This window comes from Vigna umbellata, chromosome 7 (assembly GCF_029865625.1).
Source record: "Vigna umbellata cultivar VRB3 chromosome 7, Vumbellata_1.0, whole genome shotgun sequence".
NCBI lineage: Eukaryota > Viridiplantae > Streptophyta > Magnoliopsida > Fabales > Fabaceae > Vigna > Vigna umbellata.
In genome coordinates, this window is record NC_142171.1 from 33,013,193 (window position 1) to 33,157,371 (window position 144,179).

The 144,179-nt window shown below is 35.8% G+C and overlaps 7 protein-coding genes, 1 long non-coding RNA gene and 3 pseudogenes across 10 annotated transcripts; 6 read left to right on the forward strand and 5 right to left on the reverse strand.

Annotated features, from left to right (window-relative positions):
* The first annotated feature begins 2,682 nt into the window (after positions 1-2,682).
* Positions 2,683-4,170, forward strand: LOC124831247 (transcription factor bHLH14-like). The gene has a single exon (XM_047305173.2). The coding sequence runs from the start codon at positions 2,687-2,689 to the stop codon at positions 3,899-3,901; it is 1,215 nt and encodes a 404-aa protein (XP_047161129.1). The 5' UTR covers positions 2,683-2,686; the 3' UTR covers positions 3,902-4,170.
* A 7,159-nt stretch (positions 4,171-11,329) lies between these two features.
* On the reverse strand, positions 11,330-14,116 carry LOC148195767 (uncharacterized). The gene is made up of 2 exons (XR_015780659.1): positions 13,632-14,116; positions 11,330-11,626 (listed from the first exon to the last, which is right to left on the reverse strand). It is a non-coding gene; the product is annotated as an uncharacterized LOC148195767 (long non-coding RNA).
* Positions 14,117-24,649: 10,533 nt separating this feature from the next.
* On the forward strand, positions 24,650-28,383 carry LOC124831246 (beta-carotene isomerase D27). The gene is made up of 6 exons (XM_047305172.2): positions 24,650-25,144; positions 27,193-27,285; positions 27,434-27,495; positions 27,687-27,793; positions 27,956-28,051; positions 28,125-28,383. The coding sequence occupies exons 1-6, from the start codon at positions 24,758-24,760 to the stop codon at positions 28,172-28,174; spliced, it is 795 nt and encodes a 264-aa protein (XP_047161128.1). The 5' UTR covers positions 24,650-24,757; the 3' UTR covers positions 28,175-28,383.
* A 1,870-nt stretch (positions 28,384-30,253) lies between these two features.
* LOC148195768 (uncharacterized) lies at positions 30,254-32,278 on the forward strand. The gene has a single exon (XM_088094051.1). The coding sequence runs from the start codon at positions 30,254-30,256 to the stop codon at positions 31,916-31,918; it is 1,665 nt and encodes a 554-aa protein (XP_087950177.1). The 3' UTR covers positions 31,919-32,278.
* Positions 32,279-46,502: 14,224 nt separating this feature from the next.
* Positions 46,503-100,977, forward strand: LOC124845127 (Nodulin MtN21 /EamA-like transporter family protein). 3 transcript variants are annotated; one of them, XM_088094019.1, is made up of 10 exons: positions 46,503-46,856; positions 48,828-48,921; positions 53,849-54,023; positions 55,807-55,922; positions 56,552-56,611; positions 56,973-57,123; positions 75,152-75,218; positions 84,437-84,508; positions 99,792-99,857; positions 100,734-100,977. In XM_088094019.1, exons 1-10 carry the CDS (start codon positions 46,665-46,667, stop codon positions 100,866-100,868), a joined length of 1,128 nt encoding a protein of 375 aa, XP_087950145.1. In that variant the 5' UTR covers positions 46,503-46,664; the 3' UTR covers positions 100,869-100,977. The 3 variants fall into 3 exon arrangements, with proteins under 3 accessions (XP_087950145.1, XP_087950146.1, XP_087950144.1); XM_088094018.1 differs by having other exon boundaries at positions 46,505-46,856; positions 48,828-48,981; XM_088094020.1 differs by lacking the exon at positions 84,437-84,508 and having other exon boundaries at positions 48,828-48,981.
* On the forward strand, positions 75,773-84,312 carry LOC148195769 (uncharacterized; annotated as a pseudogene).
* LOC148195770 (uncharacterized) lies at positions 95,873-99,785 on the reverse strand. The gene has a single exon (XM_088094021.1). It carries the CDS (start codon positions 97,046-97,048, stop codon positions 95,873-95,875), a length of 1,176 nt encoding a protein of 391 aa, XP_087950147.1. The 5' UTR covers positions 97,049-99,785.
* A 993-nt stretch (positions 100,978-101,970) lies between the features above and the next one.
* Positions 101,971-106,551, forward strand: LOC148195771 (25S ribosomal RNA; annotated as a pseudogene).
* LOC124832082 (uncharacterized) lies at positions 105,071-112,001 on the reverse strand (annotated as a pseudogene).
* Positions 112,002-123,428: 11,427 nt separating this feature from the next.
* Positions 123,429-126,039, reverse strand: LOC124832081 (uncharacterized). Its single transcript, XM_047306202.2, has 3 exons — positions 125,875-126,039; positions 125,196-125,522; positions 123,429-123,764 (listed from the first exon to the last, which is right to left on the reverse strand). Exons 1-3 carry the CDS (start codon positions 125,939-125,941, stop codon positions 123,619-123,621), a joined length of 540 nt encoding a protein of 179 aa, XP_047162158.1. The 5' UTR covers positions 125,942-126,039; the 3' UTR covers positions 123,429-123,618.
* Positions 126,040-138,029: 11,990 nt separating this feature from the next.
* On the reverse strand, positions 138,030-139,287 carry LOC148195772 (uncharacterized). Its single transcript, XM_088095286.1, has 2 exons — positions 138,738-139,287; positions 138,030-138,520 (listed from the first exon to the last, which is right to left on the reverse strand). The coding sequence occupies exons 1-2, from the start codon at positions 139,285-139,287 to the stop codon at positions 138,030-138,032; spliced, it is 1,041 nt and encodes a 346-aa protein (XP_087951412.1).
* Positions 139,288-144,179: the final 4,892 nt, after the last annotated feature.

Below are 144,179 nucleotides of genomic sequence, written 5' to 3' on the forward strand. Positions count from 1 at the left end.
AACAAATAAGATGTCCACCAATGTTTTTTCTTTAATGCATCCATTATTAGACGCACAACATATAGTAATTTAATTTAGATTAAATATAGGGTTATATTGATGAAAAGTAATTTTAGTGTCTTACTTATCTTAAATTTGTTCAAAGGTTAAACTGTAGTGGAGGATTGATTTTTCCAATTGCATGCCATTAACAACTTGATTAACTTCACAAGGCCATTACGTTGATGTGGGTTGTCCAGCCACCATTACACAGATACTACCCTAACATCGTTTTATTGACTATATATCTAAATTACTTAGATTTTAATGTAAAAAATATATCAAGTACATCTAAATCAATTACTACATATAATTTTCAACCAATATATCAATTAAAATATCAATCAAATACAAACAAGGATAGAGAAGGTTTGAACAACTTACCATGATGGGAAACACCAACGACTGCGAAGGTAGTAAGGGCGACGACGGCAGTAGCGGCAACGAAGGTGACAACACCAAGGACGAAGGCGTCACCCAAAAACTAAACGAATCGTAGCGGAGCGGCGGCGACGAAGGCAGCACCCACAAAATAAAGGACTCACGGCGGCGATGGTGGTAAAGCAACACTTGGGGAGAACAACGTTGCAACAGGTCTCGCAACAAATGGATGCACCCAATGTGGAGAGGAAGTCGTCGTAGAGGATGAAGAGGAAGAGACCGCGAGAAATGGAGGAAGAGGAAGGCTGGCCTCGAGAAATGATGCATTGTAGAGAAGAGAGAAAACAGAGGTTCAGCGGGAAGAAGCACAGTGAAAGGAACTTCTTTTGCGAGAGGGGGAAAATAAATCAAGCTACTGCCTCAAGTATTCACTTAACTGAGGTAATACACAACTTACTGCCTCGATTAGTTACTTAAACGATCCTTAAATGTTTAACCGAATGGCAATTTTGAAAATAAGTAGAACCTATAAGCTTCGGTTCTCTAGTAAAACGAAGCAAATAGCTTATGGCATCGGTTCCCCTAGAACCAAAGCAGTCTCTGCTTATATTAAATGATTTTTAAACGTTTGACAAAGGGAATTTAAAATCTTCACAGTCAGAGTTTGCAGGTTTGGCAGTACATACTGCCTCAGTTTGGTTATTAACCAAAGCAGTAGGCCCGTTCTGAAAAAGGTGGCAGAGTAAAAGTCTGACTTGAAAAAGAGACAGGGCCTTGGGCAGGGTATAGGCATCGGTTACTCCTAGAACCAAGGTAATAGCCTCTTTCTGAAAAAGGTGGCAGATGAAAAGTCTGTCTTGCAGAAGAGAGAGGTGCCTTGGGCAAGGGTATAGGCATCAATTACTCTTAAAACCGAGGCAATATTACCTTTCCGCTTCGGTTCCCTTTGAACCGATATATATAACTTCGCTATTATTACATAAATGTCATCGCGTTTTTATATGCTTCGATTTTTATACAACTGAAGCGCATAGGACGTGTTGGAAAACAATTCTTTTACTAGTGTTACAAGACCACACATGTTAATATCCAAAAACTTTTAATGAATTCTAATTGAAAGATGGTGAAATATCAATTTTATGCAAGATAATCTAACCAGATAAGTGTTAAAACATATGTAAATTATAGGTAAAATAAGCACTTTTCAATATTAAATTTGTTAACTCAAGTGATTATTTAGCACTTATTTTCACTATGTTTATGAGACCTAAAATGGATTATATTTATAAGTATACATGATTTATAGGCACTAACTTAAATATAATTGTTAGATATAGTTAACGTACTATTAGATATAATTAATTATTATATTATTTGCTAATTTTAAATGTAAAGGATTACACTAATAACTTTATATTTTCTATATAAATGCATAATTCTATATATGTTCTCAATACACATCATATATTCATCCCATTTTTTTTTTCTTTTATTTTAACAATTCCAAATTTCTAGACGTTTTCCTAAATCGTGACGCTAAGTAGCCTCCAACCTTAAGCCATTTTGGATGTAAAGATTGCATTTAATAACTTTGTCTAGAAATATTCACCATAGCTAAGCTGCATGAGCAAGAAGGAAGTTCCCCTTCAGCTCATCTCGTACGTGTATCATTGACCGTTGGATCTCGGTCTCTATCATCTCTCTCATATCAACAGCATTTACGCAATTTTAACACAATTTTTGTAAATAACCATTTGTCCAAAATCAACTGTGCTTGAGGACACAGACGGCATGCCCGAGTTTCGTTTCCTCCGCTGTTAAAGAATCAAAATATTACCAACACACCACCGGTGATGGTGATGGTGATGGTTTAACAAAATGTCACAGGAAAGGAAAGAACGAAGATTTATATTTAGGTGAAAAAAATCAGTGGAATGTATGATACAATACATCGAACTCAGTCACATACTTTAGCAGTCAAATTTTGTGTGCACACGTGAAACTGGCGCAGCATAGTTACTGAAGACAACTTCCAGCGTGGATAAAGTATTCAAAGAACCCTCCCTTTAATTCCCATTGCTCATCTTCTCTAGGAAAGGTTCATTCACACAGCTACAAGGAAATTTATTCTAGTTGTTTTTCTTTGTCCGAGACTTTGTTGTTTACATCGGAAACTTTAGACATTATTGTATCTGAGTCAGTTGGGAAGGACTCGATTTAATAAGGTAGTATCAGCAAAGTGTACAAAGAAACTGAGTAAGAGAAAATGAAAGGGAAGATCAGAGAATTTATAGATTCGGCATCCTCATCGGTGTTCTCAAACACAAACGCGCTTCAGCAGCGCCTCCAGTTCATTCTGCAGAACCGTCATGAGAGGTGGGTGTATGCCATATTCTGGCAAGCCACCAAAGACAGCGACTCCCGTCTCACACTGGAATATGGGGATGGCTTATTCATGGGCGGAAAGGGAAGAGAGGGAACGGAAGTCAGAATGTCGGAGGAGCAAACGAGGAACAACGTGAACGACATCGAATGGTTCTACAGGGTGTCGCAAACTCGATCGTATGCCGCCGGGGACGGTGTGGTGGGGTGTGCCTTCGGCTCGGGGGTGGATGTTTGGTTGAGCGGAGTAAAGCAGTTTGAAGTGAACGAGTGTGACGAGAGAGTGGGGGAAGCAAGGAGGCATGGGATCCAGACATTAGTGTGCGTGTCGGTGGCACGAGGGATCCTTGAACTGGGTTCGGATGAGGTTCTAAAGCTGGATTATGGGGTTCTGCAAATGGTGAAATCGGTGTTGGAGGAGCGGGAGAGTGGGAGTGAGAATCCGGTGAGCAAGCAGTGGGTGGTTCCCGGCAAGGAGGAAGAAACAGAGAGGAGAAGAGAGTTGGAGGGATCGTCGACGGACTCTTCAGGGCCTTCTGATCATGATGCAGAAGGCAACAACAACAATGTTCCCATGATGGGAAGAAGGGTGGGGAGGGTACGTGAGGCGCTTCCCGTAAATCACGTAGAGGCCGAGAGGCAGCGGCGAGAGAAGCTGAATCAGAGATTCTATGCTCTTCGCTCCGCTGTCCCAAACGTGTCCAAGATGGACAAGGCCTCCCTGCTTTCGGACGCCGTTGATTATATCAATGAACTGAAGGTCAAAATCGGCAGCCTCCAGGCTGCTTTCCAGGCCAAGCAGGAAGCTCCGGCAGAGCAGGTCCAACCCCAATCCATTCCCGCACCCTCCTCTGCAACTACTGACATGAGAGTGGAAGTTCAGATCTTGGGGTCCGAGGCCATGATAAGGGTCCAGAGCCTGAACGTTAACCACCCCTCTGCTCGGCTCATGGATGCTCTCAGGGACGTCAATTTGCAAGTTCTTCATGCCACAATCTCCAACATCAAAGAGATGATGCTGCAAGACGTCGTCGTCAGAGTTCCCCATGACCTCACCACCCAAGAGGCCCTCCAAACTGCTATTATGCACAGACTTTGACATCTTCGCTCAACCTATATATCATCATCATCATAATCCATTACTCCTTTCTCTGCAGCTGCTTCGCATTTGGAAAGTCATTCTCACATTTTTTCTTTTACCTTTTCGATTTCCATATCATCCTTCTAGTGTTTATGAATGTTCAAACAGAGTAAATCAGATGTGCCAACTCTTTTTCCTTCTCTCCTTGCATAATCGAGTATATCTATTTTAGCTACACACCAAATTCTTCATCCTTTATCCTTTACCGTGTTATTTTGGGCCTACCACTTTATTTCCACACCTAGGGAAGTAACATGTTCCTTTCCATATGAAAATGTAATTTAGTTATTAAAAAAAATTATAAAAAAATACGACAGTTAAAGGGTAGAATAATAAATAGATAATAGATTTAAAAGTATATTGGATGGCAAAATTGTTGGTCTATCACACAGTACCAATGAGATATGAGTCCAACTATATAGGAATTGACATCACTCTCTATTCAAAACCTTAAGGCTATGAGTTAATGGGTCTTTCTTATATAGTAGGGTGTGCTCTACTTTGTCCTTTTTATCCAATGTGGGACTTAGACTCACATTTGGATTCTCAATAGTCTCCCCCTCAAGGGTGAGTCCCTTCCACATAGGTACATTTTCCCTAAGAAGACTTGCGGTTCTGATACCACTGTTGGGTCTATCACTGTTGGGTCTATCACGGGGGAGGTTCACCAAGACACAATACCAATGAGATATGAGTCCAACCATATAAGGGATTGACACCACTCTCTACCTAAAACTTTAAGGCAATGGGTTAATGGATCTTTCACCTTTATATAGCACTCTACTTTCTCATTTCTCTCCAATGTGGGGCTTAGACTCACTTGGATTCCCAACAAAAATAAGGTGATCTATTTCCATAACCAATAAGCTTTGGTGTCACCTGTACTGGATAACAAAATTAATTGTTGTTTCGGTGGAATTGGTCCGAGAATCAGCTTTCCTTCCTTGCTCTGCTCTCTTTTGATCTTCAATCCTCTCCGAGAACGCGATCCACTCCAATGGGTTGTTGACCTGCAGAAGACACTCCGGCACTCAAGTCAGATATGTTTTATAAAGAGGTCTATATTTTATTAGGATAGAAAAAGATCCCTTTACCTGGGCCTTAACCCTATATTTATAGGACTTATGGCAATCAAGTTCATTAATTCATATTTGATATTGCAATAAATCCAATAATACTTGCTAATATACTTGCTAATTGTCCATTAATACCGTATTCTTGTGCAATATGATTGTCAATCACTTATAAATAGCTTATATTCGCCTTTAATATGGCCATTAAACGTATTAATTGACCATTAATGATATTTACCTTTGCTGATTAGTTTGTCTGACATTCGGTCGTTTGTCAGGTATAGTACATTAAGCCCCCCAAGCCCCGAGCAGTTGTTTGCAGGTGCGAAGGGGTTTAAATACTTCAGACGAATTTAAAGTGGCGGGAAAGAGTGATTACCCTTTTGAATCACCGGGCCGTGTGTTGTGGTTTGAGACCGAATGGCCGAATACTTGTGACCGTTCGGTTGAGAGGGATTTTCCTCTCGGTCTTTGACTTCAGCTTTGATGAGAGGGATTTACCTCTCGGCCAAGAGGGATTTACCTCTTGGTCTTTAATTTCAACTAGAGGAGTTTATCTCTCGGCCGAGTGGGATTTACCGCTCGGTCTTTGTCTTCAATCTTGACAAGAGGGATTTACCTCTTGGTCTTTAACTTCAACGAGAGGAGTTTACCTCTCGGCCAAGTGGGATTTACCGCTCGATCTTTGTCTTCAATCTTGACGAGAGGGATTTACTTATCGGCCAAGAGGGATTTACCTCTTGGTCTTTAATTTCAATGAGAGGAGTTTACCTCTCGGCCGAGTGGGATTTACCGCTCGGTCTTTGTCTTCAAACTCTTCCTGAGAGACTTTTTCGTTGAATAAGAACTTTAACAATGACATTAATAAAGTTTTGGATGCTTCTCCTCAGTTTATAAATCCATAGACCAATCGTTCACGATGACGACTTGGACTGCGGCTATAGCTCTGCCTTCGATCGTCCTTCTAATACGTCCGCTTGGGACTTCTTCGCAAATATCCTTCTCTGGGGAGGCTATTTTTACTCACAAAAGTATGAGTTAAACAAAATAAAAATTATACTTTATAAATTATAATAAAAAGTATTGGAACCTGACAAGGTTGGATGTAGAGCTGAGCGTTCTTGAAAGTTCTCAAAACAAAAGTCATGCCTTTAGAAATTATGGAATTTGTACTCTTGTTGCAAAACCTGATATTGATCCAAGGTAGCAATGTCGAGGCCGAGCGCACGTCTACACGTCTAGTTCCTCGTGGTTTCGTGGGGATGTCCTTCGGCCCCACAGTTGGCGCCAAAATGTTTCGGTGGAATTGATCCGAGAATCGGTCGTCCTTCCTTGCTCTGCTCTCTTTTGATCTTCAATCCTCTTCGAGAACGCGATCCACTCCAATGGGTTGTTGACTTGCAGAAGACACTTCGATGCTTAAGTCAGATATGTTTCATAAAGAGGTCTATATTTTATTAGGATAGAAAAAGATCCCTTTACGTGGGCCTTAACCCTATATTTATAGGTCTTATGGCAATCAAGCTCATTAATTCATATTTGATATTGTAATAAATCCAATAATATTTGCTAATATACCTGCTAATTGTCCATTAATATCATATTCTTGTGCAATATGACTTGTCAATCATTTATAAATAGCGTATATTCGCATTTAATATGGCTATTAAACGTATTAATTGGTCATTAATGATATTTACTTTTCCTGATTAGTTTGTCTGACAGCCGGTCGATTGCCCGGTATAGTACAATTGTAATTTAAGAATTTCACAACAAATTGAGAACTTGTAATTTCTCATATATTATAATTTAAATAGTTTCTTTCTCAAACTTACAATAAACAAATAAACAAAGAGTGTTTCTCCTTGCACCTCTTTGTTTTCTTTATGTGTCTCCAAAATTTTAATTCTACTCTATAATTAGTGAGATAAAGAACCATATGGTCAATCAGCCTATAGTCTCATGTGAGCGGGTTGGTAAACCGATCAGTCGGACTAAAAACAAATTTAATGTTAAAGATAATTATATTAATCTTAAGCTAGATCATTACCGTTTGGGTCGTGACTAAGTGAGCACTAATCAAAAACTCATCCCAAAATATATAAATATAGGTTTGTGACATTAAAATAGTTGGTTACATTTATCCCATATTGATTGTCAGCATTATTGTGGTATTAAGGTAGTTGGTTACATTTATTATACATTGATTATAAGCATTATTAAACATACGCAGACTTTAGAATCAGAGTGTTTTCTACAACAGGTAGCATCCAAAATCGATCGAACAACAGCTAACCTAAAGTGGACGAAAAACTTTAACCTCAGCTCGAAAATTGGAGATCGTGTGAAAAAACATACTTAACCTCAACTGCTTTAACCGAAACACAACCGATTTTCGATAATCAATTAACAACTTTACATTTCTCAAAAATAATTAAAACTTTAACCGACTTTCAAAAATCGGTTAAAAAAATTTCTTAACTAACTTTCAAAAACCAAACCAAGTAAATTCCTTAACTTGCTTTCAAAAAGAGGTAAAGGAAATTACTTAACTGGCGGGTTAAAATTATTTTTTAAAATTCTTCCATTTTAGTTTACTTTTTTTTATCTAATAATAATAATATTATTATTAATAATAATAATAATTATTATTATTATTATTAAACAAATATATAAAAGTAAACTACAATAAAAACAATTAAAAAAATTAAGAAACTTTAGTCTAACTTCGAAAATTGGTTAAGAAAATTTTTTAACCAGTATAAAATCTTAAGCGAATTTCAAAACAGGTTAAGACAATTTCATAACAGACTTTTGGTTAAGAGTTTTTTTTTAAAATTCATTTTAATTTACATTTTTTATTTAATAATAATAATAATAATAATAATTATTATTATTATTAGTATAAGTATAATTATTATTATTATTATTATTATTATTAAATAAAAAACTAGTTAAGTAATCTTAACCGACTTTAAACTAGTAAACTAAAATAAAAAATTAAAAAATCTAAACTAAATTTTGAAAATTATTTAAAAAGATTTCTGAACCGACTTTCAAAATCCAATTAAATTAATTCCTTTAGCTTTTGAAAGTCAGAAAATTCCTTCATCGTTTTTCAAAATCCTATTAAAATTTTTTTTACTAATTTTCGAAAGTTAGTTTAGGAAATTCCTTAACCGACTTTTGAGAGTCGCATAAAATTCTTTAACTTAATTTTGAAAGCCAGGAAATTCTTTACCCAAAAGCTAGGAAATTCTTTAACCGAAAGCTGGTTAAGTTTTTTATCTTAATTTTAATTTACTCTTTTTATTTCATAATAATAATAATAATAATAAATATTATTATTATAATTATTATTATTTTAATTATTTTCATTTTTAAAATTAATATTATTATTATTATTATTATTATTATTTCTATTACAAAAAAAAAGTAAAAAATATAAATTAAAATAAAAAGTTGGTTAAATAAATTTTTTAACCGATTTTCGAAGGAATTAAGGAAACTCTTTAACTTACTTTTGAAAACTAATTAATTTTTTTTTCTTAATTTTTTTCAGTTTATTTTATTTACTTAGTAATAATAATAATAATATTTTATTATTATTATTATTTATTATTATTATTAGGGTTAAATAAGTTTTTAGTCTTTAAACTATCAAGCGAATTTATTTTTAGTCTCTCTTCCAAATTAAGGTGCACTTTGATCCTTCTTCTTAAGGAAACTATAATTTTTCCAGCTTTTCTCCTTCCCTCTCTCCCTCCCTCTCCCTTAATCTTCTCCTTAAATTGCTTCTCAAAAATCGTCACATCCTTCAACCTCTTCACCACCCGACCCTCAAGCACCACCTTATACTTCGTCCTGAAAGTCCCTTTCCCCAAAACCTCTGAAAGTCCCTTTATCCAAAACCTTCGTCGAAGCCATGAGCAAATCCTCCAAATCGAATGCTCTAGCCACATTCCCGAAAAACACCAACTTCTTCGCTGCCCCACCACCGTTCACTTCCGCCTTGTTCCCCGCCGAAACTGCAACCACAATCGTTGCAGAATTGTCGTCTGCAAAACCTTCGTGTTACAATTGCAATTACAATTACGGTCACAGATACTTACATTCTCTACTTTGTTACCCATATTCTATCCACAACAAAACTCGGGGGACCAGCAATAGTGACATTGTTGCGAAAATAGAAAATGGAACCAGGACCAAAAAACAAGACTTACCACATTAGAACCATAAACCAAGTCAACAAAGGAGACTAATTAATAATCATCTCAATTCTACTACAACAACTTCAAGGTGACAAAAAAAACACAGTCTTGAACCAGCGATTGGACAAAAGGTAGACTTGGTACACCCATAATCCATTACCGAAGTGCTGAATTTTTGCATGCTAGAATAATGCTGGGCAGTCAAACACAAATTAGTTCTTGGTTGTTAGCTTTAATGCGTGGACCAAGTGGAAAGTAAAAAGAAAAGAAAAAAAGTGATATAAAAAGGAGCATGATTAATACTCTTAAACCAAACAAGAAAAGAGAAAGAAGCACATAAAAACAAAACAATCATGTAGCAAAACACGTGTTAAAGAAAGGCCGAATGAAAAAACAAGAAAAGGATGCCTCTATTTTTCCCTAGGCTTGCAACCTAAGGCAAGATAATCCACAAGATCTTGCTTGGTGAATGGGTCAATGACAACCACGTCATCTTCAGTGGGAGGGATTACAACAACAATCACTCTTCCCCACGTGTGACAATCCTCTACGTCGGAGAAGGCTTCTTGGTACCAAAAGCAGCATAGGAAACGACTAAAACGAAATATCTAAGCCGAAAATGAAGTGCAGATTCCTATCAAAGGACCAACGAAATTTAAGGGACAAGATTGTCATTGAGAGAGAAGCTAGTTGATCAGCAGGGTTGCTGAGCAACATTTCTTAACACATCCATGGCTTCAGCAACTTTCGCCTTCAGAGCATCTGGTGACTCGATTAGATGTAGCACTTCAGGCTAGTCCATCTCCAAAAGCATGCAAGTAACCTTTGTTGTTGCATCATGTTCCAGTTGATCCACCAGCGGGTATAAAGCTTCACCCAGCATAGTCCTCTGTTGTTCAGGTGGGGCATTTGCAAGGGCCGTAGCTTGAATAAGCATTGGCTATCCCACAAGCAGAAACCCAGGCAAAGCATGAGAAAGTGTTAGCAGCAGAGGCTTTGGTTTCCTTATTGAAGTGTCATCAGGATAAGTACTTGTAGGAGTAGGTGGTGGTAGTTTGCAAAACAACTGTCGTGACGGTTGGAGGAATGTTAGAAATCGGAAAAGAGAAGAGCGAGGGAATCAGTTATTGAGGTTAAGGAATTGACCTTGAACAGTAGAAGAAAAAAAGAAGAAAAGAGAGAGTCGAGGAAGGTGTTTCTCTTAAGGTGAAGAAAAAAGAATGGACTCACTTGATTTTTAACGTCGTTACTTTTGAAGGACAAAAAATTATAGTTTCTTTAAATGAAGAATCAAAGTGTACCTTAATTTGAAAGAGAGACGAAAAACAAATTCACTTAATAATTTAGAGACTAAAAACATATTTAACCCTTATTATGATTATGATTATTAATATTATTATTTATTTTTATTACATAAAAAAAGTAATCTAAAATGTGAAAAATTAAAAAAAAAACTAACTGGTTTTCAAAACCAATTAAAGTTTTTTTTAATTTTATTTTCGTTTATTTTTTATTTTCATTAATAATAGTAATAATTATAATACGTTCCTACATTAAATTAACTAGTTTATGGCATAAATTCACCGTTAACAAATCAAGCATATTAAAATCACGTATTAAGAACCAAACATATTCCTAGAGGCAAGTTTATTCTGTTTGGATTTGTTAAATGTTGATTACAAGTAGGTATCGTCTAACAACACTAATTTGTAAGAAAACTCAATTTGTTAAGAATATCTTATACCATCTTGTGTTATCTTTATTAAATCGTCTAATAATGTGTTTGACCAACTATATATTTAATGGTCAACGTCATATCATTGCTATTATTAGATGACTATTCTATTTAGTTAACTAGACTTTCTATATTTTTTATTATATAGTCAGTTACATTGTAGTTAAGATACACATATATATGTAGCCTGATTAATACCTTTGTAAGTGGATCATATCAGTTAGTGTCCTTTAAAATTCATTATTCTTTTAGGTTTCAGCGTGTGACATTCATAGTAACACTTTTATAAAATTTTCACTAGTCTAAAGTTTATGACTAAATTCTATATAAAAAAATGGGTTAATTATCTAGTTTTATACTTAATTAGTTATACGATATTGAATTTCAAGTTTATTTATAACCACAAATATATACTAGTACAAAACATACATTTTAAATGTTATTTTGAGTTTTCTAAGTTTGTTTTAGAACAATTTTATAACCAGAGACTTAAAAGCAACGTACTTATACTTGAATTTTAATTCTGTTGTGAACCAACAGACTTGATTTTCTGTCCAAAATTTCAAATCCAACCATATATTCCATTTGCACTCTCTAGAAAACTAACCATCTTCCCCGTGCAACCCTTCCACTTGTAGGCGATTCCATCGGAGAAGAAAACAGGCTAGCCACACAAAAATATTCATAAACCATCACAAAATCGATCTTTCTTATATGTCAAGTTCCAATACACAAGCATCATTACAACACTTATATGCCAAGCTCCAATACACAATAAATAAGAAATTGGGAACAATAATTTTATAGAAATCAACCGAGAATGAAAATATTATTCTATCTATCTCACCTTCACTCAACATTCCCCGCGCCTTAACCCATTTCCCATCACCTTCAACCAATCATTACCCCAATTTAATTCATCTTCACAACCAACCAAATACAACACAATAACAATAAATTCAATCACATTCCACTCAAATTTCACCGAACACAATACAACAAAAAATCAGAAACAGAGAAAAGAGAAAGAAGGAAGAGGAATTGAAGCCAATTGTAACTCCTCCAACGATGCTACAACGATTAAGCAACTTTCTAATACGGTGGTCTGCAACGATGGAGAAAAGAGGAGAAGGAGTCCCAATCACACACGGAAAGATGGAGGAAAGCCACAACCAATGACAGTGGAGTTTGATTTCAGTGGAGTTTGATTTTTGTGCGATGGTAGCAGTCTAAGTTGGTGCTACCATCGAACTTGGACGCAAAGGCGAGAAGATCTCTCCATGCGAAGATGATGAAGGTGGAGGACGAGAACAGCTCATAATGCTTCCTATCGGACTTGGACGTAGAGTTAGGGAGATCTCTCCATGCGAAGAAAAAGGTGGAGGGCACGGGCAGTGCTGGTATCGAAGGCATCATGCGACAACGACCAGCAGCATGGACAAGAGCTCGTTGGGGGTGGAAATGAGCAAGGACAAGTAATGCACAAAACTCAGAGAACCACAAGCCATCTTAGACGTATACTAAATGGACCTAAACTAGGCATTTTAGGTCCCTAAATTGGACAATAATACTATAGAATTAGCCCCTAAAAACCCTCTGCAACGGACCATAAAATGCTACTCCTGCTAGACCTAAGGTTGCAACCACGGGAAAGTAGAATGCTCACCTTATAGGACCATTAAACCTTGCTAAACTGGGTAACTTACTGTTGCATAATAGCGTCAAATAACATGCTTAACCAACAATGTACTTTAACATCCTGTACCGTCCAACAACATGCACACAACGCCAATTTCAGGAATAAACAGAATGAATAATGCTTATCAAGGAAAGTGAACAAATTCCTCTCATAACAACAAGATAATTTGGACAGTCTAAGCATATGACAACCCCAAAAATACATGAACTCATTACAACCACATAACTCAATTCAAACCAGAACAGAGCAGTCTTAGTAGTAGCGTTTTTCTAGAATATATTGTCCTAAATACATCAACTATAAGCACCAATCAGACCTCAACACATAAATAAATATAACAATAATCATTCAGTCCTTAAACTCGTGAAAATAGAGCAGTTATATATCCCAGACAAACCCAACATACAATGTCAATGTATTTCACTTAACAGCAAGCAACTTTAAATATGAGCAACCATATCCTAAATTTCTATAACATGACAACACTGAATTAAGCATCAAACTTCTTCTTTTTAAATTATAACCCAGTGTCATGAAACAGTCATGTACCAATATTTCAGTGTAGTAAAACATCAGACATGCAATTGAGTACCTAGTTCTATTCCAAAAAGGATGAGTATAACCAGCACCCTTGTCTGCCTACAAACATGCTCACACAAACACCAAATTACATACTTAACAGATCAAAAACAGTAGCAAGGATGTCCATGCAGACTCCCATTTTTCTTATCATAATATCTACTATCTTGATACATGAAGACAAACAAAAAGGTACTGTATATATCAAAAATACACACAACATTCAGTATATTCTCGAAATTTAAACAGCTGTGAGCATATTCGCATGATTCTTCAACAATTATGACATCCAAAATTATCAAACAGAATGTTCAAATGAAAAGAAAAAACATCATTACGTAATACTCATTTAGCCAATAGTTGCAATTCAAGCAGGGCTAGCTTCCCATACCTATTTCGGTCTCTCTCTCGCTGAAAACTCGTTTCGAGCTTCACGTTCCTCGCCCTCCGAAACCCGCATTCGCTCCCTAACTCAACCACTCATACTCTCGATGCCTTCCACTCTCCCCTCAATTTATCACTCACTGAAACCCAAAAGTGAAACCCTAAGAGGTTTGCTTCGTAGCTCTCCACGGTTTCCCTCTCCTTTAACCTCATGCCACCATAATGCTCACCATTCCTCACACCGCAATACTCTCTTTCCACCCTTGCCCTAGGGTTAGCTTGATCAAAGAAGAAAAACAAAAAGGAAGGGATGGGAGATAAAACTCGCGAATGGTGGTGAGGAACAAGAAAAAGGCTAGTAAGTTTCTTACTTCTCACGAGTTCTCTTGGCCCAAATAAAAAAAAAGGTGGCCAAAAGAAGAAAAGAGAAAAAGCCTTGGTCTCCCCTAGGTTCAAGTCCAGAACCCCTCACACTACACACAACATACACAGCTATACCACTATGCCAATAAAGATTTAAAGTATTTCTTTTTCGCTCATAACACATTAAAATTGTATAAGACAAACAATCAATATTTTACACAATATAGGATTTCTATACAAACCCTTTAACTCATCACAAGAAAAAGATAATTATATAAGTTCATTTCCCTTGCATGCATCACTAATGAAAATGATGGTGTTGCCCCTTAGAATAAGAAAAAAGCCGATTATAATGACATGACAGAAGGTTCTCTATATCTCATTAATTCTAAAGTGACTCAATTTTTAGGAAGTGACGGAAGCAATTCGTATATACTTCTAGATGTTATTGTCAACAAGTGTAGCTCGAAATATGTCATGGGTTTAATGCTTTGCAAATGAACCAACTAAATTGTTGCTTTTGACTAGAGAAAGAAAAAGGAATGATTACGAGAAAAACTATGAAAATTTGGAATTGTAAAGAATGGATAAAGAATAATAAACTTGAACTTCCTACTCTTTTAAAAAAAATTGTATTTAAAAAAAAAGAATAGAAAAAGATAATTTCAAATAATTTAAAAGATTTGAGTCAGTGCTATTTCTAAAAATATTATCAACATCCTTTTTTAGCTTTACGTTAGGCACGAGTAACACGAGTTTGAAAGAGAGGAGTAACACGTGACTTGGAAGTTGTTTTCGGATAAAAGAGAGTTAAGAGGAAGTTTCAAAGGTGATGGATGACAAATAATTATATAAGGATAAAGTACCAAATTTTGTTAACTTTTTTGACAATGCGACGTGACAGATGACAATTGGTTCATTTCAAATGTTATTTTTCCAAAATGAAATGTTCGTTGAGGACATTTTGGGAAGGTAGAGAGAAATTGGTTTTCTTCTTTTCACGGTTTCATCTTAGGAAGTAAACATTTCTTTTCATTTGCGGTCTTACTCTCTCTCCCTTGCCCATCTCTCTCCATCATTGGTCTCAATGGTCTCACTCCCTCTCCGTCGTTTCTCTCTCCACCATTGGTATCAATTTCTCCACCATTGATGTCATTGTGTTTTCACCAGAGTCTCACCGGATTGTTTCTCTATCTTGCTCTTCCTCTCCACCGAAGCATATTTTCCCCTTTCTTCGTCTCTCCCTGTTTTTGTTGGCGACTTTTTCTCATTGTCCTCTCCACCGAAGCACATTCGTCATCTTCCCCATTGTCCTGATGTCCATCAAGGAGTAAAGGTGTGTCCTTTCTTCAAGGTTTCGACTTTTCGCAATGTCAAGGTTGGTAGCACCAATGTAAGTAACATTACATTTGTTAAAAAACTTGATGAATGTGTTGATGGTTTTGGTGTTGTAGTAATATCTTTAAGTTGATAGTGTTGATTTCAGGAGGAGTTGCTCGGATTTAGACAAAAGTATGTAAGTGATTGGATTCTATACAACGACAACGTGTGAAGAGAACAAGTATTGTTAGACTTACAATTATTATAGGATGTTGAGTTGTAGTGTAGAGATTTTGATTGTATGAGAGTTGTAAACCTTCTTAGTATAGAAAATGACATTAAAAAAGATGGATAATATGTACTTATTAAATATTATATCAATAAAATTTCAATTTTGATGGATACAATTTCAATTTTGTTATAATTTTTCTGTGCTTTTGGGCGAGTTTTTCCACTTTTTGTGATGAATGATTGAGTTTATTAATCATGGTTGGTGTTTACTTCAACAATTTACACTTGTTGAGAAAAAATGTCATTTGCGTGCTTTCATATAAGTTAGATGAGCTCCATAAGCATTTTTGGTCATTTTCTGCCCTGGTAATCGATTACAGGGGTCTTGTAATCGATTACCAAAGAAAAATGGTCATTTGTACAAAAATTTCAACTATACTCCCCAACTGGATGAACAACACCCCCCAACTTTGTTTTTCTGACCTTTGCTGCTTGTTTTTCTCTTAACTTTCTCCACCGAACTTCAAATGAGTTGATTCTTGTTTTGCTGGAATCTAAACTCAAAGAGTGTTCAAATGACTGCATACTCATGATTTTTAGACCACTTTACTAGGTGCAATTAATTTCCCAAAAACAACATTTTTCTAAGCTTTCTAAATGAGTTTAATTTCAAGTTATTGTTTCATGTTTGTTATTTTAGATGGGTGAGTGAGTTTAATGGTCATGAGTGGTGTTTGGTGCAACAACGAACATGTTAGGTCATTGAATTGTTGAAAAAAAATTGTCATTTAGGTGCTTTCATGTAAGTTAGATGAGCTCCATAAGCGTTTCTGACCATTTTCTGCCTTGGTAATCGATTACAAGGGTCTTGTAATCGATTACCAGAGGAAAAATGGTCATTTGACAGAAACTTCAACTATACTTCACAGTTGTATGAACAACACTCCCCAACTCTGTTTTTCTGACCTTTGTTGATTGTTTTGCTTTTAACTTTCTCCACCGAACTCCACATGAGTTGATTCTTATTTTGTTGGAATCTAGATTCAAAGAACTTTCAAATGATTGCTAACTCATAGTTTTTAGACCACTGTACTAGGTGCAATTAATTTCCCAAAAACAACATTTTTCTAAGCTTCCTAAATGAGTTTAATTTCAAGTTATTGTTCCATGTTTGTTATTTTAGATGGGTGAGTGAGTATAATGGTCATGAGTAGTGTTTAGTGCACCAATGAACATGTTAGGTCATTGAATTGTTGATAAAAAATGTCATTTAGGTTCTTTCATATTTAAATGAGCTCCATAAGCATTTCTGACCATTTTCTGCCCTGGTAATCGATTAAAAGGGTCTTGTAATCGATTACTAGAGGAAAAATGATCATTTGTACAAAAACTTCAACTATACTCCCAGCTGTATGAAAAACACTCCCCAACTCTATTTTTCTGACCTTTGCTGCTTGTTTTGCTCTTAACTTTCTCCACCGAACTCCAAATGAGTTTATTCTTATTTTGTTGGACTCTAGACTTAAAGAGCTTTGAGATGACTATTAACTCATAATTTTGGACCACTGTATTAGGTGCAGTTAATTTCCCAAAATTAGCGTTCTTCTAAGCTTCCTAAATGAGTTTACTTTCAAGTTAATGTTTCATGTTTCATGTTTCTTATTTTAGACGGGTGAGTGAGTTTAACGGTTATGAGGTAGGCAAACTACATTTTACAACCACATTGGGTCTTTCCTCCACAATGGAGTGGGCAAACTACAGTTTACAAGCACTTCCCACCATCAACCATTACCAAGACGTGTTACCCATTGCAAAATATTCAAAAAAACCTCCTTAATGTCAAAAAATCTACCCTAGGAGTGAGACTCTTATAGTCGGGTAGTGCGCACCAACTTTCTGTACAAAAAGCCATTTAGATCCTAGTAATCGATTACAAGGATGATGTAATCCATTACCAAGGCATCTCTTGCCTAAAAATGGACTTTCATCCACAATGGACATGGCAAATTTCGGTTATGAAGGACATTGAAATGGAATAAAAATTGTTCATAAAATCAAAACTGATGAATGATCAACAACAATGACCAACAACAATTCAAATGAAAATGACAATCACAAAGGGAATAACCTGCATCTTTATTAACATTCAAAATATTTACATTTACATTTACATTTATCTACATTGATCTCCTACTGCCAATAATCACTTAATACAAAATTCACTCATGTTCCGGACTATATCCAATGTACGGGGATCTACAAGCTTTACTCTTGTAACACTTTCATCGTCATTCCTTCATAAGGTTGTTTTTAATGTGTTGGTTTTTTTTGTTCCTTCAAATCCTCTCCAATTGTATTAGTTGATGCTTTCACAGAGGAGTGACGAATTTCTTTGCTTGATGCATTGACATCATCAACGAACTGAAATTTAACAAAAATTACAATTGTATAAAGACATAAAAGGAAATTCTAACAATAAAAGAAAGGGAAAAAACCAAAACGAGATAGGAGAAAACTAAAGGTCATACGACATATACCTTGCTCTCTTCGAACAATTCCATTTCATGCAATACAATCTTCAGAATCAAACCAAAAAGGTGAGACCTTGAACAAACAAAAGAGACCTTTCATTTACAAAAACAAAAACGAGACCTTAAAGAAAGAAAGGACATACCTTCAACAGAAAAATGAGACACCTTCAACAAAGAAAGGTCAAACCTTCAACAGAGAAGAAAAATGACACACCTTGAACTGAGAGTGCAGAGAGAACGAAGGACTATAGAGAGAACGAAGAGTGGAGAGAGAAGGGAGAATTTGAATTGTAGAGAGAGAATGAATCCTCTTTTTCTAAATGAAAAAGATAAGAGTATTTTGGTATTCGTGTAATTTGATTACACTTTCCCACGTTACCTTTTTTAAATAAAAGAATCATTTTAACCTTCTTCAATAGTGTGTTGACACATGACAGTTATAAGAAAGTTGTAAAAAAAAACGTTCTTAACGTATCGCGATCCATTATATAAGTTCATTCCCTTGCATGCATAATGAAAATGATGACGTTGCTCTTTAGAATAAGATAAAAACGATTATAATGACATGACAGAAGGTGGTCTATGGGCACTCCTTCTCATTAATTCGAAAGTGACTAAAATTTTTAGGAAGTGATAGAAGCAATTCATATACTTCTAGATGTTATTGTCAACAACTGTAGCTCGAAATATGCCATGGGTTTAATGCTTTGCACATGAACCAACTAAACTGTTGCTTGTGACTATAGAAAGAAAAGAAATGATTACGACAAAAACTATGAAAAATTGGAATTGTAGAATGGAAAAAGAATAATAAACTTGGACTTCCTACTCTTTTTTAAAAAAAAATGAGACGAGAAGAACTTTTCGTAAAAGGATAGAAATATCGTCTTATTTATATTATGAAAGCCCTTATCTTATTTAGGATATTTATGTTATGCTATAGCCACTGACTTAGTGCATATTCTTTTAGAGAGAGACAAATTTTATGGAATAATATATAAACGAAATTACATATTCAGTGCAAAAGAAATTGATTATTGATTTTACCGAAGAATAAGCCGGTTTAATTTAAGGTGAATTAGTCTGATTTTGAGAGTGAATGCGAATTTTGATATGTTGCAAGTGGAAAAGTCTTTATAAGATTGCACTATTCAAGTCAATAAAAGTTATTTTATAAATATGAAAATAAAAAATGATTATTGAGTTAAAATACTCCTTGGATTATCATGTATCTATAGATTTTTATAGGTATATTAGTATGTAAATATTTTTATCAAGATCTTAAACGCGGTCTTGGGACAACTCACATGACCATAATAAATTTGAAGATTTAGTCGTGTATTTCTACGTAATATGAGAGAAAGTTCACTTGCAAAAGACTCTTCGACATTTAGTAATAGAGTTTTAAGATTTATAGAAATAGAGTAGTGAGTATGAGAATTGAGTTAGTATTTTCCATGAAATACCAATTATTTTTATATGATTAACATGAATAGTAGACTTATGTTATGATATCGAATAATATTATTGAAATAATACTTACCTTAGATAGATAATAATAACATAGTAGATAATAATAACAAAATGATACCTTACCTGAAATGATATCATAATATCAAATTGTCGAGATTAGTTATGATATGTGAATATTTTCTCAATAGACGTATTTTGGGTTGTTCCAAACATGAAGAGGCTTATAGACCTCATTGAGTCATGCTCTTTAGTATATTTATATGCCCAGGTAGGTACATAAGCCCTTAGTCTCAGGAGTTTGATTTAGCATATGAAGGGTGGTCGTCTTGGTTGAGCTATGGCTGACTTGTAGAGTTTTCCAATGAATTAGATGTTGTATTAGGTTGTTCGAGTGTAGTTGTGTAAAGATAGCCTTTGCTTTATGATGTCGACTTGGTGAGCTTAGTGCAGCCTTAGGCAAGCTTTATGTTGGGTTGTCGGTTTGGGTAGGTGATAACGGTTGAAAATACTGTTATTTGATACTTAATTTTGATACTAAAAACACCCTTTATGACTTAGAAATTAGCTTGAAATCATGCTTTTGCTTTAATTATGAGAATAAGAGAGTTGAAGGTGGAATTATTAGTTTTACGCTTGGTTTTCCTTGTTCTAACAGGAATTAGGATGGTTTGGAAGAAGAGTTGAAGTATCAAGGAGCTGGAACTCAGGAAAAGCTGAAAAATCATCAGAGAGAAGGACCGTAGGTGGCGCTTGAGTGCCCTTTTGGAGGCCCTCAGCGCTGAAGTCTTGCCTTGGCGCCTGAGCGCCCTTTTTGTGCCGCTGAGCGCCAGTTAGTACCGCAACTCACGCCTAGGCGCCCTTCCAGGGGCGCTGAACGCAGATGCTTTCGCAGTCACGTTTGGGCGCCCTAAGTTGGGGCGCTAAGCGCCAGTCTCGTGGGCTTGGACTTTTTCTATGCTCTATTTAAGGATTTGGACGTCTTAGGCTTGGTATATTTTGATAGAGGAGGCGTAGAAACACTCTCTTGGAGGCGGATTTGGAGGAGGAAGCTCCTATCTTCAACTTCTAGGGTTTTTCTATCTCATTATTTTCCTTTATTCATCTAGTTTCACCATGTCTATGGTGAACTAAACTTCAATTGTTGTTGGGAAAATGATGTAATCCTTTGAAACTCTCATGTATTGAGTTGATTCTTATTATAAATGTTTTGTTCATTAATTGTTAGGGTTTACTCTTTGCTTGCTTTGTTTAACTCATTCATAGCATGATAAATGATTTTGTCGATATGGACACATACGGGGAAATCTAGATCTGGGAAATCTCTCCCAAAAGCATTATTGCCTAGACATAGGGATATAAGGGTTGGTTGCCTTTAAGCTTCTGTGCGTTTATAATGTAGAATTAATTGCTAGGGAGATAAGACATTGTAAACGAGTAATTAAGGATAGACTTTCTTCACCGAGACATCGGGTTTAAAGTAAATTAGAAAGTGGCATTAACATTAATGAAGAAGATGAATTCATAAATACATGAGAGTGGATAGGATAAGTCGAACCCCCAACAACATAATCATTCCATATTTTACAAACCAATCACTTGTGCATTCTTATTATCAATTGATCAACACTTGCATTCATGTTTATTTTCTGCATTTTAAACCAAAAGATTTTATTCTCAAGTCATATTTAATCAAGAAATCATATAACTGTTCAGGTCGTGAGTCTCTTGGGAAACAATACTTGGTCCATATTTATTACTTGATACGATTCGATACACTTGCTGAGGTCTTAACAATTGGCTTTGTTACACATCGAAGGCTTAGGCAAGTGATAACGTTGTCATTGATGTGATCAAATTAATACTACTAAAATGTAACAACTTTGATATTACTTAAGATAGTAGCCAACAAAATAGAAATGGTAAACTCAACCCTAAGTCATGTCCCTATGAACACAAAATTGATTTCTAACAAATTCATTCTTATAAAACCTATATACAAAATGGTTAGTCAAACAAACTAAGGAGAAGAAGACTTGCAAATTTGGAAAAGAAACTCTACCAATAGTATGTCGAATTCGATTGGGATTCGATGTATTATTTGTCAACCAGAAGCCAAAGAGTTACTTCCTTTTTAATTCTTTTATTCTTTTAAACCACCAATAATATGTCAATTACTTTTGTTGATTCGATGTAATATTTGTTAGCTAGGACCCAAAGAGTTACTCCCTTTTTAATTCTTTTTCTTTTAAACCAACAATAACAACGTCGAATTTTGTAAGAACTCGACGTAAAACACCTTGAAGGGTTTCTAAAAGAAATCCATTTTTACAGAACGTATGTTTATAAATGAAAACAAAAAAACAAAGAAATACATAATAAGTTAACAGATTGTTAAGAGAAATTTTATGAATGAAAGATATAGCATTTTGAAAGGGTGCGAAATCCAAATCTATCAACTTTTTTCTTTGGGTTTCTATCATTCCTTCAAGATTTTGAACACGACAAAGAATCAAACCATAAATAAATGACTCACTTTTGTGACCTTGAAGGAGCTAATAGAAACCCAAAGAAAAAAGTTAACACAGGGAGTTGTTACGAGAAATTTTATAAATGGAGGTGTAGAGGTTATCCAAGGCTCCGAAACTGTATTTATAGAAAATGGAGGTTTTATGGATTGGTTTAAAAGAAAAAAAAATAATTGCTAGGAGCTAGAATTAATGTGCCCAACTACTCTAATCCCCATCACGTCGAAGTCCAAAAGAACTTGAGGTGTTTTGGAGTGACCCTTTGGCTTCATGCGCATAATAAAACGTTGAAGCCCCCGGTAATTTGGTGTTTTGTGGGTTGGTTTAAAAGAAAAAATAAAAAGAATAACTGCTGGCAAATAACACATCGAAACCCCAAAGAGTTCGATGGTTGGTCAATTAAGGAAAAAAGAAAAATATAATAAAAAAGGGATTGACCCTTTGGCTTCTGGCTGGTCAATAAAACGTCGAAGCCTTGTCAATGCGACGTTTTGTGGGTTGATTTAAAAGAAAACTAAAAAAATAACTGTTGGTTGTCATATAAAACGTCAATTTTTGTTATGGTTGACATCATATGTGGATGGGAGTACAACTGTGCGAAGCAAACCACTATTTAGTTTTTATTTATTTTGAGTTGAACATCTATTGTTTCCTAAGTTGACGTTATGTGATTACTAAGGTCATTGTTTTAAGTCGAGCTGGTGTTGGTCATGATTAATTCATTTTAAAGGACGAGTTGTGTTCCAAGACGACGTAGATCGATTGAATTTATTTACAACAATGTCACCCGTCATTATTACCGTTGGTTGTTCTGTTATGAGACGTTGAACGCGTGACGTTATATGTGATTTTTGTACTAGTGCAAAAAAAACCCTATAAAAAAAGTTCACAAGGCCAGAATACATACAAAAGCCATGTAGACCAAGGTCAATCCATGAACTTTTTTTAGAAAAAAAGTTCATTTTAAATACAATAAAAAATGAAATTAACTCGTAATTTATTTTAATTTTTTATAAAATATTTCTTATATAATATATATATATATATATATATAATATTTCTCATATATACATATTTGAGTAATATCTTACTTTTCTTAATGAATTTTTATTAAAATTAACAATAAATTATTTACAATATTAAGTAGTTTATAATGTATATTTTTTTAATATTCATTAAATTTATTATTATTAGAATGAATACTTAAAGATTATATGTATTTTTTATACTAGTGATTATTAATTCAATTGTTCAATATGCATATAGTTTATTAGTTTCTCATTTTTCTACTCTTGTAAGTTTTTAATCATATATATATATATATATATATATATATATATATATTTCAACTATGCTTTATGTTGATGGATTCACTTTCAAAATATATATTTTACTATCATACTTAGAAAAAAATAAATAAAAATAATAATATAAAATATTTACTCTCGTTTATGAGCTCTTAGATCGTTAAGCTGCATACACAAAGTCTGTAATATCAACACATTTTATAAATCCAAAACTCTCATGTCTTAATTGAATTTCGAAATTTCATAAAAACTTAATTAAATATAATGATCGGATATCAAAATTCGAAAGACCCTCAATCGAATCTCAAAATTCAAAAGACCTCAATCGATCTCAAAATTCGATAAAGACATCGAATGTTACGTAGAACCTTTAGAATATCATGCGTATTTTAAATTGATATCCGATGTTTACTTTAGTTTTTATTTGATTTTTACGCTTGAGATTCTATATGTACTTTCTCTCCTTTACTTCAATTTTTATTATTTTAGTCTTACTTTTTTTTCTTTTCAAAGTATTATTATATCATCATCCCAATATAATTAATTATCAGTATTGTTATTAGTATGAAATAAATAATTTTAAAATGTTAAATAAATATTAAATAATTACAAACAAATAATTTTATTAATTAAAATATTTATATAATTTTAAAATCTTAATTTCAATAAAAAAAATGATAAAATATGTTAAAATTATAATGGAAATTTTGGAAAAATTTGAAGACGTAAGGTGAAACCTTGGAAGTACAGGATGAAAGCTCCAAAAAGTTTTCCTAAACGAGAATTAGGACTACCTCATAGATCTTGATTTAATCTTACAACTCTAAATTACAAAGTTTCGGCAAAAAGGAAAAGTTTCACTCCTTCAACTTAGACAAAAGGAAGTTTTATATTTAGAGTTTCATTTTGTTATTTACTAACTAATCACTTCGGAAAAAGAAATCAAGGCTAGTGTTATTTTGACCCCTTCAAACAAAAAAAGTTCACATATAATAATATTTTAATTATATTTATTTTATTTTCTAGCTTAAAATCTTAATATATATTATATTATTAAAAAGTTGGTGGTAAAATTAGAGTATCTTTTTCGACGATGGGAAAGTATTCTTCGTCAAAGTATTATTTTCCTTTCACAATTTTGGGCATTTGGGCTTTTTAAAATATTTAACTTCTATTGACCGAAGGCAGATAGGGAGAAAAAAAAAATTGTAATCTAAGCAGAAATTAAAGGATAATGAAAAGGAACGTGTGGTGCTCAACAAACAGCTCCAACGCGATGTCTGTTTGGACGGCTTAAGTATTTTCAGATTCGGCATAGTATATGTATTCATCAAGAGGAAGAAAAAAGCAGAGCGTGGATTAAGAAAGCGGGAGTGGGAAAAGATGGTCAGTATGAGCTTGGTGAGTGTGAAGCCAAGTCCTCTCCAACCCCAACTCCCATCATTGCGTGGTGGAGTCATCCGGCGGATTCGGTGTGGGATAGCAGAGCCATCTGGTGAACCAGCTCCTCTAGGACAAAAGACTCGCTACAAGGACGGCATCTTCGAGAAGGCCTTCATGAGTCTGTTTGCGCGTAAGATGGAGAAATATGCTGATCCAGCAGGCGGAGGAAAAGGCACAGCCAAGAAGGGTTGGTGGGATTGGGGGTATGACTATGAGAGTTTCGTTGATGTATCAAGAAGGGTAATGCAGCGCAGGTCTCGTATCCAGCAGCAGCAAGTCGTTCGAGAAGTTCTCCTCTCTATGCTTCCTCCAGGTGCGCCTGCCCAGGTCCATCACATTTTTCAGTTTTTCATTTTTAAACTCAATTTGTTTTTCTATGATGAAAAATTATAAAGTGAGTTAATGAAATCACAAGGTCAAATACGATATAAAAAAATCCATAAATTCATTACTTTAAAATATTAAATTAAAAATGATATCAATAAAGCCTCTCTAATATATTTTTTATGAGAAATTAGTAATATGACTTGTTTAAAGTGACTCTTTATATTGTTAAAACAACAGTATGTGACATCCATTGGTATGAAGAATGTTTTTATAGCGATATATTACTAGTCCTAATTCATCACGTATAAAAGGTGATATAATAATAATTTTGTAAATAATACTAGATTTTATGTACAGGTTGAGATTAGAATAGTTATAAAAAAGTAGGGGCGATGATACTTTTGTAATAAAAAGAAATTATACTCGTTGAAACTATAACCAGTATTGAAATTGATACAGTCACAATTTTTTAATATGTGAGATGACTCTATTCTAGTTATAATCGATACAAAAAAGTATTTTTTTTAGTTTATAAACAATATATAGGATTTTTCTTCTAAAGTGCTTCTCAACCAACAACCATAGTGATTGCATTCGCATGTTGAAGTGATCTCGCTGATTTGCGAGGATTTGCGCTAAACCCTAAACCCTAAATTTAGTACACAAAGACTCATATGCTCTGTATGGTGGATGGCGATGGTTCCGCTCCCCGGGTTTCGGGCTGGGTGTGTGGGGTTTGTTGGTAGGGAGGGAAGGGAGTTCTGGGTGGTGGGAGGGTACGACATGTCGCAGACCATATCTGGGGGGTTTTTCCGGTGGATGAGTATTACAGGGATGCAGTGGTGATTTTGAGAAGAAAATCCCTAAACTCAAACGAAAAACAGAGGAAGATGAAGGAGAAGAAAACTTGCACCGCGAATCCGAACGGCCAACGTCCTCGCGTAGTCGTCACGACCTCGTCACACCGTCACTCCGTCATCGTTGCGCCTCCGCCGCAACCTCGTCGCATCTCGCCGCAACCTCGTCGCATCTCGCCGCAACCTTGTCGTGTCTCTCTCCTCCATCACTGCATTCTCACTACTGCTTGCGAGAAAGAGAGAAGAGAAGGAAAGAAGCTTCGCTTCTACCGTGCGCGTTTGAGGACAAGGAAAAAGAGCAAAATGAGCCACTAAGAGCGTGACCCCCTTCCAAAGGAATGAGAGCTGGACCCTTAATTGGGTCCATGGATTGATGCCCATTCTTAATCAAATTGAACAGAAATCTGGGTTTCTCATAAAGCAATAATTTACACTCTCATTAAGGTTCTAATAAACCAAAACTTTTGTTAACCAAACCCTAAACCTAATCAACCCCTGATTTTGAGGCCCCTAAATTGGACCGTATTGCATTGTTTAATTAGAAGTTTTTGATTGGTGCTTCTGTTATCAACAACGAAGATTCGTGTGTGTTGATTGCAAATTAATGCAGAAATTGATGTTGTAATAGATGTTGTTTGCAAATTACTTCTAAGCATTGCAAATTACTTCTAAGCATTATAACTTTTTTTCTAAATTTATTTTACTTCTAAAAATTATAATTTTTTTAATAAATTCATTTTACTAAATTATAATTTTTTACTTTTAAAAAATTAATTTTAATTATTATTTTTAATTTTTTACTTTTTATAAACATTTTTACAATTAAATATAACATTAACAAATAACATTTTATATTACTAGGGGCATTTTGGTAACCTTAAATTTTTACCAATTAAACAAATTTTTTAAATCTATCACTTCAATCAAATCTTACACTAATTCTCAGAAACTTTACTTCTACATCCATTCTCAATTACCCACAAATCCACTCAAAAAAACAACTAAAAAATTACCCTCAAATTCATTCAAATCATCTTCCCCAAATCATCCATCCCAAATTCACCAAAAAGAACAAACCTCAATGTCACTAATATATATATATATATATATAATCTCTCACCACATGAACAAAAATCCCATCATTCTACCGCAATCAATACACTTTTAACGCTTTTGCCTATGCTCTTGCAGTTTAGGAAATTATTTCCGCCGACAAAATGGGCTGCCGAGTTTAATGCTGCATTGACCGTTCCTTTCTTCGACTGGTTGGTTGGCCCATCCGAGGTAAAATAAAAAACTTTGTCTAATAATTGTAAATGGGCTGAGATATTAATGGGGTTATCGATTGTTTACCTTTTATGTTGTTGTAATGTATTTTCTGCTATATTGCATAATATTGTCCTTAATATTTTAGATTGTTGAGATGTACTAGGTTGTGGAAGTAGAGGTAAATGGAGTGAAGCAAAAGAGTGGAGTACATATAAAGAAGTGCAGGTAGATTTGATGTCTTAGATTGGTGATTCAACGTATGCGTAAAAGTCATCTCTATTTCAATTCGATCATGTTTATACTGTGTATGTTTGAAACGTGAAAAATAGAAATTATTCAAAATGACTAAAACTTGCAATAGTCCGTTGAAACAATTTCACTATCTCTCCATTGTTTCTTTATTCTTGCATGTGAAGGTACCTGGAGAATAGTGGCTGCGTTGGAATGTGTGTCAATATGTGCAAGATTCCTACACAAGATTTTTTCACTAATGAATTTGGACTTCCCTTAACGATGACTCCTAGTATGTTCTTGCCTTCATTACTAACTAAATATTAAAGTCCACCTTGATTACATATATATATATATATATATGATTTACCCAAATAAATGATTGGATCATTCTCTTTTAATTCAAAAATTAAGCCAGATGGTTTTAACCACGCGTAACTGAAATTAATCTCAGATTTTGAAGACATGAGTTGTGATATGGTATATGGTCAAGCCCCACCCACATTTGAAGATGACCCTGTGTCAAAACAACCATGCTATGAGGATATATGTAAGTATGATTCCCAGGTGTCCAATGAATCAAATATGCCTTCTGTATTCTAACTAGGTAATAACACTTACAGGTTCTATGGCAAAATCAAGTTCTATTGTGTGTCCTAAACTACAGGCATGAGAAGGCACTTCATTCCGATTTAATTTTTCACAGCAGAATTAGGGTCTAGTTAGCTTCTATGTTTACTTGAGGAGCTACCTGTCTACAAAATTTCGCTTCATCACGTCTTAGGCGTTTACATTCACATACGGGAGGATATTGTCTACACAATATACTGCATGTAAATTTGTAATTATACTGTTAAATATCACTATTGCTAGATTGCACAACATTGTTGGCCAAAACTACATGTTATTTTCTTCTTTTTCACATAAACAACGTGGTTATTTTTGTTAAAAAAAACTTCACGCACAAAATATTTTTTTGCTATGGATATTGCGCTTACATTCATTAACAAAAACCCCCCATAATCTTTTGGAATAGAAACTGAAATTGCAACAAAAAAGAAAAGCTATATTGGTATCAAACCAGATTTTTTATCCTAACAAAATAAAAACTAAACCGTAAATCAACCTAACCTCTTGCAACTCTTCAATTTAAAATAAAAACAAAGAAAAATTACATAAACACTTTTTTCTTAATTTAAGTTTATTTGACAAAACCACCCATAAACTCAAATTTTTTCTTCTTTCATCCCGATCAACTTTCTTAATTTCTGAAATGACGTTGTAGATAATGCCTTTGTGAATATATCACTTATTTGCTTCTTGCTCTTTACATGTTCAAGTTTCACGCTTCCTTTCTTCATCTTTGTCTGAATAAAATGGAAACAGACGTCAATATGTTTGCTTCTCTCATGGTTGATTGGGTTCTTTGCCAAGTCGATTGTTAATCTATTGTCTAATCGGATTAACACCTTTTCCTCTTGCATTATCTCCAAATTCTTCAATATGTTTCTCAACCATATTGAATGCAAGACACTCCAAGATGTTGCCACATACTCAGCCTCACACGTGGGTAGTGCAACTATAGGTTGCTTCCTTGAGAGCCAAGTGAATGTTGTATCTCCCATAACGAAGACATAGCATACTGTGCTATTTCGATCATTCACATCTCCACACCAGTCGTTGTCTAAATACTTACTAAGTCGGTAGTTGTCCGACTTAGTATACCATAATCGGAGAGACATAGTTCCCTTTACATAGTATCCGCTTCAATGCTTTTCAATGAGAATGTTAGCAAAAATCAAAGATGAAGTTTTGATGATGAACAGATTTGCACAAGTCAAGATCCATAAAGACAAATTGAAGATCTCTGTATTTTATAAAGCTTTTATAATAATCAAAGTTGATGTAATAGTGCTCAAATATGTATTAGGGTTGATTCTTGTAATTTATATTTGATTTATTTAGTTAATCGATTATTTCTGAGAATAATCAATTAACACTAGCCGTTGGGGGTTTCAGATTTGAAAAACTAGCCGTTGTACTCATTATTAATCGATTAATATTTATGTTAATCGATTAAATGCGTTAGATGGCCCGTTTTCGAAGAATGGAAGGGTATTAGGCTGAGTCTATAAAATGGCTCACTCTTTATCTCAAAAATAACTCTTCCCTTGTGCAAAAGATCTCTGAACTCTTTGAGAACTCTGTGAGATTGTTGAAGCTAAGGAAACTCTTGTCTGCCAAGTCCTAAAGTGCTTCTACGGTGATAGAGGAATAGCTTGTTCATCCTTGGTGTGTCCGAGGAAGTGCCTGGAAGAGAATCATCCTTCGTGAAACATTCGAAGGAGGTGGTCATCCTTTGTGAAGATTCAAAGGAAGTGTAAGTTCATCTCTTGTGGTTTCAAGAGAGGTGGTATTTCTAAACTCTTACAAATTGTTTTTCTTTGTGACTAATATTTGTAAGTGTTTTGTGTTAGTGAAAAAAGGTTTATCTTGTTTGAGATAAGCGACTGGACGTAGGATCCTAGTGATCTGAACCAGGATAAAATCACCTGTGTAATTTTTCTCTTTTCCTTACTCTGTCATTTATATTTAATCATTCGCCCAGTAAGAAAAATTAAGAGAAAAATAATAAAAGGCACAATAAAAGTATATAACCAATTCACCCCCCCTCTTGGTTTGTTCCACGCTAATAATTCTGTTGCAGCGATTCTAACAATTGGCATCAGAGCTTGCTTTGATAGTCATTCAAATGGCAGGATCACATCAAACCTTTGCAGAGGGTGCATCAATCAATAGACCCCCACTATTCACAGGTGAGAACTATGCATTCTGGAAGGTAAGAATGCAAATATTTATTGAATCTATTGATTGTGAAATTTGGGATGTTATTGCATCTGGCTCTTCTGTTCCTACTAACCATGCACAGGAACCAAAGCCCCGTGGTCAATGGACCATTGAAGAAAAGAAAAGATTTCAGAATGACGTAAAAGCCCGGAATATCATTGCATCAGCATTGACTGTTGATGAGTTCTACAGGGTCTCTGTCTGCAAAACTGCTCAAGAAATGTGGGACGTACTCAGAGTGACGCATGAAGGAACAGATGATGTAAAGAGGGCAAGGAAGAACTCCTTAATCCAAGAGTATGAAATGTTCCGGATGAAGCAAGGAGAAACAATTTCAGACGTTCAAAAACGCTTCACCAACATTGTCAATCATCTCATTGGACTGGGTAAGTCATTTGACACTGATGAACTTAACATTAAAATCTTGAAGTCTTTAGACAGGTCGTGGCAACCAAAGGTGACTGCAATCTCGGAGTCACAAAACCTCAACACCATGACTATGGCGGCACTCTTTGGAAAGTTGAGGGAACATGAACTAGATCTTGGAAGACTTGATGAAGAAGAAGCAAAAGCCAAAAACAACAAGAAGAGTTTGGCATTAAAGTCAGAGGTTGAAACAAGCAAAGGTAAATCGGAAGATGAAGACTCAGACGAAGAGGAAAATTTAAGTCTTGTGATCAAAAGATTAAACAGGTTCATGAAGTCTAAAGGTAAAGGAAGATTTAGATACGAAAAGAAAGATAATCAAGTATCTTCCTCAAATTACCGATGCTACGGCTGTGGAGAAAAGGGGAATCTAAAAGCAGACTGCCCAAATCAAAAGAAGGGTGAAGACAAAAAGGAGAAAAGATTCTTCAAGAAAAAGAAGGCCTACATTGCATGGGAAGACGACAATGAAACAATTTCCGATTTGAGCGAATCTGATGAAGAAGCAAACATTTGTTTAGTGGTGAACGACGACGCTGGAAGCCAAGTAAGTACATCTAGCGATTCTGATAATTATAGTCAAATTAGTGAAGATGAATTGCATGAAACTTATGCTGCTTTAATAGTAGAATCTGAAAAATTAGATAAAGCTCATAAGAAATTGAAAAAGGATTTCAAAAATTTAAAATTAAATTTTGAAAATATTTCTGAAGAAAATAAAAATTTGAAATCAGACTTTGAAAATATTCTTGAAGAAAATAAAAATTTAAAATTAAATTTTGAAAATATTTTTGAAGAAAATAAAGATTTGAAAAATAAAGTTTTATTTTTTGAAAAGGGTAAATTTACTAGTAGTGATGAATGTGCTTCTTGTGAAAATTTTAAGAAACTACTAGAACACACAACCTTAGGAGAATGTAGTAAAAATAACGAAAATAAGGTTGTTAAAAATAAGTATGTTCGTAAAATTAAAAATAAACATAATAATAGAACCCGTAGAACATGGGTAGAAAAAGGAACAACTTATAGGAACACAAACTTTGTATCATGCTTTTATTGTATGAAAAAGGGTCATACTTCAAATAAATGTAAAATTAAGCATTATGGTATTCCAAGTGGTAGATATGTTTGGGTTGTAAAATGATTTTTTCTAAATCTAACCCAAAGGACCCATACAAGTAGTTGGGTACCTATTGTTTAATATTTAGAATTTCTTTAAAACAAAATTTAAGAAAATTTTATTCCAAGGCCGATGAAACTATTTTTTTTGGATATCTTCTAATATACAAAGAATATATAGTTTTCAATCGGAAAACATTTGAAATAGAAGAATGTGTGCATGTTGTCTTTGATGAAATTGTAGACCTTGAGGCAAAACCTCTTGAGTCAGTTGAATTAGATGCAGGCAATGATGAAGATTTGTAGAAGACAACAAATGAAGCGAAGAATGATGACAATCCTCAAGATGAAGATCTAAACAAAATGTGGAAACAACCTAGAGGATTATCATTACGAAGTTGGAGGCATATCTAAAGGGGTGAATTTTTAAATGCGTTCCAGTTTTGCATTTTTGAAAAACTATCCATATTTTTGTATGCTTTAAAATTCCTATCTTATATAGTTCAATGTATGTTTAAACAATGTTTTATAAGTTCTTCATCCTAAAATTATTTACTTTAAATATCCTATTGTGTATGTTTGAATGAATCTTTAAATTTGAAATATTTTTAGCTCATATGCATACATGCTTTTATTAAGGGGGAGTATTATCTTAGGGGGAGAACATCAAACACACCTTTTTAATTATGATCAAAAAGGGGGAGAAAGTGTTTAAAGCTTATTTAAGCTTATTTGCTTATTTGTGTTTATTCACTAATGCACTTTTTCTTCCATAAGTTGTGTTTTATCCAGATTATTACTAAAAGCTTTAAATCAAAGGAGTTTTTGATCATCATCAAAAAGGGGGAGAATGTTAGCAAAAATCAAAGATGAAGTTTTGATGATGAACAGATTTGCACAAGTCAAGATCCATAAAGACAAATTGAAGATCTCTGTATTTTATAAAGCTTTTATAATAATCAAAGTTGATGTAATAGTGCTCAAATATGTATTAGGGTTGATTCTTGTAATTTATATTTGATTTATTTAGTTAATCGATTATTTCTGAGAATAATCAATTAACACTAGCCGTTGGGGGTTTCAGATTTGAAAAACTAGCCGTTGTACTCATTATTAATCGATTAATATTTATGTTAATCGATTAAATGCGTTAGATGGCCCGTTTTCGAAGAATGGAAGGGTATTAGGCTGAGTCTATAAAATGGCTCACTCTTTATCTCAAAAATAACTCTTCCCTTGTGCAAAAGATCTCTGAACTCTTTGAGAACTCTATGAGATTGTTGAAGCTAAGGAAACTCTTGTCTGCAAAGTCCTAAAGTGCTTCTACGGTGATAGAGGAATAGCTTGTTCATCCTTGGTGTGTCCGAGGAAGTGCCTGGAAGAGAATCATCCTTCGTGAAACATTCGAAGGAGGTGGTCATCCTTTGTGAAGATTCAAAGGAAGTGTAAGTTCATCTCTTGTGGTTTCAAGAGAGGTGGTATTTCTAAACTCTTACAAATTGTTTTTCTTTGTGACTAATATTTGTAAGTGTCTTGTGTTAGTGAAAAAAGGTTTATCTTGTTTGAGATAAGCGACTGGACGTAGGATCCTAGTGATCTGAACCAGGATAAAATCACCTGTGTAATTTTTCTCTTTCCCTTACTCTGTCATTTATATTTAATCATTCGCCCAGTAAGAAAAATTAAGAGAAAAATAATAAAAGGCACAATAAAAGTATATAACCAATTCACCCCCCCCCCCTCTTGGTTTGTTCCATGCTAATAATTCCGTTGCTGCGATTCTAACAGAGAATACCTTGACTCCTCCATAAAACGACTTGTGACTCCTATGCTAAGCATAAGGTTTGGCCTCGTGTTTGTTAAGTACCTGAGACTCTCAATCAAGCTTCGATATTTGTTTGCATCAACATGATCCCTTTCTCCATTTTTTGATAGCTTCGTGCCAGATTCCATTGGAGTGGAAACCGAATTGCACTTCATCATCACTGTCTTTTTTAGTATATATCTTCAACATACCTCTTTTGAGACACAAAAATCCCTGTTGAGCTTTGATTCACCTCCAGACCTAGAAAATATTTCATCATGCCTAGATCGGGCATTTCTGTTATAAAAGAGATGTCTTATATCTCAAACCAAGAGGGGTGAATTGGATTTTGCTTTAAAAAATTGATCTTTTCAAAAGCTTTGCAAAATCTTTAGTTTTCTTGAAAGCAATAAAGACAAGAATGATGAATCAACAGTAAAAGAGAAAAGGATAGAGAAAGAGTAACACAAGCAATTTATACTAGTTCGGCCAAGTCTACATCCAGTCTTCCTTCAACAATCTGAGTTTAAGGGATTCCATTATAATGATAAAGTTACAAGAATACAAAGATATCCCCTCTCAATGTACTTCTCACCCCACTCAAAATCACTATAGCTAACAAGAGGTGAACACCCTCACACTCTTACCAAACAGAGAACAATCATAGCTCTCTTAACACCTTGAGAATAATCCAGGCTCTCAATGAGAACACACACGGCTCTCTCCCCTGACACACCAGCACAAGAATGCAATCCTCAGATTGTAGATGATAAAATTGATCTTCTAAGTACACTCTAGTAGTGTAGATCCAATCAGAACAATTCAACCCAGTTTCTTGATAGAATCTTGATGTGTAAAACCCAAATTTTATCCCTAATTCTTCAAAACTCTTCTTAGATGTTCATGTAATTAAAACTCAACGAAACTGTTTGTTAGCATAAAGCTAAAGAGAAGAAGTTTTGATGATGTCTCAAAGTCAAGTCTCAAGTGCTCTTATTGCAAGAAGATCTTCATGAAGACTTGTCTTGTGTTAAAACTTTTGTAATTTAGTAGATTTATGTATAAGATGTGGTTTATCTTTGATTCTATATATTGTTTATCTTAGGTTGTATTAAAATTCGTTTTGAATCAGAAAACCTCATTTTACACTCAAGATAATCGATTATCAATAATCAATTATGACTTGCCATAACTGATTATCATGAACAATTATGATAATTTTTAAGCAAGTATTTTATTGTTGTGCATTCATTAAATGCATAATCAATTACCATAATTGGATAATTGATTATAACACGTTAATTAGTTGACAAAGAATTTTGGGAGGTATCCTTGAGTGAGATCTCTATAAATTAGATTGGGACTTGAAGAGTGCATATTTATGCCCACATTTATGCTTTAAAATTAAATTTTTTTATGAGATTCTTGTGCTTAAATGATTGATTTCAAGTAAATTTGTGCGGATTTGATTTATCGGATTTGTGAATTAAAGAGACGTAAAAAGTGAGTTTTAGTGCATAAAGTATTCTTGGATGTTTTAATATTTATTTGTGCAACTGGAAATATAAGCTTTATTGGTCCAAATTGCAATTCAAGGTCCAAAATCAGAATTATTAAAAAGGAAATTAGTTTATTCAATAAAAGGGGTTGAATGTACCCTTGTTTTTACAAACATACACTCCTAATTCTGAAACAGGCCCAAGAAAACCAAGCCCAAACACTAAGTTTTTTCTCCTACACCCCCTAATTCCCTATACACCCCTCCTACACTAATAAGCCAAATTTATTCAGATTACTCCATGTGGATATCCATCTCATAAAGATCTGTCCAACCACAAGCCGCCACCTCATTATCTCATCCCTCTTGCCACGCCAGCCTTGCCTTGCCAGCCTTGCCTTCTACACAGAAACCCTAATTCCATCACCACCAACCTTGTCGCCCCTTAACCCTAATCTACACTGCAAAGCCGCCGTAACGTCCATCCTAGCACTGCCGAACCCTAACGCCGCCACCATGAAACGTCTTCACCGGAACGCCAAAGTCGTGAGTCCTCTATCATCATCTTTAGCATCTTCCTCGACTTCCATCTCCACCATGAAACCACCATCCATGGTCACTTCGATTCGCAATCTCCACAAACGCATCCATAATCTTAGTGAGCCAAAATCGCAAGTCTTTTCCACAATCAAAATTAGAATCGCATCGACCTGAAATGCAGAAAGTAACAACCTAAATTCATCGCCGCGTTTGACGAACCAAAATCGTGAGTTTGTCGCGGTGTTGCTCGCGAATTAGAAACCCTCCTCCGCGTTGTCGTTAAGCTTCAACGCATCATCTTCTTACCATCAACGGCCACCCAGATCGCGATTCAAGTCTACAAAGGAAAATTAAGGGAACACAGAAAAACCCTATCGCGATCCTGTAGAGAAAAACGCGAATCCTCTCCATAGCGGCGCGGGCAGAAGCGAATTCTCTCACAGCGGGGCAAGAGCTTCCTTTCCCCCAATTTCAAAACCCTAATTTGGGAGGAAAAGGACTGCCACATGGCAGGCCCTCATTGGTGCGTTCATGCTAAGTCAAATCTAGTCAAATATGGTCAAAGCTGGTCAACACTTCTTAAGTCTGGTCAAAGTTAGTCAAACAGGGGGCAATGAGTAATATCAGAAATTTCAAAAGAGGTTAAAGCGCAGATAGAAGAAGTTTCAGGGCTTATGTGCAATTTTAGAAAATTCAGAAAGGCTAAAAGAGAAAATTCAGTTGTTGAATTAATTTGATTTAGGAATATCAACAAAAAATATCTTCAAACTAATTTTATAATTATCTAAATCTTTTAGTTATTTGGAAGATATAAGATAAAAGATTTTATCAACAAAATATTCAGAGTCCAAGTCCAATAAAGTCCTATATAAAGAGACCCATGGGAGGTAGAAAAGAGAACTCATTCATTCTCTCAGACTCCTCCACTAGAAAGCCATCATCCATCACTCCTCTCATTTTATTTCATCATGTGTTTCACTCCATTCATGGAGGGCTAAGCTTATAGGGCTATTCCACTGTAATTTCATTATAGATTCTGAGGTTAAGTTGAATTAATGAATTTGTTTCTTTTTATGATTGATTTGAGTTCTTCTTCTTCTATGTCTTTCATCTCTCAATCATATTAAAAGCAATGATTTTGCATCATAAGGTGTTTGAATCTACATGGATATTAATCATATGAGTTCAAAGGTTTCTAGGTTTAATTGAGAATCTACTTTGATTGAATTTAGGAACTTTCATATGATTAAACGAGTTTTTGCTATCAATTGAGAATGTACTTTGATTGGTGGTAATAATTTCAACTATAATTAATTGAGAATTTACTTTGATTAATTAACTTTTAATTTGGTTAGGAGATTTAAGAATAGACATGATTAAACACAATAGAATTTGATTGAGAATGTACTTTGGTTGAATTCATTGTGAATAATCTAGAAAGGTCTTGTATTTGATTGAGAATCTACTTTGGTTAACTACATGATCGCCTTGAAATTAATTAAGAATGTACTTAATTAATTTGAAACTTTGAACAATAATCAATTGAACAATGATATGTGGATAACCGATGATGAATCTATCTTGGAAAAGGAGTGGAATTAGTCTATTTCATCATAATTGTTTCTAAGTTTCCTATTTGTTCTTCAAACATTCTTCATACATTAACTTCATTAGCATAGTTTCTCACTTATATTCTTGAGCATTGCATAACATTCATAAGAGTCAAATATTGAAAAGCAATTATGTATTCACTGGAAGACGACTCATAGTTACTTTAACCCAATCCACTTTCTTGAATACTACTTGGCAATACTGAAGTTGCCTTGAAAATTAGTATTAATTTGATAGCTTCAACGACAGCGTATCAAATTTAAGGACTCTCATTCTAAAATATGACAATATGAAACATACAAAAATTGCATTTTCGAAATTCTTATCTGCAGGTTGCAGTAATAAGTGTTATAGGGTTCGTTGAATCCTAGTTTTTTTGGCTTTGAGAACTTGGCGTGTTGGTATAGAGCGAGAACTTTCATAGGGAGTGTGATTGAGTTTGTTGTTGTTTCTGAGTTGAAAGCCTATCATCCTTTGTGAAGATTCAAAGGAGGTGGTCATCCTTTGTGAAGCATTCAGAGAAGGTGTTCATCCCTTGTGGGTTACAGGAGAAGTGACTTTCATCCCTTCAACTTGTTTGTTTTCTTTGTGATTGTAACAGTCTGTTGGTTTGTGCTAGTGAAGCATTAATTCTTGGTTGAGATTAACAACTGGATGTAGGATCTCTATGATCCAAACCAGGATAAAAATTACCTGTGCAATTTTCTCTCTTCCTTACTCTTTAAATTTATTTAAATTGTTTTAAAGAATATTTATATTTACGAGAAAATTATTAAAAGAACGATTTGCGATAAGAAACCAATTCAACCCCTCTTGATTTGTTGAACACATTAACCATTCCGTTGTACCGCTCTGATAATTTATCAAATCTTGCTTTGATAGTAATTCAAATGACGGGGCAACATCAAACTTTTACTAAGGATGCCTCTATCAATAGACCTCCATTGTTTACTAGAGAAAACTATGCTTTTTAGAAAGTAAGAATGCAAATTTCATGGAATCTATTACTAGTGAGATTTGGAAAACTGTCACAAATGGTCCTTTGGTTCTTATTGTGTTTATTAACAATTTATAGGAATCCAAACCACGATAACAGTGGAATGTTGATGGTAGAAGAAGATCCTAACAGGACGTAAGGGCTCGTAACATAATATCATATACTTTAATTGTTGATGAATTTTTGAAGAAGAAGACTTTGAAGAAGATGAAGAAAATATGGATCTCTTCATTAAGAAATTTAATAAGTTCATGAAGTCCAAGGGCAAAAGTAGATTTAAAAATGGGAAGAAGGAAAACAAGGAATCATCATCAAACTATCATTGTTATGGTTGCGAAGGAAAAGGACACATGAAGGCAGATTGTCCAAACCAAAATAAGGGTGAAGAAAAAGGCCAAAAGAAAGTCTTAAAGAAAAACAAAGGCATATATTGCTTGGGAAGAAGATAGTGAATCAACAACAAGCTCAAGCGACCCTGATGAGCAAGCCAACATATGTTTGATGGTTGATGACATCTCTGAAAATCAAGTAAGTTCCTCTAATGATTCTGAAGATTCAAATTATAGTGAGAGTGAATTACTTACACATATAAAGAATTATTAATTGAATGAGAGAAATTAGATAATGCCTATAAGAAATGGAAGAAAAAATTTAAAGAATTAAAATCAAATCATGAAAAAATTCTTGAAGAAAATAAAGATTTAAAAAATAAAATTTTATATACTATGAGAAAGGTAAACATACTAAAAGTGAAGAATGTATTTTATGTTCAAATAAAAAGAAACATCTTGATAAAACAACCAACGATGAACGTAGTGATAATTTAAAAATCAAAATGGTTGTTAAACGTGTTCCTAAAAATAATTATAATTACTACGATTATAATTATAGTAATAAAATTAAAAATTTTCCTAAATATAATTATAATTATCATGATTATAATTATAAAAATAAAGTCAAGTATGTTCCTAATTATAATCAAAATTATTATGATTATAATTATAAAAATAGAAATAAATATAAATATAAAAGAACCCGTAAAGTTTGGGTAGAGAAGGAACTACTTATAGGAAACCAAATGTTACTACATGTTTTTATTGCATGAAAAAGAGTCATACATCAAATAAATGCAAAATAAAACATTATGGTGTTCCTTGTGGAGAGTTTATTTAGGATATAAAATAATTTAAATTATTTGTCTAACTAACCCGAAGGACCCAAATAAATATACTCCTTTGGAACCTCAACCTTTCATGTTAGGAGTGTGAAACTTGCTTGAGTCCATATAAAGCTTTCTTCAACTTAAAGATATGATTCGGAAATTCAAAGTCTTGAAAGTCAGGTGGTTGTTCCATGAATACTTCTTCCTTAATGTAGTCATTTAGAAATGCACTTTTTACATCCATTTGATAAAGCTTGAAGTTTAACATTGATGCAATGGCAAGTAGAATTCTTATTGTTTCAAGTCTGGCCACATGTCGCTAGTAAAAAAATAGATTTTTATCACGACCCTATTATAACGGAGAAAAATTATCCATCATAATATATTAACCGGTGACATTTGTAATGAAAAAGGAATCTATGAGTAATACCTATCATAATAAATATTTTTATGATGGGAAATGATACTTTAACAACAGGTTTTGACAACATTTTGACACGAGACAGGTGTGAAAATGTTACTGGTCCACATGGATAATTAATTGAAAATGTTAAATGACGTGGAAAGGGAGTGCAGAAGGGGTTTCAAGTTTGCCGGTTTCAATTTCACTTTTCAGAATTTGAAATTAGGAGATTCGTAGAGAGAGAAGAGAAGCTTGAGAGAGAGAGAGTCAAACCCTAGATAGAGAGGTCCGACGGACCGCTGGAGTGCCACCGGAGTTCCGACGTTCGGTAGGCTTACGGACAACGTTGAACACTGTCGTATTTCTTCCACCCAGCCAGTTCCGATTGAGGGTCGCCGCAGCTTCGGCGTTCGTAGACGAAACGAAGACGACATCGTCTTCCCTCCGACCCAGCCAACTAAGGGCGCGTTTTGAGTCTCGATTCCTCCCACCCGCTTCCTTCCCTGTGTTGGACCCTTGCGGTGGCCGCCGGAGCATCACTAGAGTGTCGCCGGACCCTTTCAAGGTATGGTTTAATGTGGGTTGAAGTTGTGTAGAAGATTTAGTGGTTGATGGCGTTTTTGGGTGGAAAGTATGAAGTTTTTTTCTAATTTTTTTGACCATTTATTGGTTTAGTTCTTTTGACACAATTATTATGCCATTTATATACAATTCCATGTCCAAGGAACCATTTTTTGTAAAACTCATGGTGCAGAAACTGCAGTGGTAGCAAAGACAAAATAAGTGAGGACTTCAGGCAAATGTTTTGCACAACCAGGTCAACTACGTTGCAGGTACAACACTTGCACACTCCAAGCCAACCAAACTTGTAAGTTTTTAATGCTTATTTTTGCAAATAAAAAATTTTATTGTTTCATTGATATGTTAAATAACATTATTTGTATTTTGGACTTTGTTTGATGTAAGTATGATTATGGAGTTATTGTTTTGAGATTTATGGAGTTGTGGGATGTCGCTGAGGAATACAAAAGCAACACAATGCCCACCTACAGAATTGTAAGGTATATAAATTTTCACTTTTGGGAGCTTTGATAGAAGATGTTGCATTTTATTGATATATTGTGCATTTATCTCTTTGCAGGAGGAACTGCAATAGGTTAGGGAGAAATATGTTTGTGATTGGATCTTGGATGTGGACAATGTGCGGAGGGATGAAGTGTTGCAAGATTTAGACTTTATGTAGATGTTGTTGAATAGGGATTTTTGCAATTTGATTGATGTTTTGTTTACAACCTTTTGAATATGTATTGATGAGGTCTGAATGTACATATTTTTTGCTAGAAAATGTTCAAAGAAATGTATTAGTTACATTTATTGATAATCAAATTTGAAGATGAGAATGATCATTGTTTACGATGTATGTACTGTAGTCCCTACGAAATTTGGATGTCATTATTTAGGAAATCTTGTATGTATAGGGTTCTATGTAGAATAAAAGATGAAAGGTGCAAAATATTTGGCTGGAATCCAGATTCGATTCGAGAATATTTGTTGGAACCTACACGCCTTATGCCTTGTTCTTTTGAGTGGATTTGAAGGAATGGATTTGAGGGGATTTGAGAGGATTTGAAGATAATTTTTGTTGTCGTTTTTTTGAGTGAATTTGGAGGTAAATGAGAGTGAATTTGAAAATAAAATTTGTGATAATTAGTATAGAATTGTATTGACGTGACAAATTAAAAAAAATTATTTTCAAATTCACTCTCATTTACCTCCAAATTCGTTCAAAAAAACGACAAAAAAAATTATTTTCAAATCCCCTCAAATTCACTCCCTCAAATCCACTCAAAAGAACAAGCCCTTAAGCAATTCAGCTTGGAAGAATTTGAGAATTTCTTGCTCTCTCGCTTCTCCAAGGACGTTAAGGTTCACTCTTTCTCCATCTATACAATCAAGTTTTTCATTTTATCCATCTTAAAATTATTTCAAAAGTTCTTTCAAAAGTTCCTTCAAAGTTGTAAACCTTGTCCAAAATCTGTAATATTATAGGTGTTGTATTGAATATTAAGTTTGGGAATAAGTTGGTTTTAAGTGCTTTCAATGAAGCTCCCTAATGGCATTTAGCATATCATAGTTTATGTTGTTTGTGTTTATGTTAAGACTCTGTTATGAGGTAATAAATCTGGTTCATGCAACTTATTAGAGTAGAAGCATTTACATGTTGTTTGGTTTCTTGAGTGCTTGGAATTATTGCTCGCTACACTAAGTCTGGGTGGTTGCTAATAGTTAGAATCTTGACACGTTAATCTATTAATATCGGGTAGGAAGTTTCTTGCTTGCCAGGTAATTTTTTGAATCACAACCAAACCACAAAGAGAAGGTTCTGAATCTGAAAAGGTTTGGGATTTGTTAGGAGGAAAATCAGAATATCCCAGTCAAAAGATCCTTAAAGAGGCTGAAAGTGATCTTCACCTATTTTCTTGTCACTACTCTATGGTAAGAGATAGTTTTTTTTGCTTGCTAAACTAATATTTATCTGTGTTTCCCATCCCCCTTCTGAAGGCAAAGAGTTGACTTGCTTTTGATGGTTTTCTTCCAATACCTGACTGGGCAATGTGCACGAAATTTAAAGGTGAGTATAACCACTGATCTTAAGCTCTAGTTTCTGCATACATGGTTTTGGAATTTATGAAGATGCAATGTTGTGTTGCATTAAACTATAACTTCATACCTTGCCTCAAAATATATTATTTATAACTTATCTGGGATTAAATACAGTATGAGACCTCTCATCCTTGATCTCTTTGGCTGTCCTCATATTCAAGCCTTGCTCCTTTAGAATGTATTCTGGCGAAAGTTGGGTCTGGCCAATGAGCTATGGAACACCTTTTTGATACCTTAGCTTAAATTACAAACAGTCATGAATTTTTTTGGGTTTATTTACTCCAGTGGGCTATGCTACTTATGAAGATAAATTACTTGGATTATTTTATGCTACAATGCATTAATTCCAAGCAATATTTTCAAGTGACAAAGGTATACAACTTCTCCTAGGATAATTTTGCTTTAGGATCAAAATAATATATTCTAATATTATAAAATAGATATCAATATCTGTTAGGTTATTAATAAAGTAACAATCATATTTATTTATTTATTTATATTTTATACTCGTTAAAATATATGTAAATATAACAATAATATATTAAATTTAATCATATAATTTATAGCTATTTTTTATTTAATTTTTCTGCTCATTGCTTCTTATAAAAATTGGAGTGTTGGCCATAGTTTAAATTTTACTATGCTTCTATCAAAATGATGTCTTTCTTCCCTGTGAACAATGATAATTACTTCATAATTTTCGAATTGAAATTTGAAGTCCATGATTACTTTTATATTCATCTTTCTATTTCTTTTATAATTAACTTCAGCATTAATTATTATCTGTTCTTTGACTTGTGTAGGTATTGTGCACTATCACTGTTTGCTAAAGCTATGCTCCATACTATCAAGATTCTTTCATATGCTCTTCAGATTCCTATCAGATAAAGACACTAGAACCAACTCTAGAACCAACTGGGCTTCTTTTATTTTAAGTGTTAGGAATTTGTAGAAACTTTGCTACAATTTAGTATTGTATAGGTAGGTTAATATAATATTTGGATTGAATATATAGTTTTATATACAAATAATGTATTAAATATTATTGGACAAGTTATTGTATGATATGAATTTTATTTTGTTTGTTTAATTGGATTTATTGATTTCCAGGTAAATTGATTGTAGATTAATTGGATGAGATGATAAACCAGGAGAATTGATAAGTTTTTATGACGTAGATATCAATGTACGTCATAATACACTCTGGACGCATTATGACAGGTAACAAAAATTACGTCGTAATATGTTGAACATATTATAACGTAAATTTCTGTTACGTCATAAAATGCGTAGACTAACGCCCAGAATTATGTTTCCAGCAACTACGTCATAAATAGGTCATTTTTGTAAGTCATAAAATGTGATTTTTGTGCTAGTGGGTGCATAAGTCTCATCACAATTGATGTCTTCTTCTTGGTTGTATCCTTTTGCCACTAAGTCTTGCTTTATTCTTGATGATAGCTTTAGAATCATCCATTTTGTTTCTAAAAATCCACTTTGTTCTTATCACTTGTTGAGCATTTTTCCTTGGCATGGGTTCCCAAACATTGTTCTTCTTGAATTGGTTCAACTCTTCTTGCATGGCTAAGAACTAGTTGTCATCTTTCAATGCATCATTAACATTCTTCAGTTCAATTTGGAAGACAAAGGCCACATTTTATGTAGAATTGATTCAATTGTCTTGTTGTATACATATTGTTTAACCGATTATTTCTTCCATAAATGAAATGTTCAATCTATTTTAAAGCATGAGTCATCAACCAATAATGAATACATATATCAAGCACAAACATAATATGAATAAAGCAATTTGTTATGTCATTTGTTGTGCAAGAAACCATACACACGCACGTGCACACACACAAACACATACAAACACACACACACACACACACACACACACACACACACACACACACACACACACACACACACACACACACACACACACACATATATATATATATAGGGTTGGTATAGCTCCCCCTATCAACAATTTCGAACTTCCTCTTCATCACTTCTTTAAATTCTTCAACCAACTCGACTTTACTTTCCATGAAAATCAAACCATCTACATATAAAGCAACAAATAACATACTTGTTTTGTGGCTTCTTTAGGTATAGAGCATGTTCATACGGACATTGCTCATAAGCATTTTTCTTTAAATAGGTATTAATTCTTTCATTCCAGGCTCGAGGAGCTTGCTTCAGATCATATAATGTCTTCTTTAGCTTCAACAACTTCTTTTCTTCACCTCTTCTCATGTAACCAAGAGGTTTCTCTACATAGACCTTCTCTTTAAGAAAACCATTCAGAAATGTAGACTTCATGTCCATTTGCTGAATCTTCCATCCTTGTTGAGCTGCTAGTAAGAATATATAGTAATCGGATTGTTTCCATCCTTGTCACTAGAGTGAATACTTCATCATAGTCAATTACCTTTTGCTATTTCTAGCCCTTCACCACAATCGAGCTTTATAGCACTGCACCTATCCTTTTGCATTAATTTTCTTTTTGTATACCCACTTTACACCAATTGGTCGAACAACCGTGGGTAAATCTATCAGCTCCCATGCTTCATTTTTTTTAATTGAGCTGATCTCCTCATCCATAACTTTCTTCCATCTTTCATCAAGCACGACTTCTTCAAATTTTATATCTTCTGCACCTGTTAACAAACATGCTACATGTACCTCATCTGTGGAGTTATCCGAGCTCTTGCTAGTCATATCTTGTTTCAAGCACCTTTTCTGCAAGATCTTTAGCTACAGTTCATACAACCGGTTTTTCTTCGCTTTTACCTAGGCTTCTAGACGACCATGCTTATCCTTTAAATACAATACCTGGTCCTTCATAAAAATTGAATTACCTTTTTCAATTATCTGACCCATGCTTAAAATATTGCTCTTCAGCTCGAGAACATAGTAAATGTCCCTAATATCTCCAACTCGTCCATGCTTCTACATATGCCGGATCGTTACACGCCTTTTTGGAGTCATCTCCGAAAAACACAAATTCGACTTTCACCTTGGTGAATTTATAAAAAATATTCTCGTTTCCACACACATATGATTACTTGCTCTAATATCTAGATACCATACTAAGTTGGTAGAGATTTATCCAAAAAGAGATTAAATATGTTCTTATACAATGAAACTTTAGTAAAGTCTTCTTTCATTTTGTAAATTCTTATTATTGATATTCGTTTTTCAAGTCTTTCGTTTTCTACTAAGTAATAGAATGTGTGTAAAAGATTATCCTGTGCTCAAGTTAGTATAATAGTCAAAAATTCTAGTAAAATATGGATTAATATAAAATTAGAGTTAAAATATGATTAAAATAATATATAAAAAATATTTTATTGACTATAAACTCTGGCTCTCAACTATGCTCATAAACCCAATACCCGATATATTATTGCTATTTTTTTTTTCAGTTTGTGAAAACATGAAGTTTTCAAATTTATTACTCTAAAGTAACTTGAATATTTATTTTCAATTTTTTTAGTATTTCTTTTTAAAAACATTGAGTTAAATATTTAATAACAAAATATTTTTCATTTCATAATTTATAATTTTAATTATATATTTTAAAAAATAGTTGATAACAATATTTGGAAAGAAATATCAATTATAAAATATTATTTATATATATGTTGTAAATAAATTTTTAATAATTATTAAAATTAGTTTGAATTTAGTTATTTTATTTAAATTAATTTTATTATTGTGTGAAAAAGTACAGAAAGATATAAATAATAAATACTTTAAATACATTTCTATATCCAAAATAAAAAATATTATTATTTAATTTTACAAACCAAAAATTAAATAATATATTTTACTGAACTTAAATTTAGGTAATAAATATATTTTATTTTTAAAAAATAGTTCGTGTGCACGGGTGAATAACCAAATAATAATTGGATCAACAACAAACACTCCTTGGACGTCTCTCTCTAACCATTGTCTATTCCTGTGTCCATTTCATAGTGGCTTTTGAGTTTGAAGTTTCATCTTCTTCTTGACAAGAGCAACATTTCCATTTGTTTGGAGGATTTTATATTTGTCTGCTGAAATCTGAATGCGCGAATGGCAACGGCAACCTCTGAATCCAAAGACGCATCAGATCACGTTGTTGAGCTCATCGTGCGCGATGCATCAGCACTTTCTTCTGATGCTGAAGCCGATTCCGAGGACAAAGACCAAATTGCCCCTCTTCTCTCTCAGGAAAGACCCAAGATCAACATCTTCACTGCTTCTTACCCTCGCACAAAACCCAGAGTACTCTCTTTTCTTTTATTTTGTCTCCTCTTTTATTTTTTATATAACTCGTGATAAATAATTGAAAATAAATTAAACTCTCTTAAGTTTTCAATTCACTGTCACAAACTCTGACGCCCATTATTGCACAAAATTGACATTTGCTTATAATTAGAACAAAATTCTGTGAATGAGCTGCATTAGGTAGGGATTCCTCAATTTGAGTTTTATGTTAGTGATGACTTGGAGTTGGCTTAGTGATGATTTGGATCGGGGATCATTAGGTAGATTGTTATCTAGAGTTTTTTTGGATGGGGATGTAATAGACAGGTGATTTAGGTCATGTAGGAATACATACATAAGTTTGTAAGGGTCTTGGGTTTGAATATATGAGTGTTATGTTATATTTTTATGTATTCGGTTTGGGTCCTAAAGTGCATCTTGCACATGGCAGGGTGAATAGCGGAGTGACAAAGATGAACATTGAAATTGCAATGAAATATATGTAGTTTATAATTACTTATTAGTTTATTAAAAATCCTACCCGAGGTGTACATGTGTTTGTATTGTATTCCTGCACATAAAGGTGCTACTATTTCTTGTTTATAGTGAACTCTTTATTTTGTTACATATTACATTACGAATATGTTTTGAAATTGTAAATATTTTGGTACATTGATGTGTTGTCACACTTATAATTTTCTTTGAACCAGAAATCTATAATAAATTTGAAATTATAATTAATAGAGACATTGTGCTAAACTGTGTTTTTGAGAATGTACAGGTGCTTTGTTTATATAGAGAAAACAGAATCAATATAATAAATAGAGGAAAACACTCAAATCACTTTTGCAAATTGTGTTTTAATTTCATTAGAAAAGTTTTAAAGATTGAAAATGCTTCTGGTCGATCTTTCATTAATCAAATTGTAGTACATCTAAAATAGGTGTCAATAAAGGTAATAAAATATATAAAACCAGTAAGAGTAACAGTGCAAGAAGGTTCTAAATACCAAAGTGAACTAAGATAAACGAGACTCGTTTAGTAAGACTTAGGAAAAGCCTGACGAATATGTTTTTCTAACTAATATGATTTACAATTCAAACTAGACAAATGTTTTAAACTAGACACATCATTTTCAATATTAAAGTGTAATGAAAATTCTAGATAAATATAGAAAATTCTAAGATAGAAGTATTAAAATGTAATACAAATTTTAGAATATTGTAGAAACACCTAAGATAGGAAGAAAAAAAAATCAAGAACATTCTTCATAGGTAAAATTTAGAATATTTCGCATAATCTAAATACTCTTGATTATAAAAGATTTGCACCTTATTTCTATAATATAACAGTAAATATCGGAGATACTATAAAATTTTGGTATATTGATGTGTTGTACTTATAATTTGCTTGAACCAGAAACCTATAATAAAATTCAATCCCATGTACTGGGTTTATACCTTAGTATATGTGTCTAAAAGCAGTATAAATTGAGTAAGAGAGGAACTGATATGTAATGGATGGGGATTTTATATTTGTGGCTGAGTAAATTGCAAATACTCCTGACTATAAAAGATTTGCACCTTATTTCTATAATATAACAGTAAATATCATAGATACTATAAAATTTTGGTATATTGATGTGTTGTACTTATAATTTTCTTTGAACCAGAAACCTATAATAAAATTCAATCCCAAGTATTGGCTTTATTCCTTTGTATATGCGCCTAAAAGCACAATAAATTGAGTAAGACATGACTGAAATGTAATGGATGGGGGCTTTTATATTTGTGGCTGAGTAAACTGCAAATTTGCTTTGAAACAAATTTTGTCTATACTGGATTCTTGTGTAGGTTTCTATTTATTATTATAGACTAAGGGAAAGTTGATTTGTTGTGTTCCTCTTAAAAAGAGAAAAAGAAAATAGATAACAGAACCAAAGTGAACAATGAAGTAGAGTTAATCTCTTTGCCTTATATTTTACTGCAGGATGAGGTGACAAGACTACTTGAGTCTGAGACATCTCCTTTCACAAATTTTATATTGTGGGTGTGGAATGGGTCCAGATACTCTGGTTTACTTTGTATGGCTTTCTCATCTACCATCTACTTTCTCATGGGGGTTCTTACAAATGTATTTTCTGGTAATGTTCTGCTGTTTTGCATGGTATGTTGTAGGTTCTGCTTGACATTATGCATTTGCAGAATAAGGGAACAACGACTGGAAAAAGTATTTAGTTGAGAGTAGCTAGCAATTCTGATTGTGAATTTCCTTTGGGCTTAACCTAAGTTTTATCATACTATTTTGGTTCTATTCTACATGGTTTAAGTCTAATGCTTGGTCTTCATCTGATGCACGTGCTTCATCTAACGTAAGTTGTTGGTTGCATGTACATTGTCCAGCACTTCTTGTATTCTTCAACTCTAGTAAGACTCTTTTAGTCTTGTAGTATATCGTTTGGTGATGCTTGTTGAAATGTAAAGTTGTTTTATTAATATTTCCTTTTGTGTACCCAATAGGAAAGTGTCTTGCCTCCTTGTGTCCTATATACATTAACAAGAAACACAATATGCAAGATATATGCGGTTCTCTATCCATCCTATTTGTTCGATCCTGCTATTGTCTTCATCATCTCCACTGCTGTCTGCTACCGTTTTTTATAAAAAGAAATAGGGCTAGGTGTGCATTGAGGAGCACAATCCAATCATGGTGGTCACACAACCAGCCAATCATCTGTGTTGTCATGTGTCAATCTATGTCATTCTTATCTGTGGCACGTGTCCTCCATGTGCCATGTTTCTTGCCGTCAGAACTTATCAGCAACACCTTCATTTGACTTGACGAACTCTTCTATCTCCGGTTCTGACTTCATTTTACTGTTCCGGCACACCTTTGTGCTGTGACATGTGCTCTCTCAGAATTTTAGGGTTTCTGTTATTTGTTCTCTGGGTTGGTCACTTATCTGAGATGGCTTCTATAATGCCCCAACACTAGGTGTCACATTACCCTTACAATGCATATCATGTCTATTGAATTATAGCTCACAAAACACGTTTGGTTAAGCGATACTAGTGGTATGATTAGTTAAATTTTGGATATGGCAAGTATAGAAATCTTATCATAAACATGTAAACCAATATTTCGGTTCCTTTTAGATTCATAAAAGGTTCATACATAAATTATACACTAAAAAATGAAAAGTAAAATACACATGTGATAGAAAATCTCCTATACTACGGGTTCTCTTGCATCTGCTACTGCTGCACATTCTCCAAACCTATTGTATCTTCTGTTCGGTGGGTCATTGCAGCAAACAACAAAAACACCACAATCAAAAGGGTAAGCTAATTTTAAAAATAACAAACGCACACACAAACACACACACACATCTATATATATATATATATATATATATACACACACACACACACATACATATACAAACCCTAAACCTTCACAATATGTTTACTTCACATTTCTCACTTTCCCATCAATTGAAGCACAATTACTCCATGCAGGAATTAGTCCTTCCTCCAATACCACTTCCATATCTAGTGATGTGATCTGAATCACCTTCCGCCAATTTCATTTTAGTCTTCAAATTATAAACAAAACAGAATTCTCTCTAGCAGGAAAAAACAAAGCACTCTCCAAGAAGAACAAAAAACACTCTTTGACAAGAAGAGAAAGAAAATACAAGGTAGCACCATTAACAATTGCTGTGAATGCTGCGATGGCCGACAACTGTGAAGCTAGCATATGTGGCAGTAGCATTGGTACTTCTATGGCTGTCAACATTAGAGTGCACCATCAAAAGTAGTTTGCTTTTTTTATTTGTGAATGGGTTGTGCTTCTTTTGCGGGTTAGATTGGGTCTTTTAGTCAACAAATGGGCTCTTTTAATTCTTGAACTTAGTTGCTCAAACTGAAATTGTTCTATGTGGCGCATGATCCTGGGATTTCATGAGCAACTGTTCAATCCAGCTAAGATTGTGTCCTCCAATCTGTGGTGTCCTTTAGCTTGCTCACATGATCCCGGGATTTCATGAGCAACCCTGCAGTCCAGCTAATGTTGGTGCCTCCTCTGATCTGCTGCATGCTTTAGCTTGCTATGTCCCCCAAATTCGTAGGATCACACAAGTATGCAAGTATACATGCGATGCATTTACATAATAGTGGTAACAACCAATTAAAATGCTATTTTGTTGAAAGTACCTAGCAATTGTGATTGTGCATTTCCATGGAGTTAAACTTTGAAGTTTTGTCATACATTCTTTGGGAAGGGTGAGGAAGAACGTAAAATTTTGTTAGAATATTTACCCTATTTATCATTGTTAGAGTATTTACCTTATTTATCATTATTGTATCAGAACTACTGTATGTTGTATCTGAACTTTCTTATATATAGAATGAGAGTGAAAGCAAGCCCCCTAGAATTATTTTACAGTTTCAATCTCAAGTTGGTATCGGTTCGATCCCACTCTAGCTTTTGTCTAGTCTTCTACCCTAGTTGCTGTCCGCAACTGTCCGACAACGTTTGCCATTGTCCGCCACCATCTACCGCCGTCTACTGCTGGTCACCGTTAGAGTATCGTCCAGTGACCACCATATCTGGTTCGCCTCTCCGCGCGACAACCAACTCTGCTGGTGCTGAAGTCTAGTTCTCGTCCATGTGCCACCACGCGCAGCATCTCTGTGCGGACGGCGACGCGTGATGAACACGTGTCCGAGATCTATCGGAGAGATCTACCGGAGAGAGCAGGCGTGTGACGGCGCATGCGGACGAGATAGAGACATCGACCACCAGGGTTATGTTGCGCTTGAAGAGACGATCCAGATCCGCTGGTCACCGGTCAAAACTGTGACGGTGGCCGGCGACGGTCGAACAAATTTGGCGGCGGCACGTGAAGGAGAGGTAGCCCTCAGAACCGGCGTGATTGGCCGCCGGTTAGGGATGCGGTCCAGATCCGTTGGTCACCCGACAAAAGTGCGACGGTGGCTGGCGGCTTACGGAGGACGATGGTGGTCGATGGAGGAGAGCACGGTGCACAGCGGAATAAACAGTGAAGGGAGTGGCCTTTCATGGGTTCTTCGAAGAAGAGACTTTCGGTCTCTTTGATGCAACTGGCAGTCAATAAGAATGCCAAAAGGAGCCAAAATTGATTGGGCATCAACAAATCTAAAGCACCAGTTTCAGCTTCGAAAGGGAATGGGTTTGAATCCCATTCTAATCACATACTCAAATAAACTCTGTATTTGGTAATACTGGAAAAAGGCCAGAATTCTAAGGCAGAACTTGACTAGGGCAATTGGAACCCATTACAAACACATGTTAAAGAAGAGACTTTTAGGGGCCGTCGGCGGCCATAGTGGCCGGCCACCGGTGGCCATAGCGCCGGCCAACCGCGGACAGCAAAGACAGCGGAAGCGGATCAGACAAGCTCTGATACAAAGTTAGAAAGTGGGTTTAAGCCTAACTCAACCCCCCAAAACCGGTTTGTAAGGTGAGGTTTGCACCTCACTTACATATTATAAATTAGCCTTATCTCTAGTCGATGTGGGACTTCCAACACACCCCCTTCACGTCGAGGTATAGATCTCTCGTGTGTGATAGTAGAAATTAATGGGTGGTCCGATAGCGGCCGGACAACGAGTGGAAACACGAGATCCTTTAATAAAAAGTACTCTGTAAATCATGCCGTAGAACGCAACCAGGAGTCTCCGGTGACCTTTTCCGAGACGACGACGGCGTGTGGTTCACACCAAGAAAAGGGGCAGAACTTAAAACTCAGATCTACTCAAATATAGGCCAAACGGGTCGTCACCAACCCTAGGAACAGATTCAGGAGGCTTCGACGACTCTGTTTGTGGTGGCAGCGGCGAGTGGGTCTCGCTAGAGGTGGGCGCGTGGGCTACACGCGCTGGTGACGATGGCGGCGAGTGGCGGCTTCTCTCACGGAGCGACTTCCGGTGTTTTGGTCGCCGGTGTTGGGCGCACCTTTCTGTCCTATCAACGACCCCAACTGGCAACGACGACAATAGTGGTGGTCGGACAGCGGCGGCGGTGCAGTTGTGCAGCGGAACGGAGCCCCAAGATTGGGAGCCTTGACACCAAGTTGAAAAAAGGACTGATTTTATTATATTCTAAATCATAAAAAATACATTCTCATATCTCTATTTTTAACAATCTAATTCTCCCAAAAAGGGAAATAGGAAAACTAGGTAAACAAAATAAAATAGAAGATTATATATCTATTTTCTCTAATTAGGAAGATTCTAAAGATATCTTCTCTAATTACAACAACATCAATATTAGTTTTCACTGCACAACCCTCGGGGATAAAAATTAATTAGCCTAAGTTTACCCTCTCTAACCACTCCTGCCCCTCTTTATTTACCCGTGTCCATTGTTTTGAGCGGAGCATGGTTGTGCTGTGTGTCCTGGATGGACATGGTCAACTATGGACAATATGGTCAGCAGCCACATTCTGATGCCACCACAGCTGAGATGTTCTAGCCACATCATGTGATGCAGCCATAAATTTTGAACCCTGCCAACAACTAATGTATTTATTTGCCCTATATTTGATTGAAACTAAATAAATATTTTTTTGAGCTACATCTCTGAATCATACATCAGTTGTTAAAACTGAATATTGTTTGAGTTAATACTCAATATATAGATTTTGCAATCTTAAGTATTAGTAACGGACTCAAGGGGTATTCAAACAGAAAGTGGATGGAACACCAAGACTCTTGAAATCTTTTTCAACAAAATAGCTTTGCATCTTAAGAATTTTGACATACTATCTATGTTAGTTATACCTTCTAATTCTAACATTTATTGTTATATTTTTATTTAAATACTCAGTTAAATTTAATATACATTTATTTATCTATTGTGTTAACTTTAAGATATATTTTCAGGATTTACAGTTCTCGATTTTACTTTTCCGTTCTTTTAAAGTGTTTCCTATTTTAATTTTTGCAATAACAATTTTGATTTGGCAGTTCAGGCAATTCCTTTGTTTGAGACTGCTTTTACAAGATGTGCAATTACCTTGATACTGTCATATTTGTGGTTGAGATGGAGTGAACAACCAGTATTTGGAACATCCCAAGTTAGAATCATTTTACTTTTAAGGGCCCTTACAGGATGTATATCAATGTCAAGTTTTATATATTGGTAAGTGGTCATAGTATTTTCCCTCTCATTTTAATTATTTTCAGCATTTCATTTGTTCTTTTGGGATTTTTTTCTCTATTTACCCCTTCAGTATTTATCTTTTTATTCTAATAAAAATGTCATAATTTTAGAATATTTTGACACCGGATGATATTTTTTTCTTCACTGTTGGTTATTCATACACTATATATATTTTAAAGCTCTTGGGTTTGATAAGTTATTGCTCTAATTCTTAGAAGTACAACATTAGATAAAGACTTTTCAAAAGGATTCGAATTGCATTTCGTAACTAATCATGCATGTTGTAACTAATAATTAGTATGTAAAGACAATATTCTTCATATTAAGTTTTGTAAAATTTTCATTCGTAATTTTACATCATTAATGGTTTGCTCCATAGATAGAGTTTAGTGCAACTCACTTCTTCCTTTCCAACCTTTCAATTTTGTCAAACTCTAGAAAAAAGATGAACATTCATATGAAACCACGTGTTTATGAGACAACATGAATACCTTATGTATTGTGAAAAATCAATCAATATAATTGTGAAGATAGTGAAAACTAAGAAAGAGGTTAATTCCCCTTGTGTAGAAAATACACAAGGTAATATATTTATTGTAATAAAGGAAAATATGGGCTAAGCCCAAATACACATAATATTGTAACTAACATAAGATATCGTAACTAATATATCGTAACTAACATAACATACCATAACTAACATTATCTTAACAATATCTAACACTCCTCCTCAAGCTGGTGCTATAAATCATATGTACCATACTAGTTCCAAATATAATCAATTCTAGGTCATCGTAAAGACTTGTGAAAATATTTGCTAACTATCGCTTGAGTTAACAAAATTAGTCTTGATATTTCTAGATACAATCTTTTCTCAAATAAAATGATAGACAATTTCAATGTACTTGGTCCTTTCTTTAAAGACAAGATTAGAGCTAATATGAAGAGTAGCCTGGATAATAAGTTAAATGGAGAATCAGGAACATAAACAACATTATCAATGGACAAAGAAGGGAAAAGATTAATAGTATGGGGTAAGACCTTAGATCGATGAGCTATGGTAACCGAAGGTAATAACCCATAGAAGATAGAGAAGAAAACAACGATTTGTTGCCCGTAATATGATTGGTGGCACTTGAGTCAAGAACCCAAAGTCCAAGGAAAGGAGAGTGATTTAGGCCAACAAAAGATGTACCCATGTATGCAACAAAAGTAGTGGAACTAGGTTTCTAACAATCCTCGTACCATTTGAGAAGTTCATTGACAATAGCATAGTGTCCTGCGGTATTAAATGAAGTAAGATCCACATTACATTGTTGAGGGAGGATTAGTTTGGACCATGCAGTAGATTGACGAAGACGACCATGTAAGGAATGTGAAATATCCTACTTTCAATGTCATGTGTAATTTTTTGGATTGTAATTAGATTAGTACCAAAACATAAAGATGTGTAAAACAGATGCTGTCGTACATGCTGAAGCCGTGAATGCTTTATGGATGCTTTATATGTCGGAGAAAAAGGAATCAATATAATAAGTTGAAGATATTTCATATTCTCTAATAAAGAAGATATGATGTGAGAATAAATAAAATCGTTCCTAATAATGCCTATATAATCTAGATATCCTTGCTTTTATAGAATTAACTTTATATTTTTAGTTATAACAATATCATTGTGTTCTATTGTATGTGAATTTTTTTTTCTCATTGAGGATTTCATGGGTTGCCAATTACAGTAATAAAACAATGTGTTATTTTTCAGCTCTCAAAGGCTGCCTTTCTCTCAGGCCATTGTATTGAACTCAACAGTTCCTATTATGGCTTCAATTATGGCCAGGGTGTTTTTGCATGATAAATTAAAAGTTGCTGATATTGCAAGTAAGATGTAACAGTTCTTCTCTGAAATTACCTTATATTTTAAATTTATGAAAAAGAGAGAAACTTTAAAGTCTGATTTTCTACTTAATTATTTTTCAGTACTTTTTCTCCATTACTTGTCTGTATAACGTATTACTTTCATACTTCTAGCTTAAATTCTTGCAATGCTATTTCCTGTTTAGAAAGCAGTTTGCAAACTGTTAACTGTAATATACTAATTGTAATTATCTGTAACAAAATTATGAGATCTTATAGCTGATGTAATCTTTGTGCTTATACAATTCAGATATATTCGTTAAAGATGAAGTAGAATATGATGGAAAACTTGAAACATTGAACTGATATAAATGTCATTCTACTTGGGCAAGTTTGTCAGACTTCAAAATTCAAGCAATGTCAACCTATATTTGCATATAAATTCTTAACAAGTCAACTTGTAAAATATTTATGGCCTACGCAAGAAACAACTAAATAAAAAATTCTTAATTATTTCATAATTCTGAATTTACAAGTATAAATTTCATATTACACTACATGTACGAGGTTAGAAAAGTTGATATGTATTTAAGTTAAGAATTTAATATCAATTGCAAGTACTGATTAATTAATTCAAAGCTGCTGTTGTTTAGGTCTTGCCTGCTGTTTCTTTGGTGTGCTGTTCTTCTTCCGAGAAGCGCTTGCTACAGAAGGTATGATAGTTGTTTCCATTTCTTAGAGTCTTAATTGGATTTTCCTCTGTATAATTTTATTGGTATGTTTTTCCTTTCAACTATAATATTCTTACATTTGATATAAACTTAATAATACATTGGGTTTTAAATTCAATTTACTGGCCAAATTGTCGTGTGTTGTATTGTGAATGCCCCACTTTAATAAAAAGGAGAAAAGACTACCCACAGGCCTTTGAACTGTTTGTTACAGGAGGTCTGAGGTAATACTTTGTCTAGATGGTAATTGATTGCTGGGAATATAGCCTGGATCATCTAGGTTCACTAGAATGGTAGATATACTTTAACTACTCTTCCTAATTTCAGAATTTAAATTTTGCAGGATACTTTGTCAAAGCTAAGGAAGCAAGCAATGCACAAGCTAAGACAGGTCATCATATATTTGCAATTCTATTGGGTCTCTTTTCATCAATAATGGGTGGAACTAGTTACTGTCTTATTAGGGCTGGAGCTAAGGCATCCGATCAGCCTATGTAAGATTATATTTTTTGTGCTTTTGGATTTTCTTATTGACCAAATCTTGCATTTTAGTTCCTTGATCGTTTAGTCCTTAGGTTTCTTCAGTTCTGTTTATTTTGTCTGGGTTGTACTTGATTATTAGATTATTAGAATACAACATCCTTCTCGTGTTGTAACTTTGACTGATTTTAAATATTTTGTTCCATCTACTGTTACGTTTTTGCATTGTATGCTGGTTATGTTTGATGAAAAGTAGGTCCAAATTAATTTCTCTTAGAAAGTTTATCATGAAATGAAAATTCTATTTGTGTATGCTCTTTTCATAGTGCGAATACACATGATTATAGTTGTCAAACTCGCGAGTTAAGTTAATGGAGACAAGATTACAGTTGAAAATAGTGAAAACTATATGAGATTAATCTACCTTGTGTTGAATAGACACATAGGGTCCTTTATTTATAATAGAAGAAATATGGGCTAAGCCCAAAATACAAATAAGAAATAATAACAAACTAACTAAAGATAAAAGATAAATATAAAATAAAGATAATATATCTAACACTCTCCCTCAAACTGGAGCATACAAATTGTATGTACCAAGCTTGGAACAAATAAACTCGATCCGAGGACCCCTTAATGACTTGGTCAACACATTTGTGAGTTGATCATTTGACCCAACAAACTCAGTACATATTTCTTTAGTCAACAACTTTTCATGGACAAAATGACAATCAATTTCTACATGTTTAGTCCTCTCGTGAAACACTGGATTTGATGCAATGTGGAGCGCAACTTGATTATCGCAATACATCTTCATAGTATGGATGTCACAGAAGTTAAGCTCTTGAAGGAATTGTTTCACCCATATAAGTTCACATGTGAGTGACGCCATTGTCCTATACTCGGCTTCAGCTGTTGATCGAGCTACTACATTTTGTTTCTTACTTTACCATGAAATAATGTTTCATCCCAGAAAAACCCAATATCCTGTAGTAGACCGTCTATCAATAGGCGAACCTGTCCAATCTGCATATCAACATCAAGAATACAATGTACAGTAAGCAAATGGGAGCTTAACCTCCCCCACAGGAATAATGGTTTCCTGTTAGAATTCTCCAAAACAACTCACTAACTCTCCTCCTCTATTCAACTAGCTATTTATACAAACGAGTACCCACGCCACCTAACTGCCAAAACAATTAGGTATTCCCTGTTTTATTCCTTCTCACGTAAATTCTCCATCCCTAACATTACACCCCGCTCCGAACAACCTTGTCCTCAAGGTTGGAAACGGGAAACTTGTCCGCTCGGTCTCTCCTGCTGGTACTGTTCGGCCGCTCGGTCTGTTATCCCCCTTAACCGCTCGGTCTGTTATCGGTACCGCTCGGTCTATCCTGTTGATACCGTTCGGTTGTCCCAGTTACCGTTCGGCTTGATCAAGAGGCTTGGGTGGTGGCAAATCCTCCTCTTCATCGTCTTCCTCATCCTTCGCTAAAAGCAACACCCGCAAACTTCTCTCAGTGCAATGATGGCCAAGGGCGAAAGGGCCCCCACAACGAAAGTACCGACCCTTTTCTTTCCTCTTAAGGAATTCTGGGTAAGGGAGGTTCCTCACCATTCTTCCTCTGTTGTCGTTTTCCCTGGTGGTACTCACCCTTGCCTTTGAACTGGTTGGGACTCCTTCTCTCCTCACCGACCCCATACTCTCCGTTCCTCCGGACTGATTCATCGTGGGTCTATTAGGTTCGGATTGCACCACTACCCCCATCGAACGCGATCCTGATGGGTTAATCTTGAACCCACTCCAGTTGCCTCCCTTCGCTCGGAGCGCCGCATTTTCCACGTCGCGCGCGATTCGTATTGCCACCATCAACTCCTGGGGATCTTGAATCTTCACCTGTCCCTTGATGTCCTCGAGCAACCCGGCGAGGAAATAGCCCAAGACTTTTTCTTCGGGTACGCCCTTGGTTTGACCCATCAAAATCTCAAAATCGCGAACGTACTCCTCCACTCTACCCTCCTGGCGCAATGTCGCCAGCCTCTCAAACACCGTCCCCTGGAATCCTCCTCCAAACCGGTTGACCATGGCTGTCTTCAGGCCTTCCCAAGAACGGTTCTTTGCCTTTTCTTTCGAGAACTTGAACCAGTAAGCCGCACTTCCCTCCGTGCTAACGTACGCGAGCTCCACCTTTTCTTCTTCGCCTGCCACCTTCTGGATATCAAAGAATGTCTCCGCCCTGTTGATCCAACTAAGGGGCTCCCGCCCGTCAAACGTAGGCAAATCCACCCTTTTTCGCCATGGTCTTTGATCGTCATGGCAGTCGAAGACCCCTCTGCTTCCGACTTCCCCCACTCCTCGCTGTGGATTCTCTTTCACAGAATTATCGGAATGTCCCTTCGCGTTATTGGCGTTCGTTCCTAATATCCTCATTATCTGCTGTAAATCCCTTCGTACTGCAGCTGATTCCGCTTTCATCCCCTCCATTGTAATCTTGATTGCCTCCAGTCTTCCCTCCATATCTCTCTCCATTCTCCCTAACGTGCCCAATTGGGATCCGGCAGTTTCTTGATTACTTCTTGAACGTGCACCCACACTCCTATCCGACAGTTTCTTGATTACTTCTTGAACGTGCACCCCCACTCCTATCCGAAAGTTCAGACCAAAATGTTAGGTTTCTAGTCAAGAAACCTAAAGAAACCCACTCTAACCCACCAGACTAACATACCAGAAAGACTGTATAATTCCTCTTTGTGTTATCAATAGCAAGAATACAATGTACAGTAAGCAAATGGGAGCTTAACCTCCCCCACAGGAATAATGGTTTCCTGATAGAATTCTCCAAAACAACTCACTAACTCTCCTCTATTCAGCTAGCTATTTATACAAACGAATACCCACACCACCTAACTGCCAAAACAGTTAGGTATTCCCTGTTTTATTCCTTCTCACGTAAACTCTCCATCCCTAACAGCATCAAAATAGCCAAAAACCTGAATGCTTCCTTTATCTTCATATAACAATCCTTGCCCGGGAGCCTTTTTGATATACCTTAAAATGCGAATGAGAGCATTCCAATGGTCAACACATGGAGCCTGCATAAACTGACTAACCACTCCAACTGCAACAGATAGATCTGGTCTTGTAATAGTGAGATAAATCAGTTTTCCAACCAGCCTCCTATACCTTTCGAGATCGGAGAATAATTCAATTTCTTCTGTCCTTAATTTTTGAGTTGGATCCATGGGACTGTCTATCGGTCTGCAATTAATTATGCCTGTTTCTTGTAATATATCAAGAGCATACTACCTTTGGGAGATTACAACTCCATCTTTTGACTGTGCTACTTTAATGCGTAAGAAGTATTTAAGACTTCGAAGATCCTTGGTTTGAAAATTTCTACATAAGTACTCTTTCAGTTGAGATATTCCAACAATATATTTCCTGTAATGACAATATCATCAACATATACTATTAAGTAAACACATTTCCCAAGAGAAGAATGACAGTAAACAACCGAATGGTCTGCTTCACTGTGTTTTAACCCAAATTTTTGAAGAATGGAGCTAAACTTTCCAAACCAAGCACGTGGTGATTGCTTGAGGCCATATAGAGGTTGATGCAATTTGTATACTATAGCAGACTTTCCCTGATCAACCCCAGGAGGTTGCTCCATATAGATTTCTTCCTCAAGATCACCATGTAGGAAGTCATTCTTGATATCCAATTGATGAAGTGGCCAGTGACGGATGACTGCCATGGCAAAGAAGAGGGGAATAGTAGTCATCTTGCTATAGCAAAGAAAGTGTCACAATAATCAAGACCATAAACCTGAGTGTAACCTTTTGCAACAAGCCGGGCTTTGAGCGGATGAATTTCACATCAGGGCCAACTTTAACTGCATACACCCATCGGCAACCGACTACCTTTTTGCCCAGGGGAAGGGGCATCAGCTCCCAAGTATTACAGTGGTCAAGAGCCTGCATTTCTGCAATCACAGAGACGAGTGCAGGAGGATTGGGATGAAGACTTGGAATGACAGATACAGGTATAGGAGGATTAAGATCAAGACTTGGAATGACAGAGACATGTGAGCTATTTGACTCAACCACTGGAATAGGAAGGACTTGCTGGAGGATAGAAACATCCTGAACAAATGGAGAGAAGTAAGAAGTCTGTTCAAAGAATGTGACATTGACAAACATGCAATACTTCTTAGTGTCATTAGAGTAACATCGATATCCTTTTTGGAGTTGAGAATAGCCTAAACAGACATATTTGAGAGCGCAAGCGGAGAGTTTGTCTAGACCTGGAGACATGTCATGAACAAACCATACACAACCAAACACTTGGGGAGGTGTATGAAAAGGAGGGCATTCTATTCATAAGATAACATGCACTTAAGATGGCATCCCCAAGGGATGGATAGAAAATGCTATAATCCGCTAGCTTTATATTCTTCTCCAATCTGTCTCCCCGAACCACGCTCCTATATAACAAAAGATTTGTGATGAAAGGTTATTGAACAATTTAACATTTTGGTCAACTGGCTTAGGGAAATTAAATTAAAAGGACAATTAGGGACAAAATGGACAAAGTTGAGATTGAGGGAGGGAGACAAGGAAACATGACCGACTCCTCTAGAGGAACTTTTAGATCCATTTGCAAGGGTTATTAAATGAGGTTTTTCTTAAAAGTATATAGATGAGAACAAAGAGGTATTACCAGAAATGTGATTAGAAGCACCTGAGTCAATTACCCATGAATTTTGAGCTTCCATGGATTGAGAAATGCAGGTTGTTGATGTCTTGGGAGATTGAGATGGCTATGCCAAGCTTTTAAACTTTAACCTTAGATACTCTTGATATTCATCCTCGGTGAACTTAGAAGTGGAAGTTTCAGTCTTCGAAATATTGGCGGTTTTGGAAGGGAAACCATGTGCATTTAGGACGCCCCTGACCTCCTCTTCCTCCTCCTCTAGTGCCACATCCTCCTCTTCTCCGTGTGGCAACCATGACAGATGACTCCACTAGTTCATGCACTTCCTGAGTTTGAGGTACCGGGACACGCAGAAGGCGATTGGTCAATGTTTCCATGGAGGGGACCTCATGATTGGTCAGAAGTTGATCTCTATGATGATCAAAATCGGGATGTAGCGCACGAAGGATCAACACCATGTAAAATTTGTCTTGTTTCTTCTTAATATCCTCTAATGGGTCTGCTTCCAAAATCATCTTGAATTCTTCGACAACAGATTGGGATTCAGCCATGAAGGACACCATATCATGGTCTGCCATTTTAAGAGATGCAAGCTTGTTTCCAGTGTCATAGAGACATTGAATCTCGTTGGCATAAATGCTTTGAGCTTTCTTCCAAAAGGAGTGACAAGTTTTGAAAGCCCTCAGAGATACTAAAGTTTTGGTTCCACTGAATGCCATAATAGGGCACACAACTGGAAATCTACTTGTTTCCACTGATCAACTTTTTTAACAGGCACATGGCTTCCATCTCGCTCAAGGTGGTCAGAATGTCTTTGGCCAGGGAACTACATTTCATCGGGCAGACCATGATAGATAATTTTTTCTATTTAGCTCCTCGGAGGTAATTGATGGACTTCCAGAGTAGGAAAGAGTGTTGCTAGAGGCCATCTCTGAAGAAGACAAATCGCACCAGCGAGGAACAGGAAAACCCTAAGGGTTTAGATGGACAAAACTTTGACGGCGGTCGGTGGTGAACAACGACGACTGGCGGCGACAGACAGGTGCGGACAGCGGCACCAGCTAGACAGAAACCAGGCTTTGATACCAAGTTGAATATAGTGAAAACTAAATGAGATTAACCTCTCTTGTGTTTAATATACACATAGGGTCCTTTATTTATAATAGAAGAAATATGGACTAAGTCCAAAATACAAAGAAAAAATAATAACAAACTAACCAAAGATAAATATAAAATAAAGATAATATATCTAATAGTTAAGTTTCTATTCCTTGTTGAACTGCCATTCACTTGCCGTGTCATTGTCCGCTTGTTGCACTACCATGGTTGTCTCCATTCGTTCTTCTCTTGTGTTGTGGTTGTCTTCTCCATTTCAAAAGGTGGGACTTTTGTTGGTCTACTACACTGTACCATGTAGGAGGAAGGGAATTTTACTATGGGTGGGTGGTCTGCTGCTGCTGCAGTGTTTAGCAGAGGAAGGATAGGTAATATATTATAAAATTTATGAATTAGGAATTAGGTTTTTTATTGTCACTTTTTAATCAGGAAAGGAATTATTTGTTATTTATTAATTGTATAATTAGGGATAAAAGTAAATTATGTGTGAGAATACATCAAATTCAATTGAGAGCAATCCAAGTACATAAAGCACTTTGAACTTATATAATTGTATGGTAATATTTGAATTAGTATGTTATTTATAATTATTTTTCATTTGAAATAAACTCGCTTTCATGAGTTTACATAAACTTTCGAGTTTGATAACCTTGCACATGATAATTTATCTAGTACTCTTCTCCATGATAATTATGGTGATACTTCTTCTCTAGTGGCAAAAATGGTATCTGTTTGTTTATTTATAGCCATGACAGCTCTTCAATAATGGTCTCTTTATTAATTGGATGTCAAAAATGCATTCTTTAATGGAGATTTGCAAGAAGAGATTTATATGGAGCAACCTCTAGGATTTGTTACTTAGAGGGAGTGTTTTGGGTTGGTATGTTGTCTTCACAAATCCTTATATGGCCTAGAACAATCTCCTAGGGGGAGCCTATGTCAAACACCAAGAAATATAGAAGACTAGTTGGAAAGTTGAATTATCTTACAGGCCGCCACGCAGTGCTTCTTTCAGGCCACTCCGCCATCGCCGGCCACCGCCAGCCGCCGTCACAGTTTCGACCGGTGACCAGCGGGTCTGAAGCGTCTCCTCGAGCGACGGCCAACCCCGCCGGAGTGATGACCAAACTCCTCACCACGCGCCTCCAAGTGCTGCTTCTTCTCGGCCAGTCTCGGCCGCGTGTTCTGCACGCGCCGCCTTCCCGGTGTCGGAGTTTCACCGCGTCACTGCAGATCGTCTCGTCGGAGCTTCTTGAGTGTGTTTTGGTTCCTGTTTCTCCGTTTTGTTGGCTTGGGCTCATACCTAGGGTTTCCGCTGTCCAGGCGATGTTTACCGCGGTCCAGGCATCGTTTGTCGCTGTGCAGGCGCCGTTTGTCGCTGTGCAGGCGCCGTTTGTCGCTGTGCAGGCGCCGTTTGTCGCTGTCCAGGCACCCTTTGTCGCTGTCCAGGCGCCGTTTGTCGCTGTCCAGGCGCCGTTTGCCGCTGTCCAGGCGCCTTTTGCCGCATTCCAGGCGCCGTTTGCCGCTGTCCAGGCGCCGTTTGCCGCTGTCCAGGCGCCGTTTGCCGCTGTCCAGGTGCCGTTTGCTGCTGTCCAGGCGCCGTTTGCCGCTATCTAGGCGCCGTTTGTCGCTATCCAGGCGCCGTTTGCCGCTGCCGCTGTCCAGGCGCTGTATGCTTCCAACCACTGTAGGCCCCATCACCTCGTCAGTTAGTGATGGCAGTCCCTGTAGTTTTTTGTCGCTTCCAACCACTACAGGCCCCATCAGTCAGTGATGGCAATTTAGTCCCTACAGTTTTATAGGAGTCAACCGTCGCTGCAGTCGCTACCGCGTCAGACAGACGCAACTGCGTCAGTTCTTCTTGGGCTAGAGTTGAGCCCGATCTTCTTGTGATAAGTATCACCACTTGGGAGTTGTCCAGCAAAAAATTTTGGACCTCCAACATGTCTTTGGATCTTTGATGCCTTTGTTTCAGCATTGTAGCTTAATATTTTGTTTTGCTTTAGTGGTCCAACAACTGTGATATTCCACATTTTCGCCCTTCACACTAAGGGGCAGTATGTTTCCAAGACACTGCAAGTCACATATATATGGGTGTAGTCCCTGCAGTTTTGTAGATTTCAGCTACTACTGTTGATCCCGTCACCCAACCATCATTGATGAAGATTTAGTGTAGTCCCTGCAGTTTTGTAGCTCTTAGCTTTCAACTACCACTGTTTATTCCTTCACTCATCCATCATTGATTGGGAATCAGTCCTTGCAGTTTATCATTGTCCACCACTGCTCTCATTCATCCACTTTTGAAGTTGAAGTTTCACAAGCTGCTGTTAGTCCATCTATGTTTGTCTCACACTCTTGAAGACAAATCATCTAGTTCAACACTGAGTTCATCTATTCCAAGCTTAGTTCATACAATTTGTATGCTCCAGCTTGAGGGGGAGTGTTAGATATATTATATCTTTTATCTTTTAGTTAGTTTGTTATTATTTCTCATTTGTATTTTGGGCTTAGCCCATATTTCTTCTATTATAAATAGAGAACCCTATGTGTGTATTTTACACAAGGGAGATTAATCCAAATATAGTTTTTCACTATATTCAACAAATCTGTCACATCAATCAAATCCTACACTAATTCTCACAAACTTTACTTCCAAATTCATTCTCACTTACCTTCAAATCCACTAAATTAACAACAAAAGGTTCACCTTCAAATCTTCTCAAATCCGTTCAATCACTCTCCCCTGGAAAAGGATTATTATATGGTTCTAAAAGCCATACAAGAGTGGTTTGTTATTATGATGTTTATTGGGCAGGATCTCCTTTTGATAAAAGGTCTACATCCGGATAATTTGTCTCCATTGGTGATAACTTGATCTCTTGGAAATGCAAGAAATAGAGTGTTGTGGCAAGATCTAGTGCAGAAGCAGAATATAGAGCTATGGTCTTAGCCACTTGTGAGCTTGTTTGGCTTAAGCAATTGCTTAGAGAGTTACAATATGGAGATGTCACTCAAATGACGCTTATACGTGACAACATGTTGCTCTTTGTTAGGATATTTATCCTATTTTATCATTTATCCTATTTTATCATCATTATAGTGTGTCAAGGGTTACCCTATTTATCATGATTATATTGTGTCTAGGATTACCCTATTTATCATGATTATATTGTGTCTAGGGTTACCCTATTTATCATGTATTTGTGTATCAATTTATTCTTATAAATAGAAGATTGTGAGAGGGATCAATTAAGCCCTCAAGAATTATTTCTTTTCAATCTTAAGTTGGTATCAGAGCGGGTCGATCCCGCTCTGGTTTCTGTCTCGTAATATATATCTGTCCGGCGCCATAGTTCTTCGTCGCCCGCCGCTGCCCGCCGCCGGCCACCGTCAACCGCCGGCCACCGTCGCTGCCGCCGGCCACCGTCCGGCCACCGTCAACCGCCGGTCACCGTCGCCGCCGCTGGCCACCGTCCGGCCACCGTCGCCGCCGGCCACCGTCGTCCGTCGCCGGCCGCCGTTCACCGCCCGCCGTTGCCGGCCACCGTCGTCCATCACTGTCACAGTTTCCTTCGTCTAAACCCTTAGGGTTTTCTTGTTCCTCGCTAGTACTATTTGTCTTCTTCAGAGATGGCGTCTGGCAGTACTCTTTCCTTCTCTGGAAGTCCATCAATTACCTCCGAGAAGCTAAATGGAAAAAATTATCTATCATGGTCTGCTGCTGTTGAAATGTGGTTCCTTGGCCAAGGGCATTATGACCACCTTGAGCGAGATGGAAGCCATGTGCCTACTGAAAAAGCTGATGAGTGGAAACAAGCAGATTTCCAGTTGTGTACCCTGTTATGGCAATCAATGGAACCCAAACTTCTTGTATCTTTGAGGGCTTTCAAAACTTGTCACTCCTTTTGGAAGAAAGCCCAAAGCATTTATGCCAACGATATTTAACGTCTCTATGACACTACGAACAAGCTTGCATCTCTTAAAATGGCAGACCATGATATGGTGTCCTTCATGGCTGAATCCCAATCTGCTGTCGAAGAATTCAAGATGATTTTGGAAGCAGACCCATTAGAGGATATTAAGAAGAAACAAGACAAATTTTACATGGTGTTGATCCTTCGTGCCCTACATCCCGATTTTGATCATCTCAGAGATCAACTTCTAACTAGTCATGAGGTTCCCTCTATGGAAACATTGACCACTCGCCTTCTGCATGTCCCGATATCTCAAACTCAAGAAGCGCATGAACTAGTGGAACCATCTGTCATGGTTGCCACACGAGGAAGAGGAGGATGTGGCACTAGAGGAGGAGGACGAGGAGGTCGGGGACGTACTCAATGCACATATTGTAAAAGGATGGGTCATACTCAAGAGAATTGCTACTCCTTACATGGTTTCCCTTCCAAAACCGCCAATATTTCGAAGACTGAAACTTCCACTTCGAAAACTGAAACCTCCACTTCTATGTTTTCTGAGGATGAATATCAAGAGTATTTAAGGTTAAAGTCTAACAGCTTGGCACAACCATCTCAATCTCCCAATACATCAACAACCTGCGTTTCTCAATCTATGGAATGTCAAAATTCATGGGTAATTGACTCAGGTGCTTCTGATCACATTTCTGGTAATACCTCTTTGTTCTCATCTATTTCCTTTCGAGAAAAACCTCATTTCATAACCCTTGCAAATGGATCTAAAACTTCTTCCAAAGGAGTCGGTCATGTTTCTTTGTCTCCCTCCCTCAATCTCAACTCAGTCCTTTTTGTCCCTAATTGTCCTTTTAATTTAATTTCCTTAAGCCAGTTGACTAAAATGTTAAATTGTTCAATAACCTTTGATCATAAATCTTTTGTTATACAGGAGCGTGGTTCGGGGAGACAGATTGGAGAAGGATATGAAGTTGGCGGATTATACCATTTTGGATCTCGTCCAAGGGTGTCTTGTGTTGCTGCTCCTAATCCTAAAGTGCTACATGATCGACTTGGCCATCCTCATTTGTCCAAATTAAAAAAGATGTGTCCTGAACTTAGTGGTCTCCAAACTTTAGAATGTGAGTCATGTCAATTAGGAAAACATGTTAGATCTTCCTTTCCTAAAAGGTCTCAATCAATATGTAATTCTAGTTTTTCCATCATCCATTCTGATATATGGGGACCTAGTCGTATCTCCTCCTTTGGTTTTAGATATTTTGTTACCTTTATTGATGAATATTCAAGATGTACTTGGGTTTATCTTATGAAAAATCGTTCTGAATTGTTAGTTATCTTTACATCCTTTTTGAATGAAAGCAAGAATCAATTTGGTCAAGTAATCAAAATATTAAGAACTGATAATGCAAAAGAATATTTCTCATCCTCCTTTTCTGCCATCTTGAGTTCCCATGGTATCTTACATCAGTCTACTTGTCCTCATACACCACAACAAAATGGTATAGCAGAACGAAAAAATAGACACTTGGTTGAAACTGCTCGTACCCTTTTGCTTGGTGCCCATATTCCTGTCCATCACTGGGGGATGCCATCTTAACTTCATGTTATCTTATTAATAGGATGCCCTCCTCCTCTCTTGATAATAAAGTCCCTTTCTCCATTTTGTTTCCTAATGATTCTCTCTTTCATACATCTCCCCGAGTGTTTGGCTGTGTATGTTTTGTTCATGACATGTCTCCAGGTCTAGACAAACTCTCCGCTCGCGCTCTCAAATGTGTCTTTTTAGGCTATTCTCGACTTCAAAAAGGATATCGGTGTTACTCTCCTGAAACTAAGAAGTATTACATGTCTGCCAATGTCACATTCTTTGAACAAACTCCTTACTTCTCTCCATCTGTTCAGGATGTTTCTATCCTCCAGCAAGTCCTTCCTATTCCAATGGCTGAGTCAAATAGCTCCATTGTCTCTGTCATTCCAAGTCTTGATCACAATCCTTCTACACCTGTTTCTCCACATACTGAGATCATCCCACACAGGGCCTCAATGGATAGTCCACCTCCCCAAGACAATGGTGAATCTCCTACTTCAGATTCTTCTCCCTCGTCACCTCCTCCCACGTCTCCTGGTGCAAATGATTCAGCATGGCCTATTGCCCTCAGAAAAGGTACTCGTTCCACTCGGAACCCTCATCCCATTTATAATTTTCTAAGTTATCATCGATTGTCGCCCTCCTATTTTTCTCTTTTATCCTCAGTGTCCTCTGTTGTTATACCCAAGAATGTGAAAGAAGCACTTGATCATCCTGGATGGCGACAAGCTATGATTGCAGAAATGCAGGCTCTTGACCACAGTAATACTTGGGAGCTGGTGCCCCTTCCCCCAGGAAAAAAGGCGGTTGGTTGTCGATGGGTGTATGCAGTTAAAGTTGGCCCTGATGGTGAAATTGATCGGCTCAAAGCTCGGCTTGTTGCCAAAGGTTACACTCAGGTTTATGGTCTTGATTATTGTGACACTTTCTCTCCTGTAGCCAAGATGACTACTATTCGTCTCTTCTTTGCCATGGCAGCCATTCGTCACTGGCCACTTCATCAATTGGATATCAAGAATGCCTTCCTACATGGTGATCTTGAGGAAGAAGTTTATATGGAGCAACCTCCTGGGTTTGTTGCTCAGGGGGAGTCTGGTATGGTATGCAAATTGCATCGATCTCTATATGGCCTTAAGCAATCCCCACGTGCTTGGTTTGGAAAGTTTAGCTCCATTGTTCAAAAATTTGGGCTAAAACGCAGTGAAGCAGACCATTCAGTTTTTTAGTGTCATTCTTCTCTCGGGAAATGTGTTTACTTAATAGTATATGTTGATGATATTGTCATTACAGGAAATGATGCTGTTGGAATATCTCAACTAAAAGAGTACTTGTGTAGACATTTTCAAACCAAGGATCTTGGAAGTCTCAAATACTTTTTAGGCATTGAAGTAGCGCAATCAAAAAATGGAGTTGTAATCTCCCAAAGGAAGTATGCTCTTGATATATTACAAGAAACAGGCATGATTGATTGTAGACCGGTAGACAGTCCCATGGACCCAAACCAGAAATTAAGGACAGAAGAAGGTGAATTATTCTCCGATCCAGAGAGGTATAGGAGGCTGGTTGGCAAACTGATTTATCTCACTATTACAAGGCCAGATCTATCCTTTGCAGTTGGAGTGGTTAGTCAGTTCATGCAGGCTCCATGTATTGACCATTGGAATGCTCTCATTCGCATTCTAAGGTATGTAAAGAAGGCTCCCGGGCAAGGATTGTTATATGAAGATAAAGGAAGCATTCATGTCTCTGGGTATTGTGATGCAGATTGGGCAGGTTCACCTATTGATAGACGGTCTACAACAGGATATTGTGTTTTTCTGGGAGGAAACATTATTTTATGGAAAAGTAAGAAACAGAATGTAGTAGCTCGATCAACCGCGGAAGCCGAGTATAGGGCAATGGCATCATTAACATGTGAACTTATATGGGTGAAACAATTCCTTCAAGAGCTTAAATTTTGTGACATCCATACTATGAAGATGTATTGCGACAATCAAGCTGCTCTCCACATTGCATCAAATCCAGTGTTTCACGAGAGGACTAAACATATAGAAATTGATTGTCATTTTGTTCGTGAAAAGTTGTTGACCAAAGAAATATGTACTGAGTTTATTGGGTCAAACGATCAACTCGCAGATGTATTGACTAAGTCATTAAGGGGTCCTCGGATTGAGTTTATTTGTTCCAAGCTTGGTACATACAATTTGTATGCTCCAGCTTGAGGGGGAGTGTTAGGATATTTATCCTATTTTATCATCATTATAGTGTGTCAAGGGTTACCCTATTTATCATGATTATATTGTGTCTAGGATTACCCTATTTATCATGATTATATTGTGTCTAGGGTTACCCTATTTATCATGTATTTGTGTATCAATTTATTCTTATAAATAGAAGATTGTGAGAGGGATCAATTAAGCCCTCAAGAATTATTTCTTTTGAATCTTAAGTCTCTTCATGAGAGGACCAAACACATTGAGATCGACTGTCATTTTATTCGAGAGAAAATTGTATCCGGAGATATCAAGACCGAGTTCGTTAGTTCAAGTGTTCAGTTAGCAAATATTTTCACTATGTCTTTACGGGGCCAAGAATTGATTATATTTGTAACAAGCTTGGTACATACGATTTGTATGCACTAGCTTGATGAAAGTGTTAGATATATTATCTTTATCTTTTATCTTTATTTAATTTGTTATTATACTTATTTGTATTTTTGGTTTATCTCATATTTCTTCTATTATAAACAGAGGGGGATTAATCCCTATGTGTATATTCAACGCAAGGAGGATTAATCCCATACATAGTTTTCACTATATTCAACAGTTTCTAATGACAAAGGGAAGGTCTAGATTTTAGTCCACCTGTCCTTCTAAATTTTCATATACAAGCTCATTAGAATTATAATAATTTATAAGATTCAAAATTCGTTACCTCATGAAATTGTGGCATTACAATTGGAAATCAAGTCTACTATTGTAGCACTCAAAATATTGTTGTGGCCACTTTTTTGACATTTACGTTATAGTTTTTCATCATTATGGACATGAAACCTTTAGTTGCTATCGTTGCTCTAAAACAATATGAGCGAAGTGTGCCTTTAGGTCTCCAACATACAACCTTCATCACTCAAGGATATTACACTCCACACACCCTTTTGTTGTCCAACTTCAGTAATGCCTATGACCCCCAAAATGTGAATGATTGCAATCCAATGTCTTGCACATGGAGAATTAAGAAATTTATTTACCACACTTACCACAAAGGTATTGAAAATGTCTCTCCCGAACTTGATAGAAGTTTAACATTGTGATTCATAGGTGTGTCAAGGGGCTTGGACATCACTAGAATCTCCTAGAAAATATGTAACGTGTACTTCCTCTAAGATATTACAATTACATTTTTCGATTATTCTACCTCCACATGGAGTATCTAAGTTTGTTTGAAAATGTCATCATATACTTCTTAAAGACATCAAATGTAAGGAGAGGGTGACAATGTCATCAGCTTATACTTGTAAGTAGAAAGAAGACTAAAGAAGGTCTTGTCAAGTGTTATGAAATAGTGATGAATTGAGGGTGAGAAATACTTATACCCTTTTTTAGACTTAGGTGATAATTTGTTGACCTCAAGACTAAGATTGTGAACAAAATAGGTAGATTCGAAGACTATAGGAGTTAAGGGATCGAAAAGTTGACGAGGGAACACAATAGACTGACAATATAGCACACAATGAGAACATCACTACAAAATTGTTGAGAACATATCCATGAAGTAAAAGAGTTTGAGTAATTTGAATAAGGTGCCTATTCTTGTACTTTGTCTCCCCATTTTGATAAGGGGTATGCATTGGATCTTTGTTGAAGAATACCATGGAAAGTCATGAAAGTTTGAAAAGTATGAGGGAGGTGTTTACTAGCATATTCGATACAAAAAATACGAATAAAAGCACGAAATTGATTTTTAACTTTATTATAAAAGTATTGAATTATGGAAAACAACTTAAAACGATTCTTCATTCAAAAAAGAATTACATTGAGAATAATCAATGAATTACAAATATTGAAATCTTAAAGTAGAGTTAACACAATTGGGTCCCCAAATATTTGTTGGGAGGACACTCTTTAAGAAATGGACTATGACTATGTTTTTCTAATTTACAAGATTTACATGACAAAGTTGACAACTTAGATGTGGTACAAGGTGTTGAAGCTTATCAAGGTTAGGATGACCCAGTTGAGCATAAATTAGAAGAAGGAAACTGAGATGGGATATGATGAATTTTGTGTGTTTAGAATTTATAGGAGAGATAACATATTACAGGCTACTCTCTTTGAGGTGAATAACATAAATATGCTAGAAGTCTAACTGATTATGATTACGTCCATATCTATGATTCTAACACCAAGCCAATGATCGGAGACAAATTTGTATCAACATAAATGCTTAAAAGCAAAATAAAAAATGACAAATATTTTGAAAATAGCATAATCGCATTCTACCGTCACAGTATTTATAAAGATACTTGTATTTAATTTATTAATTTGAGGATTCTTTGTTTCATTTTTAAGGTGCTTGATATTCTCCTTTAAGTGAACTGTAATTGGGAACAATATTTTATAAACATATAATTTCTACTTATCTCAGGAATCATGGGCTGCCACATCCAAGTCATAATTAGTGAATCTTCATTGTCCCAAATTGAACGTCTGGCCTTGGTGCCCCTCCATTTATGATATTTAGTCTTGAATGTCCCTTGAGAATCCTTCAAATATACTAGCTCTATTATAGGAAATTCCGATCATGCAACCGATAGGCACCCACCATATTGGGTAGATCATTAGGACTCAGGAATAATTTTTACTTCAGACATCGTGTAGAACGCAATCAGGTGTCTCCAGTGAGGTTATCCAAGGCGACGACAACGACAACAAAAAAAGGAGCAAAACCTAAAACTCAGATCTACATAAATCTGGGCCAAACAGGACGTCATTGACCGGTGGAATGGACTCAGGAGGCGCTGACGACCTTGTGTCTAATGGCGGCGACGAGTGGGTCTCGTCGGAACTAGGCGCGTGGGCTACACGCGCCTGCGACAGTGGCGGCGCGTGGTGGTCAGACAGCAACGACGCCAACCGCGGTGGCTACTACCCTATCAATGACCCCAGTCGGCAATGGCGGCAGCCACAGTGGTCAGACAGCAAGAGCGGTGGCTACTTTTGCAAACGGATCTCCCAAGATCGGGAGGTCTAATACCAACTTGAAAAAGAAAATGATTTTATTATTTTCATTCATGGTAATTACATTCTCCTTACCTGTATTTGTAGCAATCTAATCTTCTAGAAAGGGAAATAAGGAAACAAAATAATCTGGAAGATCATACACATGTTTTCTCGAATTAGGAAGATTCTATAAATATTTTTTTCTAATTAAGAAGATTCTATAGATATTTCCTCTAATTACAACAGAATAGGAAACAAATAGTTGGTTTTGGAATTAAAAAAATAGAGAACTATAAAAATAGAGTTGCAACTAGATTAAGAAGAACATGTGTAAAGAGGAGGAAAGGATAAAAAAAATAAATGTGGATAAAAGAAAAGAAAAACAAGAAAGAAGAAGAAAAAAATGTAGAAAAACTTGGTTTTAAGATTTTGGTAGTTGGAACTTGTCATTGTTGCAATTGATTCTGCTGGAGTAAGTTATCACCATAGGTTAGAGTTAACGATAGAGAAAGCTGATTCTCTAATGCATTCACTAGTCAGGGTTCTCACTCTGAGAAGAAGGCTCTATTTTGTAAAAGAGGGATCATTCTATCATGGCGGGTAGTGTTATAATACAGTATATGTGTTGGGGACAACATTCACTTTGTCTTCCAACTTTTAAGGTTGAGTTAGATTCAAATACAAAATTTTAAGATTGCCTTAATTTCATCTTTGAGATGTGTTTTTCGCACATCAACTATAGATACACCCAATGTGTAGTTCTGATAAAGTTTGGGCAATACTAACCATCCAAGTCGGTATTAAGGCTTTAGAAATCATAAGTTTTTATTACATAAGAGGTTGCCATAAATATTACACTGAAACTTACTCGACCCATCATAATAAGATATTTATGTTTCATAAGCTTCACCAAGACGCTTTTTGAACTTATCTAAAAATAACTAGTTATAATTCATAAAGATATTTTATGTCCAAATGAAGCTACTCAAAAGCATTTTCTGAATGCCTCCAAAATTGAAAGATGAATGTAGTTTATTTCAGGTCGAACTCAACATATTCTAGCTTTTAAACTTTTTGGTAAACATGAAATTAAAATTACTTAGTGTATTGCATAAACAGTTTTAGAGCAAACACTGATGAGATTTTGTTAATTAGCAACTGGTCTTATTACGATGGATTTTAATCTTCTACTAACACGCTGACTCTTTTAAGTTAGATCTTTATTATCATAGGTTTTTGGCTTTAACTACAGCTTTCTTTTTCAATAACTATATTATGAGGTTAGATTGCATATAACGGATTTTTAGTGTAGTAGAGAACAAGAGTGGTTGGATATTAAAGTGCATATTGCTTGCTGTTTAAATATTTTCAGAAATTAGCGTAGAGCACCAAATATTTCTGGTCTTGACAATTTAGTATTGGAAACAATGTATTTGTATTTTAGTTATATGACTTTCCATTTTATTGCAGGTTAACTGTCTTTTCATTTGGCTTATTTGCTAGTCCTGCTATGGGAATATGTACTTATATCTTTGAGGTAAGTACATTCGATGAAACTACTTCTTTAGTCAATGGGATTTGGGGTATACTTTCTTGAAGAAATCGCCATCAGTATATGAAAGAATGCATGTTTTAAAATTTATTTATAAGATTCCTGTTGTAATTAGAGAAGATATCTTTAGAATCTTCCTAATTAGAGAAAATAGATATATAATCTTCTATTTTATTTTGTTTACCTAGTTTTCCTATTTTTCTTTTTAGGAGAATTAGATTGTTACAAATACAGGATATGAGAATGTATTTTTTATGATTCAAAATATAATAAAATCAGTCCTTTTTTCAACTTGGTATCAGAGCCAGGGTTGGAGCCTATCCTAGCGAGATCTATGTGGATATTTTGTTCCACCTGTTGTCGGGCCACTATCGGACCACCCATTAATTCTATTCTCACGTTCGAGATGTCTATACCTCGGTGTGAAGGGGGTGTGTTTGAAGTCTCACATCGACTAGAGATAAGGCCAAATTGTAATATATAAGTGGGGTGCAAACCTCACCTTACAAGCCGGTTTTGTGGGGTTGAGTAAGGCTTAAGTCCACTTCTTAACAATTCCAATGCATGTATAATATTTATGTCTTTATCATTAATAATGAATCATTCTTGTTATTTTTTTCTCTTGCTTTTGGCTAGATTAGTTCATTGTCTTCTTTTGGCTAGGGATGCAGCTTAGAAAGGCTGGGAACTGTGACCTTGAATTTATTCAAGCTTAAGATGACCTAACATCCGGGGGTGAGTGGAAGTAGTAAAAACCATGTGCTTCTAATCCAATGCCGCAATTATTCCTCCCATACTCATGGAAATCGAGTAGCATGCATTGGAAGGTTAACACATATAGAAAAGCTTAACAATACAATTTCAGACACAAGACTTTCAATCAAAGATTCTAAACAACATAGATGAACATGTAAAGAACAATAACACAGGAAGGAACTAATAAGTACTAAAGAATAGAATTAAGAGCATATGACTTAATGAATAACAAGGCATGAATAGTTAATGAAGATGAACAATATAAGAACATGGTAAAAAACAAGATTAAGGAGAAAAGGGGAAGAAGAGTTAGAATCACCACTCCACTACTATGAGTTCAAGATAAGACTCCAAATATATAAGATCACTCTCGAGTGTTTCAAGCTCTAAATTTTCATACGACCCAGAGAATTAAAAGAGGAGGAGATTGCTATTTGTGTTTCACGCTCTAAAGTTTCATATAACTCAAAGAGAATTACAAGAGGATGTCAAAATATATTTTAGGAAACTTTAGATATTATTCCCACGTATTTAATTTGTTATATTCTCCTTATCTTGCGATTATTATCTTGCTATTATTACTGGAATAACAATCCCACAATTTTAGGGATTTGTTCCATAGAATAGGCTACTCGTTAAATAAGCTCTTGTATATATATCCAATGCATGTAAGGAGACAAATAATAAAATATATATTCTCTCTCCTAAATTTAAGATGGTATCAGAGCTCCCGATCCTTGGGAGCCTCTAACCGTGTATTTTCATTGCAGCCTTCATCTCTGCCTAACCTTAGGGTTCCATCACAACCTTCATTTTTTGCCCAACCCTAGAGTTCCATCACAGTCTTTGTTTTTGTGCCTTATTTGCACATTTTTGTAATAGCTGAAATGGAAAATGTAAACAAGTTCTAGAATAAAAGGGAAAGGAAAGGTCAGCCATCTCACTAATGATGCTCCCTGCGGAAGAAGATGCCAGATTCAAGTCATGGGATGAAGAAGACTCCATGATCATGGCATGGCTATGGAACTCAATGGTTCCGGAAATTAGCGATACATGCATGTTCCTCACTTTTGCAAAGGCCATATGGATTGCAATAGAGCAAACCTACTCTAAGGCAAAGGATGCTGCCCAAATTTATGAGGTGAAAGCAAAAACAATGGCAACCAAACAACGCACTAAATCTGTCACGGAGTATGCTAATCAACTCAAATCTTTATGGATGGAATTAGATCATTACAGGGTCATAAAGGCCAAGTGTTATGAGGATTCAACAATTCTAAGAGAATACATTGAACAAGATCGAGTTTATGATTTCTTGGTAGGCCTAAACCAAGAATATGATCAAGTCAAAATCCAAATATTACGCAAGGAGAAGGTTCCTGGACTCAATGAAGTAATGACCATTATTCGGAGTGAAGAAAGCAGGAGTCTAATTCTAGAGACCCCAATTGCGGATAATTCAGCTATGATTGTTGAAGGAGCAACAACCATGGTTGCAGAACAAAAAAAGTAGGCTCTTTTTCAAGAACAGAGAAGAAAAATGAAGGAGTTTAGTGCACCTATTGCAGCAAGCCCACGTCACACAAGGGACAAATGCTGGAAGTTACATGGAAAACCTCAAAGCAAAGATTGGGGACACAAAGGAGGCCTTCCAAGGAGAGGGTGGAAAGCTAATGTTGTTGCTGGTCCTGAAAGTCAAGAAGAAGGATTTGTTCAACTCAACCATGAGGAGTTAGAAAGAGTAAGGTCCTTTCTTAGTAAATTGGAAAAATCCACAGGTACGTGTTCATTGACATACTCTGGTAAGTTCCCATTTTCTTTTGGATTTAAATTCTCAAATACCCCATTTACCCACTATTGGATACTAGACTCTGAAGCCACAGACCATATGACACTATTCCCTAAACACTTCTCCAGATATTGCCCATGTCCCAACAGCAAGAAAATTTCTACCCCTGATGGAACCCTCGTTACTGTAGCTGGACAAGGAGATGTCCAAATAACCTCAAACATGATACTAAAAAATGTTCTTCATGTCCCTAAGTTATCCACAAGTCTGATATCTATACAAAAACTTACCAAGGACCTCTTATGTAATGTAGGTTTCATAGCAACTCTTGTATATTGCAGGACAAGAAGTCAGGGAGGACGATTGGACATGCTAGAGAATGGAATGACCTTCACTACATGGAAGATTTGAGTCTGCCCATTGAGAGTTCATTGTCGTTAGGGACATCCTTCCTTTCTGGTCGTAAAGTTAATATTTCCTTGTTTAAAAATTTAAATCTAGAAGATCTTCATTGTGAGGTGTGTGAGCTTGCCAAACACAAGCATGTACCTTTTCCTATCAGCAATAAAGTAAGCAATTCTCCATTTTATCTTGTTCATACGGATGTGTGGGGTCCCTCTAATATTCCTAGTACTTCAGGGGCTAAATGGTTTATGACCTTTATAGATGATTGTACAAGGGTAACATGACTTTTCCTTCTTAAACACAAATCTGAGGTCAAATATGTTTTTCTACAGTTCGTTTCAATGATTAAAAATCAATTTGGGGTTAATATAAAAATAATTAGGTTTGATAATGCCAAAGATTACTTCAATCATACTCTAAATTCTTTTTGTCGAAAGGAAGGAATAATCCATGAATCCTCATGGGTAAACACACCCCAACAAAATGGGATTGCAGAAAGGAAAAATGAGCACTTATTAGATCAAACTAGAGCACTTCTTTTTCAAAATAATGTTCCAAAAAGATTTTGGGGGGAAGCTATTCTCACTGTTGCTTACTTGATTAATAGATTACCTTCTACTGTTTTATCTTCAAAAAGCCCCATGGAAGTCTTAAACTCATTCTACCCACATATAATCCATACAAATAACCTTCAACCTAGAATATTTCGGTGTCTCCTTTGTACATGTTCATAGTAATGGAAGAGGAAAACTTGACCCAAGGGCAATAAAATGTATTTTCTTGGGGTACTCAGCCACACAAATAGGGTATAAGTGTTTTCATCCCCCATCCAAAAAATTATGTGTCAAGAGATGTTACTTTCAATGAACAAGTAAGCTACTTTGACCAATCTCATCTTCAGTGGGAGTCTTTAAGAGAGGAAGATGAACCTTTATATTACCAAATCTGTCTTTTGGACCAGAAACAAAAATTCAAAAGAATACTACCACTATATGTGAAGCTGAAGCTGAAGAGGAACAAGTAGAGGTGAATCACATACCTCAATCTACAGGACTAGCAACTAAACCACATGATAATACAAAGTTTGGGAAAAATTTGGTGTACACACGAAGAGGAAAGGCCATTCCAAGATCTACTCATGTTCAAGAATCCAATCCTACAACATTACCTAAGGTAATTCCTTTTGATCCTATAAATTCTAACTCTATTGGTTGTGATGAATTTCCTTCTGAAAAACAAGTCGAATAGATAGATCATAATTTAGACCTCCCAATTGCTCTTAGAAAAGGAACCAGAACGTGCACCAAACAACAACCTTACCCCTTGACAAATTATTTATCGTTTGAAAAATTCTCACCTACTCATAAAACCTCTCATAAGCCTAAACACCACAACTACACCTTCTTTTGTATCTGAGGCATTAATTGACAAAAAATGGAAACAAGCCATGGACTTGGCGATGGAGGCATTGGAGAAAAAAAATACTTGGCAGCTAGTCTACCTACCACCTAGAAAAAGGGCTGTTGGGTGCAAATGGGTTTACACAGTGAAGTACAAGGTTGATGGGACTATTGAGAGGTATAAGGCAAGGTTGGTGGCCAAGGGATTCACCAAACATATGGAGTGGATTACTTAGAGACTTTTGCACCAGTTGCCAAAATGAACACGATTGGAGTAATTTTGTCCTTGGCAGCAAACTACAATTGGGAACTGCAACAATTTGATGTAAAAAATGCATCCCTACATGGGGATCTTGAAGAAGAAATATACATGGAGATACTGCCGGGTATATGGACAGATTGAGGCCAACACAATTTGCAAATTAAAAAAGGCACTGTACGGGTTGAAACAATCGCCTAGAGCATGGTTTTGGAGATTCACCAAAGTTATGACAAGTCTTAAATATAAACAGAGCCAAGGGGACCACACTTTATGCATCAAACATTTTGATTCGAGGGGAGTAACAATACTATTGGTCTATGTGGATGATATAATTATTACTAGGAATGATAAAAAGGAGCAACAAAGGTTGAGCCAATGCCTTGCCAAGGAATTCGAAATCAAGACTTTAGTGAAGCTAAAATATTTTTTGGGGATTGAAGTAGCCCATTCCAGGAAAGGAATCTTCATATCCCAACAGAAATATATCATTGATTTGCTACAGGAAATAGGTAAAACAGCTTGCAAACCATCAAGTACACCTGTAGATCCAAATATAAAGTTGGGAAGTGCAGCGGAGGATGTGTATGTGGATAAAGAAATGTATGAAAGACTTGTGGGAAGACTAATTTACCTATCTCACACTAGGCCAGATATTGCATTGCTATGAGCTTAGTTGTCCAATTTATGAACCAACCAAAAGAAGCACATCTATAAGTTGCACTTAGAATTGTCCAATATTTAAAAGGGACTCCATGAAGAGGAATTTTGTTCAAAAGAAATAAGAATGCCAGTCTTGAGGCATATACAAATGCTGATTATGCAGGTTGAGCTGTGGATAGGAGGTCAACTACTGGATATTGTACCTTTCTTGGTGGAAACCTAGTAACTTAAAAAAGCAAAAAACAAAGTGTGGTAGCTGGATCTAGTGGTGAAGCAGAATTTCGAGCAATGGCCCAAGGAATTTGAATTTTTATGGCTGAAGATTATATTGGAAGACTTAAGGATAAAGTAGGCTGAACCAATGAGGTTATATTGTGATAGTAAATCTGCAATTAGTGTAGCACACAACCCAGTACATCATGATAGAACAAAACATATTGAAGTGGACAAATATTTTATCAAAGAAAAGCTTGTTATATTTTAGGAAACTTTAGATATTATTCCCACGTATTTAATTTGTTATATTCTCTGTATCTGGCTATTATTATCTTGCTATTATTACTAGAATAACAATCCCACAATTTTAGTGATTTGTTCCATAGAATAGGTTGCTCATTAGATAACCTCTTGTATATATATCCAATGGATGTAAGGAGACAGATAATAAAATATATATTCTCTCTCCTAAATTTAAGAGAGGAGGAGATTGCTATTTTTTAATAAGCCATCTTACAAATTCAAATGAAATGTACAAGAGATAAATCCTGAATGAATTTTAGATCCTAATTCTAGACTCTTGTAAGTGTTTGGCCAAAAAACTAAATAGAAAAAGTAGAGGGAAATTCAAATTTTAAAATTAAAATGCAACCTTCAAGGCTACATGGTCGAATATCTAGCACTCTTTCTTAAATAAAGAAAATATCACGTTCCATGTGTTTTGTCTTCTCATGTAAATTTGGAATTAGGAGAAAGATTAATAGCAATTAGATTGTGTTGTAATTAGAGGAAAATCTTCCTAATTAGAGAAAATATTTGTAGGATCTTTTAGATTATTTTTCAATATATGGTTTTCTTATTTCCCTTTTTTAGAAGATTAGATTGTTACAAACAGAGGTAACGAGAATGTAATAGACATGAATGAAAATAATAAAAGTCATTCTCTTTCTCAAGATGGTGTCAGAACTCCTGATCTTGGGAACTCTCTAATCCAGTTGTCAAACACATTCTTAGATATCTTAAGGGCATCTTATGGTTTGCATATGTGTGTTGCCTCTCACTTAACCCCTTCCTCTAATTCATCTAGCTCATTGGAGCATCCTAAGTCCATATCCACCTTTTGCTCTTGGTTTCTAAATCATTTTGTGGTTCTCCTAGGTTTTTCTCTTCTAAAACCCTAGGTTTCTCTCTCTTGAATCCTTGGTGGTTTTTCTTTTTATCTTTTAATTGCTTTTCGCATTCTCTCCTTGCTCCTACCCACTTATCATGTCTTCAAGGGCTATAACATCTTTTTTCGAGAGTCCTTCCATAACTCAATTGCAAATTGAGTAGGCTTTTTGTATTGACAAGATGTCCACTTCTATGTTGTCTTTATTTGTGGTGACAATTGGATTTCCTAGAAAAACAAAATGCAAAATGTAGTGGTAATATCTAATGCAAAAGCAAAGTACAAAATATGGCTTCTACTACTTGTTATCATATTTGAGCCAAATATTCTAACAAGTAGTAGAAGCCATAGCTTTGTACATATGGACTCCAATGTGTGTATGCACGTGTATAGTAGCTCTCATCTAACATGCTTTAGCATATTAGCTCAAACTTGCTACACAATTTGTTAATGCCATTGATCAATCAACAAATGTGTTTTCCAAATTATTGTTGGGTCGTGGAATTGATTATCTATGTAACAAGCTTGGTGCATATGATTTATATGCTTTAACAGGAGAGGGAGTGTTAGATGTATCTTATATATGGGTTTGAGCCCATCTTTGTAATAGTGAATATAGTGAAAACTATGTATGAGATTAATCTCTCTAATGTTGAATATAAATATAGTGTCCTCTATTTATAATAGAAGAAATATGGGCTAAGCCCAAAATACAAATAAGAAATAATAATATACTAACTAAAGATAAAAGATAAAGATAATATATCTAACAATAATGCTATAGTACACTGTATTATATGTGTGTGTGTGTGCAATTGTGTGTGTTTCTCTTTTGTTTAATGCACAAGTAATGGTGGTAAAGGCCAACCTTAAATAGGCTTAATTTGTTGGTGGTGTTGAAAACTATAAATTTGGCTAAATGTGTAAGATAAAAGATAAAGATAATATATCTAACAGTAATGCTATAGTACACTGTATTATATGTGTGTGTGTGCGCGTGTGTGTTTCTCTTTTGTTTAATACACAAGTAATGGTGGTAAAGGCCAACCTTAAATAGGCTTAATTTGTTGGTGGTGTTGAAAGCTATAAATTTCGCTAAATGTGTAAGATAAAAGATAAAGATAATATATCTAACAGTAATGCTATAGTACACTGTATTATATGTGTTGTGTGCGCATGTGTGTTTCTCTTTTGTTTAATACACAAGTAATGGTTGTAAAGGCCAACCTTAAATAGGCTTAATTTGTTGGTGGTGTTGAAAACTATAAATTTCGCTAAATGTGTGTGAGCATGTAAGAGTGTTGTATGACGGGTTGTCACTCTGGACTTGGGTTGCGTTAATTGTTCGTTGTAGTGGCCAAGCAAGCTAAGTCATAATTGAAATTTAGCACTTGGGGTACTACGTTCTTAACTAGACAAAGTGTTCTGATTATCCACTATAACTTTGGGAGCTAGTAGTGTGGCAATTGCTGAGAGGAGATTATTGTAGGTTTCATAATTGTAGTGTTATCTTAGTTAGAAATAATTGTGTTTTGGATTTCAACTATAATTTTTAGTGTATGGTAAACACATGATCCAACAGCGTCAATAAGCTTTGTATCTATTGAAGAAATCAAATAGAGAGAAAAATAAAGAACTTTATTGACCAGATCTTAAAATGTGCAGAAGATGATAAACCTTTGTTACAACAAGTGTAGGTTAGAGGATCATCAGTAGAAAGGTATCCATTATTACTGACTAATAGGAGTCCCATGCAGTCAACTAGATCTAACAAATTCTTGTACTAGACAAGCAAAAGTCACAAAAAAATAATCTTTGCTACGAATATCACTCTCCAAAAAAAGGAAAAGTATTAACTGGAAATATATAGGCCCATTTTTTTATTGTTTTCATAGTTTCCTATGTCTATGTTCGAAGACATAAAAAATGAAGACAAGTCTTTTGTAATTACAACTTAAAATATTGTTAAATAAAAAAGGCCCTTAAATTCTCCTTTTCAAATTCAAGCCCAAATATATAATTGAACTTTAGCTACCATAAAAATACATTCAATGGATTCCAATTATGAATTCATAAATTCTGGATATTCCATAATGGAGGGTTGTTTGTACTTATTTTATTAAAAAGTTCTTATATTTAATAAAATAAGCAGATTTCTAGTGCTTATTTTTTTTGTCTAATATGCTTATTTTAATATTAAGCAGTTTTGTAATAAGCATCCTCTTTACTTCTCATATATGTGGTCATGGTAAAAGGTGTTTATTTTGAGAACACTTATTTTAAGTTTAAACAAACTGTCTTTAGTCTTTCAAGCTACGTACTGTCAAACTTACTTTTCTGAGTTTTTAACTATTTCAGCATAATGGAAAAAAGGTTCCTCCATTAATAGCTTTATGAATAAATGTTTTTCATGCAAGGCTACGCACCAGATTCATGTCAAATATTGCTTGTTTAAGTGATTGTCACGTTTCCATAGTAAGGATCAACTGTATTGTACCTCATATCTGAAAATTTTGGTACTTTACAATAACTTGTCTCCTTTTGCAGGATTTTGTGCTACCAGGATTTCAGTCTATTTTGCTTATGCTTGTGAGTAGTATTATGGGCTTCTTTGCTGAGGTGAAAACCTAAACTGCATGCTGATAGTTTGCTTTTTTCTACAAAAGATAAATAAGAAGTAGCAACTTTCATAGTACAGACAATTGGTGTGATTAAACAATGGTCTTTTCATGCTGCTGTGGAAATGAGGACTACATACAAACCTGTTTTCTGTAGTGATGGATAGGCATATGAAAATCAGATAGAAAAATGCCATTAAGAATGGTTCTGCTGTTGAGACTGATATAGACCTTGCACTTCATTACTCCATGGTTCTGCTCTTCTGGTGAACTATATTTTGACTGTAGCAGTTCCCAAGGGTTTTCTCATTTACCGTATATAGGCTTGTGAAACAATAATTTATGTTTCAACATAGTCTTACGTAACATTTTCTTGTTTGAAATTTTAGAAGATTTAGCTAGATAGGAGAGAAAAGTAAGCAAGCTACTCAACAGTATAACCTTAGTAGGGTAGGAATTGGATATAGACTAGTCTAGGCTAAGGCTCATCTCAAAACAAATGTGGGTTATTTTTTAAAATTTGAATTATGAGCTTTGGTCTAACTACTAACGTATTGTCTTTTTTTTTTCAAAGCCTAGATTGCCTTTCTAAAAGGCCTAGCATAACTTGAAAGCCTATTTAAATATCTACTTTGTAATATGGCTGTTAAATAGGCTAATGGGCAAATAATTTAAATCAAGCAAGTTTAAATTTTTTTATGGTCTTAGAATATTCAAATAAAATTTAGTATATTGAAAATATATTAAATTGGATGGTGTAAATCCTGATCGTTTGAGCTTAATGGGCTTTGAAAAGCCTTGCCTAGATTATTTACTAAATTGGTCTAGGTTGTGCTTGATATGGGCCAAATTATAGGTTCTAACCTATTTGTGCTAGGATTTTGAAAGGCAAGTTTCTTTCACTAATTAGAGCTTCTGTTGGCACTTCGTCACTTTTGTGTTTCAAAATGATCATTGCACCCCACATAAGTTAACCTTGATGAACAATTTTCGTCATTCAATTTCTTTATCGTGATAATTGAAGTGGTAGGATACTAAAAGTCTATGAGAGGAGGAAAAATAATTAATAAGGTTGTTTGGTGGTTAGGAGGATACTGATATGATTGTAACTGTTAGCATCAGTTAGTTAGTGGGAGGGGAGCCTATATAAGAGGCTGGCGAACTTGTAAACTTTAGTTTTGTTAATTTTTTTGTATAGACAGGACATCTATATCCTGTGGAGGGGGACTGCTCCCTCAGAGGTTTGTGTGTACGTTGTTTGCTCATTATAGAAGAAATATACAGAGTTCTTTTTCTTTTCTGTGTTAGTGTGTGTGCTTTGAGAGGAGTTAGATAGATTTCTTAACCAAAGAAACCTATCAATTGGTTCGACCTGCCAGATCCTTGGAGGAGCGAGATGGAGGGAAAGATGAATGCGATTGAGAACATAATAGAAGGAAGAATGAATGCTATGGAGGGGAGACTGAGTTCACTAGAGACGATAGGGGAAGAGTTGAAAGAAGAGACAATGGGTATACGTCAAGAACTTAAAGAACTCGCGCCGGTTGTTGGAGGAATGGTGCGGCACCTTGATAGGAACTCTTGGGGAAGTCAAGTGTCAGTGAATGAGAATAGGAGAGGGAAGAAAGATAGTTCGGAGGATGAGTTGGAGGACGACATGGGTGAATTACAACCCAATTGGGTAAAGCAAGTGGAATTACCCACGTTAGAGGGGTTGGATCCATTGGGGTGGATCTCAAGGGTAGAGAAATTTTTTCATATTCGGCATGTCACTGGGAGGGAGAAACTCCGACTGGCTTATACATGTATGGAGGGCAGTGCAAGCTATTGGTTTAGATTCTAGAAGACCAAGACCAAGAATCCCTCTTGGGAAGATTTGCAAGAGGCACTGATCAGGAGGTTTGGGGGAGAACTGTGTTTGACAAACTGACGACCATGAGGCAGAAAGACACAGTAGAGAATTACTTCCTGGAGTTTGAGATGCTGGTGGCACAGACAACGGTGGTAACGGAGGAATAACTTTTGGGCTACTTCTTCCCTGGTTTGCAAGGCGACGTCCGAAGCCAGATTAGGCCGCATAACGCTAGGGACCTACTGATAGCCATGGAGGTGGCTAGAGATGTGGAGGAAGCCAGCAAGAACCCAAGAACGAATGGAGGGTGACCAATGAGAAAAATGAGACGTGGGGAAGGTATCAAGGAGGATCGGGGACGGTTGCTAGAATTAATTCTTTCAAGGGAGGCTAGAGTAGGCAGGGGACTGTAGACAACGTGAATTCTACAAAGAAGGAGGGCACAATGGGTACTACAGTGTCCAAGACGGGAAGTAATATGATAAGAGAGACACGAGGCAGAGGGGTAAGAAATCTACCTTACCCAGGATATATCAAGAGAAGGGAAGAAGGGGAGTGCTTCTGTTGTTGAGGACGTTACAGCTCGGGCCATAGGAGCCCAAAAAGAAGCATGCGAGTGATGATTATGGTTGAAGATGAGGAAGAAGGGGAAGGGGAAGAAGTAGAGGAGATGGAACAGAGACATATGGAATTGTCTTCCTTCTCAGCAGGAAGCCTCACTCAACCCAAACCGATGAAACTACAGGGCTGGGTGAAGGGGAAGATGGTGTTGGTTCTGATAGATAGCGGATCTAGTCGTAATTTCATCGTGACGAAACTGGTGGAGGACTTGGGTTGTCGGTGGAGGAGACACATCCTTGCAGAGTATGCCTCGGAGATGGGCAGTGGAAAATGAAACAAGGCTTTTGCAATGAAGTTTCAGTGATGTTGGGAGAAGTGGAGGTCAAGGAGAAGTTCTACCTATTTGAGTTGGGAGGGGTAAACCTCATTTTGGGAGTAGCTTGCCTAGCCAAATTGGGAAAACCTGACAATGGGGTTCACTCGGGGCAACGAGACAGTGATGATTAGAGGAGACCCTACCTTGACAACGAAGGTGGTATCTCCAAAAGCTTTATTGATGGTGAAGGAGATAAAGGTTGTATCCTTGGTTTGGGGCTTAGGTCAAACAGAGTTAGAAGGGAAGGAGGATGTAGGGAAGCAGTTGACATGTAGCCAGACTAAGGATTTAGAACGGGTCCTGGCTGAGTTTGAGGATGTATTCAGGGAGCTCAAGGGTCTTCCTCCTACCAGACATCTGGACCACAAGATACCTATTATGGAGGGAGTGGATTCGGTGAGTGTTAGACAATACCGATATCCTAATTTGATGAAGGAGATCGAAAAACAAGTAGAGGAGATGTTGAAGACGGGCATAATTTGGCCAAGCAATAGCCTGTATTCTAGCCCTATGATATTGGTGAAAAAGAGAGATGGAAGCTGGTGCTTCTGTATTGATTACGGAGCCTTGAACCGAGACACTATACCAGATAAGTTTCCGATTCCAGTGATAGAAGAACGGTTGGACGAGTTGAGAGGGGCCAACTAATCTCGAAGGTGGACTTGAGAGCAGGCTACCACCAAATACGCATGGGAGAAGAGGATATCCAGAAGACGGCCATCCAGACACATCAGGGCCACTACGAATTTTTGGTTATGCCATTCGGGCTTTCCAATGCCCCGACAACCTTCTAGTGCATGATGAACAACACCATGTTGAAGCTCTATTTGAGGAAGTGTGTTCTTGTTTTTTTTTATGAAATCTTGGTCTACAGCAAGACCTGGGAAGAACACAAGGAACATATCGGGCAGGTGTTGGGTACTCTGAGTCAGCAGTAGTTGTTTGCTAACCAAAAGAAATGCAATTTTGGGAAGATACATATCAGGTATTTGGGGCATATGATTTTGGAGCTTGGAGTACAGATGGCAGAGAGAAGGTGGCAGCAGTTTTAGATTGGCCATAACCAAAAAATATTAAGACCTTAAGGGGTTTCTTAGGCCTTACGGGCTATTACAAAAGGTTCATCAAGGACTATGGCAAAATAGCCCGACCTTTGACTGATCTTCTGGAGAAAGGGCAATTTAGTTGGTCTTCCCAAGGCAGTGACACTATGAAGGCTTTGAAGGAAGCCATCACCTCAGCCCCTGTTTTTTCCCTGCTAGATTTCACCCAACAATTTCACATTGAGTGTGATGCCTTGGGCAGAGGAGTGGGTGCTGTTTTGACTCAGAACAAAAAAGCCTATTGCCTACTTCAGCAAGGCTCTATCAAAAGTTTCCCTTACCGAGTCTATCTATGAGAAAGAACTCATGGCTTTAGTTCTTGCAATTCAGCACTGGAGGCCTTATCTCCTGGGTCAGAAGTTTATGGTCACATTGACCAAAGGAGCCTCAAATATTTGCTGGAACAGAGGATCACTACCCAAAATCAACATAATTGGTTGGCCAAACTACTGGGTTATGACTTTGAGATTATTTACTGCACTGTAGTGTCTAATAGGGTGGCAGATGCCCTGTCTAGAAAAGGGGAGGAAAAGGAGGAGAGTGATATGGAGATGAGGGTGATATGGACAAGGTCCTGAAGAAAATTATGGAGGAGGTGAGGACAGACCCCAACTCACACCCAACCTATACCTTGGAGCACGATAGACTTCATTATAAGGAACGTTTGATGCTATCAGCTCAGTCGGCGTGGATTCCCAGGTTGTTGACAGAGTTCCATGCCACTCCTATCGGGGGACACTCGTGCCGGACATACAGGAAGGTCGCCTAGTCGCTGTACTGGATTGGAATGAAGAAGTTGGTGATGACTTTGTGGCTAGTTGTTTGGTTTGCCAGCAGCACAAATACTTGGCAGGAAGTGAGTATGGATTTTATTGTCAAGCTACCCAAATCTCAGGGATACAATTCAGTGTTAGTTGTGGTTGACAGGCTGAGCAAACATGGGCACTTCATATCCATCAAGCACCATTACACAACCAAAACTATAGCTGAAGTTTTTGTCAAAGAATTGGCAAGCTACATGGGGTACCCATATCTATCATGAGTGACTGAGATCCCTTATTTCTAAGCTTCATTTGGAAGGAAATGTTTAACCTACAGGGCACGCAACTCCACATTAGCACAGCCTATCATCCAGAGACGGATGCGCAAACTGAGGTGTTGAATAGGATGTTGGAATCCTATTTGAGATGTTTCTGCTCAAAACAACCAAAGAGTTGGTGTTTAGTTCTGCCTTGGGCTGAGTACTGGTATAACACCAGTTATCAGGGATCGGCTAAATGTACTTCGTTTGAAGTGGTGTATGGGAGGCCTCCACCAGCTCTTACACGCTTCGGGGAGAAACAGCAGTAGAAGTTGTGGCACACAAGCTGCAGACGAGGGACGAGGCACTGAAGCAGCTCAGATATCATCTCGCGAGGGCACAAGACCAGATGTCGAAATATGCCAATCGAAAAGGGAAACCAACGACGATCAAAGTGGAAGATTGGGTTTATTTGAAGATCGGGCCTCATAGGCAAACGTCCATGCCTACAAGATTACATATGAACCTCTCCGCAAGATATTTTGGGTCGTTTAAGGTGGTGAAACAGGTGGGGGATCAATGGCCTTCAAACTTCAACTTCCGGACACAGCTAGGATACATCCTGTGTTCTATGTATCCTAGTTAAAACTAGCAGCGGGTACCCAGCAAGTTGGGAAGGATCTACTAGAAGAGTTAAGTGAGAAGGGCCAACATTTTGGCCACTTAAAGTGTTGAATAGAAGACGACAACAACAAAAGGAAGGGTTGGTGCCACAGGTGTTGATTTAGTGGCAAGAAGGAGGAGAGGAGGAGGCAACATGGGAAGATGTCTTGACCACGCATAAGCAATTTCCAGACTTCAACCTTGAGGACAAGGTTGGACAAGAGGCGACGGGTAATGATAGGATACTAAGAGTTTATGAGAGGAGGAAAGAGAAATAATAAAGTTGTTAGGTGGTTAGGAGAATACTGATATGATTGTAACTGTTAGCATTAGTTAGTTAGTGGGAGGGGAGCCTATATATGAGGCTGAGGAGCTCTTGTAAAGTTTAGTTTTGTTAATTCTTTTGTATAGACAGGACATCTATATCCTGTGGAGGGGGAGTGCTCCCTTGGAGGCTTGTGTGTACATTGTTTGTTCATTATAGAAGAAATATACAGACTTCTTTTTCTTTTCTGTGTTAGTGTGTGTGTTGTGAGAGAAGTTAGATAGATTTCTTGACCAAAGAAACCTATCAGGAAGTCCTAAAAATAGATGTTAAGAAGTGGACTTTAAGCCTAACTCAACCCCACAAAACCGGCTTGTAAGGTGAGGTTTGCACCCACTTATACACTATCAATTGGCCTTATCTCTAGTCGATGTGGGACTTCCAACACACTCCCCTCACGCCGAGATATAGACATCTCGAGCGGCTCGATAGCGGGTGGAACAATATGCCCAACAAACAACAAATATCGCTAGGATAGGCTCTGTTAGAAATATTATATCTTTTATATTTATCTTTTATCTTTCAGTTAGTTTGTTATTTCTTATTTGTATTTTGGGCTTAGCTCATATTTCTTCTATTATAAATAGAGAACCCTATGTGTGTTTTACACAAGGAAGATTAATTCCATATATAATTTTCATTATGTTTAACATGGTATCAGAGCAGGTTTTTTGATCTCTTCCGGTGGTCTTTGCTGTCTGTCGGCGGTCGGCCGTCATGGTCGCCGACAGCCCCTAAAAATTTCATAAGATTCATTTTATCTTCTTAAATCTCAGCACCCAGAATTAAAGAGACAAGTCTCCTCGGAACCACTGCCTCCTCTGAACCAGTCGCCGCCTTCTCACCGGCCACCGTCACAGTTTCGACCGGTGACCAGTGAATCTGGACCGTCTCTTCAAGCGCGACCTAACCCTGGCGGTCGTCGTCTTTGTCTCATTTGCATGCGCTGTCACGCGCCTCCACTCTCCGGAAGTAGATCTCGAACGCGTGTTCATCACGCCTCTGTAGTAGAGGGTTTCGCCTCTGTAGTAGAGGGTTTCGCCTCTGTAGTAGAGGGTTTCGCCTCTGTAGTAGAAGGTTTCGCCTCTGTAGTAGAGGGTTTCGCCTCTGTAGTAGAGGGTTTCGCCTCTGTAGTAGAGGGTTTCGCCTCTGTAGTAGAGGGTTTCGCCTCTGTATTGCTGTTCTTGCCTTGTTCTTCCTTTCTTATTGTATCTGCCGCACAGATCTGCTGCGTTTATTGCTTCCTTCTCCGCTGTTCTCCGCTGCTCTCCTTCATCCAGTTCTGAAGTTGAAGTGTTTATTGCCTCCTTCTCCGCTGCTCTCCTTCATCCACTTTTGAAGTTGAAGTGTTTATTGCCTCCTTCTCCACTGCTGTTTGTTCATTGAGATGTGATAACCCATCTCTGCTTGCCTCACACTCTTGAAGACAAATCATCTAGTTCAAAACCAAGTTCAATTATTTCAAGCTTGGTTCATACATTTGTATGCTCCAGCTTGAGGGGGAGTGTTAGAAATATTATATCTTTTATATTTATCTTTTATCTTTCAGTTAGTTTGTTATTTCTTATTTGTATTTTGGGCTTAGCTCATATTTCTTCTATTATAAATAGAGAACCCTATGTGTGTTTAACACAAGGAAGATTAATTCCATATATAATTTTCATTATGTTTAACAGGCTCTAACCAGGCTCTGATACCATGTTAAATTTGTCTAGTTTTATTTTGAGATCCTCTAATGGGTCTGCTTCCAAAAACATCTTGAGTTCTTCGACAGCAGAATGGGCTTCAGCCATGAAGGACACCATATCACGGTCTGCCATTTTAAGAGATGTAAGCTTGTTTGCAGTGTCATAGAGACGTTGAATATCGTTGGCATAAATGCTTTGAGCTTTCTTCCAAAATGAGTGACAAGTTTTGAAAGCCCTCAAAGATATAAGAAGTTTGGGTTCCATTGATTGCGATAACAGGGAACACAAATGGAAATCTGCTTGTTTCCACTGATCAACTTTTTCAGTAGGCACATGGCTTCCATCTCGCTCAAGGTGGTCATAATGCCATTGGCCAAGGAACCACATTTCAACAACAGCAGACCATGATAGATAATTTTTTCCATTTAGCTTTTCGGAGGTAATTGATGAACTTCCGGAGAAGGAAAGAGTACTACCAGACGCCATTTCTGAAGAAGACGAATCGTACCAGCAAGGAACAAGTAAACCCTAAGGGTTTAGATGGACGAAACTATGACGGTGGCTGGCGGCGTGCAGCGGTGGACGGTGGACGGTGGCGTGGAACAGCGAATTGTGGCGCCGGATAGATGCTACGAGACAGAAACCAGAGCAGGATCAACCCGCTCTGATACCAACTTGAGAATTAAACAATAAAATAATTCTAGAGGGCTTGATTGATCCCTCTCACAATCTTCTATTTATAAGAATAAATTAATACAAGAGTACATGATAAATAGGGTAACCCTAGACACAATATAATCATGATAAATAGGATAACCCTTGACATATAATCATGATAAATAGGGTAACCCTTAATATAATATAATGATAATAAAATAGGATAAATATCCTAACAATAGATAATACAAGACCAACAACATGGAGGAGAAGAAAACATAAATATAAGGTCAGAAATAAGTGGGTTTAAGCCTAACTTTACAAAACTGACTTACAAGGTGAGGTTTACACCCATTAGATAGTTTCTGATATTCTAACATTGCCCGATAGCGGATGACACATGATAGGTCAAACAAACCTCACGAGGATAAACCTAACAAAGTGATTCTTTCTCAGCTTCTAGTTGTAACGGTACCAGATTTCTCCAAACCTTTTATGGTGGTGACAGATGCCTCTAGTAAAGAAGGATGGAGGGGCTGTTTTTTTACAAGACGGTAGACACTTTGAATGAGTCTTGTGTGGGAGGACATATTGGGTATTTCTGAACCTTTTAAAGGATTTCTGGTGTTCTATATTGGGAAGGGATGAGAAGAGATATTAAAGATTTTGTAATGTAGTGTGAAGTTTGCCAATGGAATAAGAGCAAAACTTTAGCCCTTACTGGATTACTGCTACCATTGCCAGTTCCTACATAGGTTTGGTCCGATATTTTCATGATAATTTGAAATAATATCTTTAGAACTTCCTAATTAGAGGAAATAGATACATAATCTTTTATTTTATTTTATTTTCCTAGTTTGCCTATTTCTCTTTTTATGAGAATTAGATTATTACAAATATGGGTATAAGAATGTATTTTTCATGACTGAGAATAATAAAATAAGTCTTATTTTCAACTTGATGTCAGAGCTCCTGATCTTGGGGCTCCGTTCCACTGCAACAGTCGCACCGCCGCCACTGTCCGACAATTGTTTTTGTGGTTGTCGCCGGTTGGGGTCATTTATTGGGCAGAAAGGTGCGGCCAACACTGGTGATCACAACGTCGGAAGTCACTCCGTGAGAGGAGCCGCCACGCGCCACCATCGTCGCCGGCGCGTGTAGCCCACGTGCCCACCACTGGCAAGACCCACTCGCCGCCGCTGCCACAGACAGGGTCGCCTGAGCCTCCTGAGTCTATTCCTAGGGTTGGTGACAGTGGAAAATAAGACTGATTTATTATTCTCAATCATAAAAAATACATTTTGATACTCTCTATTTGTAATAATCTAATTCTCTATTTCCTAGTTTTCCTAGTTTCCCTATTTCTCTTTTTAGGAGAATTATATTATTACAAATAGAGGGTATGAGAATGTATTTTTCATGATTGAGAATAATAAAATAAGTCTTATTTTCAAGTGTGGATTACCAAAGGTCAAAGGAAAAGACATGATTATATCCATGTGTTTGCTTTATCACATGTGTATATTGCAATGGAGGTAGCACAATTATTTGTCAAAGAAAGTGTTAAACTTCATCGTTTTCCAATGTCAATAGGTTCTATCTAAGGCTGAGTTTTTCTCAGACAGTTTTAGAAAGAATTGTTTAAACAGGCTGATGGCAACCCTCTAGGCAAAGGTCCCATCACAATAGGCAAGGTCAAGCAAATTTAAGAAGAGTTAACCAAAGAACGTGAAGTCAAGCTCTTCTTTTCTTGGACCATCATTGAATAATTTTGGGCTTTGTTTTATGGGCCTAATAGTGTAGGATTTTAATTTGGACCTTGTATTTTAGGCCAAGTAGAATAGGGTTTTGACCACCCAAGTCAACAAATGGCCAAGGCCCAATGTTGACCAAGGTGGGACGTCCACACCATAAGTTGACAAGGAGTCAACATTTTTAGCTAGCTTGGTGGACAAGAGAGTGGACGGCCTTGACAAGTGTCACCCTCCTATTGGAGAGTTTTTCTTCCTAGTTAGTGGTCACATGTCACTCTAGGAATGGAAAGTATTTTCCATAGGTAATGGCCACATGTCACCTTCTCATTTGAAAGGATTTTCGTCACTTGTCTCCTTCCTATTGGAGAGTAATTCTCCTTGCTTCCAAGCTAGCCAAGGTGGCTCTTTTAGGTTAAAGTTTTTGCCTATTTTGAGACACCTTAGCCTATAAATAGAGGTGTTTCTCCTTCATGTAATTACCTTTGATTTAGAGTAAAGTTATGCTGTCATTTTTGTGTCATACTACTTTTTTAAGGTCACCCTAGGCTAGAGCAACCCAAGTGGTCTCCTCCAACCACCTTCCTCCAAGAGTTGGCCTAACCTCTCATAGAGCATCACTAAACACCTCCTCCTTCACCATAAAACCAACCAAGGCCGAGACACCTAGCCTCTCATCCCATCATCATTCCGCAACCATCATCCATTTTGACCACCTCCATGGCTTTCCTTCTAGTTTTGGTTCATCCTAGCTAGGAAATTGCCATCACAGGCGGTAACTAAACTAAAGTATAGCATAGCCTATCACCCTCAATCGGATAGTCAAACAAAATTAGTTAACCATTGCATTGAGACATATTTAGGTTGCAAGACAAGTGTGAGAAATAGAGAAGATTGGGAGAAAATATCCCTTGTGTGTTTAGCATACACATAGGGTAATTTATTTATATTGTAAGATATGGGCCAATACCCTTAATACAGAATAGGCTGAGCCCAAATAATAGAAACACACATCTTAACATCTAACACTCCCCCTCAAGCTAGAGCATATAAATCATATGTTCCAAGCTTGTTACAAAGATAATCAATTCTAGGTCCTCGTAAGGACTTAGTGAATATGTCTGCCAACTGGTTGCTTAAGTTAACGAACTCAGTCTTGATATCTCCGGATATGATTTTTTCTCGAATGAAGTGACAATCTACTTCAATGTGTTTGGTTCTCTCATGGAAGACAGGGTTAGAGCTAATATGGAGAGCAGCTTGATTATCACATATAAGTGTCATGTGAGTGACATCTCCAAATTTCAATTCACTAAGCAATTGTTTAAGCCACACAAGCTCGCAAGTACCTGATGCCATAGCTCTATATTATGCTTCTGCACTAGACCTTGCCACAACATTTTGCTTCTTACTTTTCCAAGATATCAGGTTGCCACCAATAGAGACACAATATCCAGAAGTAGACCTCCTATCAGAAGGGGAACCAGCCCAATCAGCATCTGAATAGCAAACGATTTTTGTATCGTTGTTAGGGCCATATAGCAAACCTTTTCCAGGTGATCCTTTAATATACTTCAGTATGCGAACAACTGCATCCCAATGGTCTTCACATGGGGAGTTTAGAAATTGACTCATCACACTAACTGCGAAGGAAATGTCAGGACGCGTAACAGTAAGATAGTTTAATTTACCAACTAATCTTCTGTACCGTTCAGGATCTGCGAAAGGCTCCCCCTGATTTGGTAGGAGTTTGATGTTAGGATCCATAGGTGTTTCAACAGATTTACAGTTCATTAACCCTGTTTCCTCCAAGATGTCTAACGCATATGGATGACTAATGGACAATAAATTGAAGGGAGACCCAGGGAAATAAAGTACATGATCAATGGATATGGATGGAAAAATATTAATAGTACCAACACCATGAGATGAAACTCTAGACCCATCAGCCATTGTTACCGAGGGTAAATTATCCGGACACGACAAGGAAGAAAACAAGGACTTGTTACCAGTGATATGATCGGTGGTGCCTAAGTCAAGGACCCAAGGTCTGAGGGAGTGAGTCAAACCAACAAAAGGTGTACCTGTACGTGCAACAGATGCAGATGTAGTGGAACTAAAGTGCTGACAATCCTCATACCATTTGAGAAATTCGTTAAAGATTGCAGGTTGTTCTACGGCATTAGATGAAGTAGGATGGTCTGCAGACGGTGATCGGGGAGGTGGATCAAAATTAGCCATTGCTACAGGTCGAGGAGGCCGTCCATGAAGCGCATAACATCCATCAATTTTGTGGCCTAACTTGCCACTGTGGTCACATTTTGGACGTCCTTTACTTGGCTTGCGAGACCGACTTCGATCATCACGTTGGGCAGCCATAACAGAGGAATCATCAGTACGAGGAGATGTCTCAGTGACGGGTTTGCTTGGTATACGCAAAAGAGCAGAACAAGTAGAAGTAAAGTTGGGTATGACAGGAGAACCCAAAATCTGATCACGGACATGAGAGACATCATCAGAGAGTCCGTATAATGCCAACAACATGAAGAACTTTGATCGTTGTTCCAATTCTTCAGCAGGAGTGGAAGCAGGAGGTAATATATCATTAAAATCATGAAGAAGGGCATGAATTTTACCCAAATATTCTGCCAGGGGACCAGAGTTGCGTGGCCCAAGTTAATAGGTCCTGACAAACACCATAAAGGCGCTGAGTATTATTTGTGTACAACAACTTCGCTTGTGCCCATACTTCTGAACATGTTTCATATGATCGAAACATTTGTTTTAGTGAGGAGTGAATGATGGACTTTATAACAATGCATAACTGAGCATCAATTTTCATCCAGCGGGAAGTGTCATCTATGTTAGGAGTAGTCACATTTTGAGTAAGGTGATCTAAGTACCCCTAACCCTGACTCTTTAACCAAAGTTTGATGTCGGATGCCCATGTTGCATAATTTGTGCCATCTAACTTGTCAATGGACAAGTGTACATTCACATAATTGGTGTATATTGAGGAATCAGAAGATGAGCCACCAACAGAGGTGTTTGTAGACGAGGAAGATGCCATGGAGAGGGAGAAACCCTAAAAATCCAAAGTGCTCTGATTGACGCAACGACCACAGATCCAGAAAGAGGGCGAGGAGGCGATCACGGCGGTGCTGATCGGCGGCGGAACTCTCCGGCGACGCGCCGACATGCGCGGCGGGAAGCGGCGACAACGGTGACTGTTGCGGCGGCGCGTGGAGGCGCGTGGGTGGTCTGTTCGCCGCGATCTTTGGACCACGGTGGTCGCCCGGCAGAGACGATTCCGATGGTGTGGTCGTCGGTCGATTCTGGAACTCCGGCGGCGGCGACGGCAGCGGCAGCGGCGGCGGTGGAGGCGGCGACTGCAACGACCACGGCGGTGATGGGTACCGGAGACCGTGGAGTTGGCGGGAACTATTCCTGTGCTCTAGATACCATGTGAGAAATAGAGAAGATTGGGAGAAAATATCCCTTCTGTGTTTAGCATACACATAGGGTAATTTATTTATATTGTAAGATATGGGCCAATACCCTTAATACAGAATAGGCTGAGCCCAAATAACAGAAACACACATCTTAACATCTAACAACAAGTTATTAGCGTAAACAACGGCCTAATTGGTTATCATGGGCAGAGTTTTGGTTTAGTACCATTTACAATGCCTCTTCTCGAATGACTCCATTTAAAGCACTTTATGGCAAGGACCCTCCTTTACTTTTAAAAGGCACAACTATCCCTTCCTGAGTCGAAAGTGTAAATTAGTTACAGGTAGAACGAGATGCAATTTTAAAGGAATTAAAAGCCAACTTATAAAAGTGTTCAAGGTAATAAACACATATGTGAGGTGGTTTACCAAGTTGGCGATTGAGTTTTTTTGAAAATTCTGCTGTACCGTTCTTCATCACTAGCCAAGAAGCTTATTGAAAAATTGTATCCGCAATTTTATGGTCCTTATGAAATAGTAGAACGCAACGATCAAGTTGCTTATAAGCCGCAACTTCCTCCGCTTCTCAACCATTACCTCCCATGCTTTCGGAAGATTACATTTTAGAAGTAACTTCTTAGAAAGTATTGGACACGGATTAATTCGTGTGGTGAGTTGGAAATTCTTAAATGGTACCAGCTTCCAGAGATAGAAAATAGTTGGGAATCAGCTACTTCTATTGCCAGAGAATTTCCATACTTTCAACTTGGGGACAAGGTGACTCTTGATGGGAAGGGTATTTATAGGTTTAGTTTTGTATATAAGAGACGGAATAAATAACTTGTGTGCCAGCAGTATCTGAACTATTTAAATAGTTCAGGGACAATTTTGAAGGGAAGGGGAAAAACTTTGTAATTGGAGTGAAGAGAGTGGGGTTCTGTCGAATAACCTCGGTAGATAACAATTGTAAGTCTTTGAGTCCGTGTTATTCCTGAGGCAGTGGCAGGATATAATAATAAAGATTACCAAGATTAGTGTATTTCATCTTGTTTTGAATACTAGTTCTATTAGTGGTGTTAGTTGGTTTATGCAAAATCCTTGTATTGATAATTGGAATGTTATCATCTCTGCATCTTAAGATACCTCAAAAAGGCTCTAGGACAAGGTTTGTTGGTTGAAGATCAAGGGCATACCCAAATTTTTGTGTATTGTGATGTTGATTGGGCAACATTTCCTATCAGTAGATGCTCCTCTTCAGGCTATTGGAGGCAACATTATTTGTTGAAAAACAAGAAACAAAATATGGTTGCCTGATCTAGTGCTGCAACTGAATATAGGATAGTGGCATCTCTTGCTTGTGAACTTGTGTGGGTGAAACAATTTCTTCAAGAATGAAAGTTCTATGAGATCCAACAAATGAAGATGTATTGTGATAATTAAGTAGCTCTCCACATTGCCTCTTGTATTCAATGGGAGGACCAAACAAATAGAACTTGGTTGTTATTTTTATTCAAGAAACGATGTGGTCCAAAGAAGTTTGTACTAAGTTTGTTGAATCCAATAATCAACTAGCATGTGTTAACAAAATCTGTAAGAGGACCTCATATTCAATTTATATGTTCCAATCTTGGCACATTCAATATGTCTGCTCCAACTTAAGGGAGAGTGTTAGAATAATTTATCTTAATTATATAACTTAACTTGTTTATTTAGGTCAAGTGGTCTGCCCGAATTAATTACAATATCCTATTGTATATTCTCAACTATATGTTAACCTGAATCAACATGCAACATATCTCTACTATTTGATGGTATTGTTACTAAATCTTTCGCAGGTTTTGTTAGCACGCGGACTGCAACTTGAGAGAACCAGTAAAGTTGCTAATGTTCAGTACTTGGAGGTATACTTCTCTCTTAAAAGCTGGTTGTTCTCTTTTTTCTTTTTCTGATTTGACTGTGAACAACTAAGTTTCTACATTTTTGACATCCTAATTAAATTTTATCCTAACTAAATTATTAAAACTTAGTTAGGATATCAAAAATGTAGAAACTTATTATATATATTTATATATAAGACACACACACACACATATATTGGTCGGGTTTCTCAATCTGCCTAACCGTAGCAAGTCATCCCACTCCGTCCCATTTTAGACTGGCCAACAATGTGCCGGACTAGCTCATTTTCCACCCTTATTTGCATAGAGATTCCTTCATGTCCAAGATGGATTTGTATCCCTCAATGTTAAGTTTGCCCAAAAATTACTTAAAAAGGCCTGTGCAATATTTGGCTCTTGAATACGGAAGACCGCAAAAAAGTGCATTTTCCACATACCAAATTATTTGAAGGAAACTGGTTGCGTTAGTGCATATATTCTTTCCATTCTTAGTTTTTAGGATATTTTACTTGGATCAATACTAAATAAGTCATAATCATACTCAAACCGGTATTGAGATGTTGGTTTTTGAACAACTGTTTTAGACACCTTAACCATTAGAGACCCTTCAGTGTTATTAGTAAGCTCTATTGTACGTGATCCAATACATTTAGTCTCTTCCTGGTTAAACATGATTAAACTTTTTTCTATGGTAGTCATCTTACCAATGGTTTATGCCTTGATATCAGATGATGATATTATTTTTTTGCTGTCATGTGGCATGTATCAAATCCATTGCACCAGTGTCACTTGGCAATTTACATGTTAATGCTTTTGTGAAGTATTTCCTTTTGATCCTTGAATTGGAGGATAATACAGACCAACATTTCTGTGTTTCAGGCAGGCCTAAGGCAATTATGCAGCCTTGCTCTGACAAGATTGGCTCCATCCTTTGATCGCCTCGTTGGTGTTTCACTTATTGTTATCTCTGTGTGTTGCACCATGTATATAGGACCTGAAAAGGAGACGGAATGATATAGATTTGAGCGATGTAGTTGTGCAGCTTATATGACGTTATTATCATTTGTTATATTGAACTTGTTTATATAAAGTCTAGTCTTAATTGGTGTATTTTAACTCTTTATCCGTCTCTGTTTGTTCTTATTTTAGCTGCTTCAGTCTTCAGATTATGGCATTTAATTGTTTTTAATCAAAAGGTTTAACTTCAGATTATCAGTTTTAAAAACCCGAATTCAAGTAAATTGTACCGATTTCTCAATCAAATCCCAATTTGCCAAAGCATTGACGTATCGGTTACCTATCTGAAAATATAAACAACTCTAAGATCCATATTTGAAAAAAAAAGTTGAAGCATGTAACCCCTTTTTCTTTTAAATCCCATCGAACAATGAGGCTTACTAAAAGTTTGTCTACAAAGACTCACTCCCATTCTAACCATAACCTGTTCAAACCTATAAATTCTGCGAGTTGAATTAGCAAAATAGGCACCATCAATTTTGAATCCAATATTTTTTCAATGTCATCATAGGCTATTACAAGTGTAACACGTTCTCCGAGCTTTTGAAATGATATTAGTATGAAAAATCCAATGCATTCTCCTTGTGACGTTCTTAAAATACTAACACTAGAATGTCAAACTTTTCTTTAAAAATTCCATCAATTATACATTTAATAAGATCTATTGGAATAACTTGCCAACTTCCAATACTATGTGATTTTCGAATATTCAAATTGACATTTAAATATTTTAAAATAGAAAAATTAAAGACTATATGTATTTCATTATTCCCTATTAAATAGAAACTGACAGTAACTAAAGACTTCATCATAGTAAAGGTTTGCTGGATAGTTAAACAAATGCTTTCAAATTCCTTTAATTGAGCTTTCGAATGTTTGCAAATCTAGCTGCTAAATTAAAAAGCATATGGTTGACACCTAAACAAATCACTTTTGGATAGAACCATAACATCTTTTGGAGCAAGGTTCGGAAGACTTTCTCTCCTTCAATGCTCACACCGTTGTAATAACAAATTCGAGATACTAACAAGGCATAAGGGAGGTAATGTACATGGATTCCGTTAGTAATGGCGAGCAAACACTCAAGATGCTTTTATCGAGATCTCAGGTTAGGCGGGATAACCTGTTGAGTTTAAGCATATCAATAAGCGGAGGAAAGAAACTAACAAGGATTCCCTTACAAACGGCAAGCGAACTAGGAATAACCCACCATGAGAATTGGTCGCTTCTGGCATTCGACTTATAGTCTGGAGAAGCGTCCTCAATGGCGGACCGGGCCCAAGTTCCCTCGAAAGAGGCGCTAGAGAGGGTCAGAGCCTTGTTGTGTCTGGACCTTATCACACCATGAGGTGCTATCGACAAGTCGGGTTGTTTGCGAATGCAGCTCCAATCGGACAGTAAATTTCGTCCAAGGCTAAATACTAGTAAGAGACCAAAAACGAACAAGTACCGCGAGGGAAAGATGAAAAGAACTTTGAAAAGAGAGTCAAAGAGTGCTTGAAATTGTAGGACGGGAAGCAGATGGGGTCGGTGATGTGTCTCGGTCGGATGTGGAACGGTGATAATCGGTCTGTCGATTTACTCGAGACATTAACCGACACGGATTATAATGGTAGCCCAATCCCGGCTTATTGAAATGGTCATCGAGACGTCATTGTCGCGATTGTGGAGGGCAGCTCGCCTCAGTCGTGTCTTAGCACCTGTGTGCTGTGGGCGTCAACTTATGGGCTTCTCATTCAACCCGTCTTGAAACACGGATCAAGGAGTCTGACATGTGAGCGAGTCAACGGGAGAGTAAACACGTAAGACACAAGGAAATTGATTGGTGGGATCCCATTGTGGGTTGCATCGTCGATCGACCCTGATCTTCTGCGACGGGTTCGAGTGAGAGCATACCTGTTTGAACCTTAAAGATTGTGAACTATGACTAAGCGGGGGGAAGCCAGAGGAAACTATGATGGAGACCCGCAACGTAACTAACGTGCAAATCCTTTTTCCGACTTAGGTATACGAGTGAAAAACTAATCCAACCTTCTAGTAGTTGGTTCCCTCCAAAGTTTCCCACAAGATAGCTAGGGCCTGCGGGCGAGTTCTATCTAGTAAAGCCAATTATTAGAAGCATCAAGGGCGCAACACCCTCGACGTACTTTCAAAATTTAAATAGGCAGGACGGTGCAACTACTCTATTGAGTTGTGCCATGGAATCGAGAGCTCTAGGTGGGCCATTTTTGGTAAGCAAAACTAGCGATGCGGGATGAACCAAAAGTTTGGTTACGGTGGTCAACTGCGCACTAACCTAAACCCCACAAAGGGTGTTAGTCGATTAAGGCAACATGATGGTGGTCATGGAAGTCAAAAGTTGCTAAGGAGTGTGTAACAACTCACCTGCCGAATCTACTAGCCCTAATTGATGGCGCTAAAGCGCACAACCTATACCCGACCGTCAGGACAAGGACCCACTAATGATGAGTAGGATTGCGCGACAGTCGCTTCAAAATATAAAGCGTGAGAATAGAAGGGTTCCGTGTGAACGACACTTGCACATAGGTTAATCGATCCTAAGAGATGGGTGAAGTCGGTCTGATAACGCTTTCAACACATACTCCAAAAGGGAATTAGGTTAAAATTCCTAAAAAGGGATGTGGCAACTGACAACAACATTAGGGAGTCCGAAGACATCAAAGGGGGCCCTAGAAACAATTATCTTTTTCATTTAACAGCCTGCCTACCCTGCAAACGGCTCAACCAGTAGTAGGGTTCAGCGGTTGGAAGAGCATCGCATGTCGAGTGGTTTCTCGTGCGCCCCCGATGGCCTTTTAAAATATGAAGGACCAATTGCCTCCCACGTCGGATCGTACTCATAATCGCATCAGGTCTCTAAGGAGAACAATCTCTGGTCGATGGAACAATGTAGGCAAGGGAAGTCGGTAAAATGGATCTGTAACCTCGGGAAGAGGATTACTTCTAAGAGTTGGGCATGGGGGTCCCAGTCTCGAACCTTTTGGCGGTCGATGAACTGCTCGAGCTGCTCCCACAGTGAGAGCGGGTCGTCGCAGGCCGATCGACGGATGGATATGGAACGAGTCCTTCAGGGCCTCTTCCCTAGGCTTCGAACAGTCGACTTAGAACTAGTATGAATAAGGGGAATCCGACTGATTTATTAAAACAAAGCATTGTGATGGTCCCTGCAGATGTTCAAGCAATGTGATTTATGCCTAGTGCTCTGAATGTCAAAGTGAAGAAATTCAACCAAGCTTAAGTAAACAACGGGAGTAACTATGACTCTCTTAAGGTAGCCAAATGCCTCTTCATCTGATTAGTATTTTCCTTGTCTACTATCCAGCAAAACCACATCCAAGGTGATGGAATCCTATTTAGGAATTCCATTCAAAGGAGTATCAACTTAAGTTAAGGCTAAGAAAGGGAAATTGAAGAAGGACTTCTAAAACCTCTTTCTTCATTTTCTTTCTCTGTCTTAAAAGGATTCTCTTTTAATATGCTTATATGTTGTTTTATAGGGTCCAATAAAGCTAGGAGGTCATGAACCAACCAGAAATGAAGTCGTTTATTGAAAGGAAGCGAAAGAGCCAAAAAAGGGCAAAATTCTTATTACCTTCCGGATTATAAGTGTGAAGGAATTTTTCTTTCGGATATTGAGCCACGCCCAACCAACACCATCGCCCGCCCAGCCATTGCGTAGCAGATTTCACATTATGCAATGTTTTTTATGTGCTCTTGGTGTGGGATGAGTAATCTAGCCAATTGTCCTTCTTAGCTAGATTTGTATTTGAACTTTTGGAGGGAAACTTGGTCAGAAAGAAGGCTCCTCTTCACCAATAAATAAAAGGTCCATTACCTTGTAAAAATTCACTTTAGAGTGTAATGAAATGCTGAAGTTTTATTCCAGCCTCTTATACTCTTTAGTCACCCACTAAATTTTGAATTCAATTACTCTCCTCTAGCTTCCTTCCTTAATAGGAATGCGTTCTGAGCTCAGAGGCTTCAAACACCACCATTTCCTTCATTCACACATTCACCAAAGATCTTCCATGCATCCATTTCACTGCACCAATTTACTCTTTCTGGTGCTTTCTCTGGATTTTGAAAGTCTTCTTAATTGAATCTTGAAGGCATCTTCAATTACAAGGGAAAGGGCTTGGTGGGATCAACGGGGAAAGAAGACCCTATTGAGCTTAACTCTAGTCTGACTCTGTGAAATGACTTGAGAGGTGTAGGATAAGTGGGAGTTGGAAATAACCACTAGTACAAAAACAAAGTATAACGTCACGCGTTTAACGTCCAACCACTGAATAGCCAACGTTAATAATGACCGGTGACATTTTTGTAAATAAATGCAATTATTAAACGTCGTTTAGAATTGTAATTCGACTTAAAATGATATAAAACGTCGAATGCCCCAACGTTAGACGTCAAAAGGTTAGTGAATTGAATAAAAATCTGAGTGGGAGATTGAAAATTCATTCACCTTATCTTAGCGCGCGAGACCCTCTTCTCTTCTCAAACTTTTCTCGAACGAAGTTTGACGACCATCACATGTAATCTTTCTTTCATTTGATACAAATTCATTTTATGTATGATTTTCGTTTATTTTGACCGATTATTTTCGTGCTTTTGTCCTTCATAGGCGCATTATGCTTTCTTTATCACTGGTGACGACACTTTATTCCAACTAACCCACCTTTTGAAGGTTAGTTTTCATTTTCGTTTTGAAGAACTTATTTGTTGAACTTGTTTGTTATTGTTTGGTTCAACTTGTTTGTTGTTGTTGTTGTTTGATTGAACTTGTTTTTTGTTGGTTATTGTTGTTTGTTCTTGATACTACGTTCATAGTTCTTGCTTTATAAAATACCAAAAACTGAAATTTATTATTTTTCTGCTTTTTAGGTCTCGTAGAGTTGTAAAAAAGTATCACAATTAATTAAAAAACAAAAAAAGGTGATTAACGTTGTATATTAACAAAATTGGACGTTAAATTAACGTCGTATATTGACAAAATTAGACGTTTACTACACGTCAAATTTTTTAAATTCGACGTCAATTTAACGTCTCCTAATATGACGTCGTTTGGAATTCTCCTTTAAAAGCTCAAAATATTCGACGTTGTATGCGATTTTTGTACTAGTGAACAAAAGTGAAATACCACTACTTTTCATGTTATTTTACTTATTCCGTGAATCAAAGGCAGGGGCTACCCATCCTTTTGGTCCCAAGGTCGGCTTCGGTTGGTTGATCTGGGCGGAAGACATTGTAAGATGGGAAGTTCGGCTAGGGTGGCACATCTGTTAAAAGATAACGCTTGTGTCTTAAGTTGAGCTCAATGAGAACATAAATCTCATGTAGAAGAAAAGGGTAAAAGCTCATTTGGTTCTAATCTCCAGTACGAATATGAACATGAAAGTATGGCCTATCGATTCTTTACTCCTTCAGAATTTTAAGCTAGAGTTGTCAGAAAAGTTACCATAGGGATAAGTGGTTTGTGGTAGACAAGCGTTTGTAGCGATGTGGCTTTTTTATCATTCGATGTTGGCTCTTCCTATCCTTGTGAAACATAATTCACCAAGTCTTAGATTGTTATCCCACCAATAGGGAACCTAAGCTAGGTTTAGACTGTCATGAGACAAGTTATTTTTACCCTACTCGCAACTGGGATCGCGACGGTACGGTGAGCCAAAAACAAACGGGTTTGAGAAAAAAGTTTTGGGAGTCGCCACCATAATTTATTATGGAAAAACTATGGAAAACCATAAAATAAGACATGGTCTACGAAAAGAGATTTTCAGGTTCGGGAATCGGTTACGCGTAAGGAGGTATTAGCACCCTATCGCGCCTGCCCAAAGGCAGTACCTTTAATTAAATGTATAAAGTTGACGTGATTTTTCAAAATGTTTAATTTTCCTATAAAAAAATAAATAAAAAAAGCTATTAAGAAACAAAAAAATATTTTTGTTTTATGAACCCGACAAGAATTGACCTTGGTCCTACGTACATCCATTTATAGTGGACAATCAGGGATCACGTAGTTCTTTATGTAGAAAAAGGTTTGTGAGTTTGTTTGAAAATTATTATTGATTGATTTAGATTTTTGAAAAGTGAATCCGAAAAATATTTGGTTTAACAAGATTGACATCTTTTTTGGTTTTTGAAGATTTTTGTATTTTTTATTTATTTAAGAATGGTGGGAAAAAGAAAGAAACCGGCCATAGGCCGACACATACTTATAAAAAAATTATGATTTAAAAAAGAACATTATTTGTGTGTAGGAAAAAAAAACATACCTTTAGAAAAAAACTTAATAGTACAATAAAAAGAGAAAAAGAATGGTATAGAGGTGACATACCTTTTTAGCTTTTAGTACTCTCTTCTTTCTTCTTTGATGATTGTCGTTGACAGAACCCTTATGGATGTGAACCTATTTTTTTCTATAGTCTCTTTCTATTATTTATGCATGCTTCTCTCTATTTTTTCTCCTCTCTTTTATATGGCAGAGTGCGTATTTATATACACACATTGTAATATTATGATAATCTTACCCTTAATTGTGAATTAATTGACAATGAACAAAATAGGGAAATAAATAGTCTTGGTTGCCAAAAAACAAATTAAATAATATTCAAAACATTGATTATCATTATTGTTAGAAAATCATATTTTCCTCTTTAAAAGCAACTGATGCAACAAATAATATTAATATACTATTTTAATTATTGCTTATAATTATTAGCATAATATTAATTCAAATTATTACCATATTAAACTAACATTTCAAAAATATTGTGTTTGGTATTAAAGTTATTATTTTATCCTTTTTTACCCACCATTAATTATTATTCTCTTATTTTTTTATTTTTATTTATTTACTTACCCGGACGAAATTGGGTGTTGACAATAGTGTCGCAAGAATAATTCAACCTAGTACGAGAAGAACTATTGATTCACACAATTGGTCATTGCGCTTGGTTGAAAAGCCAATGGCATGAAGCTACCGTGCATAGGATTATGATTGAACACCTCTAAGTTAGAATCTGGGCTAGAAGAGATGTGTGTGCCTATCGTTTATTTACTGACCAATAGTAGGGGGCTTTACCCCCTAAAGGCATGTGACGTTGGTGAACCTCAAAAGATGAATCAGCCTTATGAGATGCCTTGAAGTGCAATTTCCATCAGGCGACATGTGGTATTTAATTGGCAAAGTGGCCTTGCTGCCAATTTCCACTAAGATTCAGCCCTTATTGCTTTGATTTGTCCCTCTCCTTCATCTTACTTAAAAGAAACTTAAATCTCTTTTTTATTTCTATGTTATGTTAGAGCGGTGCAGTAGAATAGTTAGCGTATACAAAAAACCAAGAGGGGGGTGAATTGGTTTCTTATCGCAAATAATACCTTTAATATTTTTTCTCGTAAAATATAAATTCCTTAATAACAATTTAAACAAATAAAAGAGTAAGGAAGAGAGAAAATTGCATAGGTAATTTTTATACTAGTTCGGATCACACAGATTCTACGCCCAGTTATTAATCTCGACTGAGAATTAACACTTCGCTATCACAAACCAGCAAACTGTTATAATAAAAAAGAAAATGACATAGTTTAAGGTTAGAACACCTTTCTTGTTACCACAACAGATGAAACTCACTTCCCTTGAAAACCACAAGGGATGAACACCTCCATTAAATGTTTCACGAAGGATGAGCGCCTCCTTTGAATCTTCACAAAGGATGACATGCTATAACTCAACAACAACAACAACACTCAATCAAAACTCTTGTGAAATTTCTCACTCTATGCCAACACCGAGTTCTCAAAGCCAAAGCACAAGGGTTACACAAACCCTAGAACACACTTATAACAGGACACAATAGATAAAAATTTCAAATACAAAGTATTTCGTTTGTTAGAATGAAAGTCTCAATCCAATTTATAGAGATCTCACTCAAGGATGCCTCCAAAAATCCGTTGTCGGCTATTAAACAAGTGATAATCCATTATCCACTTATGGTAATCGACTATCCATTTAATGAATGCACAATAGTAAAAAACTTGCTTAAAATTTCTCATAATTGTTAGTGATAATCGATTATTGCAAGTCATAATTGATTACTGATTATTAATTATTGTAAGTTGATAATCGATTATCTTGAGTAAAAAATGAAGTTTTCTTATTCAGAACAAATTTTAAGGCAACTTAAGGCAAACAATATATAGAATCAAAGATAAACCACATCCTATACATAAATCTACTAAATTACAAAAAGCTTTAACATAAAACAAGTCTTCATGGAGATCATCTTGCAACAAGAGCACTTGAGACTTGACTTTGAGACATACTCAAAACTTCTTCTCTTCTGTAAAAAAGATAGGCCTTATTTCCCAACCAAGAGGTGTGAGGGAGAGGGGGGGGGGTGAATTTGTTTTGTATTAAAAAATTGTTCTTTTCTAAACCTTTGGTGCACCACGGGAGGTAAGATGATGATGTCGACTTATGTATGATGAGTGCATATTTATGCCCTCATTTAGCCTTTAATATTGGATTTTTAATTGGTTTATGCACTTTAATAGAATATTTTAATTAGGATTTTTTATAATTGGGTTTAGTTACCATGAGATACAAAAACATGTTAAAAATAGCTTTTTAGCTTAATAAATGTTCTTTGGATATTTTGAGGTGTGCTAGTGCAGCTGTAGTTAAGTTCAGCTCATTGAGGTATGGAACTAAATTCGGTAAAGTATCATGGAACCTTAAACATAAATCCAAGAATAGCAAATAATCAACATCACAAGAAGTCAATCAAAGCATAACATGAAACAGTGAAGAAATTTAGCTAAGCCAAGAAGAGGAAAGATGTAACAAAAATTAGATCTTGCGATTTTCTCTAATTTTTTTCTACTAAAAGGGCTTTGATAATTGATAAATGTTTATAATTAAAGAAAATTTGGAAAACATATATCTAAAGATATTTGATTTGATGTTTAAATAATTACCTTATTTAACTATACTAATAAATATAAACAGATAATTGTTGAGATTGTTGATAGGGGAGAACTAGTTTAGCTGAACCCATAATCTTAGTAATATCTGAGTTTTTGATAATGACAACGCATAATTAATAACACATGATGTGTATTTTGTGTTACATGTTCTATGCTTACATGTTATCTGCGTATATGAAAACATGATTGTGTTGTTGTTGTGTTGTTCATTGCATTTCACTGTGTTATATACGTGATTTTATACATGAATGCATGACACGTGCTTTTGGATGAGAAAAACCACAAGCACAAATGTTGAATGTTAATTGTGTGTCATAACAACAGTTTTAAATCGATTACATTATGGGGTGAATCGATTAAAACTCGTGTCTTTGCACAAACCTTTTTCAAAGTGTGTTGTGAGATTTTTCAAAGCGAAAAGTTTTCAAAACTTTGCTTAACATTGTTACACAATCGATTGCATGCGATATGTATTCGATTAAGTCTGTTACTATTTTGAATTCTGTTAATGCTTGATATAACTGTCACAACGACTATATTTTTAAATGTGTTGATAAAGCATTAAATGTTATTCAACTGCATTAATTGTGAATTCAATTAATTGCTTTGACTGCCACTAACTGTGATAACTGAATTGGTGTATTCGACTACATTAGTAGCAAAGTCGATTAAAATGTGTCAGAGATGTGTTATACTATAAATTGATGCGAATTTGATTTTTGTAAGAACTCTTGTGATTCTAACATTTTCATATTCTTTTGCAGAAAGTTTGATTCTTACAAAAGGAGGAAAAGCTCCAAGAAAGAAGTTTGACCGTGGTGATCAACTACTTTTGATTTCTTGAAGAGAAAGATTGTTGAGTTTCAAAGTCTGATTTATCTGCACATTTGGGTGTCTACTGCAAGATCAGGTTCTACAATGTGTTGAAGATTAGGTTGAGTTCCCTGTTGTGATTACAAGAAGAAGGACGTGTTGCGTTCTTGACTTTGAGTGTGCCTCAAAGGGGTTAGATTGTAGGAGAGGGGATTCTTGTTGCTAGTCTGTTTATATACTGCCTATATTTTGATTAGAAGGTTAGAGAGGTGTTTTATATTTTTGATGTGAGGTCTCTATAAAAACCTTGTTTTAAAAACCTTGATCATTATAGTGCATTGGTTTCCTATGGTTGGAAGGACACTAGATGTAGGCTTGGCTGAACCAGTATAAAAACTTAGTGTTTGATCTTTCTTATCCCTACTCTTTTACATTCAATCGATTACGCTCTGCATTCATTCGATTAAATTTCCACTACACTGAAAATCTTTTAACTTGCGTTTCAAGAAAAGTTTAAAGGCATCTCTTTTGGTGAAAAAGATTTTGAAAGTTTTAAATTTTATACTTCACCAATTCACCCCCCCCCCTCTTGGTTTGAGATATTGAGCCATTCTATTTTAACAATTGGTACCAGAGCTAGTTTTCATAAAATATTTTAAAAATTAGTCGATTACTATTTTCGTTAAATCGATTGATCCTGGAAAATGGCTTTCAGTTCTCAGACCTTTGGTGAAGTGCTTCGACAAATAGACCACCAGTATTTGCTGAAGAAAATTATGCTTTTTGGAAAATAAGGATGCAAATCTTTCTTGAATCAGTGGATAAAGGAGTTTGGGATGCAACTCTAAACGGTCAATATGAGCCCACTCATGTTTTAAATGGAAAAGTTGTTTTGAAAAATTTTTCAAAGTGGACTCAAGATGAGAACCGAAGAGCTCAATATGATGTTAAGGCTAGAAATGTTATTGCTTCTGCACTAACCATGGATAAATTTTTCATGATTTCCCAATGTAAAACTGCTAAGGAAATGTGGGAGGTTCTTGACATCACACATGAAGGAACGAATGAAGTGAAAAGGTCCAGAAAGAATTCTCTCATACATGAGTATTAGCTGTTCAAACTAAAAGCGAGAGAGACTATCTATGAAGTACAAAAACGATTCACACACATAGCCAATCACCTCATGGCTCTCGGGAAAGTGTTTGATAAAGAATAAATCAACATAAAGATCCTAAAAAGCCTCAACAGAAGCTTGCAGCCGAAAGTCACTGCAATATCTGAATCAAGAGACTTGACCAGCATGAACATGGCCACCTTATTTGGAAAACTCAGAGAACATGAATTGGAGCTTGGAAGGCTAAAGGAGGAAGAAGAAATTGAAGAAAAGAAATTAATTGCTCTAAAGGCCACAAGAAAGAAAGATACAAAGAATCTTGAACTTGAAGATGAATCAGATGCAGAAGTACCAGAAAAAGAAATCATGAATATGATGGTGAGAAAATTTAACAGATTCATGAAAAATAAAAATAATGCAACTAACAATGCAGGCTTTTCAAGAGGAGGAAAGAAGAGCTCAAGAAGCAACGCTGTACAATGTTATGAATGTGGAAAGGATGGTCATATCAAGCCTGACTGTCCAGAATTGAAGAACAAGCAGAAAGAATTCACCAAGTATCCTCAGGACAAGAACAAGAAGCAAAGGAAAGCATATATGGCCTGGGAAAATAGTGATGAAGACTCTTCAAGTGATGATGATTGTAGCGTTGAAGAGGAGTCAAATTTATGTTTCATGGCAGGCTCTGCACACTCTAATCATGACAATGATAGTGAATTTGAGAATGAACCAATATAGGTCAAGTACTACATGCTGTTGGATGCATTTCAGGAGATACATGCAGAAGTCATGCGACTCCAATATAAAGTGAATCGATTATCCTCTAAGAGAAGAGACTATGAATACAAAATTGATAATCTAGTAGAGGATAATGAAAAACTTGAAAAAGATCTTGAAAATGCTTTGAAATCTGCGAAGATAGTTAAGACCGAGATACAAATTATTGAGAAAGAATGTGATAATTGTCTAGTACACCTTGAGAAAATTGATTACTTAACTAGCACGTTGGCTAAATTTACACAAGGCAAAGAAAATCTTGATGTTGTGTTAAGATCATTTGGAAGAGTTATCTATAGACAAGGGATTGGTTATAAGGCTAAAAGTAATAGGATAAACTCAAGGAAATTTATTGATCTAGTAAACCTATTACTAATGCATGCTTTTACTACAACACACTTGGTCACAATCTTAGAAATTGCTTTTTCAGAAATGTTGGTGTTCCAAAGGAAAAATACAAATGGGTTCCCAAGGAACAGCCTCCTGCTACTAACAAGACAGGACCCAAGTTCAAATGGGTACTAGCGTCAAAACCTTTTAATTGTTTTGCAGGAAAAGAGAAGTAACTGCTGAAGCAGTATTCAACTCAAGGATGAACTATCATGATGAAATAAAAAATTATTGAGTCACTAATTGTGGTAATTGTAACAAAAATCTTCCATGCATCGTAAGCATTTGTATGATTGATTGTTATATGCATGTTTGTTGTGTGTTGTTTAATTGATTGTTTTCTGTGAAAATATAGTTGTGCGAATTTTAATCAATTATGTTATGAACTGAGTCGATTATAATATGTGAATGTGTTTCTCTGTTTTTGGTAACACTCTGCTAAACATTAAGTCGACTTTGTTTCTAATGAAACCGATTAATTATCTCCGTTTTGAGCTTTCTTATGATTTCAAAATTTGAAATGTGATAAATTCGATTACGTTCTATTTTTTGTGCGAAAATGAATTTTAGGGTACCCTCCAAATTGGTTTTATTGGTCTAATAACTCTAACAAAGAAATTTGTCACTCACGCTTTCTCCGCAAACATTGAAATTCTTTCCTCTTTGGTATTCCAAAATTTATCTCTCATTCTATATCAAATGGCATCCTCTTCATCTCAAAGAAAGAGAGGGAAGACACTACGCCACAAGAATATGAGTAGAGGATCAATCTTGGACGGATGGATCAGCGATGATAGTGCACAGTTAAATTTTCTAGACTGTTGGAAAATGAGGAGGCTGATCACTCACAAATATCTGAAACTGAGTTTTTTCAGGAAAGAGGGATTTATGTTTCAAAGTTGGCTGAGCCGTCAGGGCCTAAAGAAGTTCGTTGAGATGGCTGAACCGTGGTACCCTGAACTTGTATGGGTCTTTTACTCTAATATCAAAATAAGTGATGGAACACTATGTTCCAGAGTTAAGGGGGTAGATATCAAACTGACTAATGAAGTGTGGACGGATATTGTTGGTTTCAAGTTGGGAGGAGAGAAATGCCATCTAGGCATTAATATTGCTATGTTATTACTGTGATATATCTGATATGATACAATGTTAATACATGCTGATAAATGCTCTGACATATTTTGATTATTGCATTGTGCATCTGTATTTTGAGATTGAAATATGCACAATGACAGTGGGAGCATTGCATATCATTGATGTATTTCACATGTCTCACTTAAGGGGGAGAAAATCTTAATTTCATGTGAATATCTTTGATAGAGAGAGCATCATTATTTGTTTCTTGATGATTATCTGATGCATCTCTATATGCTTGATTATCTGTATATCAATACCATTGTGCTTACCTTTTTTGCTAATGCCCAAAGGGGGAGAATTATGTTGATTGGTAATTGATTGATAATATGTATTGAGTTGTTCAACATGGTTGATTATTAATCATGGTTGTGCATCATTAAAAAAGGGGGAGATTGTTGAGATTGTTGATAGGGGGAGCAATGATTTAGCTGAACCCACAATCTTAGTAAAATCTGAGTTTTTGATGATGACAATGCATAATTAATAACACATGTGTATTTTGTGTTACATGTTCTATGCTTACATGTTATATGCATATATGAGAGCATGATTGTGTTGTTCCTGTGTTGTTCATTGCATTTCACTGTGTTATATATGTGATTTTTATACATGAATGCGTGACACATGTTTTTGGATGAGAAAAACCACAAGCACAAATGTTGAATTTTAATTGTGTGGCAAAACAACAGTTTTAAGTCGATTACATTATGGGGTGAATCGATTAAAACTCGTGTCTTTTCACAAACCTTTTTCAAAGTGTGCTGTGAGATTTTTCAAAGAGAAAAGTTTTCAAAACTTTGCTTAACATTGTTACATAATCGATTGAATGCGATATGTATTCGATTAAGTCTGTTATTCTTTTGAAATCTGTTAATGCTTGATAGAACTATCACAACAACTATATTTTTAAATGTGTTGACCAAGCATTAAATGTTATTCGACTGCATTAATTGTGAATTCAATTAATTGCTTTGACTGCTAATAAGTGTTATAACTGAATTAATGTATTCGACTACATTAGTAGCAAAGTCGATTAAAATGTGTCAGAGATGTGTTATACTATAAATTGACGCAAATTTGATTTTTGTAAAAACTTTTGTGATTCTAACATTTTCATATTCTTTTGTAGAAAGTTTGATTCTTACAAAAAGAGGAAAAACTCCAAGAAACAAGTTTGACCGTGGTGATCAACTACTTGTGATTTCTTGAAGAGCAATATTGTTGAGTTTCAAAGTCTGATTTATCTGCACATTTGGGTGTCTACTGCAAGATCAGGTTCTACAATGTGTTGAAGATAAGGTTGAGTTCCCTGTTGTGATTACAAGAAGAAGGACATGTTGCGTTCTTGACTTTGAGGGTGCCTCAAAGGGGTTAGACTGCAGGAGAGGGGATTCTTGCTGCTAGTCTGTTTATGTACTGCCTATATTTTGATTAGAGGGTTAGAGAGGTGTTTTATATTTTTGACGTGAGGTCTCTATAAAAACCTTGTTGTAAAAACCAGATCATTATAGTGCATTGGCTTCCTATGGTTGGAAGGACACTAGATGTAGTCTTGGGCGAACCAATATAAAAACTCAACGTTTGATCTTTCTTATCCCTACTCTTTTACATTCAATCGATTACGCTTTGCATTCATTCGATTAAATTTCCGCTGCACTGAAAATCTTTTAACTTGCGTTTCAAGAAAAGTTTAAAGGCATCTTTTTTGGTGAAAAAGATTTTGAAAGTTTTAAATTTTATACTTCACCAATTCACCCCCCCCCCCCCCCCCCCCCCCCCCGCCCCCTTTGGTGTGAGATATTGAGCCATTCTATTTTAACAATAATATTTGCCAAATCTTTTTTAATCTAAGAAATATCTTCTCAAATATTTTTATATCTCCACAACAATCAAATATATTTTCAAGATATAAGATTATTTAGAGGATAATTGGAGGAGATTACATTATCATAAAGAAGATTACAACAATAGAAGAGCCTGAAACAAAGCTTAATCAAATTTCTATATAAAGAGACTTAGGGAAACACATTAGGGGAGCTTAGGAACCCTTTGGGGGTTCAAATTTCATCCTCCCTCTCTTCTCTCATGTTCTCCACCCTTTCTTCTTCTATTTTCAAGTTATTTCATCATTCCATATAGTGCTAAGCCACTGGGTTGATTGTGCTGTAATTTCTTAATTGAATTCTGAGGTTAGATGAATAAACTTGTTTGTTCTTTTGATTCTTGTTGTGATTTATTTTAATCTATGTCTTTTGCTTTTTAATCAAGTAAAAGTAATGATTTTTACACTATAACAATTTAGCATGGTGTGAAATCTACAAAACATATGAATCATATGAGTCCAAGGGTTTTTAATTTTAATTGAGAATTTACTTTGATTAAAGTTAGTAGCTTTCATATGATTGAATGAGTTTTTGCTAATAATTGAGAATGTACTTTGATTAGTGGTAAAAACGTTAACAAAACTTAATCAAGAATGTACTTTTGTTAATTGGATTTTTACTTGATATAAGAGGTAAAACAATACACATGATTAGGCATAGTAATATTTAATTGAGAATATACTTTGGTTAAATTTACTATGACTAATCTACAAAGTTATTCCTTTTAATTGAGAATGTATTTTGGTTGATAGTGAGAATGCCAACAAATTAATTGAGAATTTACATTGATTAATTTGAAAATCTAAGACAATAGTTAATTAAACAATAATCTTTAGATGACCAATGATGAATCCTATTTTAAAAAAGTAGTGAAATCAACCTATTTTCTTTATCATTATTTTTATCTTTTTAAATCTTTTTATAAATTTCTTTCTATCTTTAGTTATTTTATTCTCTAATATTTTATTTTATTTTATTACTTCTATTATTTTATTTAATTAACCCCTTTTGTATAGAAATCAATTTGTGTTTGTTGGGAGACGCCTTATGGTTGAATTTATTCTTTCTATTTTGTTGGCTACTACCTTAGTAATATTGAAGTTGCTTTAATTTAGTAATATTAATTTAATCGTGTTAACGACAACATTATCAAATTTAGCGTTGTTGTCGGGGAACACGGTTAGAATTTTTATCATTTTAGTTCTTATTTTATTTTATTTTTGTTTATCACTAACATTTTTTTCTCTATTTTTTTCACTATCGTTTATTTCACTTTATTTTCTTTAGTTATTTTAGTTTAGTTAATTTGTTTTTTTGGGTTTTTGTATTATAATTTTTGTTTGAAGAATTTTGTTAGGAAATTTGTAAAACTAGTTGGGGAACACTTTGACTAAGGAAAGATAAGGAACTTAAGTTGTCCATTAAGACACACCTCTCTTTTCTCAAAGTCTACTCAACAAGTTTTCAACTGATTTCTTTTCAAAAAACCTCTTTCAAAAATGAAAAATAATTTTTCATATGAAAATAATCAACAATGTGATTTTCAAATGAAATATGATTATTATCCTCAAGTTGTCACACCTACTACTGCACCTGATATAAGTAAGTTGACTATAGGTCAAATAAATTATCTATATCATACATTATCTTTTTTGAAATATGAGCAACAATCATATGGACCATCTTATAGGGATGTTGGGTTATTAATGGATGGAGTGAAGAGAAACTAGAAGTTATAGATGAAAGGTTTCGAGTTGATCAACGATGGAAAAATATTGTGTATGAGTGGTATAAAAATGAAAAAATGTTATGCAACATGATAGAGGATGCAAGTAACAACAACTTTTTAGAATTAATTCTAAATGTTACTTCCACTCTTAGAGATTTCCTAATAGTATAGATTTTAGAGTCCTGACATAAAAGATGTACTTCTAAAGTTGGCTATTAGAGCAATATAGATGTCTGACGATTTAAGTCAACTAATGAATAGCAAAGCTAGGGAGGTTGAGTTAGAATATTTTTCGAAGATAATGGTTGAGCAAAATATTGAATTCAAGAAAATGAGAAAGGACATGGATTAGAGGTTACAGAATCAGATAATTGATGTGAACAACATCAAGATTCAAAGATCAAATCAACAACCAACTATAGAATCACATCACGCTGATATGTCTACTGATGGACATATAAATTTTACTATCGATCGGTGTTGTTGAATTTGTTAATGATGAAGCAACAAAGTCAACTACTTCAAGTGTAGATTTTTGCTCACAAGATGAGATTATCTGGATTATTGATGATCCTATTGACCATCCTAATGCACCTAATGATGTTGAAATTGAGTTGAAGCCACATGCTCCACACATGAAGTTTGTTGATGTGAATAATGAAAATAAATTTTCGATTGTGATATTTGTTGACTTAGCTGCGAAACAAAAAGAAAAGTTGTTACAACAGGAAAACATATTAGATTTAAATTCATTTGATATCATTATTGATAAAAATTTAAAGATGAATACATGTTTATTTTTTATTTTTAGCATAAATAGAAAAATGTTATTAAAATTTAAAAATATTTGTTTTTATTAAAAATAAAAATTTAAAAATTAATAAAATTGTACAAAGTGACTTGTACTTTATAAAATCAAAGAAAATAAATTTTGACATATGGCTAGATTGAGCCAAAAGTTTCAAAATTTTTCTGTCTCCTCCCAAAATAAATTTACAAAAGATAATTTTTGAAATAAGTGTGGGGAGAAGAATATTAATTAGGATTTTTTTTTGTTTTCTCTTTTGGATTTCTATTTTTCAATATTTGTTTTATTTCCATAAAAAAAATCATGATTTCTTTTTGAGAAAATTGTTAAAGTATTAACTTTATACTTCGTGAAACTTTTACACAATATATCTCATAAGAAATTTATCCAAAAATATTCTCTTATTTTCAATAAAACATATTGACATTGAATGTTAGGATTTGATTTAGTAACTAGAACTATCATAATCCTTGAATAGTAGTCATGTTTTATGTTGAATGGACTATTGAATCGATTAGAAGCTAGCCTAATTGATTCATAATTATAAATTATTAATTGAAATTTGATAATTACTTAGTTGAATCTTTTATAAAAGAGTTTTAGCCTTGTGAGTTTTGAGCCTAATTGTGATGGATGGACCACCATGTGTCATTTCTATTTTTCTTGAGTGACTTGCTCATGTTTTGTTTATACTCTAATATTTAGCTTGATTCTTTTGTTTTGCAACTTAGGTAGATATCATTATTTGATATGATTGAGACATTTCTTGTTTTTAGCTACTTGGCCAAATAAGTCCACCCTAATATTAATCCATTAATAGCCCCTTTGAGCCTTTAGCTTATTTTTCTTAAAGCCCATTGCAAAACCTTGAAAAGAGAAAGACCATATTATCTCTTATCTTAACATGAAAGAAGGAGCTAATGGATTGTGTTAAGAATGAGTGATGAATAAAGTGTGTGGGTGAGTACCTCACCCACAAAATAATAAAAATGGAAAAAGAAAGAAAAAAGTTTCATTAAAAAAAAGGGTGAAAGGAAAAAAAAAGATAAGAAAAAGTAAAACTGAGAAACAAAATGTAGAAAAAGAAGGATAATTGTTTTCTCAAAAAGTGAACAAAGAAAATAATATATTTTTTTTCCAAAATCTTTTCTCCTTAATTCTTTCCATCCAAACATTTTAAGCCTTTATATCCTACATTTTTCCTACCTTTTCACAACCTTTGAAAAGTCATCATGATCTTTGAATGCATGTTTTCCAAAAGTATGTGAATATTAGAATCTTGGTAAGTTATGGTAGTGTTTACATACAGGAGTATTTTAAGTGCAAATACATTCCTAAACACTTAAGAGAGCATTGGTGAGTGAATATATATTTTAACTTAAGTAATCTCTTTCATACTTGTTTTCCTGGTAAATTCAAAAGATTAACTCGTTTTTAAAATAGAGTTTTCCCATCCGCATGATTCATGGCAACTAGATTTAAAAAGTTGATTAGTTTCTAGTGAAGTTCTTTTCCTTTGGTTTAATGTTGATATGATTATTGATCTAGAATAAAGTTTTAAAATTACTAAGTTTTGCCCAAGAGTGCAAAAGGATAAGTGTGAGGGTGTGATGAGTGCATATTTATGCCTTATTTAGCCTTTAATATTGGATTCTTAATTGGTTTTTTCATTTTTAATAGAATATTTTAATTATGATTTGTTATAATTGGGTTTATTTAGCATGAGATACAAAAATATGTTAAAAATAGCTTTTTAACTGCAGAAATTTTCTTTGGATATTATGAGGTGTGTTAGTGCAGCTGTAGCTAAGTTGAGCTCATTGAGGTGTGGAACTAAATTGGGTAAAGTGTCATTGCACCTTAAAGATAAATCCAAGAATAGAAAATAATTAAGACCACAAAAGAAGTTAATCCAAGCATAGCATGAAAAAGTGAAGAAATTTGGTTAAGCCAAGAAGAGAGAAGATGCAACAAAAATTGGATCTTGCGGTTTTCTCTATTTTTTTCTACTAAAAGGGTTTTTGATAGTTGATAAATGTTTATGATTGAAGATAATTTGGGAAAAATATATCTTAAGATATTTGATATTGTTAAATAATTACCTTATTTAACTATATTAATAAATATCAAAAGATAATATTTGTCAAATCTTTTTTAGTCTAACAAATATCTTCTTAAATATTGTTAGATCTTCACAACAATCAAATATATTTTGAAGATATAAGAATATTTAGAAGATAACTAGAGGATATTACATTATCATAAAGAAGATTACAACAACAGAAAAGCCTGAAACAAAGCCCAATCCAATTTTTATATAAAACGACTTAAGGAAACACATTATGGAAGCTTATGAACCCTTTAGGGGTTCAAATTTCGTCCTCCGTCTCTTCTCTCATGTTCTCCACCATCTCTTCTTCTATTTTCATGTTTTTTCATCATTCCATAGAGTGCTAAGCCTTTGGGGTTGATTATGCTATAATTTCTTAATTGGATTCTAAGGTTAGATGAATAAATTTGTTTGTTCTTTTGATTCTTGTAAAAGTAATGATTTTTATACTATAGCAATTTTTACACTATAGCAATTTAGCATGGTGTGAAATCTACCTATCATATCAATCATATGAGTCCAAGGGTTTTTAATTTTAACTAATTTACTTTGATTAAAGTTAGAAGCTTTCATATGATTGAATGAATTTTTGCCAATAATTGAGAATGTACTTTGATTAGTGGTAAAAACTTTAACAAAAATTAATCAAGAATGTACTTTTGTTAATTAGCTTTTTAATTGATATAAGAGGTAAAAGAATAAACATTATTAGACATAGTAATATTTAATTGAGAATGTACTTTGATTAAATTTAATATGACTAATCTACAAAGTTCTTGCTTTTAATTGAAAATGTACTTTGGTTAATAGTGAGAATTTTTTCCAACAAATTAATTGAGAATTTACATTGATTAATTTGAAAATCTAAGACAATAGTTAATTGAACAATAATCTTTAGATAACTAATGATGAATCCTATTTTAAAAAAGCAGTGAACTCAACCTATTTTATTTATCATTATTTTTATCTTTTTAAATCTTTTTATAAATTTCTTTCTATGTTTTGTTATTTCGTTCTTTAATCTTTTATTTTATTTTATTACTTTTATTATTTTATTTGACTAACCCCTTTTGTATAGTTTTTATAAGAACTAATTTGTTAGAAATCAAATTTGTGTTCGTTGGGAGACGACTTAGGGTTAAATTTACCCTTTCAATTTTGTTGGCTACTATCTTAGCAATACTGAAGATTCTATGGTTTAGTAGTATTAATTGTGTTGTGAAAGAAGATGTCATCGTATCAAAGAAATCGATGGACTAGGAGGTAAACGAGTGAACCACTACAGGGTTGGTCCTTTCAAGGCCGTATGGAAGGCTTTGCATATAACAATATCATTAGTCGAGTATAGACTGACTTGGGTGATGTACATGGCGACATGGTCATTAGGATCAATGCCACAATCATAGTGATCCAAGGTGGAGGCCTTTGTGATACCATCAAAAGGGATGTCGACGATTTCCTCCTATTATCGAAGAGTTGTTTGTTTCCTCTCTAGTTTTAACCTTTTGCACCGACCTTGCATTATCATGGATTTCCTTCTCTTTCCCCTTGCTAGTCACTCCTTCAGCTTCAACCCTCTTTCTCAGCCTGTCATTTTCTTACCTCAGGGTGTCCATCCCTTCTTCACTTCTTTTCTTGAACTCAACAAACTATTGTTGCATTTGCATTTGTGCTTCTAGCAAAGCGGCTATGTCAACCAAGGAGGGTCCTACACCTACTTCCTTTGCTCCAACCATTTTGCTTCTTGTAGAATCGTGTAATAGTTCTTCTTTGTTGAATATATGCAAACCCACAATGGGTGTTAATTGTTCTTATAGGATCAAATATATCCTATAAAGACTCCAATAAGCACTCCGAACGCGTCAAGTTTCCAACTTCAGGGGTACTCGTCCTTGCCAAGGGTACTCGTCATCTCTTAGCCGAATAGGAGTTGTGCCTAAAGAAAAGACTTTGACACTCAAGTCATCCGAGTGCATCAGCGGATAATAAATGTGAAAATTAATGAACGTAACAAGTTACCTTGTAGATTATGCTATTTCTATTATTATTTATGAATTTTTTATTTGGATGAGTCTAGTGCATGTGACTAATTATCTAGATTAGTCTTTAGTTAATCAATATGCTTAATCATACTTTAATCATGATCTTAAGCTAGTCAAGTCGGTCAATACTTTTCGTGTGTTGGTCCTGGTTGGTCGACACGTATTCAACCAGGCTGACATGTATTTGGCCAGGTCGACACACATTTGGTCAGGTCGTTATGGTGTTGGATCAGAACATTTATGTCAAGTATACTTAGGTATGAGTGGTCGAAATGTATTTGAACGTGTGAAGGATACTTCCTAATTAGTCGATACGTAACTGGTCAAACTATTACATTACATATTCATATCATAATATTCGAGCATATATAAACACACCTTAATTACAACATACATATAAATTAATTTTTATTTTCTAAATCATATAATTAATTATTTATATTAATTCAAAATATTTATATATTCTTATAATCCTATATTATTTAAAATACTATTAATATTAAAAATAATAATTTAATTACGGTTTATTTGACCTCTATTGACCTAATAAATTTTAAATAAGTATACTTTGATTGATTTTATTATAGATATACTTTTAAAATAATGGAAAGAAATGTGGTGTAGAATATTATTTAACATCACTCGTTGAATCAGTGGGGAGTTATGAAGAGCATAAACAAAATCCAATTTCAAAATTTGAGAAACTTGGAAATCAACGACATCACGTAAACCCATCAACACGTGCCCAAATCACTTTCTGATATATATTACAATAACCGTAACACGACCCATACAAATGAAGCCATATTCCTCTTCTAACATAGTAACACAATATTAATATTAATATTAATAAAAAAAATAATAATAATAGTGGCTCTTGCAATTCGCACCATCTATGCAAAGGAAAGTGGAATTTCAACGGACTAATTAAATTACAGGGGAGAAGGGGCAGGTGCCGACACAATGTCCTCTGACACATCAGAAACAGGTCCTGGTGCAGCTCCTGAGCTCACAAGCTCAACCATGGCACGACGCGGGTTCGTCTTTTGCTTCTCACACAGATCTGGCAAAAATACCCCTGCATAACATCAAAACAACCTTAGTTAATCGCTCTAACAAAAGACAAACACATTTTAACATTTTTTATTTCACCTAGAAAGATCTCAACATGGATTAAATATGTTTTCTATTTTTAAATTATTAAATTTTCAGTTGAGAAACTTTGTAAAAATTATATAAAACATTAACAAATGATATTTAAAATGTTTTCTACGTGACGAATAGAATTACATATAAAACTATAATACAATCTCCATATATTTGTTAGAAAACATATTTTACATAATTTTCATATTTTATAATTTAATTTAAAACTGAATCACAATTTTTTAAAATAGTTTTGAAAAAAAAAACTAAATTAACCCTTTTCAGTATATAATCTATTGTCTTTATTGAAAATTCCAAAATTTTTGCCACAACAAGAAAACACAATTTTTTTATTTTAATTGTTTCTTTGTTGTATAAGAAAAAATATACCTTGATTAGATTTGAAGTTAAAATTTTCTAGGCGTCTAGGGTATTCGGTATGCTAAGGTTTTCTTAGTGAATGGTGAAAGCACAAGACAAAAAGCAGAATAATATGAATGAGAATTGCCCTATGTTTAAGAAAAGGGTAACGAGCATTATTATTTTTTTTTTCATTGTTGAGGTGCCGTTTTTGTATTAGTTAAGAAATCACAACCACAACGCATGCAATAACACGCAGAATGTCTTTAAGAAAAGGCATCATTATTCTTGTTAGGAAATGTTCAACCTAGGAAAAGTTAATCAACACTATTTTTTTTTTCTTTATTCTAAGATGGTACCTAATGATGATCACAACCACTAATTTTATAACGGGTCAATTCTGCAACCGAAGCTAAAAAACGAATGACTACCAACCATGTTAATTATGATCATGCATACAAGATTTGTAAATTGAAATTTTTTAATTACTTTCTATCTATGTCTTGTACGACAATTTTGCATGACTTTTTCTATCACACCTTCTTTGAAAACGAGTCAAACTACTAAAAATTAATGCACTGGGCTTAAAAAACTGTTTTCTTTTTTAACTCAGTAATATTATGTCACAATTTTAGAGACTGATTTTTAAATATTACAATTATTATTTTTGTATCATAATACCCTTTCCGTATATATTTAAAAATTACTTCTAATGTCTTGTAAGATTATTTTACATAACTGTCTTCTCCACCTTCCTTTACACTACTAGAAACCGAGTCTACTCCTATAAATTACTGCATTAGTGTTCAAAAATTGCTTTCTCAGTCAGTAGTATCAGCCACAATTTTAGTGAATGATTATAAAAATTACTTCTTTTTGAAGTATATTCTTTCTGTATTATGGTGATTTGATATTTTATAATATAGGAAGTGATGTGAAATAAACATTATAGTATGCTTAATTGGACAGAAATATGTAATGTTGAGCAATGAAGAATTCTTACCCTCTCCAGCTGCCAAATTGAAGAAAAGGTCAACAATGTTGGAGCACTTTTGGTAACATTCTGAAGAGCAAAGTTTGGCGGTGAATTGAGGCTCAAAGAAGGCATCAGATGAAATACCAACAGAGTTCCTATCAACCCCACATGCCTCCACACATTGGTCTGTCTCTATGTAGTCCGCCATCCTTTCCACCACCACTTCCGACGTCCGGCACTGGTACTCGACACCACCGTCCGCCGCCTTCTCTGTCTCCAACAAACACCTCTTCCCTGATGAAGCTACTGAGAATGCACACACTTCCTTTGGAAGGTCCTCACATGCCATCTCAGCTGCCAATTCATAAATTCCATACATGTTAGAAAAAACACATTTTAGAATTAAAAACAACTATATAAATCTTAAAATAATTCTCACATAGACTATAAATGAAAAGTTGACATTATTAATTAATGATAGAGTTTTTAGTAAAAGATACAGCATCAGTAAGGTGTATATTTGTAACCCAAATTCTTAAAGTAATGGATTTATAGGTTTTTTTTAATTATGTAATGTTTAATATAAGACTTATGTTTACACTTAAATTCCGGAAACACAATTACATGAATCACATTTAATAAAATACTTAGCATTAAGAAAATTGAACAAGACATGAAAATTATGATGATGTATTGATGTACTCACCCAGAGATGCACGCATGAAAAGGGAAGAAAGTAAAAGGAACAAAGGCAATTTGTTGGAGAAAGCCATGGTTCTAAGTAATGGGTGTAGTTTGACAAATAGAGGTATCTTTTCTTGTGGGAAAAATGGGTTGTGTTTGTAATGAGAAAAAAAAATGAAGAAATGAGCACAATGATTTTGGAAAGGAACTAAGAGGGTATATATAGTGTTAAAACTACGCGTCCCAGATGGACTTCTGGACACGTTTGGAAGGTTCACACGTTTACTAAGTCTTACATCATTCCTAATTTTATTTCCTTTTATCATATTATTAAATAATCAAAGAAATGTCTTTCTTTTAGAAAATTGGTTCTGTTTTCTTGAATGTTGAGTTGTTTCTTTTCCCCTTTCGATGGCTGATACGAGTGCGTGATTATTGACGACTACGAAAGACGTGTTTGGATGTCTTAATTTCCAGAACTTTGAAGTTTTCAAAAAGTTAAGGCATAGAAGTCAAGCCCCATTTGTTTATTTTCCATTCATTCATTTACCAAATAGTTGCCCACTTCGGTGAATCAACACATCTTTGCTTCCAAAACATTTCGGAGAAGAAAGCAAACAAATTTGTCGTTGGAGGGAGACGTGTGGACAATAAAAAAATTCAGTTTGCTTGGAAAGTTAAAATGGATACCAATGAAAACATATGGGAATATAAAATCAACGGAATGAATTTTAACCCATAACTAAGTGAAAATGATCACAAGGATCTTAATTATTAGTATTTGGAATTTAAGATAGATAGCGATGTTCAACAAATAAACACGCCTGTTTTTGTTTTTTTCAAATAACAAAAGAAAATTTAAACCATTTTCATGAAAGATTTGTTGGACCAGCAAAAGAAGATTTTCATGAAATTTAACTTCTATATGTTTACTCCTCCCATGACTAATGGGATTCTTAGCCAAGTTGATTGCTGAAACATTATCAATCTTCAATTGAATTGGCTTTACCGAAGGCAGCTTCAACTCTTCCATTAGCTCTTTGATCCACACGGCTTGACAAACATCAAAGGTTCCTGCAATATACTCAGCTTCACAACTTGAGAGTGCCACCACCTGTTGCTTTTTAGAGCACCAAGAAATGGGAGCATCATTCACCATGAAGATATAACCTGAAGTGCTTTTTCTCTCCATCGGATCACCTCCATAATCTGAGTTTGTGTAACTTGTTATCCCTTTTGCAATTTTCTTTCTTCCAATAGGAAATAACACTCCATAGTCCACTGTGCCTTTGATATACCGTAGCACCCTCTTTGCAGCCTGCATATGAGATTCTTTTGGTTTGCTCATAAACCTGCTGATCACTCCAACACAAAAAGCTAAATCTGGTCTACTATTACACAGAAAACGTAGTGAACCGATGATCTGCTTGAACTTTGTTTCATCCGCATCCTTCTCTGAGTCATCCTGCATCAACTTCAGATTGGCTTCCATAGGACTCTTTGCGATATTGCACTCTGTCATGTTAAATCTTTTCAGTAAATCAACTGCATACTTCCTCTTATGCAAAACTAATCCAGCGGTTGTATAGGAGAATTCCATCCCTAGGAAGTAGCTCAATCTTCCCAAATCAATCATCTCAAATTTAGCTTCCATGACTCTCTTGAATTCATCTATGCTTCCTGGATTTGATCCTGTGACCAGTAAATCATCTAGATATAGGCAGATAATAACCAAATCTTCCTCTGAATCTCCCTTTACATAAATCCCTGCTCGATTATACATTTGTTGAACTTTAGATTAATTAAGAATGAGTCAATCCGCTTGTTCCAAGCTTTGGGAGCTTGTCTCAGTCCATAGAGCGCCTTCTGCAGTATGTATACCTGGTGTTCCTTCTTCTTCTTAACGAATCCAGGTGGCTGCATAACATACACTTCCTCATCAAGGGGACCATGTAATAATGCAAATTTAACATCAAGTTGAAACAGTGACCACTCCCTTGCACAAGTCACTACTACCACCAATCTTACGGTCTCCAACCGTGCTACTGGAGCAAATACTTCGTTGAAATCCACCCCTTGCTTATGAAGAAATCCCTTAGCCACAAGTCTCGCCTTGTGTTTTGAAATTGATCCATTAGGATTCAACTTTTTCTTGAAAATCCATTTCACCTCAATACATTGTTTTCCAGCTGGAAGGTCGACCAATCTCTATGTTCCATTCTTCTCTATGAATCTAATTTCCTCCTTCATCGCATTACTCCAGACTGGTTGCTTCATAACTTCGGTTTCATTCAACGGTTCTGCTCCAGCCATTAAGGCCATATGCACAAGATCTCTGCCTTCATCAATTTGTGCATCAGAATATGTTTCAAAATCAGAAAACTTGTGAGGCATTACCCTTTGCCTCTGTTGTCTCTGGACTCCAGTGTTTTGAGGCGTATCAATTATCTCTGCAACTTCTTCAGTCTCTGCAGAGGTGATACTATCAACAAGGCCATGCACCTTTGTTCTCAGCAGACTCGTTTGCATTTTATTCTAGTCCCAGCTCTCCTTCTCAAACACCACGACATCCCTACTTAACATCATTTTCTTTGTGATTTGATTATAAAGCTTATATGCACCTGTAGAGTGATAGCCAACAAACACCATCGCCTCACTCTTATCCTACAGCTTGGTTCGTTTCTGATCCAGTATGTGCATAAAAGCTAATGATCCAAAAACTTTTAGATGGCTGACAGTTGGCTTAACACCTGTCCACACCTCCCACGACACCTTCTCTTCCAACCTCTTTGTAGGGCATATGTTCAAAATGTATACAAATGTTGACACTGCCTCACCCTACAAATTTCGTGGCAATCCCTTCTCCTTAATCATGCTCCTGGCCATATTAAGGATTATCCTATTTCTCCTCTCTGCTAGCCCATTATGTTGAGGAGTATATGATGCAGTGGTCTCATGTGTAATTTCACATGTTTGACAATAGTTCTCGAATGCACTGGAAGTATATTCACCTCCTCCATCAGTTCGAAGGATCTTCAATTGCTTTCCACTCTCCCGTTTTTGTTAGCAAAAATCAAAGATGAAGTTTTGATGATGAACAGATTTGCACAAGTCAAGATCCATAAAGACAAATTGAAGATCTCTGTACTTTATAAAGCTTTTATAATAATCAAAGTTGATGTAATAGTGCTCAAATATGTATTAGGGTTGATTCTTGTAATTTATATTTGGTTTATTTACTGTTGAGAATCATCCACAAGCTGTTTTAATCGATTAAACCCAGTTTCAATCGATTAAAACGAGGCTGGCACTGAAAACCCAATTGCCCCTGTAATAATTGATTAAAGCAAATAATAATCGATTAGTTAATAGATTATTCCTGAGAATAATCGATTAACACTAGCCGTTGGGGGTTTCAGATTTGAAAAACTAGCCGTTGTACTCATTTTAATCGATTAATACTTGTGTTAATCGATTAAATGCGTTAGATGGCCCGTTTTCGAAGAATGGAAGGGTATTAGGTTGAGTCTATAAGATGGCTCACTCTTTATCTCAAAAAAGAACTCTTCCCTTGTGAAAAACATCTCTGAACTCTTTGAGAACTCTGTGAGATTGTTGAAGCTAAGGAAACTCTTGTCTGCAAAGTCCTGAAGTGCTACCGCGGTGACAGAGGAATAGCTTGTTCATCCTTGGTGTATCCGAGGAAGTGCCTGGAAGAGAATCATCCTTCGTGAAGCATTCGAAGGAGGTGGTCATCCTTTGTGAATATTCAAAGGAAGTGTAAGTTCGTCTCTTGTGGTTTCAAGAGAGGTGGTATTTCTAAACTCTTACAAATTGTTTTTCTTTGTGATTAATATTTGTAACTGTTTTGTGTTAGTGAAAAAGGTTTATCTTGTTTGAGATAAGCGATTGGACGTAGGATCCGAGTGATCTGAACCAGGATAAAATCACCTGTGCAATTTTTCTCTTTCCCTTACTCTGTCATTCATATTTAATTATCTGCCCAGTAAGAAAAATTAAGAGAAAAATAATAAAAGGCACAATAAAAGTATATAACCAATTCACCCCCCCCCCCTCTTGGTTTGTTCCACGCTAATAATTCCGTTGCAGCGATTCTAACAATTGGCATCAGAGCTTGCTTTGATAGTCATTCAAATGGAAGGATCACATCAAACCTTTGCAGAGGGTGCATCAATCGATAGACCCCCACTATTCACATGTGAGAACTATGCATTCTGGAAGGTAAGAATGCAAATATTTATTGAATCTATTGATTGTGAAATTTGGGATGTTATTGCGTCTGGCTCTTCTGTTCCTACTAACAATACACAGGAACCAAAGCCCCGTGGTCAATGGACCACTGAAGAAAAGAAAAGATTTCAGAATGACGTAAAAGCCCGGAATATCATTGCATCAGCGTTGACTGTTGATGAGTTCTACAAGGTCTTTGTCTGCAAAACTGCTCAAGAAATGTGGGACGTACTCAGAGTGACGCATGAAGGAACAAATGATGTAAAGAGGGCAAGGAAGAACTCCTTAATCCAAGAGTATGAAATGTTCCGGATGAAGCAAGGAGAAACAATTTCAGACGTTCAAAAACGCTTCACCAACATTGTCAATCATCTCATTGGATTGGGTAAGTCATTTGATACCGATGAACTTAACATTAAAATCTTGAAGTCTTTAGACAGGTCGTGGCAACCAAAGGTGACTGCAATCTCGGAGTCACAAAACCTCAACACCATGACTATGGCGGCACTCTTTGGAAAGTTGAGGGAACATGAACTAGATCTTGGAAGACTTGATGAAGAAGAAGCAAAAGTCAAAAACAACAAGAAGAGTTTGGCATTAAAGTCGGAGGTTGAAAGAAGCAAAGGTAAATCGAAAGATGAAGACTCAGACGAAGAGGAAAATTTAAGTCTTGTGATCAAAAGATTAAACAGGTTCATGAAGTCTAAAGGTAAAGGAAGATTTAGATACAAAAAGAAAGATAATCAAGTATCTTCCTCAAATTACCGATGCTACGGCTGTGGAGAAAAGGGGCATCTAAAAGCAGACTGCCCAAATCAAAAGAAGGGTGAAGACAAAAAGGAGAAAAGATTCTTCAAGAAAAAGAAGGCCTACAATGCATGGGAAGACGACAATGAGACTATTTCAGATTCAAGCGACTCAGATGAAGAAGCAAACATCTGTTTGATGGCAGATGATGATAATGTCAGCCAAGTAAGTAATTCACACTATTCTGATAATGATAGTCACATTGATGAAGATGAGTTGGATGAAACTTATGCTGCATTATTAATTGAATCTAAAAAATTAGATATTTCTCATAAAAAGCTGAAAAAGGATTTTAAAAATTTAAAATATGAATTTGACAACCTTCTTGAAGAAAATGAAAATTTGAAGTTTACTTCTGAAAATCTCTCTAAAATAAATGATGCTTTGAAAACTGAATTTACAAATTTGTCTGAAGAAAATAGAAGTTTGAAAAATAAATTTTTATATCAAGCAGAAGAAATCAGAAATTTGAAAAGTAAAGTTTTATATTATGAAAAAGAAAAATATATTGCTAATAATGAATGTGAATCTTGCATAAAATTCAAATATTTTTCTGTAAATACAACTACTGGAGAATGTAGTAAAATCTCTGAAAATAAAGCTGCTAAGAAATTTGTTCCTAAAAATAAATATAGAACCCGCAGAGCATGGGTAGAAAAAGGAACGATTAACAGAAACACAAATGCTGTATCCTGTTTTTACTGCATGAGAAAAGGTCATACCTCAAACAAATGCAGAATTAAACGTTTTGGTGTTTCTAGTGGAAGATATGTTTGGGTTGCTAAATAATTTGAATCTAACCCAAAAGGACCCATACAAAGAAGTTGGGTACCTAAAACAACTTGTTTGTTTTTTTTTGCAGGTATTACAGAAATCAAGAAAAGTCATGTGGTGTCTCGATAGTGGTTGCTCAAAACACATGACAGGAGACAAGACGAAGTTCACAAATTTTAAAGAAAAGGAACAAGGCTGTGTTACCTATGGTGACAACAACAAAGGAAGAATTCTTGGAAAAGGGGATATAGGAAGCAAAGACACCTTGACGATCAAAGACGTGTTATATGTAGAAGGACTAAGGCATAACTTAATTAGCATAAGTCAACTGTGCGACAAAGGATTCAAGGTAACCTTTGAGAAGAATTCTTGCACTATTTTTAAGAATGATTCTTCTGAAATTGCATTAAAAGGAGTTAGACATAATAATATTTATTTAATTGATTTAGAAAATGCATCAAATAAAAATATTTCATGTTTAGTTGTTAAAGAGGAAAACCCATGGTTATGGCATAGGTGTGCTGCTCATATACATATGCAACAATTAAACAAACTTATATCTAGAGATCTAATAATTGGTTTACCTAAATTAAAGTTTGTAAAAGATAAATTGTGTGATGCATGTCAAAAGGGTAAACAAGTTAAAAATTCCTTTCATTCAAAAAATATTGTTTCTACTTTAAAACCTTTAGAACTTTTACATATGGATTTATTTGGTCCTTCAAGGATAAAAAGTTTTGGTGAAAACTATTATGCTTTGGTTATTGTTGATGATTTTTCAAGATATACTTGGACTGTGTTTCTCACTCTTAAAAGTGAAGCTTTTAAAGAATTTAAAAAGTTTGCTGTTTTAATTCAAAATGAAAAGGATCTAAGAATAAAAGCTATTAGAAGTGACCATGGTGGTGAATTTCAAAATGAATTATTTGAAAATTTTTGTGAAGAACATGGTATTTCTCATAACTTTTCTTCACCTAGAACTCCCCAACAAAATGGAGTTGTAGAAAGAAAGAATAGATCCTTAGAGGAACTTGCTCGTACTATGTTAAATGAAAATAATGTTCCTAAACAATTTTGGGCTGATGCTGTGAGTACTGCTTGTTATGTTTTAAATAGAATGATAATTCGACCTATTTTAAAACGTACTCCTTACGAGCTTTTCAAAAATAGAAAACCAAATGTTTCCCATTTAAAAATTTTTGGATGCAAATGCTATGTTTTAAACAATGGAAAACAAAATTTGGGAAAATTTGATTCAAAAGCTGATGAAGGAATTTTTCTTGGATATTCTTTAACAAGCAAAGCATATAGAATTTTTAATAGGAAAACGTTCACAATAGAGGAATCCATACATGTTACTTTTGATGAAATTGTGGACCTTGAGGCAAAACCTCTTGAGTCAGAAGAATCTGATGCAGGAACACGTGAAGATTCATCAAAGGAGACAAATGAAGAGAAGAATCATGACAATCCTCAAGATGAAGATTTAAATAAAATATGGCGACAACCTAAAGGATTATCTTTGGACAACATAATTGGCGATATCACACAAGGGGTAAACACAAGAAGTAATATTGTAAATTATTGTATGAATGTTGCTTTTGTGTCACAGATTGAACCAAAGAATATTAAAGAAGCCCTTCAAGATGAAAAATGGTGTATCGCAATGCAAGAAGAACTCAACCAGTTTGAAAGAAATCAAGTGTGGGAATTAATTCCCAGAAAAGACACTCATCAAGTAATTGGAACAAAGTGGGTGTTCAGAAACAAACTGGATGAAGAAGGAAACATCACCAAGAATAAAGCTAGGCTTGTGACAAAAGGATATAGTCAAGAAGAAGGTATAGATTATGATGAGACATACGCTCCAGTTGCCAGGTTAGAGGCAATACGCCTACTTCTTGCTTATGCATCTATAATGAAATTTAAATTATTTCAAATGGATGTTAAAAGTGCTTTTCTAAACAGTTATATCAAGGAAGATGTATTTGTTGAACAACCACCTAATTTTGAGGATTTTAAAAACCCAAATCACATCTACAAATTAAAGAAAGCACTATATGGTTTAAAACAAGCACCTAGATCTTGGTATGAACGTCTTAGCAATTTTCTTGTAGAAAATGGTTTCAACAGAGGAAAAATTGATTCAACATTATTTATTAAAAGAATTGGAAAACATTTTCTAATTGTTCAAGTATACGTAGATGATATTATTTTTGGTTCATCTAACGCAACTCTTTGCGAGAATTTTGCTAAGTCCATGCGGAGAGAATTTGAGATGTCAATGATGGGAGAACTTACTTTCTTCCTCGGACTCCAAATCAAACAAATGGAGGAAGGAACCTTTATATCTCAAATCAAGTATTGCAGGGAAATCCTTAAAAAGTTTGAGATGGACAATGCTAAAGAAGCATCAACTCCCATGGGAACATCCTGCTACTTAGACAAAGATGAGACAGGTAAAGAGGTAAGTAAGACCAAATACAGAGGTATGATTGGCTCTCTATTATATCTTACTGCTAGTAGACCTGATATCATGCAAAGTGTATGTGTGTGTGCTAGGTATCAGTCAAGCCCTAGAGAGTCTCATCTTATTGTAGTAAAACGCATTTTTAAATACCTTAAGGGGACAACATCCTTTGGTTTATGGTATCCTTCAGGAGCTGAGCCTAGTCTTGTAGGCTTTTCTGATGCTGATTATGGAGGTTGTAAGATAGATAGGAAAAGCACTAGTGGAACCTGTCACTTTTTAGGTAGTTCCTTAGTCTCTTGGCACTCTAAGAAACAAGCCTGTGTAGCCTTGTCAACCACTGAAGCTGAATACATTGTTGCGGGTAGTTGTTGTGCACAAATCTTATGGATGAAACAGCAATTAGAAGACTATGATATTCATTTAGATCATATTCCGCTTAAGTGTGATAACACAAGTGCTATAAAACTTACCAAAAATCCTATCATGCATTCTAGAACCAAGCATATAGAAATTAGGCATGACTTCATTAGAGACCATGTCCAAAAAGACGATTGTGAAATGGAATTCATAGATTCTAAGCATCAATTAGCGGACATTTTCACCAAAGCATTGCCTAAGGATAGATTTTTTGAGCTTAGAAGAGATCTAGGCATATTAGAATTAGTAAAATAGGCATTCTTGGACTTAATATTGCGTTTTTCGTTGCTTACCGTGTTTAATCTGCGTGTAAATCGATTAAAAGCATTACCTATACATTTATGAACGGTTTAATCGATTAATCCAAGTATTAATCGATTACGTAATCGATTAAAATCCATTTTAATCGATTAAATGCGCTCCAGACTGTTTTTTTTCGAAAAAAATGTTGCAGTTTTCGTTAAACTAGCCGTTGCCAACGGCTATTAACGGGCAAAATCCCAAAATCTGAACGTTGGGGAGCATTCTTAAGCCTATTTATACCCCACTTGGTCCCCACTTTCCATACTTGAACCAATCTTGAGCATATTCCTCTTGCTCTCTCCTTTCTTTCACCAAAATCTTTGCTATCCATCCATCTCAATGGCTGAACCTTCAAGAAGAAGGAGAAGAAAAACAAGTGGAGTTTCGGAGAGTAATGTTCGTAGAAGAGATGCTACCATAGAAGGGTGGCTTTCCGATGAGCAAGATCAATAGTCATTCTCACAATTTTGGAAGGAAAGGAAGCTCATCAAACAAAAATTCATTGATCTCGCTTGGTATACATCCTACAACTTCTCCTTTCCCAATCTCATCATTGAACAAGGAGTTCAACACATAATGTAACTCCGTGGAAGGTTCCATCCGGATCTTGTGCGCATCTTCTATTTTAATTTAAAGGTTCGTGATGGGGTTTTCCAAACAAGGGTGAAAGGTGTGGACATTGTCTTGGACAATGACATTTGGACAAATGTAGCAAAAGTCCCTGTTTTAGAAAATTCTCAAATTATTCCGAATGACTTTGCTCAATTCAACAAGATAGTGGTGTACCAGTCATTTCTCCGCAATCCTCGACAACACAATGCTCGTCTCTTCCTTGCTGGTGGACTCAAGATGGAAGAACGCCTCTTGCATTACCTTATTGTGTGGCTTTTGTGCCCTAGAGGGTCAAATCATGCCCAATGCTCTGAGACTGATCTCATCATTATGTATGGAATACTTCAGAACATAATGTTCAAGGCCAAAAGGTTTGATGTTGCACCTCTTCCATATCCTCTTCTTGTATCCCAAATTTGTGAGTACAAAGGAGTAGATGTCACAAATGAACATCATGAGACTGTCCTTCCGGGTCATAAGGTTGGAGATAACTCCCTGAGGCAAATGGGTTTTATCAAACAAGGACTCTCCTACATCCACCCTGAGGATGCCATTGGTGGGCAAGAAAATGAAGACGAAGCTGCGGATATCCCCATGCCTGACCCCACACATGTTGCTGGCCCATCTCATGTGCATGAGGAATATAGTCTAGAGAGTCTCTCTAGACAAATGATTGAGATGGCTCGCCTCCAAAATGAGATGATGAACATTCAAAACACTCGCCACGAAGAAATATGTACTCATCTCAGGCATCTAGACACTAGGATTTCAGGATTCGAGCGTCACTTTAATAGTGACGCAAGTGATGATTTCTAGATCCTCTTTGTTTGTTTTGTTGTTTATCTTTATGATTGTATGCATTTTTTTTTTAAATTCAATAAAAAGTTGTTGTTCATTTCTTTTTCTTCTATGCATAATTTCTTTTTATTAAGGGGGAGCACATGTTTTTTTTTCTTATGATCAAAAAGGGGGAGAAGATAGTTTAAACTCTTTATTTCTTTATTTTTCTATTAATCTCTCCTTTTGTAAGTTGTGGTTGTTTCAGATTATTAAAAAGCTTTAAACTCAGAAGAATTTTTGATCATCATCAAAAAGGGGGAGAATGTTAGCAAAAATCAAAGATGAAGTTTTGATGATGAACAGATTTGCACAAGTCAAGATCCATAAAGACAAATTGAAGATCTCTGTATTTTATAAAGCTTTTATAATAATCAAAGTTGATGTAATAGTGCTCAAATATGTATTAGGGTTGATTCTTGTAATTTATATTTGATTTATTTACTGTTGAGAATCATCCACAAGCTGTTTTAATCGATTAAACCCAGTTTTAATCGATTAAAACGAGGCTGGCACTGAAAACCCAATTGCCCCTGTAATAATCGATTAAAGCTAATAATAATCGATTAGTTAATCGATTATTCCTGAGAATAATCGATTAACATTAGCCGTTGGGGGTTTCAGATTTGAAAAACTAGCCGTTGTACTCATTTTAATCGATTAATACTTGTGTTAATCGATTAAATGCGTTAGATGGCCCGTTTTCGAAGAATGGAAGGGTATTAGGCTGAGTCTATAAGATGGCTCACTCTTTATCTCAAAAAAGAACTCTTCCCTTGTGAAAAACATCTCTGAACTCTTTGAGAACTCTGTGAGATTGTTGGAGCTAAGGAAACTCTTGTCTGCAAAGTCCTGAAGTGCTACTTCGGTGACAGAGGAATAGCTTGTTCATCCTTGGTGTATCCGAGGAAGTGCCTGGAAGAGAATCATCCTTCGTGAAGCATTCGAAGGAGGTGGTCATCCTTTGTGAATATTCAAAGGAAGTGTAAGTTCGTCTCTTGTGGTTTCAAGAGAGGTGGTATTTCTAAACTCTTACAAATTGTTTTTCTTTGTGATTAATATTTGTAACTGTTTTGTGTTAGTGAAAAAGGTTTATCTTGTTTGAGATAAGTGACTGGACGTAGGATCCGAGTGATCTGAACCAGGATAAAATCACCTGTGCAATTTTTCTCTTTCCCTTACTCTGTCATTTATATTTAATTATCTGCCCAGTAAGAAAAATTAAGAGAAAAATAATAAAAGGCACAATAAAAGTATATAACCAATTCACCCCCCCTCTTGGTTTGTTCCACACTAATAATTCCGTTGCAGCGATTCTAAGAATTTTGTATATGCTTTGAACTTTATGAAGACATCAAGTGCATCACTCTTTACTTTGATCACATATATCCAAAGCATTCTGCTGAATTCATAAAGTTATAAAGTATCTGTTTCCAGCCAAAGAAGACACCTCAAACGGTCCGCATATGTCAGAATGCACCACCTCCAAGCAATCTTTTGCTCTTGTTCTCATCTGCGACTTGAATGGTTTTCTGGTTTGTTTACTAGCCAAACATGATTCACATACACTCTCAGGTATAGTGATTCTCGGCATTCCAGATACCATGTTTTTCTCACCAAGGTGCTTCAGGTCTTTGAAATTCAAATGGCCAAACCTTAGGTGCCAAATCCAATCTTTATCTTTCTTCACAGCACTCATGCACTCACTGCAGATTTTCTACTGCATTCATATTAATTTGAAATGTTCTATTCTTTAAAATCTTGCATCTCAAGATTAAATTCTTGTTCTCATCAAGAAGTTCCATCATATCACAATTTCCCATCACAGCCGTGAACCCTTTCTCCACCAATTGGCCAATACTCAGTAGGTTACACTTCATGTCAGGAACAAATAGAACATCAGTGATCACATCATGTGATCCATTCTTCCTTCTTACTAACACATCGCCTATTCCTTCCACTTTTAGAGTGCTATCATCAACAAATTTTACCTTACTTCTCTTTGATGAATCAAAATTGATTAGCCACTCCTTATGACAGGTCATGTGGTTTGAGCACCCAGAATCAAGATACGAGGACTTAATTTGCGAGCTTGGACCTTCAGGAGTGGTAGTCACCATCGGAGTTAAAGGCTTAGAATCTGAATTTTCTTGAGCAACATAAGCTTCCTTCTCTTGTTTCCCCTTTTGTTTTTCTTTATTAGCATATCATTCATATGCATAATGTCCATACTTATGACAATTAAAGCACTCAATGCTTCTCTTATCTTTCTTTTTTCGAAAATTTTCAGATTTGCCTTTGCCCTCTACTACATCCGACTCATCTTCTTGATCATTTTTTGGTCTGCACGCCTTCTAATTTCCTTTTTTTTTCTTTCCCTTTCTTTTGTTTCTTCTTTGTATCACTCTTGCCATGATGAACCTTTAGTGCTTGTTCATTAATCTTGATAGGATTTCTCTCCAACATCCTAATCTCATGTGCTTCTAGAGAGTTTTGCAACTCTTCTATTTTCATCTTTTCCAGCTCTCTCGACTCCTCTATAGCCACAACTATGTAGTCAAATCTCTGAGGTAAGGATCTCATGATTTTTTCAATCACCATTAGATCTGTGATGACGTCCCCACATCCCTTCATTTGATTGGTTATGGCAACCACTTTATCAAAATATTCTCTGACTCTATCACCCTTCAACATCTGCAACAATTCATACTGCCTTCTCAATGTCTGTAATTTGACCTTCTTTATTTTCTCCCCTGCAGTATGACATATAATAAGAATGCTCCACGCTTCTCTCGCCGTCTTTGCATGTTGGATCTTTTTGAAGTGCGCATCATCCACGCATGCTTTATTATCCTTCTTTCTTTCCTCAACCTTTCTTTCATCTGCGGCACCCGTCGGCAGTTCTTGAAACTCTCCTTCGACCACCTCATTCACATCTTGGTATCTGAATAATACTCTCATCTGAGTACTCCATCTACTTCAATTTTTCTCCGTGAGAATTGGTAGATTAGTTGATGAGATGTCACTGCCGGCCATGCTTCCCACTTTCAAACTTTCACCAAGAAACACAGTCTTGATTTTCTTCTTGCTTCAACCATCTTTCCGCCAAGCCTCCGCCAAGCCTTGATGATTTCTGAAGCTCCCAAGTCTTCAATCTAAGCTCTGGATACTAGTTCTGTTGGACTAGCAAAAGAAGATGTGCACCAAGTGGCAGAGAAAGATTAGAGAACGAGAGAAAAATGGATATTGAATGAATGATACTGCATTATTTAAATATGAGGACCCGCGTGTTTGTTATATACAGATTACAAGGGACATCTGTCATGCTGTAATATAAACACCTGTAGAGCAAAATAACACTGACTTATATTTCCTAATAAGATTATGCACATACTTATAACTAAAAGCTAATCTATCGGTGAAAAGAAAATGCAATTAATGTACCATATTAATTGATACGACTGAAAACTTATGTACTCACACACACATGTCATGAATTTAGTTGGGATAATAATATTTTAATGCTTAGGAGAATCTATTAGTAGGCGAAATAATCAAGTTTCCTCAACAAATCATCAATGAAAAGTAAAAAAAAAAAACATGCCAAAGTTTTAATTGTCCCAGACACGTACTAATATGTCTAGAAGGATCCATAACGAATCCAAAAACTATCACTAGTGGAAAAATGACATTTTATAACGTACAAAAATGATCTTTTATAACGTAGTTACTGGGGACATAGTTCTGGGCGATATAATAATTCTGCGCATTTTATAACGTAGCAGAAATTTACGTTATAATATGTTCAATATATTATAACGTAGTTTCTGAAATACATCATAATATGCGCAGTTTATTATAGCAAATTTTCATTTGTCTGTTATAATAGGGTAGAAGGTATTATAACGTAGAAGTTTTTGTACATTATAATATGTGATCTATTATTACGTATATATTTTTGTACGTTATAATATGTAATCAACGTATCATAACTTACATTGATTAGTACGTTATAATATATGTTTTTTTTAAAAAATAATCGATTATTACATTTGACATCCAATGAAATTATAATAATATTCTTGTATTATCATCTCATCCAATCAATTTATAATCAATATAGCTTCAAATAAACAAATTTAATGAAACTAACAAAATAGAATTCATTTCAAATATTAAATAGTCTAATATTTAATACTATCATTTATACATGAAACTATATATTAAATCCAAATATTACATTAATGTACATACACTATTGAATTGTAGCCAAGTTTCTACTAACACTTAAAATAAAAGAAGTTCGGTTCCTTCTCTTACATTAGGTGTGATTATTTGCATCTTCTTCCTAGAAATAGATGGAACACCCCGCAACCTTGAATGAGCTTCCAAAGACCTATACAAAAGGTAGACATCCATCACATCATAATAATAATAATATAGGAAGGAATCAAAATAGAAAGGAAAACTTACACCTCTAATATCTACAACCACCACTAGCAACATATCATCTTTAATAGCCTCGTGGTGGATGGTGCTTCCCAAATTACATATTTTACCTAAGACACAAAAAAGATGACAATTGTTGAGTAAAATGGTATAAATGACTTACTTAACAAATATATAGAGAGGCAACAAGTATAAAGAGGACGCAAGTATCATTTCTTCTAAAAACTGGGCTAAAAACTCAAAAATCCGAAAATCACTTACCAAACCAAATTTGACAGCAAAGCGAACCAAAATAGCTTGTGACAACAATCATGAACATGCAGAATTTTGGGTTTGATGCAATGGTACAAATCTAATCATGATCCTATATACCTAAGTATGTAAATTCAATGCTTAAACATAATGAAATATGCTGAAAATGCAAATTCACATATCGTCATTTTTCTTTGGTCTTGGTGAAATTGATTGTTAGGTTCTTAGGAATGAGTTATTTTTCATTCTAGGTAACTAAATGTCTATGTAAGAAGGAAGAAAACAAATAGTTAGTTGGTTGGTTAGGAGGTTTTTGTTGTTGTCACTAGTAGAAAAAGTGCAATTTAACGCGTCATATACGCATCGATTAAGAAAAACTCGAAGCGTAAAAGATTATATACTTCGGTTATATCTAGACCCGAGACAGAATGATGATATTGCCTCGGTTAAAAGAAGACCCGAAACCTATACGATGATATTGCCTCGGTTAAATAAGACCCGAAACCTATACCTGCGCACTTTTTCTCTAAAAAGACCATATTGCCTCGGGTTGACAGACGACCGTTGCCTATTCACGTTTTGATTTTTAATCTGCACATTTGTACATTTGCACAGCGACTGCTTCTTTCTCGGGCTCTCTCTCTTCCCCTCCGCGCTCTCCCTCTTCCCCTCCACGCTCTCCCTTTTCCCCTCCGTGCTCTCCCTCTTCCCCTCCGCGCTCTCCCTCTTCCCCTCCGCGCTCTCCCTCTTCCCCTCCGCGCTCTCCCTCTTCCCCTTCGCCCTCTCCCTCTTCCCCTCCGCCCTCTCCCTCTTCCCCTCCGCGCTCTCCCTCTTCCCCTCCGCGCTCTAGCCTCCGCCACTGCTGCCGCCGCTGCTGCTGTCGCTGCTGCCGCCGCTGCCTCCTCCAGATCCACCGCTCCAGATCGCCAAGCCCAAATCGCCAAGCCGCTCCAGATCCGCTTCAGATCCGCTCCAGATCTGCTCCACAACGTCACGCTGGTGCCTCCCCGTTGCATCCACAACGTCACTGCCACTGCCGCCATCGTCGCGTGGTCTTCCTGCTGCCGCTGCCTCCCCGCTGGATTCTTGCTACACCGCCGTGGCGCGTTGTCTCTGTTGCCGCAGTTGCTCCCACGGTCCTGGTCATCGCGGCAGTGGTCATCGCAGCAGTGGTCCTGTGGCTTGGTATGTGAAATTTTTTTGGATCTTGTCTTGGTGTTCTTTTTGGATCCAGAGACATTGGAAACACCATTTTGGATCTGTCAATCTCGTTCTTGATCTTCTAACATGCATATTTTTGTTGTTCAATTTTTCAGTTATGGACTCTTGGACCTCAAAGGAGGGGGAACATAGATTCATCATCCAGCTTTGACTCTGTTCTGAATTGGGTTTTTTGGTCTCTTTTGCAGATGAAACATGTTACAAAAATGATGAGGGTTCTGTTTAATCTTGTGTGAATTGTTTCAAAATGGTGGAAGAGTGTAGCAGGATTAAAAAAAAAAAAACTTACGACATCGGTTACAATGAAACGAGACGTAATCGTATCCTTTACGTCGCAGTTCATAACCGAGGCATAAAATGTACACTTTTTACCTTGTTTGAATATGCACCGGTTGTAGAACCGGTGCCTATAAACAAAAGCAACCGGTGCCATTTTGTCTTACTGCACTAGTGTGTGGGGGACGATTTTTGGTATGTTAAGAGTATAGACAGGATTCTTAGTGTCATGTGAGAAGGGAAACATCACCAATTCTTAGTATAGACAGGATTCTTAGAGTATAGAAACATTGTGGATCAAAGGCTAACACATAATACTAGTCACACGCTCAACTATGAAACAACCACCCTTATACTAACACTTAATAATAATAAAAAGAATTTCTAATTTTACCTTAAATAGAAAATAAAATAAAATGAAATCCTAATTCAAACCTGAATATTTTTATCCTTATAATACTAAATAAAGACCCTTATTTTAGTTCTTAACATTTATTTTTGGTTCAGGCACTTAGTCGTGTAAATGTCCATCACTCAATATATATAACAGTTCCAATTCTTTACTCCTAAGAGATGATTCACTCGCAGGCATTTAGCATTTTTTTTAACATTAATTATTTATCTTTAAATTTGCGTTTCATTTCTTGCAAAGAAAACCAAAATATCTTATTATAAGATGACTTTTAATTTCATTACAGATTTATCTAGATACTATATTTTTAACAATTTTAAAATAATTTATTACGACAGATTTATCTAGATACGGTACAATACATTTTAAACAAAATTTGAAATTTTGTCACCGCCTTATATATTATAACAGATTTATAAAATCACGTTATAATAATTCTCAATTTTATTACGAAGATGCCATTAACTAACTTATTATAACAGATAAATTTTGCCAGTTATAATAAAACTGTTATAAAATCCCTTTTTTTTTTATATTGTGTCTTTAAAATGTATGTAAAGGAAATATTGAAACAAAGGTACTGTATTTGCAAGTTATGATTTTATTTGTTGTTCTCTCTCCAACCACTTGTTTTACGAAGCAACATTAGAATTTTCATATAAAAGATGTACCTACTAAGTAAAAATAATATATAAGTTAATATGTGTATTAATAGCACACTTATCTATTTGAGATCAACTAGGAGAATAAGTGCAAATAATTTAAGGACCAAGTTTGACTTAACTATTATTGTTTTTCTTTTCCCATTAATAATATTTGTTTTAGAACAATGACCACACACTATAAATTATCTTTATGAAAGATTTTATGAGATAAAATTATAATAAATAAATTGTCAAGAAAGTTAATTGTTTAGTTAGTATTTTTTTAATCGTTTCACATCAATTTAGTACTTTCGTTAATCTAGTTCCATACCTCCTATATTAAGGATATTAAAGAGTCTTTATAGTCTTCTAAAATTGGCTATCAGCCTTCAAACCTAGTCAGCACTTGTTGGGACGCTACACCACATTTCAAAATGTCATGGAAACTCGCCAATCCACAATAAACATAATTATTTATCATAATTATTTATGTAATTTTAAGTATTCTTATAATTCTTATTACTATTTTTCAACGCACTGTACTAATGTCTCCAATTAAGATTATAAGAAATAAAAAAAATAAATTATTTGCATATAAT

Excerpts from the sequence above, each read along its gene's own strand:
- LOC124831247 (XM_047305173.2), top strand. The coding sequence starts at position 2,687 with ATGAAAGGGAAGATCAGAGAATTTATAGATTCGGCATCCTCATCGGTG.
- LOC124831246 (XM_047305172.2), top strand. The coding sequence starts at position 24,758 with ATGGTCAGTATGAGCTTGGTGAGTGTGAAGCCAAGTCCTCTCCAACCC. Across the intron at positions 27,286-27,433 it reads GGTTGGTTGGCCCATCCGAG|GTTGTGGAAGTAGAGGTAAA; the intron begins GTAAAATAAAAA and ends GAGATGTACTAG. Across the intron at positions 28,052-28,124 it reads ACCATGCTATGAGGATATAT|GTTCTATGGCAAAATCAAGT; the intron begins GTAAGTATGATT and ends TAACACTTACAG.
- LOC124832081 (XM_047306202.2), bottom strand. The coding sequence starts at position 125,941 with ATGGCTTTCTCCAACAAATTGCCTTTGTTCCTTTTACTTTCTTCCCTT. Across the intron at positions 125,523-125,874 it reads TTTCATGCGTGCATCTCTGG|CTGAGATGGCATGTGAGGAC; the intron begins GTGAGTACATCA and ends ATGAATTGGCAG. Across the intron at positions 123,765-125,195 it reads CAATTTGGCAGCTGGAGAGG|GGGTATTTTTGCCAGATCTG; the intron begins GTAAGAATTCTT and ends GATGTTATGCAG.
- LOC124845127 (XM_088094018.1), top strand. The coding sequence starts at position 46,665 with ATGGCAACGGCAACCTCTGAATCCAAAGACGCATCAGATCACGTTGTT. Across the intron at positions 48,982-53,848 it reads TCTTACAAATGTATTTTCTG|TTCAGGCAATTCCTTTGTTT; the intron begins GTAATGTTCTGC and ends TTGATTTGGCAG. Across the intron at positions 57,124-75,151 it reads AAGGCATCCGATCAGCCTAT|GTTAACTGTCTTTTCATTTG; the intron begins GTAAGATTATAT and ends ATTTTATTGCAG.
- LOC148195770 (XM_088094021.1), bottom strand. The coding sequence starts at position 97,048 with ATGTTGTTGGCATTATACGGACTCTCTGATGATGTCTCTCATGTCCGT.
- LOC148195768 (XM_088094051.1), top strand. The coding sequence starts at position 30,254 with ATGGCAGGATCACATCAAACCTTTGCAGAGGGTGCATCAATCAATAGA.
- LOC148195772 (XM_088095286.1), bottom strand. The coding sequence starts at position 139,287 with ATGAGAGTATTATTCAGATACCAAGATGTGAATGAGGTGGTCGAAGGA. Across the intron at positions 138,521-138,737 it reads AGCACTAAAGGTTCATCATG|AAAAACAAAAGGGGAAACAA; the intron begins GCAAGAGTGATA and ends ATGCTAATAAAG.